The 144,179-nt window shown below is 45.3% G+C and overlaps 1 protein-coding gene across 1 annotated transcript; it reads left to right on the forward strand.

The window, feature by feature from the left end:
• The first annotated feature begins 23,910 nt into the window (after positions 1-23,910).
• SCN10A (sodium voltage-gated channel alpha subunit 10) lies at positions 23,911-98,281 on the forward strand. The gene is made up of 26 exons (XM_061197467.1): positions 23,911-24,180; positions 25,770-25,897; positions 29,439-29,519; positions 42,619-42,747; positions 43,337-43,428; positions 45,615-45,836; positions 46,234-46,297; positions 50,668-50,809; positions 50,954-51,151; positions 51,851-52,021; positions 58,384-58,492; positions 60,593-60,831; positions 63,496-63,669; positions 70,826-71,185; positions 73,242-73,688; positions 75,027-75,167; positions 76,786-76,909; positions 77,921-78,075; positions 81,105-81,278; positions 85,262-85,384; positions 86,651-86,935; positions 87,659-87,712; positions 88,553-88,690; positions 88,947-89,051; positions 94,059-94,329; positions 97,074-98,281. The coding sequence occupies exons 1-26, from the start codon at positions 23,911-23,913 to the stop codon at positions 98,279-98,281; spliced, it is 5,604 nt and encodes a 1,867-aa protein (XP_061053450.1).
• Positions 98,282-144,179: the final 45,898 nt, after the last annotated feature.

The following is a 144,179-nucleotide window of genomic DNA, read 5'->3' on the forward strand; positions in this document are numbered from 1 at the left end:
TTACTTTTCAGACAGTTAGGAAATATGCTCCCTGGCTCTTTCTTGCCTTCCAGGGCTGGGTGACCCTGCATATTGTGCCTCAAGTTCCAGAGATCTAAATACTCCAAGGGAGCTGGTAGGGATAGACCATTAAACTCTGCAGTACAAACTCTCAGCTTCCACCAAATCACCAGCTTTCACCTGTTCCTCCCAAGCCCCTACCCAAGGAGGAGGTACAGCAGTGTCCCGTAACAGGCCTGCTGGGCACAGATCACGGAAGATCACCCCTCCCAGAGCAGAAGGCATGGAGTGGTGCAGGATCAATGGCCTGGGTCTAAGAATGAAGTGAACGTTCCCTGGAACTAGGAAGGGGATTTTCTTGAACGATAGAGACCTCAGTGCTTTGTGCACTCTCTTCAGTTTGGCTGGGGAGAAATTTTGAGCTAGGAGTAATGAGGGTGTTCAGGGGTCGGGGCAGAACCAGAGCAAAATACCCTTGTGATGTTCAAGGGAAGTTGCGTTCCAGGCCCTAGGAGTCCCAGCCCTGGCAAAAGATGTCTTACCAAGCAGGGCACCAAGCAGGCAGTTGCCACCTTCAAGAGACCATGCAGGTTTAAACAGTGAGCATGACCATGGTGACTGGTGCAGGTGCAAGGCCAGGGCACCTTCCCAGATGCTCCAGACCTTGTAAGGAAGGCCTGGAGATATCACTCGCTCCTGGGAGGAGGTAGAGAGAGGAAGCACCCCAGGGATGACTGAGATGAAGTTCTCATTCCTCAGAGGGATGGACATATGTCATTTAATGTTAGAAAAATAAAGTCATATAGCATTACTTGAGTTATAGTGCAGTAAAACCCCTGCTTGCTACATGCTGGTCCTCAAATGGTCTGAAAACAGGAGGCAGAACTGACATCAGTCATCTCCCTGCAGAAGATCCTTTGCCAGTCTTGGCCCATCTCACTGAACATCCTCCACCATCCTCGGCCAGGTATCCAGGCTCCACTTCCCTTCCACAGGAGTGGCACCCACTGTGGACTGGTTTGTGTCCCCCGAAATTCATAGTTTGAAACCCTAACTCCCAATGTGGCTGTATTTGGAGATAGAAGATAATTAAGAAGATAACCAAAGTTACATGAAGTCATAAGGATGAGGCCCTAACCTGAGACTACTGGACTTCTTATAAGAAGAAGAAGAGACACCAGAGATCACAAGTGCACAGAAGAAAGGCCGGGTGAGAACACTGCGGGAAGGTGGCTGTTGACAGCCAGCAGGCGAGCTCTCACCAGAAACCCAACCCTGCCAGGCTTGATCTGGAGCTTCCCAACCTCCAGAACTGTGAGAAAATAAACTTCTGTTGTTTAAGCCACCCAGCCTGTGGTATTTTGTCATGACAGCCCACGCTAATACAGTATCCAAAGTCTAATGCTTGACACGCTGCATCAGAATCATCCAGAGTACTTGTGAAAAATGCAGATTCTTGGAATCAACTGCAAACCTAAAAAAAAAAAAAAAGAAGAAGAAGAAGAAATCTCTAGAAATAGGGCTCTGGACTATACATTTTAGGATCACCCCTGGCAATTTTGACAGGGACTGCTGGACAGGATACTCCTGTGAATGACCTTTGGCTGCCCCTCTGCTGGTCCATTGCTGGGTCTCCATCCATCCTCGCTCTCTACCCTCCCCATCCAGAGGAGCCCAGATACAGCCCTGCCCCTTCCAGGAAAGCTCCAGCCTGTCCAGCCTGCCGTGACCCCCACTCCAGTGAAATCCTTCAATGAATTTTCTGCTCTGAGTGCCAGGAAGCATACCCTAGGGAGATCTGAGATGGTTTGTCATGTTCCAGTCATTTCTGACCAGTGAGAGGGGTTGTGGGGCAGGATACACCTTCCTCCTTTGCATTAACAGCTGTTTCTCAATAGACACAGTTCCCACCCATCTGCCAGCTGCCCTTCTTCAGCTCAGCTCTAGCTCTGCTGTTTTATTGGCCACAGATGCAGACAGGTTGTTCTAGAATTACATGTGACAAGTGCATGAACCTTCACAGCCAAAATTGTGAGTTTGTTGAGGGAGAGGTCACCTGGGTGCCTCCCCTGGAACACCAGCTCCATGCACAACTCCTGATACAGAGAGACTCGGTCCCAGCTGGTTCACCACCCCAGCCTTGCTGACCAGCACCTGTCTTCATCTTTCTCCCAGTGGTTGGGTCACAGGTCAGAAGGGCACCATCTCTGGCCTGGGAGAGTAGGTATCTCACTGCCCCTCACAGGAAACTGTCCCCCAAGAGAACAGATTCTAACCTGTCCCCGACCCAATTCTAATCTTATTCTGACTATTGAAGTAATTTCTTTTCACTGTAGAAAACCTGGAAAGCACAGGAAATTAACTGCATTATTAAAAGTACATTTTCAGAAACCTCCTCTACCAATGCAACTTCATTCATTCAATCATTCATTCAGCAAATACTTGAGCTAACAGTTCTTTCCCCAAATAAGCATTAGAGAGGGAGAAAATGAAGGTCACAGAGCAATTCTCTTTCTGCATGGAATCACTAACATCATTTTTGATTTAAGATATGTAGTTCATTTCAATTAAATATATATTATACTGAAATGCTCCTTGGACTCATATTTCATCTTGGATTGAAATATCCATTAACATCCATTCTGTATTTCCTTTGTTCATTTAGATTAAGTTATATTCAGAGCTCCCGATTCTCCAGGGCCTGGCATAGCTCTTAGAGCACACCCTGCTTCTTCCAGCCCAGCTCTGAGTTTTTCCTCCAGCCGAGGGCTAAGAGGTTTGAGATCCCAAATGTTTTCTCTTCTTATAAGAATTTCTTCGGCCAACTTCTACTGAATCCACATCAGGCAATGCATTCTCCTCTGAACAGTGTTTTGTAAAGTGAAATGCCATTGTCTCAGGCTGGTGCCTTCTGATTTCACTGCCATCGCTGATTTAGGCATCTTTTCTTCTACCTATTTTTTTTCTCTTACTTTGAAATTATGAAAGTAGTTATCAATTATGACTCTAAAACAATTGTCATTTTAATGAATGTGCATCTATTTCAGAGATAATGTGAGCAACAGCGCATTTCTCCTGCCAGCACCGCCCCCATCCAATCCCATTGTAGCAAGGAACTTGGGGTACAAAATAAAATCACACCTCCTTTAGTATTCAAATTCATATAACTCCAAGCTCTGTTCTGTTCCCTGTGAGGGTGTCTTTCTTCCCCAGTACCACTGGCTCATGCAAAGTTCAAGAATCTCAATGGTGAGTTCACTGTACTTAGTTCATCCAGCCAACTTGGAACCCCAGGGAAAAAGTCATGGTATCAATCCATTTCCTCCCAGATGACTCCTAGACCCTATGCAAATTGTCCCTCTTTCATCCCAGCCACCTTCCTGTCTCAGGAGTTTTGGTGGGACGTGGTTCAATGAATCACAGGCCTGCAGAACCCCAGACCTCCCAAACAAATATCCTGTTATACCCTCCCATAGAGCAATGGGCATTCCAGGTCCTGAAGGGCATCCTTAGTGCCTATGCCTTATCCCCTTGGGTCTCAGCTAAGCTCCAGGATTTAATCTTGGCTTTAGCACTTATTAGCTGTGTAACCTCTGGGACTACCTCTCTGATATCCAGGCTTATTATCTGTAAAGTCTGCACAAAAAGCATATTGAAAATGGCAGCCACTCCCAGTCATAGCTCCTGGAGCAAGAGGGTCATTTCTCTCCTGCCTGAGTCAACAGCGGCCAGCCCTCGGGAGAGGGGCCCTGCTTGGGAAGCCGATCTCAGAGTCTCAGAAAGCCGGATGCTGGGGAGGAGGGGCCCGTGGAAACCACCAAACCAGTGCTCCTCACAGCAGGGGTGGGACCTGCACTTGTTAGGAACAGAGAACATGACCCACCCCCGACCTCCCCACCAGAGTCAGAACCGCTGGGGTGGAGCCCAGGAATCTAGTTGAACATGCCCTCCAGGTGATTCTAATGTACACTGAGATTTGAGAACCACACTCTAAACCATCCCATCTCATCTTTCCCCTACTGCCACCTCCCTGGCCATTTTACACCAAGGAACCCCGAGACTCAGCCACAGGAGACCAGGTGTCCTGAGTAGTCCCCAGTGGGGTGCCATTCAGCACTGCCTTCTAAACCTGCTCTTAGACCCCCTGTAATGGTCACCAAGCCAGCTCATCTAAACTGCCCTTTGCCCACAACTCCAACTCCCCCTCTCAAGATTCCGCTTCCGAAGCTCGCCTTGCCATGGCTTCCGGAACAACCAGGCCCCACATCCCAGTGGCTCTGCATGACTCTCCTCTCCTTCCTGCTGTAGCCCACAAGACTACATCCTTCTCTAGTCCTGGCCCCTTTACCTGAACCCTCTCTCAATCCCCTCAACACCACGATTGAGCAGACGGACTAGTTAGATTCAAGTCCTGTCCCGCAATGGCTGTGTGACTCAGGCGAGTGACTTAATGCATTTGGGGCTCTATTTACCCCTCTATGAAATGGAGGCGACAGCCTCTCTCTCTCAGGGCTGTCATGAGAGTGAGATGATGTCCGGGCATAAGCCCTCGCCTGTACTGGCTGCTCAGTAAATGGGGGTGACCATCTTGCTAAGGAATTAGCTGTCAGGAGGTGGAGAAGGAGGAACAGAGTCCACCTCACAGACGGTGCTTACAAGGGAAGAGAAGGGGATGCAGGCACTGGAGGAAGGTTACCAAGTGAATTACATTTCAGGTCCTCAGTGCTTGGCTCCCCACTCCTCCTCCACTTTGACTGAATGGAATTCTGCTTCTAAACCCGACAAGTGCGTTTCTCAGTGAGGGTATCTTTTCTTTTATGTGTCACTGCTCCACTCCAGAGGCCCCAAGGACAGTCCCAGGCCCTAGCCATGGATGCTTGAGTAGGCAGTAGGTGGCTGGGGAAGGCGTGCTATAAACCTAACCCTGGTACCTGGGGCTCCTGGCAGGTAGCGACACCCTGTGGACTGGCCTGCACTTGCATGACTGTCACATCGTCGTCCCTCAGTCTTCCAGCGCAGTTGTGGGAGCTGCAATGAAGAAGGAGGCCATTCCACCTGGAGGTGAGACACTCTGCACAGGGGCCAGACTCTGCCACTTAGGTGCTGGGGACCTGGTCATTTACTTCACCTCTCTGACGTTTGCAACCTCCTCTTCAAAGTGGGATAATAGGTGTGCCTATCTCATAGGATGAAACGAGATGATATAAGTAGAGTTTGAAGGCCTGGAGTCTGCACACATGTCATAAGCACTCAGTAATGATAGTTATTTTTGCTGTTATTATCATCTCCCTGACTTGGGAGGCACCAAGCCTAAGAGGACTTTCCAGACCTCCTACTCCAGACCCATCAATTTCCAACTGGGAGAGCTGCCCAGGACGAAGTTGTAGATGTGGGCGAGGTATGAACTGTGCACAAGTCCCCTGCACTGAGGACCCACCGCCCAGCTCTGGCAGTGCTGGAGGCGGAGGCAGCTCCCCGCTCTTGGGACAACCTCAGCGGCAGGCAGCTGCCTCCAGGTCCTGCTCTTCTGGGGATGGCCCACCTCTAGCGACCCACTATGGGGGGGCTGTAAAAACCTGGCCACCTGCCTGATGTAGGATGCCTCTGATGTGCATCTGAGTTCCAGAGCTGCCCATGGGTCGATCACAGCTGACCTTTCCTCCTGCCCAATCCTGCCACCGCCCCTTCCTCACAGGTGCTGACCCAGGGCTCTCCTCTGTAGGCTGACCTCCCTCCCTGAGAGTCTTCCTGACCTGTGGCAGGAGGTGGGCGAGGCATCTGTCAGCTGACGGCCACGTCTCCCGGCTCCTGGTTCCTGCCATCTCCACGCGAAGGTACAGAATTGACGCCTTTGGCCACACCTGGTGGGTAGGAGGCCCCTGACTCTGAAAGATTAGTCACCAGCCTCTGTGACGTCACCAGAATTTCTGCAGCCACCTCACTGTCCTCCCCACTGCTAATCTCTTCCTCCTTAAATCGGTCCCTTCACAGCATCCTTGGTGACCTTTCTAAGTCCCGCCATGTTGCTTTCCTGTGTAAAATGACTCCTCTTTCCCTATAAGACACAGCCCGAGCTGGGCTCAGTGCGGGGCTCCTGCCCATCCCCCAGCCGTGCAGCCCCCTCTCAACTCTTTCCCCAACACCTGGAACTTTGGTATTTCATACAGCATATTCTTTCCTCTTACGTTTTTGCAGGAGCCCCTCCCTCTGTTTGGAATGCCTCCTGCTCCCCTTCTGAAATGTTTCCCAGAGTTGAGCAATCCCTCCGGTTTCTTGTTCTTAGTCCCACATTGCTGGCCCCCGATGCACTGTCATTGCCAGCTTGATGGACTGTCTTGCTCGCTCCCCTTAAGGGTGGGGACTGTGCCTCAAGTCATCTTGGTGTCCCCAGGCCCTGGCACAGAGGGAATGCCCTGTACATGACACAGCCCCACAGGGCCAAGTTCTTAAATTCATCTTCGGCTGAGGGGCGGGTTAAAGGACTTAAGGCATCTGAAACTCAATCTTTCTTCCAAAGTCTCTGAGCTCGAGAGGAGCTGCCTGAATTGCAGGGCAGTTCTGATCTAGGGATCTGACTTCAGGCAGCATGTGCCCACCGCCGTCCCCATGGGAACCGTGTCAGGCAAAGCTGCAGCTCAGAATGAACAGCCTGCCTCGGGCCTGAACCTGGTGGGAGCCGACGTGGGCACAGGACTGGCTCGGGTCACCCGCAGCCCCCACCGCAGGGGGCCAGAGAGGGGCTGCAGCTGTAGGGACGAGGTGGGCAGGTCGCCGTGGAAACCAAGCTGCTCTTCTTTCCCTGGTGCTTGGAGTTCTGACAGGAAGGGCAGACTCCACAGAGCGCCCTCACCCCTGGGCTCCTCCTCACCCTCTCAGTCTGTGTCTAGGGCGCATCACGGGCTGGGGCTCGGAGGAGAACGGAGAGCAGAGGGACCAAGAAAGTGGCAATGACTCTCTCCCACTGCCATGATTCCTGGGGATGGTTACTGCCTGAAGGAGTTGGCTTGTCCAAGGAGCAGTAACAGAAGGAGGCAAGAATCACGTCTGGGGAACCTGTGGCGTCAAGAGCCTTAGAGTGGGAGACCTTGTGTTCTCATCCTTGTCCTCATACTGCAGAGCTGGGGGTCAACCTCTCCATGCCCAGTCTCCCCACATATAAAACAAGGGCCATTTGATCCACCAGATATCCATCAAGTATCATTATTGAAAGTAAAGTATAAGCTACAAAGCCCTCGACCATGTAAGGAGTTGGTGCAATAGCAGGCTAAAAACGTCATCAATATTCAAAACAATTAGATAAATGAAAGCATGACAACTTGCTAATGGATTAAAAGGAGCAATTCCTTTATTCCTTCGATTAGCCTGAGCTCAGTACCTCTCTGTCCAGACAGGCATGGTGCCGGGGGCTGGAGACCCAGGATAAGTCCTGGACCCTGCCCTGGAGGGACTCCCAGGCTCACAGAAAGGGTTTTTGTTGACCTACTTTGTGGCCAGCACTGTGAAGCATGCCAGAAGAGACAGTCACACTTTTCTCAAGGAGCACAAATAAAACTTCGTAGGGCGATGAACACAAAATATATGAAATACAGAAGGAAGGTAGTAACTTACTGGGGAAGAAGACCTCCTTGGGTGTCTGCTGAGGAAAGGAAGGTTCCTGGGATGGAATGGATATTGAGTTAGAGGGGGTGAAAAATAATTCTCTGGTTGTCTAGAGCAAAAGAAATCTTTACAAAATATGTTACTTTCTGGAAAATAATTCTCCTTTAATACACTAAAAGTGAGCACCCAGGTCCAACGTGTGTGTGTGGGGAGGTTTCCCTCACATTCAACAAGCAAGTCTGGTTTGACACCCAACAAGCTGGGTGTCTCACAATTCGACTCAATTCTGACACCATCTACGCAGAGATAGCGTCAGATTCCACATGCTAAGGGCTCAGACCTGCAAGACTGCTCTCCCCTTTAGATGCCGATTGCAAGCCCAGGTTGTCACTTGCCCTTCTGACCAACTGGCTATAGAGCAGGGGTTCCCACCACCCTCTCCTTGGGTTGGATTAATTGGCTAGAATGGCTCACGGAACTCAGGGAACCCATTTGCTCATGAGATCACAGGTTTATTATGAAAGGATATAACTCAGGAACAGCCAGATGGAAGAGATACCCAAGGCAGGGTATGGGGAAGGGGCACGGAGATTCCATGCCCTCTCCCAGCCTCACTCTCCCAAATCTCCATGTGTTCACCAACAGAGAAGCTCTCCAAACCCACCCCATCCTTTTGGATTTTTATGGAGGCTTCATTACAGAGGCACTGTTGATTAAGTCATTGGCCACTGGGGACTGATTCAATCTCCAGCCTGCTTCCCTCCCCAGAGGTTAAGGGGTGAGATCAAAAGTTCCAATCCTCTGATACATAGATGGTTCTCCCTGTAACCAGCCGCAGCCTTAGGTGCACTCCAAAAGTCACCTCATTAACATAGCAAGAGACACCTTTATGGCTCTCATCACTTAGGAAATTTCAAGGGTTTCAGGAGCTCTGTGCCAGAAACAGGGAGATGAAGATCAAATATATATTTCTATTATAAATCACATCACATACATGCACTGCAATGTTCAAAGCAGCACTGTTTACAATAGCCAAGACATGGAAACAACCTAAATGTCCATCGGCAGATAAATGGATAAAGAAGACATGGTGTATATATACTATGGAATATTAGCCATAAAAAAGAAGGAAATAATTCTATTTGCAGCAACATGGTTGCAACTATTAAGTGAAGTAAGTCAGACAGAGAAAGACAAATACCATATTATATCACTTATATGTGGAATCTAAAAAAATGACACAAATGAACTTATTTACAAAACAGAAACAGACTCACAGACATAGAAAACAAACTTATGGTTACCAAAGGGGAAAGGTGGGGTGGGGGGAGAAACTAGGAATTTGGGATTAACATATACACACTACCATATATGAAATAGGTAAACAACAAGGACCTACTGTGTAGCACAGGGGACTATACTCAATATCTTGTAATAACCTAAAATGGAAAAGAATCTGAAAAAGAATATATATATATATGTATAATGGAATCACTTTGCTGTGCACTTGAAACTAACACAACATTGTATATTAACTATACTTCAATTTAAAAAATTTTAAAATCACATAACATAATGCATTCACTAATTTCTTAGCTTCTTATTTTCTGCGCCCCCTCCCCCCAATTTAGAATGTAAGCTCCATGGGAGCCGAACTTCATCTTTTCATTTCTATAAGCTTAGCACTCAACAAAGACACATCATAGGCTCTTTTGAAGCACTAGTAAAATAAGTAAATACAGAATGAGGGCAGATAGGTATTGAACAAATGACTTGAAGAAATGCTTTATATTCTCAGTGATATAAATTGGTCACAGAGTAAAATCCTGTCATCAGGCCTTAAGCGTGGCCCAAAAAGTTCAGTCACGTAGAATGTGTGTTGCATTATCACGTCTCACCAAGTGACCAGGGTAAGCTAGCCGCCAAGGAGGGGAGCCAATCACTGATCGCTGTTTGTCTGAATTTGTATTTTCATGGGATACGTCCTCACAAGGCACATTATCGTGGTCATTTTCAGAATTATTTGTTCGATGTCTGTCTCCCGATTAGACTGTGCGCCCTTGGCACTTAGTTGGTACTCAATAAATATGTGTTGAGTGAATGAAAAACTTCATATGAGGGTATAACATGAGTTTGGTTTGGAGAGTCAGGGAATGTATTCTGAAGTGAGTAATATTCAGTCTGAGGAAGAAGGATCACTAGAAATGAGTAAGTGAAGGGAAGGGGAGGAAATATATAAGAAAATAAGAAAGAACATCTGCAGAGTCTCCGAGTTGGAAGACAGTGTGGTGTGTTCAAGCATCTGTTAAGTGGCCCAGTATCACTGGGGCATGGAAATGGGGGTGAGGTGGGAGATTGTCACCCTGAGGCCAAGAGATCATGAGAGCTCACGAGCTACTTCTAGTATCTGGGACTTCCTTGTAACAGCGATGGGCAGACAAGGGGTTTTCGGCAGAGGTGTTTTCTGATCAGATTCTATTATAAAGAACATCCCAGGTGCTGTGTGGAGAGTGTGTTGGAGAGTGGTGGAGTGGCAGTGGGAAAAACGAGGTGCAGAGAAATTGGATGACTTGTCCAAGGACACAAACGTACCAGCAGCAGAGCCCACCTTCCCTAATATCAACCCAGAGCTGTTTCCCCAGACGATGCCGCTTCTGAGAATTCTGAAGCCCGGGCTATCAGCTGGGAGGAGGAAAGAAAGTGGGAAAAGGGTGATTTCTAAAAGCAGAGAGCAGCCCTTTTCTTGCGGTGCAGATTCTGTCACGTGGTGATAATGGCGCTCAGTCCTGAATGAAAGGACTCCCTGCTCCCAGCCAGCACTCCCAGCCACTCCCTCTTACTCACCAGAGCAGGACTTGCAAAACAGAGATCCTGGGAGATGGAGCCCTAACCGTGGTCCTCAAATATTGGCTGTACCGTGTTTGTTGTAGAAAAAAAATTTTAATACAAATGAGAGTTTAAAAAAAAAAAAAAGGAAAAAAGAAAAATTACTTATAATTCTACAGTATACATACAAACACATAAACTTTTGGTGTCTTACCTCCCAGACAGTATTCTCTGCAGATAGCTAGAATAGTTTTATATTTTCATAAAATATAACAGCCTGTTTTAATGCCTTTGTATGAACATGTTTTAAAACGTAAAAAAAATTTTTATTGAGGTATAGTTGATGTACGGTGTACAGTATAGTGATTCACAATTTTTAAAGTTATACTCCATTTATAGTTATTATAAAATGTTGGCTATATTCCCTGTGTTGTACATTATATCCTTGTCACTTATTTTATACAAATAGTTTGTACTTCTAATCCCTTACCCCTATATTGCCCCTCTCTCCTTCCCTCTTCCCACTGGTAGCTACTCTATATCTTTGAGTCTGCTTCTTAAAAACTTTTTGTCATAGAGATTCAAGCATACGCCAAACTGGAGAGAATAGTGTAATAAATTCTTACCTACCCCAATTCCACAATTATCTACTCATGGTCAATCTTGTTTCATCTTCACCCTTCTCCTCTTGGGTTATTTTGCAGTAAATCCCAGACATTTATGGGTCGAATGACATCATGTCATTCGACCCATAAATACTTTGGAAGTTTCATCTTTTGAGGCAGTTCAGGCAGTTCAGATGCCATTGCCTGGGTGGACCACAGGAGAAGCATCTTGAAGAGGTTGCCAGGGGCAGAAGAAGTGCCATCCTCCTTCCCTACACCCACGGAAATGTTGTGATGCCCAAACCCTCTAGCCTCCAGCCTTTCTACAAGCTATGCCTTAGAGCAGGGGTGTCGGCCCTTCTTGGCCTGTCCCTTCGAAAGTTTTGGTTCCTGCAGGGGGGAGACCAGCACTTCATAAGAACTGAATCCGGACCTGAAAAAGACATTTTTTGTTTGATTTGGGAAATTTTGTGTAAATGAAGTTATAATGCAATAAAACATCCAGCCAGTTTCTTGCAGTATAAACTGGCCTTGAGGAATGACTCCCACGCCAGCCCAGGGTGAACCAGGCAGCCTCAGAGCAGTCGGGGTGGGCTGGGACCCCTCGGCTTCCCTCCCCCCTCCCTCTTGGTCCATGGCCATGTGGACAGGTTATTTTCTCCTGCTCTTTTCTTTTACCAAATCTGAGGTCTTAGGCCTTTTTGGTAATTTCATTTCAAACTGTTCTTTCATAAGACCTGATCTATTTCTAAGTATACATGAAGAATGGAAAAATTACTCAAATACATTTTTCAATTAAATATTTTCAAAATACAAAAAATAAAAATTTTAAGTTTTAGTTGGGGAAGGGGAACAAAAACATTTTAATAAATGTGAGTGTTTGTTCTGGAGGCAGAATGTAGAGACAAGGAAGACACCCTGTGAATCCGTGCAGCCCTGCTCTCTGGGGTCAACGGTGGGGAGTTGCCTGTCCGGCTGTTCGAGGCAGCCTTGCTCCAGCCTGGGCAGCTGTTGTGGATGCCAGAGGCACTGTGATCTAAAGTGCAGCTTCTTTGCTTCCTCAGGTTTCAGCATTTCCCATGAGATCGTTTAAAATCACATTTGTTACTTTACCATCTAATCACACATAAGCTTCCCCACCCCCTCCCCACGCCCTGCTTCCATCCAAGGAGAACATTTTCTGGAGCACCAGCAGCCAGGGTGGATCTCGTGACGGGAAAAGGGAATGACACCCAAGAAAGCAGGATTCCTTGCACTTCCCGTTGAACGACAGTGAGGTTCCCAGCAGATAGGCTGAACCACCTCCCTGAGGACAAACAAGTGTAAGTCTTCGCAAAACTGGGGGTCCTGGACTTGCCTCCCATCCCAGAGTCGCTCATAGCCTCCTGGCAGAACAGACGTTGGTCAGTGTCTTCTTACCATGCTTGATGTTAAGCTGAACGTATGTTCCAGGAGCTCATGGTTTCCAGTGGAGGCGATCTGGGGTAGAAGAGGCGACCTCTCACCTAGAAGACAATCAAGATTGAGCAGCAAAGGTATGACTGTGGGACTCGGGGGCCTGTCTCTGGCTAATGGTATAAAGATTTGTTTGGGGTGATATGGGAAGAATTACAGGTTTTGTCCGTGATCCAAAAATGAAGCATGTTTTGTAGGCTGTTTGAATACATGACCTTCCCCAAACACCCATAGTTCTTAGAAAATAGTTACAATTAATCTGTTTGTGTAGAAGACTCCGCTGCTTCCCTTCCTCTGAAGAATCAGGGAAAAAATACGGCTAAATCCAAAAACTATCAAATATATATGCCACATTAATGTCAAGCTTATGCTCTTCAAAGAGTCATATTGATATAAAGAGATGTTTTATTAGCCAGTGTAATTTCAGAAATTTTACCAAAGCTGTGGTAACAGAGGACAAATATCCTAGTAGTATTGATGAAAATTTAAATAAGAATGGACATAGAAAGCAGAGAATGCATGGTCTTTGGGTAGGAGGTGATACACTCCTTCAGAGATAAGCTTTGCCTCAAACTTTAGGCAACAAGTCCTCTTGTTAGAGAAATACGAGTAAGGTTAAAAGCAGTGGTTTCCACTCTTGGTCACAAGTCAGAATAACCGGGAGAACTTTTTAGAAGTGGACTCCTGGGACCCACTCAAGGCCTACTGAATCTGAAGGTCTAGGAGTGATTGCTAAGAATCTATAATTTTTTCAGTGCTCTCCAGAACATTCTGATGGGCAACAAGGTTGAAGAATGCTTGTTTTAAGATTGTGGTGAAAAAAGACAAACCCAGATGACCAAGGGTGTTTTCCAAGCTTCAGGGAGAATTCATACATGTTCAGAAAGCTGACAACAGGTCGAACCAAAGCCACCTCTACTTCGTTTTTAGCCCCGAATCTGCAATCCAGAAGAATGACCCATTTAGAAGTTTCTATGGTTCTGGCTTTCTTTGGCTTTTTTTCCTCCCATAGTTCAAGGGCACTTAGTGTACATTTGATTCTTGATCATGATTTGCTCTTTGAGATTACCTGATTGGATCAGTGCCAGAAAAAGAGAGAAAAGTCTGCTATGATTGTAAAATGTAGTTTGAGTTGGCTTTCCTGGACTTGCAAAATGCAGCAGGTAGAAGCAATCCCACATATGTATTTTGAGTAACAGCAGCCTAAAGGTTGAGCTTTCCAGCCGCATGGCATGGGAGGAAGGAGAAAATGACGGCGCGAAATGAATTGCTTTCAGTTTGATGGAAGAATTTGTTTTGAAATAGCAGAAAGTTGGTTTCAAATGCTAGGAGGATTTTAGAGTGGTCTTAAAAAGTAGTTTACGGATTCCCTATCCACTCACTTAGCAATCAAATAATGGTGATAATAATAATAATGATGATAATAATAATAGTAATGAACAAGCATTTAATGTGAAACATCAGCATTTTTTTTGCCCCAGGCATAAAAGTGGATCTTTGCAAGGATGGTTTTAAGAAAATCATCATCAGAAGGAAATGGAAAAAGAGAAGGGTCTGTAATGGTAAATGGTGGATAAAGAGTCTTTCACAAACAAATACTGCCAAAGAAATGCTGTTCTAGGAGGAGAAAAAACACTGATCACTGACTCTGGGCACGCATTCCCTTGTGTCAGAGCCCAATCACACAAAAAGACTCCTGAGACATCAGCTTTTTTATGAGCAGCAGCCCCATGGTTCCCATTAGCACCCGCTCCACCCCAGAACAGACCTGTCCTGGGTCCCACATACAAACCAATACCATGAGCTTGGAGTCCATGCCTCCTGGGCCCATGAAGGAAACAATATCCCTTCCTCCTCTGCAATTGCTGTGCCCTTTCTGGTACATTGCTCATTAGAGGGCTTGCCCTTTCTGCATAATCACTTCCTGCCCAGATCTTACCTGTCCTTCAAAGTCCTACATAGACCTCATTCTCCCCTAAGGCCCTCTTTCCCCTTCTCTGCTTCTGCCTCACTGTTTCATTTATGTTTCTTTGTATGGTGTATGTCCCCTATTACAGCGCCCACCAGAGTGTGAGTTTCTGAATGGCAGGATCTCAGCATCCTTGATTTGTATACCGCCATCACAACTTTGTACACACTAACAGCTCAGTAAGGGCTTCCTGAATAAAAGTCATGGCTTGGGGTTCTGGATCATATGGGAAGAAGATTCAAATACAATAGCACCTTTTCTCACCTTCCTGCTTCAAGCAAATGTGTTCTCTCCCTTGCCTGCTGGTATTAATTCTGGGAGCTTAGAACTCTTTGTCCTTGGGCAAGATGTCACTGTGGTCCATCTTGCTCATTAGACCCCCATGGTCACTCTTCTTTCCTTGCTATTCATTGTCATGCTTTCCCCTGGTGCTCCAGAGAGGACTAGAGTCATGTTTCATGAACTGGATCGGAAGAGCAGGAAGAGGTCACAGTGACCACAGGCGGGTAGAGAGAACAGTGGCTAAGAGCACAGGCCTGCCGACGGAGCTGGACCTTGGGTAGTGTCCCAGCTTTGCTATTTATTAGCACATCAGGCAACTCTCCCCCTTCCTTTTGTTTCCTCAACCGTGAAATGGCCATAATAATACCTATTTCACAAGATGATTGAGAATTTTAAACAGTGGTATGTATAAAGGACTTAGCCCAGCCTATTAGCTACTATTCCTAGTATTATTTAGTCCAATGCCCTCATTTTATAAAGAAACTGAGACCTGGAATTTCAGTTTTAGTGACTTATTCTTAAAGCCCCCCCATTATTTAAGGTCACATAGCTGGTTACTGGCACAAGAAGCAGGGACCCATGTTGTGAGGTATTCCCCCTGCCACGTGGCACTGACTGGCTTCTAGGTGACAAGAGGGGAGCCCTCTTGGAGATGCTTTGTTCACATTCTGTAGGGAGGGGCCAAGGCACTCAAAGCCCAGCATGGATGCAACAGCAGATATGAGCTTGACCTTACATTAGACACAGTCCTAGGGAACAGGAGATGGAGTGAGTCGTGGCATTATTATTATTATTATTACTATTATTACTATTATTATTGTTTGAGGGGCTTACAGAGCTGACAGGCAGGACAAATTAGGGATGCTTCAGGCAGAGGAAGGCCTTGAATAGTGGGTGGGCTTTAGATAGATGGAGAAGGGGGGTTTACTGTGCACAGAGGAGGGAGGGGTGCAGCAAGGAGACATAGGCAAAGAATCAGAGAAACCTAGAAAGTGCCAACTCTGATGACAGAAGTCAGAGTAGTGGTTACACGGGGGAGTCTTCTGGGGTGCAGGAAATGTGTATATCTTGGTCTTGGTACTAGTTACACAGGTGTTTGCATATGTTAAAAAAAAAGCATCAAACTGTAAAGTTAAGATGAGTGCCTCTTATTTACTTTGTGTATGTATATATTACCCCTCCATTTTAAAGAAATCACCAAAAATAATCCCCCCAAAGAATCAGTGTTAATATTTTTATTCTTCACCTTCTGGACAGAACAGATAAGAATAATGACTTAGGTCACCAATAGGCTCTGACCTTGGCTATGTCAGCCTCAAGGCTTCAGTGCCTTATCTGTAGAAATGGGTTAATAATGGGGTCAGCTTGGAATGTCCTGGTTGGCCCACTGGTTCAGTGCTCATCCAGACACTGCACTATATCTCCTGCTCCCATCTATTCCAGTCCTGGCTCTGTGAAACATCAGTATGAGGGCAGGATAAAGGGAATCCTGGGGAAACTGACAGCATGATTGATGGATATCTGGGTTGTTGTCCCAGCTCTGCCTCTTTCTAGTTGGAGGACTTGGGCAAGATCCATTATCCACCTGGGTGTCAGAGTCTTTACCTGTCATCTAGAGACCGTTGTCCTTCAGGGAGATTATATGGTTTGACGTGAAATCAGATGGATTGGGTAGCACTTCTGGGTCAACTACTTAATAATTATGTTCCCTTGGGGAATACTAATGTTAACAGCAAACTTAATATATGTTTCCTTAATATATGTTCTAGTCATTGCTCTAAGCACTGTAGACAAGCGTTGTTCTAAGCACTTATTTAATTCTCGTGATAACCTCTTAGTGCTCTTATTATGCCTGCTTTATAGATGAGAAAACTGAGGAGAGAGGAGTTAAGTAAATTTCCCAAGGTCCCACAGCTAGTAATTTTGTAGAGTAGGGATTTAAACCCAGATAGTCTGGCTCCAGAATCCAAGAACTTAACCATTACACGTTGCCTCTCTACATACCGGTTTCTTAACCAATGGAAAATATTTCATTATATTGAGGGAGAGGTAAAAATGTGTTAAAAAATTTTAGAGAAATCAAATATTAGATGAAATCACATAGTGCATTTTAAAGATCTGAAACACTAAGCATGCGCCATATAGGTTTTAAAATATTACAATTTCACTGAGACCCCATTTTTACCCAGTGACAGTACTTCATGCTTTACACTGTGCCAGGCACTGGGGGCCACAGAGCTCTGGACAGAATAAATTTGTTTCTGCCCTCACAGGACTTACAATTGACTGAGGCAGACAGGTATTAAACAAACACACAAATAAATTTAATTATAAACTGTGATAAGTGTCAGGAAAGGAAAGGATTCTTTGGGACGTCATCTTGAAGGTACCTAATTTAGAAAGGCAAGATCAAGGAAGGCCTCCCTGAGGAAGTGACATTTAATCAGTGGCCTAAAAGGAGACACACTATTTTTGTCAGAATTTGCCATTTGAAAGCAGAATTTGAGGACCAAATCAGAATGTGATTTGTGGAAAAAAGATTCCTTCAATGCCAATAGCCACGCAGCAGCACCAGACTTTCTGAGTACCTTTTGCTTCCCTGGAATAAACTGATGGGCTACATTATATTGGTTGGCATTTACATAATATTCACAGTGCTCTTGCCTTAGAAACTTGTCCAAAACCCATTTCTACCTGTCAGAATTTGCATATATTTTCTTTAGAAACCTAGCAAAGAAAAAGGGGGATTATTATTCATGAGAAACATGTTTGACTCTAAAATAATTAATGTTTAAGAAGAAGATTAACAGCCATAGAATTGCCTCATGGAAAGGGGCCTCATATAGGTGCCACTGCTTTCAGGAGGTGTTCAACCAAGGCCAGACAAAGAGAGAAAATACTCCAGTGGGAGCCATCAGCCTGGGTGTGAATTTGCATATTCTTTAGGGTCTCTTAGCCCACAGTGCACTTGTGCCTCTCCCAGCTAGAGTATGTGACATTCATATTATGATACATACAGTCATAAAAACACTCTAAAAACAGTAAGCCTTCACCAGTTTCTCTCATCTAGGTTGGTCCTGCTCTTCTTCAAAACCTTCAGGCACTTGTCTTTGTGGCTTAAAAACTCCATGGTCAGAACCACATAATTTAGCCCTTATTTTTTTCCAATTATTTCCTAATTGTTAGGATTCTTTTCTCCCTGAGAAGTCTCAAAGGCCCCCAGAGCAAGAAACATGGCTTTTTGTCAAGATGGAAGGGCCTCAGTGTATACCTAGACCAATTCCCTCATTGTACAGATGAGAAAACTGAAATCCAGAGAAAGATAATACGCAATGACTGAGCAAGGTTTATTATAGACCTGTGGCTGCAGTTCCAGTCTTCTAACTTTTGGCCCAGTGCTCTTTCCTCTGCACCACCTCATCTTCCACAACACCTCAAAGAGCTAAATGCACATTAAGCCTTTAGCAATTACTGAGAGTGGAAGAATTTCTGAATATTTGACAAAATGAGAAAGAGCTAAGTCTTCCTGACTCACCCTGCAACCTCCAGCAGCTCAGCTGAACACTTCCTGGCTATGGCAGTTTGAAGAGAACCTCTGAACCTTAAAGGCACAAGGCCATGTTTGTATTTGACTGTAGCCAAGAGAACACAGATCTGTTGCCTCATTCCCTAGAGAGTCAAGAAGCAAAATAAATATGAAAGGCAATCCTCTTATTCCTCCAGGAGTTGCATCCAGAAGGAAACTGAACACATCAATCATGTCAGGGAGAAATACTTCTGCCAGGTGCATGATCAAACCCAATTCTGATGTTTCTTACTGCAAAGTCAACCTGTCCTTAACTAGACAAAACCTTAGTTTCCTCACAAGATCACCCTCAAAATGAGTCAAAGCCATGGCATTACTTCCAGATTCATAAGACACCAGCACTCATGAAATCTCTAGCTTACTTAAATATACCTGGTCGTGTTTTAAAAACTATAAGAACTCACAGTGCTTGTCAGCCTCCCTCACCGAAGAATTCTGAAGGTCTGTTAATGATATACTCTGATAGGGACCTGTTGAAGAGGATAGGAATTCTGTTGGGGAGGGTAATAGGAGTAGGAGAAAGAAGAAAGATTCTATATGTTTTTAATAAAAACTCTTATCCACAGCATGAATTCCCTTCAAATTCTTGAGTATACTGTACTTTGTATTATCTCATTAAATAAACACTTTTATTTTGGGCAGCTGAACCATATTCAAAAGTATTCATACACTAAAGGTGGGGGATGGAGAAATAAAGTGGAAACATTATGAGTTTTTAATATTGTGTTTAATTGTAAACGATCTCAAATGTTTATTTAGTTTGTATGCTGAGAACTAGTGGTGTGGAATTGAAATAGGCTAAATGGCTATTGGCTATTAAATCACATGTGTAATGGGAAATTTTAAAGTTACATTGTGCCTTTGCACAGCACTTAGCTTACAAAATGCTTTCACATACATTACTCGATTCTCCCAACAACAGTGTCAGATTAGCAGGGCAGATGTTAGCATCTCCAGTTCACAAATCATAGAAATGAGGGTAAGACAATTCAAAAAAACCTAGTTAGTGTCAGAACCCAAGCTTCCTCTCTCCAATTCCAATGCTATTTTAACAAAACCACACTACCTCTCTGTTTTGTTTTTGTTTGACTAATTACAACTTGAAGTCTCTAGAACTGACTCAATCCACCATCCTGAGTTTCTGGGTCCATAACACTCCAGATCAGGTGATGAGGAACTTGATTTCTTCCTTACTGACAAAAATATTTTCCTTCATTCTGATTCTGTTTTCAATGGGTTGGGGTTGTGAGACAAAGACCCTTAAGAAAAGAATATTTTTCTCCTCTTCAGCTTCATTTGGATCTCTGTTCTGTTGGGCAGAGATGTTTTGATTATATGCTTGTTAGGCACTTTCTCCCAAACTTTCACATTTCTTTCTTCCTTGAATTACTCCTTTCTTCCACTTTATCTCCCACAGGAATTTGATTATTCTCAGCACTATAGCCTGACACACTCATTGAGCCCTACAGCAGTTACTCACCAAGCCTGGTACAAAGCCATTCCCACTCAGTTCTCACCCATCCCCACAGTTCTTGTTCAGCACCATGGACAGCTCAAGGGCATACTAGGCCTTGCCTTGCTCTTTCAGCAGCGACTGATGGTGTATGTCGTTTTCTTCACACTGTAAATACTTTTTGTTGTACTCCATCCCTGGACAACAGATCAGCTAGCTATTATCTCTGAATCATTCGGAGGTAAATTATACTCAGCAAAGATTCCCATAGCCCCATTCCTTTAGCACCAGGGACAACTCAGGACTATTCAACTTCAAAGACAACTCAGTGATATTTTTCTGTTGTCCCAGATAGCTGAGGCTCAGTCTCTGACTACTGGGCAGGAGCATGGATAATGTGGTCTCACTTTCATCACCAGAAACAGCTTATTGCACTTTCCCAGTGGCATCGCTACTTCAAATTCTATCTCTTCTCTGGATAGCTTACTCACATGTCCAGTTTCCCTGTTGCTCCAATCAGATGCCTAACAATTAAAATTTTCAGGGCAATGGACAGCTAAGATAGACACATATCAGTATCACCAACTATCTAAAATGCTGACACTTTAGGGACTGCTCTAAGTCTTCACTAATATGGCCGCATCCCTCAAAACAGGGACAGTTAATTCCATATTCCCATTAGCATAGAGACCCCAGCAATATCCCTAGTGCTAAAGCTAGCTAGGTTGCTCATTACACTAACTAAAGAGCCTAACCACACTCTCAGCACCATGCACAACACAGTTTCACTCAGATGTGTCAATGGCTTGGTTACTGTTTCTCAGCACCAGCTTAGTCACATTCACAATCCACCCATGAAATGTCCAACCACATTCTCAGTCCTAGTGACATCCTGATAATATGCTTGCTGTTCCACCAGGCATCCAAGTCATGGAAGCAGAACCTGAAGCAGCTTATTATCATGGTTCTACTTGTTGGGTAGCCCTCATAACTAGTTTAATCACGTTTGTAGTTACACCCATGCCCAACCACTCTCTTTCAGCAAATCAAGCAATCTAGTCACATCCTTTCCACTCCATGGTACTTACTCATGCTCCCCCTGAATCCCCATGACTAAAACCATTCCCACCCCTAGAATAAGGCTCAGCAGTTCTTAAAACTTCTTTTCCTGATCTTCTATGACACTGACAGATTTTGTTCTTCTTCTTTTCTGGCTATAGCATCACTGTAATGTTCAACACCTCTTCACCCCCATAGACCTCCAGGTTTCAGCTCTCACTGTTCTTCCACCTTGAAGAACAAATTTTATCCAAATCAGGATGGATTTTAGGAACACTGGCCTTAAGTTGTTAGTGAACAGAAACCACATTTTTCCCCCAGTAACTTGGAATATGGTCAGTTTCTGCCCACCCTGGTCTCACAATCCAAGTACCAGTGCTTTCTCTTCCCTGTTTTTCTAAAACTCAAAACCACTATTCATTTAACAAGTATCTGCTGAGTATTTACTAAATGCCAGACATTATGCTATGGCCTGGAGAATCAGTGCTGAACAGGATAAATGTGTTCCCTCACTGAGCTTACAATTTAGTGAGAGAAGTAGAAAAGAAAACAGCAATTACAAATCAGAGGTTTATAGAGAAAATGCAGTGAGTTACAGCAGCACAAAATGGGAAGCCTAACAGAGACTTCATATGGGGTCAGAAATGGAGGAGTTATCTGAAAACCAACAGTTAAAGAATGAGAGGGGATTAATCAGGCAAAGCAAGGTGAGGGAGTAATTTCAGGCAAAGGAAATAGAACATGGAAAGGTCTTAAAATGAAAAAGAATGGGTCAGACTCAAGGAGAAACTAAAAAAAATGGTATGCCTGGTAAACAGTGCTGGAGAGTTAAGCACACAGTTTGGGTTATCTTGAGGGCTGCGGGGAGCTTTAGAAGGATTTTAAATAAGAATATAATATAACCAGATTTGCATTTTAGAAAGATCATTTGGTTACAGTTGGAGAATAGATGAAAAAGGACTAAAGGGGAAGCAAATATACATAGGGGGTCATTGGATGACAGTGATTTAACGACCAGTATGATGGAGAAGCTAAAGAGACATGGAGAGAAGATACTAAGGAGATGGAATCAACAGCACTGGATGTCTTACTGGATGTGGGAATGAAATAGAAAGGACATCATGATGATAGCTAGGTTATGGACAAGCACAGAAATAGGCTATTGGGGGCCATTCACAGAGGGAGAGAGTCTTAGAGGAGAGGCAGGTACTAGAAAGGGGTGGAGAGATGGTAATAAGTACAGTTCGGGGCATGTTGAGTTTGAGGTGCCCAGTAGACATTCAAGTGGAGATGCCAAATTTGGGTCTGATCCCCATGGGCATAATAAGAGCTGGAGATAAAGACTCACGAGTCATCTGCATATAGATGAGAACTGAAGCCATGAGTATGGATGAGATGCTCTCAGGAGGTGGTGTCAGACAGACCTGGGATTGAGAGTACCTGCCCTGCCACTTATTAGCTATGTGATCTTGGGAAAGTTAACTTTGCCACTCTAGTTTCTCATTTATATATTAGAGATAATACCTCATAGGGTACAGTGATGGTTAATATGTTAATGCATGCAAATTGCTTAATCCAGAATCTGGAATATAGTGAATCTCTGTAAATGTTATTATCAGTGCTATCGATGTTATTATTATTATTATCATTATGCAGAATTCTAAAAAATATAATTTAGAGCCCCTAGAGTCATAGTCACATATGGGAGAAAGTGAGGAAAAGGAGATTGAGTGTGTCAGAGCAGTTGAGGAGAGACTGTGTTTCAAGAAGGAGGAAGTAGTCAAAATAACCAATAACCCCATCAAGATAAGAACTGAGTTCTCCCTGAATTTAGGCACAAGAAGGTCTCTGCTGCCCTTGCAAGGAGGCATTTTAGTGAGGTAGTGGACACAGATGTTAAGCTGCTAAAACTGAAGAATGACCAGAGACAGTGAGTGGAAATGAGTCCTTTATGAAACTCAGCAGAGAATGGGAGGAGAGAAGAGGGAAGAACTGGACGGGCTATGTACTAAGTAAAAAATTTTAAAGTTGAAGGAGACTTGAGCATCTCTAAATGCCGATAGGAGGGAACCAGCAGACAAGTCAGGAAAGAGAAATGAGGTAGTGAGGGAATAAGATCCAAAACAGAAGGAAAAGATTGGCCTTAGCCAGAATGAGGGGTGATGTTCTCCTGGTTGTGACAGGAGGAGGGAAGAGAGAAGGATGTAAATTGCAGGTAAGTTGGAGGTTTGGGGGCATGAAGTTGAAGGAACTGTGTTTTCTTTGTGAGGTAAGCAATGTGGTCATTGTCTTACTGGAAGGGGAAATGGGGAATAGCAGTCAGGAAAGACAAACAGTATTTGAAATATCAGACTAGAAGAAACTGCTGCCTAGGGAAACCATATGATTCCTAAGTGGCATTGATGTTCCTCATCACCCCTCAACAGTACAGATTCAGAGAAACCTGAGTTAGACTCATCTAGATTGACCTAGGCTGGGTATTTAGGATAAGGACAAGGGAGTGGTCAAAATGGTGGACCACAGGATCTGATCTGGATATGGAAAGAAGTGTTCAGCCACGGACAAAGAGAAAGCAGCCTGGGGAGTCCAAATGGAGTTCAGAGAGGGGGAGAAGCATTGAAAATGTCAATAAATAAAAGGTTGTGATCAGAAAGTAGGAGGAGACCCTAGATAAAGTAGATCATGAACCAACGTCTTTGATGAATGCAGGAGAGTGCCTGCTACTCAGTGGTCATAGAAATGAGGAGAGAGGGCAGTATGGCTGGATCTGGTTGGGGGCAGGGGGTACAAAAATGATGAAGGAACAAAGACTAGAAGCTCATGGACAGCATAGATACCACCCTGAGGTACGTGGAGTAAGATGAACTAACCAGTCTCCCTCGAGAATGCTGCAGGGCAGTGGGGTCCTGGGGGAGCTCAGTGTGAGTTAAGAAAGGAACTGGAGAGGTGGGGGGTTGCGGGGGGAAGCAGTTGTAGCAAGCAAGGTGGGAGGGAGAGAGCCAGTGGGCAGGCTGTTACCTCTCTGTGGTTATGTTCACTCTCATAAGAGTATAAATTCCTGAAGAAGAATGAGAAGATGGAATTCCCCTTTGGGTCTCTGGCAACTACCAACTTCCATCGGTTCACCCCAGAGTCTCTGGTGGAGATTGAAAAACGAATTGCTGCTAAGCAGCAGGCAAAGAAAGCCAAAGAGAAGTCCAAGAAACAGAAGGACCAGGAAGAGAAGCCTCGGCCCCAGCTTGACTTGAAAGCGTGCAACCAGCTGCCCAAGTTCTATGGCGAGCTCCCAGCAGAGCTGTTCGGGGAGCCACTGGAGGATCTGGACCCCTTCTACAGCACACACCGGGTAAGGGCTACTGGCCGGAATGGCCATTCTCAGCTCTGGGAGAGGAAACCTCTGTCCCACCCAGCCCAGGATTCCTCCTGCACCCTGAGTGATGTGGCTGTCAGCTGGACTCAGTTAGTGAAAAATATATCTAATTCACCTCCTCAATACTCTCTTTGAGTCTCTATGGTATTCATGGGGGAGGTTAATTAAATCCAAATCCTCAAAAGCAGTGACAACTGCTGTGGAGTTTTCAGAGGAAGTTGGCTATTCCCTTGGATGAGTTCTGGCCTCAGGTCTCCAGAGGTGTTGGCTTTCTATGCAAGTGGGGAGCAGAGATCTTGAGGCTGGGGGGAGGGTAGAATAGGGAAGGGGAACCGAAATCAGGATGATTTAAACCAGTGGTCCTCAAAGTATGATCTCAAAACCCCTGGGGTTCCCAAAACCGTTTTAGTGGGTTCAGGAGTTCAAAACTATTTCTTAGTAATACTTAGATGTCATTTGTCTTTTTTACTCACATTCTTTTGTGAACATACAATAGTTAACATAGAGGCTATTGATGGAGGATCACATCTGTCTAACAGCTACTGGAATGTATGCTTGTATACTCCTGTGTTTTAAACGGTCCTATCTTTTTTTATTTCTAATATTATATATATATATATATATATATATATATATATATATATATATATATATACACTCACACACACATATGTACAAACATATATATACACACATATATATATATACACACACACACGGTATAAGCAAAAAGGTATAAACATTAACAAGAGATCATTAAGGTCCTCAGTAATTTTCAAGAGTACAAAAGGGTCCTAAAATCAAAGTTTGAGAACCACCAGTTTAAACAGTTTCATGACAATTATCCTGTTTGTATTTTATCTTGGATGTTCTATACAGCTGAAAAAGTGGTGTGTGCATGTTTGGGGGTTGGGAGGGGCAGGAATCAGCCATCTCAAATATGGTTTGTAGAGAAAATAAAAAAGGCACTGGAATGACTTTCTCTCTCCTCTCACCTGCCAAGAGCCGTTATCCCCCAAAATGCTCAGAGGAGGGAACCAGTAGAGGGTTTAAAAGGGGAGACCTAGGAGGTGGAGAACAGAAGAACCATCACAGACCAGGGATGATCCACTAATCAGAAGAGGAATTAAATGCAACCAGAACTTCACCCCCCTGCTACCAGAATCCTCTCCCTGGGCATGATTCATCTCACCAACCCTGGGTCAACTGCCTGTTCACTGGGCAATCTCAGAGGCCCATCTTGATGCACAGTCAGCCGCGGGGCCTGGGGTCTTGCTAGAAGGGTGAGGATATGGCTTTTAGCCCCTGATCCTCCCTAACTCTCTGCCCCTCCATTTGCCTCTTGTTGACCTGTGGTTCCCAGAGCCCTACTTGCTCCTGAGCCTGAGATGATCTCACTTATGCTCAAACTCATGGCTGGAGGAGGATGCATGTTTCTCACTGGAGATCCACCCTCTGTTGTGGTTTTTTTTTACATCTTTATTGGATTATAATTGCTTTACAATGTTGTGTTAGTTTCTGTTGTACAACAAAGTGAATCAGCTTTATGTTGTGTTTTGTTTTAGACATTTATGGTGCTGAACAAAGGGAGGACCATTTCCCGGTTTAGTGCCACTCGGGCCCTGTGGTTATTCAGTCCTTTCAACCTGATCAGAAGAACAGCCATCAAAGTGTCTGTCCACTCATATCCTTTGCACAGTTGTTCCTTCCACATGTTAGAATCAGGAGGTGCCCACTGTGTCACGTACCTTCTTTGGGAGTTAACAATAGAGCCTTCCTCCAATTGAATCCTAAAACAACGAGATCATCAAATTGAAAAAAAAAGTTTGTGGTTTTAATGTGTTCAACACCCAAAAGCAGTCTCAAGACAGAGGAGGTGTTCATGCAACCCACACCTGGTCTGGGATTCAACTAGACCAGTCTGGACGCATGTGTGGATGCACAACTTGAAAAGGGGAGATTGCTGATACACCCAGGTACATTCTCATCATATGTGGCCTGCTCTTCCCACAACATAATAACCAGTAAGAGGGTCCCTAGGCTTCTTTGGGCAGATATGATAGGTGTGGGTTGATATTCTGTGTCCTAGCCATGCTGGAGCGTGATTGCTTATTTGGCAAAAAAGCAACTCTTGAGAAGGCAAAGAGAACAGACTGCAACGGGCAGAGCGAAGATTGTCTCAATGGGACCCCACTGGTCATGGGGTACTGCCTACAGCACGTTACCCCCAAACTACTGGCAGGTTAAAAATGTCAGTAATCTGAGGTTCATGCCATTGAGGGACATAGTAATGGTTAGAAATACGTTGGTCGAATGTCTGTATTAAATTAATTGCTTTATGTAGCTTCAGAAGCTGCCTCGAACTTTTGTTTTTGTTTTTTTTTTTTCAAGACAAGCCAAACTAGGACAAACAAGAGACTTTGGCTTGGTTTCCAAGGATCTTCCCTGGCGACTGTCCAAATTGGAAGTTCCTAATAACAAATTCAGCCTTGGCTTCTAGGGCGTTAATTTGCAAGACCAGCCTTGCCTCGGCTGCCTGGCAGATGGTAGCCAGCCTCTTCTTAGCGGGTGTCTAGTAAAAGAGCTCTCGCCCCGCGCTCTGGGGTAGATTGTTGGATTGCTGGACAGCACTCAGTGAGCTGGTACCTTACTACATTACATTTTCCCTTTACATGTTTTACCTTTATGGCCAACCAGTGGGAATCATATTTTCTTAATTCAATCTCGGCTTTCCTAATGCTATAGAAGAGTATTTAATAATAATAATAGGCTCCTATTTGCTAAATACCTCCTAAGCATCAACACTGTCATAGGTACAGAAACCCTTGAAGAAGGGATTAGCACCTCCATCTTACATATGATGAAACTGTTACTCAGAGGCATTAAATTAATTGCCCAAGGTCACACAGCTAGTTAAAAGGTCCAGCCTGCATCCTGCCTAGGGCAGTATCAGCAATAAGGAAGTGGGCAGTATCAGCAATAAGGTAGTAGGCAGTTAATGGAAATGAATTAGGGTAATTTTTTCTCTAAGTATGTCATCTCTACATAGGTTTTTTTTTTTTAATATACAATTACATAAAAATTATAAATAAGGAAAAACAGCAAATACACAAACTCCTTTTCATCCATCCTGGTTGCATTACATCTAGTTAAGTAAGAAACAACTAATTAGAAATAAAATCCCTTTAAAGAACCAAGTAACCAGTAAATATTCTTTTTATCTTGAGATTTGATGAATAAATAATTGCTGGGTGGAGTCACAGCTGGACAGAAAAACTGTTAAGGTTCTCCTTCTCACAAAAGTCTGCATTTATATATTTAAATCTCATGAACTTGGTAGCTCCAGCCCCCCAAATATTATTCAAGGTATGGAATTCTCAATCTCCTATTATTAATATTTCACCAAAATTATAATTCTAATCAAATTTGCTCTGAATGTTTTCACAAGTACTATTATCAGAATATATCATAATTCTTTTAAAGGTTTGTGGAGTTGGAGATATGATTTTAATTTAATCCTTGGGTTAACATTTCCCCCCCACCTGAACACATTTCTTAATTGCAAGTCAACAGGAAAGTGTGGTTTAATTAGTAGAATTTCCCTTTTCAAAATAGATGGGTTCCTAAGTAACTGTAAAACAGGGCACATTAAAGGCGTTTACAGAAAACTAAAATAGATTTAGATACTTCTGCTCAAACTGAAATTACGAAAGATGAGTGGTTCACTCTGTAGGTCAAGCTTATATCTTCAGGCATTTTCTTTAGGAAGTAATTGTTAGGAATTCAGAAAAGTGTCCAATGGGGGAAATCTATCTTTGGACTTAGCCACCAACATTTCTGCCCCATCTATTTACCCCCTTCCACTTACCTTACTTTTCAGTGTCTCTATCCCCTTCTTGTAATCCATTTGCCCCCAACCTCTCCTTTAAGATTCTCCCCTCTTGCTATTCAGAGTTCTCCTCAACAGCCTAATCCTGTTTGGAATCTTCTCCTTGAGCCGGCATTTTACTCCCCTGTGCCTGCCTCCATTCCTAACCAGATGTCCATTTCCTCAGTGTGCCTGATCTCAGCTAAATTGGAAAAACAATCTGACGAACCTGATTGCCATGAAAGCGTGTAGCCCTCCCCTTATCTCTAACTTTCTAGGAGTATAGTAGTCCCCCCTTATCCATGGGAGATAAGTTCCAAGACCCCCAGTGGATGCCTGAAACCACAGACAGTACTGAACCCTATATGTTTTTCCCTATACATACCTACCTATGATAAAATTTGATTTATAAATTAAGCAAGAGATTAAATTAGGTATGAGATTAACAACAACAATAATAAAATAGAACAATTATAACAAAATACTGTAATGAAAGTTAGGTGAATGTGGTCTCTCTCTTTATTGTACTGTATTCACTCTTCTTCTTGTGATGATGTGACATGATAAAACGCCCACGTGATGAGATGAAGTGAGGCGAATGATGTAGCCATTGTGACAGGACATTAGGCTACTATTGACCTCCTGATGATAAGTCAGAGGGAGGAGCATGTGCTTTGGGTGACCCCGGATCATGGAGCCATGATGATGTCGATGGTTGGGTGTCAGAAGCAAACAATGTTGATGGTTGGGGATCCCTGGTGGGAGGGAGTGGGAAGGCTGAGATGTCATCACATTAACTCAGAATGGTGGATAATTTAAAGCTTATTTTCAGACCACCATTGACCATGGGTAACTGAAACTGCAGAAAATGAAACCATGGATAAGGGAGGCGCAACTGCATTCTCCTTGTCTTTTAGGAAAAAAGAGACATTTGCAGGATGAAATTTCAGGCCATATTGTATAGTGAAATACAGGTGTGAGGGCAGAAGGACATTTCGGAAAAGGGATTCTGTTTCCTTTCATCTTGCTCAGGGTTCTATTTTCAGACAATCTGAGTCCACATCTCAGCGCCATGGTTGACTAGCTGTATGACCTTGGAAAAATATTTAAGCTTTGTCAGCCTGTTTGCTTAGCTCCAAAGTGTAGGTAATAATATCCACCTGTAGGTTAGTTGTATTAGAAATAATGTGGATGAAGTATTCAGCCGAGGGTAGGCACTCAGTGTCAGCTGTTATTATGTGACAAGAACATAAAGTTGATCCTAGCTAAAGAGTTATGGATTTAATCAATTCAGCATCAAGGTGATCACAGGTGACCTCAGGAAAACATGGTGACTCTCAGCTTTTCCTTAACACAGGCCTCTCAGGTGGTTCAGTTTATTTATAACCATCACTATTTTGGTCAATTGTGTGGGCATGACCCAAACCGAACTTCCAGAGAGAATGGAGTGAGTAGATTTGCTGTCATTCTTGTGCCTTTCCTTTCTGTCCTCTCCTTCTGTTCCTTCACTGGGTGACTTTTTTCTCTTATTCATCCTGCTGGGTCTCATTTGGGTAATGTAGAATCCTATTGCCTATCTGACTTTGCAATGCTTAGATATCTTCTCTGTGGACTTCGTTTCATAAACACACATATGATATTCAGCTTCAAAGAGCTATAGATGAGTGGTTCTCAACCTTGGCTGCCCATTGGAATCCCCTGGGGAGATTTAAAAAATATTGATGCCTGGGTCACAGCCCCAGAGGGTCTGATTTCATTGGTCTGGGGTGGCCAGGGCAGATGAACCCCCTGCCTCCCCCACCCCACACACTCACCTGTTAGGTGCACACCTGAATGCAGTTGAGGGAAGTCCTACTCAGAAAGAGAAAGAGATGCAGAACTAAGAACAAATGGTCCTGGAACATATTCAGAAAATAACCCATGAATGAAGCTGTTGGCTTGTATACCTCAAAGTGACCATAAAATTCCTGAGATTATTCTATCTCCCTGGGTTAATGATAGAATCTCTGTAGTTTCAGACTGTGAGGCCTTTCCAAAAACATTCTTCACCAACCCATCTGGACGGTTGCCCCCTACCCAGCTCAAGCAGGGCGTATTTTTGGTATAATAACAGGAGCTTTGTAGAGCTTTCTCTTTTTCCAACTTTTTAATTTTTGTCTTTTGCTGACTATAAATTAATACATGCTACAATAGAAAATATGTTCCATTTCCATTAATAAATTAAAGAAGAAAAATCAAGTGGTCATATTAATTGATGCTGAAAAGTCATTTGATAAAGTTTGATATCTGTTTATGATTAAAAATTCTTAGAAAAGTAGAAGTAGAAGGGAATTGCTGTACTCTGATAAAGGGTAACCACTTTAAAGAAAGGAGTAAACATCATACTTAATTGTGAAACACAGCAAGCTTTCTCTTTGAGATCAGAAGGAAAAACAGCAAAGATCTCTGTTACATCAGTTGTATTCAGCTTTGTAAAGGAGATCCTAGCCAGTGTAGTAAAGCAAGGAAAAGAAATGAAAGGTATAAGAGTAAGAAAAGAAATATGTATAAAATAGATAACTAATGAGAACCTGCTGTATAAAAAATAAATAAATAAAATTCAAAGAAAAAAATAAGAGAAGAAATACCAAAGATGCCGTGATTTATAGATAATATAATTGTGTACATAAAATAGCCAATGTAATCTAGAGGTAAACTATTAGAATTAATAAGAGAGTATAGAAAAGTAGCTAGGCACAAATTAATATACATAAATCAATTGTATATATACTAGCAACAAACAGAAAATAAAATAGTTTTTAAGAATACCATTTACACTGGCAGTTAAAAATATCAAGTTTCTAGAAATAAGACTATCAAAGTATGAGCAAAATCCCTACAAAGAAAATTATAAAAATATTAAGTAATATTACAGAAAACCCAATAAATGGAGAGATATATTGTATTCTTAGATTCAAAGTCACAATATTGTAAGGCTCCCCAAAATGACTAATAAATTTAACGTGATTCCAATCAAAATCCCAACAGGCTTTTTTTATATAACTTGACAAACTGACTCCAAGATTTATATGAAAATGCAAAGAGCCAATTATAGCCAAGACACTTTTGAGACAGAAAAACAAGGTAGGAGAAAATAATGTGCTCTACTGGATATCAAGATTTACTATAAGCTCTAATGATTGAAACAGTATGCCATTGGCGTAAGATTAGTCAGACCAGTGGAACAGAATAGTTGGCCCATAAACAGGCCAATGCACATACAGACCTTGAATTGGTGACAAAAGTGGCACTGCAAAACAGCAGGGAAAGGGCAGTCTTCAGTAAATGATGCTGAAGAATTAGGAATCCCAACAGAAAAATTACATTGAACATCCAACTTTACACCAAACACAAAAATCAGTTCTAGATGGATTAAGATCTAAATTTCTTTGTGAAAGACAAAGACATCAAGCTTTTTGAAAGTTTAAAAAAAAAAACTAAAAAAACAAAAACAACAAAAACCACAGAGAAGTCTCATGACCTCAGGTTAGGGAAAGATTTATTACATATGATATAAGAAGCACTAACCACAGAGGAAAACACTGATACATTTTAGGATGTTAAAATTAAGAATTTCTGTTCATCAGAAGACAACTTTATGAGAGTGAAAAAGTAAGCCTACTGAGTAGAAGATATTTGCAACACATATACCTCAAAAGTGTTTACATCCGGAATAATGAGCCCCTACAAATCGATTAGAAATGTGTCAGAGCAACCAACTGGAAAACGAGCAAAAAATTAAATAGATATTTCATAAAAGTAGAAATCCAAATAGTCAATAAACATATGAAAATATTCTTAACCTTTTTCTTAATCAAGGAGATGTGAATAAAATCACACTGAGAGATTATTATACCCTCATCAGATGAGGAAAATTCTAAATCGTGACAGTACCAAATATTGAGAAAGATATGGAGCAACAGAAACTCATATCTTGCTGGTGGGAATGTAAATTTGTACAACCTCTTTGGAAAGCAGTGAATATTATCAAATAAAGGTGAAAACACACATACACTGTGATCTTTTAATTTTACTGTTAGGTACATACACTCAACAGAAATATGTACTTATGGGCACCAGGATACAGCTGCAAAAAGTTCATGAACATTCCCCATAAAAGTCAAAAATCGGAAACAACCAAAATATCCATACATTTTTGAATATATTAAATATCTGTTATATTCTTAAAGGGGGATAATGTATAGCAATGAATGTGAATAAACTATACCTCCACACAACACCAAGAACGAGTCTTAAGAACATAATATTGAACAAAAAAAGCCAGACACAAAAGTTTACAAAAATATAATTCCATTTATATGAAAATTCAAAAACAAGCAAAACTTAACTATTTTGTTTAGGAATGCATACTCAGGAGGTAAAAATATAAATTAAAAAGGCAAGAAAAAAATATCAAAAATTAGGATAGTAGTAACCTCTAGGGCAGGAGGTTATGGGTGTTCAAAATGTTCCATTTTGTGACATGACTAGTTGTCACACAGCTGCTCTGGACTGAATAGTGTCCCCCTCAAATTCATGTGTTGAAGCCCTAATTGCTCCCCATGTGACTGTACAGGAGAAAGGGCCTTTAAGGAAGTGATAAAGGTTAAATAAGGTCATAAGGGCAGAGCTGTGACCCAGTAGACCTGATACCTTTATAAGAGAGGAGTGGACACCAGAACTCTCTCTCTACCATGTGAGGACACAGCCAGAAATAGCTGTTAGCAAGCCAGGAAGAGGGCTCTCACCAGAACCTGACCACACTGGGACAAGCCCCTAGAACTGTGAGAAAATAAATATTTGTTGTTTAACTACTCAATCTATGGTATTTTGTTATGGCAGCCTAAGCTGACAAATACACAAGCATTCATTTTACAACTGATTTTTGTTTCATGTGTATTTTCATTATGTATGTTACATATCATAATGAAAAGCTTTAAAACAAAATAAATTTAAAATAAATGACCATTGCATTAAATACAGAATACTGAAAAATATGTCAGAAGACAGTAACTATGTAGATAAATTGCTGTTAGAATTGTAGTTTATTCTCTCTCTCTCTCTCTCTCTATATATATATATATATATACACACACACACATATATATATATACTAAGATGATATAGCCTGTAAAATTTCTATCCTTTTTAACTTCTAATGCAAAACATTTTCTATCAAAAGTAAGAGTTATTTGGGGATTCTGGTTAAATATGGAAGATAGCATGAATATGTTTTACCCCAACCCTCTCAAAATGCCAATGAAATGACAGCATGGGAATAAGAACAGTATAAATATACAAGAACAAAGAGAAGTGGAAAGGAAAGCACAGGGGACAAAAGATGTCAAAACAATCTCAGAAGACCGAAATTGGGTAGAGGACGGTAAATGACTCAGCAGACAGAGGCTTGTTAAATGACAGTGCCTGCAGAGAGGGATAAAAATGAGGATCAAGGCATTTTACCCCCTAAAACTCCAGAGGCCCTGAAAATGTTGACATGGTACAAATAGCAAAAACTGGGACTAGAAAGAGGGAAGAACATGGGAGCAGAGGATGTTCACTTATTGTCGCTTCTATAGTAGCAAGAAATTAAAGAGTATTCTTTAAAGTTGATACATCAAGGAATGAAAAATAATTACATTTAACAGTACAAAGGTAAGCAGGAAAAAGATATTATTAATACAATCAGATGATGGATAAAACAGAGGGAAAAGGAAAGAGAATTAATGGAAATAAGAGATATTATTTAAAGAGATAGCATAGTAAAGGCAATGTATTACATGGTTTTGATTATAATTATAAATGTATATTTTAAGGCAATACCAGAACTAAAATAAAAACTCTTCTAAATTCAGAATCATACAGAAAAAAATAAAGCAAATAAAAAATATCAGACAATGAAATATTTTAAAAACTATTAAAAACATAACACAAGGACTTCCCTGGTGGCACAGTGGTTAAGAATCCGCCTGCCAATGCAGGAGACACAGGTTCGAACCCTCATCTGAGAAGATCCCACATGCCACGGAGCAACTATAAGCTCGTGCGCCACAACTACTGAGCCTGCGCTCTAGAACCCGCGAGCCACAACTACTGAAGCCTGCTTGCCTAGAGCCCGTGCTCTGCAACAAGAGAAGCCACTGCAATGAGAATCCCGCGCACCGCAACGAAGTGTAGCTCCCGCTCGCCACAACTAGAGAAAGCCTGCACGCAGCAATGAAGACCCAATGCAGCCAAAAATAAATAAATAAATTAAAAAAAATAACACAAAGTAATATAAACAAAGATCAAATAAATCTATCATGTCAATAAATATAAATGGATTTGACTCATCTGTTTAAAAAAAAAGTCATGTTATATAACAAAGCAGTATTGAACTCTACTTGACTAAGAAATATACCACTCAAAGCGATACAGAAAGGTCAAAATTAAAGAATGGGCAAGGATATAGGCAAAGACAAACAGAGCAGGAGGCATGATCTTAACATCAGAGAAGGTAGAATTTAGGCCAAAAATTATTAAACAGGACAAAAATGACACTTTGTAATGCTAAATAATCCATAAACAGTAATGTATATTTTTGCAACAAATAATGTGGCAACAATGTTTATAAACCAAAAATTATATACAAGACAAGAATAAAATAGACAAAAATAGACAAGAATATTGTATGGATAGTGAAATGTAATTAATTTCTTTCAGCCCTATGACAGATCAAATGTATAAAAAAGTATGTAAAGATACAGATAACTGGAGTAACATAGTAAGATAGATCTAATTAATATCTTTCAAACTATATTCCCTGAAAAATAACTGTACAAATTGACCAATATTAAACAACAAAACCTTAACAAGATCCAAAAGGTAAAATAATAAAGAAAATATTCTCTGATCACACTACAATAAAATGAGAAAATAATAACAAAATTAGAAAAAAAAAAGAGACCTTTCCACTTGATAATTTTTAAAACCTCTTTTAGAGAACTCTTAGATGGAAAAAAAAAAAAACCAAACTAAAATTATAGAATTTCTAGGGAAGAAAAAAATTTTTAAAAACACTATGTATGTATGTATCCATTTCATATATATTTTACTGCTATCTAACATTCCATAATATATTCTCCTGTATTTCCTTCTGAAAGTCATAATATTTCTTTCTACATTTAGATAATTCATCCTCCCAGACTTTTGTGTGTATGTGTATGATATGTGATAGGCTTCTCATATTTTTGCATAAAGATTATTCCAACACCAATTTTAATAGATTATCATTTCTCTAGTGATTCCTTCTACTACCTCTGTCATGCACCAGATTCCCATGCAAGTCAAGTCTGTTTTCCTAGTAAGCTATTTGTCACTCCTTGAGTCAACACCATACAATCTAAAAGCTTTATAGTAAGATTTGACCTGGTTGATCATAACACCCCTCCTTATTTGTCTTTAAAATTATCTTGGTTCTTCCTGTTTCTTTACTTTTCCATATCAATTTAAGGGTCAGATTTTCAAGTTCTTGTCTTACAACTCTGTTGAAACTTTGATTGTAAATGCATTGAATTTATCTATTACCACAGGAAGAACTGCCACATTGACATATAGAATTGTATCTCCCCATATATATATGCCTTCTTTTATATTCCTCCATAACATTTGACATCTTCTATAAAGTTCTTATATATCCTGTCTCTAGGTACATTATCATTTTGCTTGCCCTTTTGAATATTTATTTTTATTGCTAAAATAAATTAATGTTATTAAATTTCTGTACATTGGTTTTGCATTCAGCAACCTTGCAGAACTCTTTAACAATTCCTATTTAAACAAGTGTATCATCTGCAAATAATGATGAACTTGTTTCTTCCTTTATGATTCTTTTACCACTTGTTTATTTTTCCTGTCTTATTGAACTGGCCAGGACTTTCATCACAGTGCTGAACTGAAGCTATAATAGTGAGCATATTTCTTTTGTTCTTGATTCTAAATAATATGCATCTAATATTTCACTATTATCATGATAACTATGGGATTCTCATAATTACTCCTTATCAAGTTATGGGAATTTCTTTTCACTTCTAGTTTAAGAGTTTCATTTTGAATGAGTGTTGGTTTTTATCAATATTTCTGTATTTATTAAGATTATCAAATAGTCTTTTATCTGTTAATATAGTAGGTTACATTAATAAATTTGCTAATCTCTTTTAATGGTTCTAGCTTAATCAATGCTAGATTCAGTTTGCCAGCATTTCATTTGACCTATCTTGGTAAATGAGGCTGACTTATCATCTTCTCTCATAAGCTGTCCCTTTGGGATGCTTTTCCATCTCTCTGCCTCACTGTCTTCTTTCTCTATTGTCCCTGAGAACTCCAAATTCTCACTCTGTTCTGCAGAGCAATTCAGCTCTCTATCCCCTGCAGCGTTTCTCGATAAGTGATAGAAGGATCTCTACTGGTCACTAGAAGTCTCTCAGTAGCCTCTAAAACATTTGACAGATTCAGAAGAAAAAGCAATGCAATCATTTTATGCACAGATAATTTAAAAATCTGAAATGTAAGATTATTTGTAATTTACATAGAATTTCTGACTTTTCGTGTTCTTTAGAGCAGTGTATGAACTTCAAGGACTGACAGTTCATACTGGTTAACATGGAGTTAATCATGGGTGCTTTATCTTAACTAATGTATTTTATTGTCCTATGACATTACATTTACATTTGTTAAACTTGCATTTCTCATCTTTACCATTACATAATATTACAATTCAGAAAATGAACCATCATTTCAAAAGTGGTTTGCAGAACTATAACAATAGTGATGAAAATAGAAAAATAAATCCTATAAATAATGAATGGACCCTGTCACAAACATAAAGCCTGAATCTGTATGTCATGAGACAAGTGGGCAATGGATGTGGATAATCTCACAAAAGCAGATCAAAAATAAATAAAAAAACAGGGAGCATGACAATGAATAATGATAATTAAATTTTATTGGATCAATGAGCCTTTTGTTCTAGTACCGAAGTTATTATCTCAACATTTTATCAAGTAATAATAGAAAGCTACCAAAGCTTCCATATTATTTTCTAATAAAGTTTATCAACCTCACTTTTAAACCAACTGACTGTCTCTAGTACAAATATAAAATAAGGATTTCCAGTACAAAATTGTCAAAATTCGATGTTAAAAGTTGAAAGACATGAAAACCATAGAGTCATCATTTGCCCTCATAGCAAAAACAAGCACAATTATACCCTTGCCAGTAAGATATGAAACCAGTTCAAAATCAATGACAAATATTGTAGTTGGAAAAAAAGCGAGAAATAATCGATAGAATTCCTTCATCAGAAACATTGGATTTCTTATAATGTGACTGGCATTTAAAAATCAATGACTGTTATGTATGTAAACAAGCAGACATTGTACTTTATAGTTGAATAAAATTGTGAATAAATCAGTTGTCAGTATAGTTTCACCATATATGTGAGAGAAGTGGTCAATGACTTTTTGTCCTATTTATCATGAAGCTGATTTTAAAAGACAAGATTTCTGGTTTAATTAAAGATTAGTTTGTAAACTATGAAACAGAGTTAAAAAGGGATGTTAGCTTCTACACCAATGTTCATAGCAGTATTATTCACTGTAGTCAAAAGGTTGTTTCCAAATGTCCCATCAACAGATAAATGGGTAAATGTCCATCAACAGATAAATGGATAAACAAAATGTGGTATGTGCATACAACAGAATATTCAGCTTGAAAAATGAATGAGATTCTGATATATGCCACAACATGGATGAACCTTTAAAATATTATGCTAAGTAAAATTAGCCAGACACAAAAAGGACTAATATTGTATGATTCCACTTATGTGAGGTACCTAGAATAGGCAAATTTATGGAGACAGAAAGTAGAACAGAGGTTGCCAGGGAGCAGGGGAGGGAGGAATGGGGAGTAGTTGTTATTTAATGAGTACAGAGTTTCTGTTTGGGATGATGAAAAAGTTCTGGAGATGGATAGTGGTTATGGTTGCACAATTTTGTGAATGCACTTATTGCCACTGAATTGTATACTTAAAAGTGGGTCAAAGTAGTAAATTTTATATGTATTTTACCACAATTAAAAAGAAAAGATAGTTGAATTGATATTGAAGAAGCTCCAGCTAGATGGTCAGCAAGGAAGGGCATCGCTATACCAATGGAAGATGTTGCTTCCAATGTGGTATGTACGTTATTTGTGAAAATAGCGAGGGTCCATAGCATACTTCCAGACCCTGATTCGCTGTTGAGGGACATCATGGAATTTGTGATTACAAACTGATTGTGGCCACTTAGTGTATGTTTCTTCAGCCTACAGGGCTGAAACAAGTGAGTACAGGATGCTTTTCTACACTGAATTGCTCTGGCTGGCAAGCAAGAAAAGGTTTGCAGTGTTTTCCAGCAAGGAATTAAGTCTTTTAAAATGACTGTTTCTGTGAATACACTTGGCATGTCTCAGTAATACATTTAGGATTTTGAATAGTCTGGATCTTTGACTTCAGGGCCTAAATCTCAGAATTTTTAAATGATTAGACATCATGACTTCTTAAAACTGAACAGTGGTGCAAATGGCTCAGTGGCTGAGAATTTGACTTTTCCCCAGTACCAATGATTTTCTTCATTCATCAGGAAAAACACTTAAGATATGTCTTTGCATATTAAAAATCACATCCAAATGCTACAACTTAACATGCAGAAATACCTTGTGAGCCAAATGTCACCAGAGAGAGGATGTGACTCCATCAGCTGCTGTCTCCCAAGCTGAGACCTTTAACCGTCTAGCTTTCAGCAGCACTAAGCTGGGACACTTGTCCTCTGGTGAAACACTGAAAATAGTCTTTGGAGAAAACTCTCTCCATAATTTCTGGATCTGCATTTGACCTGAAAGGCCAAAATATCTGTCAAAGCTTCCCAACAACCTATAATTCTGAGTTAAGATTTTCTAATTTAGAAAACATAAAGAGGAGGGGGAAACCCGACAAGCTATGGCAGCTGACAGCTCAAGCAGCTACCCAGCCAGATATAGATTTCTTTGTGAATGATTTCAAACACTATTTCTCCTCTCACAGATAGGAAAGAAACATTACTGCTATGCACTTTTAAATTTGATTTTTACTTTTATTTAAGATATACAGATCCATGGTTTAAAAGGTCACATAGCTCCATAAAGATTATAACAAAAACAGCAATTTCATGTTTCTCATCTCCTCACACCTAATCCCATATTTCCAGAGGCAACCACTCTCACCATTTGTTTACTGCTTTCTTCTGATACCTCTCTAGCTCTAAAAATATACTCAGACTACTATTTTTAAAAATTTTTCCACATTAGATATTATCTATTAGCTTTCTGTTATGGAAAAAAAAAGGGATTAGGTCCACATACAAACACTCATTTTCTCTCACACTCGTCTTCCCATTATAGTTATATCATAATTTTTGGTTAGATAATCAGACAATATGTACATTGTCTGACTACATATATGATTATATAATAGTATTGCTAAGCAAATACTATTCACAGCTATATCATGCAGTATACTTTTTGCACAATGTTTTTGCTTTCTCTGGAGTTAATAAGGATTTCATTTCTTCAATTGCTCAGTTTTCTGTATATTTATCACTAATTTCTGTATTTTTATCACTAAACTCTTCTCCAGAGGTTTAATTATTGCTTAAATTTACTTGAACGTATCAGATTATCCATCAGTTTCCATTTTTCTTGGGGAAATCCTTCTTAGAGTCCCTCAACTCCTGCCTCAATCTGGTCTAGATGTTCCCTAGGCCTGATGTACAGCTCTTTCCCAGAGATTTTTCCTTCTCCATCCTCTTTTGGATTCCATTTGTCACTCCCCTGCATCCCATATCTTCCTCGTTATTGTTTACTTCCTTGTTTTGGTGGAACATGTCCTCTGGTAACTTTCTTAGATGGGTAGGTGGGAAATAAATTTTCTGAGACTTGGCATATCTTTATTCTACCCTCATCTAAACAGTTTAGCTGGGGAAGCAACTATAAATTAGAAATTATTTTCCTCAAAATTTTGAAGACATTGTTCTACTGTCTTATAACCTCCAATTTTGCTATTAAGAAATCTGACGGTATTTTGATTCTCAATCTTTTGTATGTGACCTGTGATTTTCACTCCTTCAGAAAAAGTTAGGCTCTTCTCTTTGTGTACAGTGTTCTCAAATTTTGTGATGTTGTGCCTTGATATGAACCTTTTTCATTCATTTTCCTGAACACTCGTGGGTATTTTAGCTGAATATTTAGATCCTTCAGTTTAGGGAAATTTTCTTATATTATTTCTTTGGTAGTTTTCTCCTGTCTATTTCCTTCTCTATTTCTTTCTAGATCTCCTATTTTTTTTTTTTTTTTTTTGGCCACTGCACAGCATGTGGGATCTTAGTCCCCTGACCATGGATTGAACCCACGCCCGCTGCATTGAGAGAGTGGAGTCTTAACCACTGGACAGCCAGGGAAATCCCTAGATCTCCTATTAATCAGACATTGTACCTATTAGTCTAATTCTCTAATTTTCATATTTTTAATCACATCTTATTTATTTCTTTTTGTTCCACTTTCTGTGAGATTTCCTCAACTTTATTTCTAGCCCTTCTATTAATGTTTTACTTTTGTTATCATATTTTTGTTTTCAAAAGTTCTCTTTTGTTCTTTGAATAGTCTTGTTATAGCCTTCTATATGTATCCAGTATCTTCTCATCTCTTAACTCTCTAAAAATATTAATGATAAGGGTTTTTTCCTGACTCTTCTTCTTCGATCTGCATTGTCTTTTTTTCTTTTTCTTTCTTTCCTGTTTAGTTCTTTTAGTCTTTGGTGTTAGAAGTAGCCTTCAGATTCCTGATGCTCATTGGCTGGCTGTCCATATTAAAAGTGCAGCAACTTCTTAAGCTGTTAACCTGACTGACAGGCTTCTAGGAACTTACTGAGGGGAAGAAGTGGGTGGGTGGGAAGGTTGTCTGCCTTTTAGTACATATGTAAATTTTTCCTTTATACCCCTGTTTCAGGATGCAACTCTCTCCCTCTTGTTCAATCCAGTCTATTTCCAGATCAGAGGAGGCAGTTCCTCCCTGAATGGTTGGTGTGGAGTGGGATTTAGAAAGCCCAACTGCTTCTTGTAAAGATTTTCAAACTGCCCTTTCAGCCCCTCTTGCCACTGTCTCCCCAGGCCCCACTTTCAGAGGTATTTAGCATCCCTAAGTCCTAAGCAGCTCTGCCATGTGGGTTGGCTTGCTTCTGGAAACTCCCTACTTCCAGCTAAGGTTTCAGCTTTCTAGGGTCTGCTCTGTCAGTTACCGCTCATCCGTCTTCACTCTAATTTCCAGAGTGCTGTTATGTTCTCCATTATCATTGCCCTAGTGAATTTATGCTTTTTAAAAAATTCTTTTTACTATCATTTAAGAAGGATTTCCAAAAGGTTGGAGGTAAATACATGTCTTCAATCTGCCATGTTTAATCAAAAGTCTTTTCATTTTTCATACCAGGGTTTACATTTAGAATTTTATAATTTTAAAAATGTAATGTATCCAAAATTAGGTGTGATTTATGCATGCATCTGAATCTCTTTGGTCAGTGGTTCCAAAAGGGTAGTTCCTCAGGCCATCAGCATTAGGCTCTGCTGGGAACTTGTGAGAAATGCAAATTCTTGGGCCCTACCCCAGACTTACCGAGTCAGAAACTCTGGACGTGCAGCCCAGAAATCAGATGCTTGAACAAGCTCTCCAGGGGGTCAGATGTGTGCTAGAGTCTGAGAACCACTGCTGTTGGTGATGGAGGGATTCTGAACACTTGAGAAACACTACCCTACTCTCAACCTAAGCTTCAGATCCATCTCTTCAAATCCAAACCCACAAAGTGCCCAGCAGAGTGGCTGTTTTGAGATGACTTCTTCTAACAGGATCCATCCTCCTGAGAAAATGTGTGTGAACTCAGATGCTTTTTTCTTCCATGACACCTAGTTGTTTACTGCCTTAGACAGTAAACAGACCAGGATCCCTGAGGCCAGAAATGCTGGCAGACCAGGCACGGTATAAGAAGAAAAGAGTCAGAAGTAGAGAAGTTTGGAGAGGAGAGATGTAGTTGGGCCTCCTCCCTCTTCCATATTTTCAGCCATCAACAAGTTGAGAGAGGAGTTGCCAGCTTCCGTCAGGGCAGAAAGCCTCGGGGAACCTCATGGAACAGGAGGAACTTTGTTCTGAACCTCATGGTGCCAGAGGTTCTCACCTGCCATCGCCCTCTGCCTACCTTCAGAGCAGCAGAGGCTGCCGATCATCCCACCCCACCCGTATGTGTGACTCTGAGTTCCTCCGTCTGCGTCTCATCTCCCTACCTTCCCTTCTTCCCCTTCCCCACCTTGGAGATGATCTTTGCACATTCTCCTTTGGAACAATCACAGCCGCTGTCCCTCTGAGCTCTCTCAAAGGCACAGTTAATACTCCCTTTCCACCTTCCCTCCCAGATATGTCTTCACTGTCATTTACACCTTTGAAGCCTTGATAAAGATACTGGCAAGAGGATTTTGTCTAAATGAGTTCACTTACCTGCGAGATCCTTGGAACTGGCTGGATTTTAGTGTCATCACCCTGGCGTGAGTATTTCTCCACACTGACTTGTATGTGCATCTGTGTAGGGCTTGTAGGTGTGTCCAGGCTGCCATTCTGGGGGTGTTTCCTTATCTCTGTCCAGCTTCCTCATTCGGGACTGTGTGGCTTAGGGTTTCTTTGCCAAAGACTGTTGCTTTGGGAGTCATTTTCTAGGGTTAGTCCCATACACTCAGGGAGAAGTTGGAGACCTCAGATCTGAGCTGATAACTGGCCTGTCTAAGTGGATCAGACAAGGCTCAGCCTTGTACCTACCAGATATGAAGGTCTTTACCTGAGAACCAGTGCCTGAGAAGACTGGTTGGCCACGCCCACATGCTTGAATATCCATCCACACATGTAGCACATGGAGCCTTCTAGATCACAATGCATCTTCTCAAAGGGGCCATTCTGGAAAATATTGCCTTAATTAAATCAGTGTTCATGTCAGTCTATAAGTGGAAGTGCTAGTAGATTCTCAGTGTCTGTTCTGGGTCCTTCCTAGGCTGGTGTTACCCAAAATTGTCCTTATTTATGCTGTATTAATTCCCAAGTACCTCTTCTTGCAGAGATGCTGACTGACTTCTGGTCCTACAGGTATGTTGGTGAAGCCATAGACCTCCGAGGGATCTCAGGCCTGCGGACGTTCAGAGTCCTTAGAGCTTTAAAAACAGTGTCTGTGATCCCAGGTGAGCTGCTTTAACCAGCACACTTACTCATAGAGCTTATGTTGGTTTCCAAAGCCTAATGTCCCACTTTGATTTTCACAAGAGCCCTATAAATTTCCGGGACATGGACTACTGTCCCCATTTAAGAGACAAAGAAACTGAGGCCCAGAGAGTAGAAAACACAATCCCAAATCCTCATCACTAGAGGCATTTGTGACCTGGAAACCTCATGTCCTGATTCTCAGCCAACACTCTGTCCACAGTACCCCATGGTGTCCATAAAGGACAAGAAGGTCAAGTCCTCATTTTATGTTCTCATTGTGGGGTTCAGGCAAGCCTCCAGTCAGATTCTCATTTACACTTTAAACCAAAATGTAAACTTGGAAACAGTGAAGAAGGATAAAGGCAGTCCTAGGCTCTGGTGAGATCTTCCCCATTTCCATGGATCTGAAAATTTGGGCCTCAGCCCTGTCTTTGGACCCACAGAAGAGAAAATAATTAGACAATTCTTGATTACAGACAGTTCAGAAACAAAAATAGTGTACCAGGGCTCATCTTACCAGGCCTCCAATAAGTAGCCCAGTGATACTCCTCATCTCCCACTGGGTTGATGGAGGGGATAGTGAGGCCAGAGACCAGGTAACAGTGCTGAGATGGGACTCAATGCTTCTCCCTTGTGGCCTGATGGGTTATCTCCCCTCCCTCACCCCTGAGAACCCGTGCCCTCATCTGGGAAACAGAAATACTCACGCTAGAGTGGAAGTCCCTTTCCACGGTTCTGTGACTAGTTCTGCAGGGAACGACTGAAAAGTCTTTGCCAACTTCCACTGGACAAGCTTCTTCATGAAGAAAATCACAGCAATAAGTAGTCAGTTCTGCTGCTTGGTACCTCTCTCACCTACTCCCAGCCAGGAAGACCCTGAGTCTTGTTTACAAGACCTGGCCTGTCCTGACCCTCCTCCTTTCCCTGCCTCATCTCTCTCCTGTACCCACCTCACACCACATTCCAGAATCTGCCTGTGGTTCCACAGACACTCAAAGCTTTTGCTCATTGCCCAGCCCTGGGCCATGCTGCTCCTCTGTCAGGAAATCCCTCCTCCTCTCTTCACTCAACTCATATGCATCCTCAGGGCTCTGCCACGCTCTGACCTCCTCAAGGAGACTCCCTGGTCCTTCCCATCTTCCCCACCCTCCACCCCATCCTACCCCCACTCCCAGGCTTCTGTGAGGGGCTGTTCCTCTGTGTACCCACCTGCTCAATAATGCTATGGAGTTTCCCCTCACTCATCAGACAGCCCCACCACAGGCCAGTGCCTTAACCATTGCTCGGCTCCCAGAGGGGACCACATGGGGCAGGGGGTGCTCAATGGGTTATTTGTTGACCAAAATGACAATGCAAGGCTAGATCGCAGTCTGCTTCCCTGGTCAGAGCTCTTTCTGTTACTTGGGAAGCTGCTTTCCCGAAGAAGGAGATTTCCTTTGCCACAGCAAAAAATCATCTTTCCTTAAACAAGCAAGGGCCCCATCTTTGCTGCCAGCTGTGCTCCTTCTGAGATTCTCTGTTTCTTCCTCAGTGACTCTCAGTGTCTCTCATGGCTTCACACTGTTATGTTCATCTCTGTGTCTTTGCATCTCTGTCTCATTCTATCTCCCTTGCATGTCTCTCTCTCCCCCTCCCTCCCTCCTTCCTTCCTCCTCCTCCTCCTCCTTTTCTCTCTCTCTTTCACTCACTCACACACACACTCACACACACACACTCACACACACTGAGGTACGTGTGTCCCCAGCCTTGAGCTGCCTCCCAGGACTGAGATAAGGACAGAAAAACAGATACCAAATGACTGGAATGAAGTTAGTAGCCTCACGCCTAGTGTAGTGCCTGGAACATAGCAGGTACTCATCAATTATTTTTTAAATTAAATTGCTACTCTCCAGAATTTATTAGCTTTAAGATGAAATGCATTGCCTGGATCTCAGTTGCTTCATCTTTACAATGGGACAATAATCTCTGCCTGCCTGCCTCTCAGGCTTATTGCAAGGTTCAGATGAGAAACTGGGCTTCGAACTGCCCTAGAGTTTGTAAAATACCTCACACCTGTGTGTAGTGAGAGGGTAGGATGGCTAAGATGCAAGCGTGCCAGGCACACGTGTATGTTCTGCGTGTGGCACCTCATCCACATGAGAGTATCAGTGTCATCTTCCCACAGGGCTGAAGGTCATCGTGGGAGCCCTGATCCACTCGGTGAGGAAGCTGGCTGACGTGACCATCCTCACCATCTTCTGCCTGAGTGTCTTTGCCCTGGTGGGCCTGCAGCTCTTCAAGGGCAACCTCAAGAACAAATGTGTCAAGAATTGCACAGTTGTCAACGAGACGGCCAATTACTCTTCTCATGAAAAACGGGAGTGGAATTTCTGTCATAGGGACCCAGGTCTGGTTGGCAGGGGGTGTGAAGCCCCTGCATACCTTTATAGACATATATTTTGATTCCTCTTTTCTGCTGAAATGCTTCTCATGAGTTGTGTTTTACTTTTGGGCCCCCCATTCTCTGTTGCCAAATTTCCTTCTACGAGGAAATGAGCTATAAATCCAGAGGCAGGTCATTCTTCCTCTGCTGGAGGAGGCTCAAAGCTGAAGCCACTGCTCAGCTTTTCTCTTCCCAGATGAGACATTTCCCTTCCAGGCGTCCCAGCATATCCAATGAGGGCAGGTGGCCAAGGGCTCTCTCCTCACTCCGGCAGAAGACTCAGGAGTTGCTTTCACTACTCAAGGCTTGAGTTGAGGGTTGAGAACCATGTGAGGCTTTCACTTCTTCCTTTATCTTGCAGATTTCTACACCAACAAACCAGGCACTTCTGATCCCTTACTGTGTGGCAATGGATCTGATTCAGGGTGAGTGCCCAAGCCATGACATAGCACCAATGCCCAGCAGCCCTTTCTCCTTCTTGTCATCAGCTTTTTCTGGGTGAAGCCTGGGTTGCAAGTCCTGAGGAAGATGTAGAAATTAATAAGTCATGGCCTCTGCCATCCCAGGCTCATGAGGAGGGAGTGTATGAGTTAGCTCTTGCTGTGTAACAAACAACCCCAAGATTTTGTGGCCTAAAACACCAGCCATTTACTTAGCTCAGGAATCTGCAGATCTGCACATTGAGCTGAGATCAGCCTACTGTTCTTCTGATATTGACTGGGCTCATTCATGCATCTGCAGACAGTGGACAGATTAGCAGGGGTCTGGCTGATCTAGGATGGCCTCAGCTGGGGTGTTTTGTCTCTGCTCCGTGTGGTCTCTCACCCCCCAGCAGACTAGCCCAGGCTTATTCTTCTAGTGGAGGCAGGATTCCAAGAGAAAGAGTGGAAGTGTTCCAGGTCTCTTGAGGCCTAGGCTTAGAACTTGCATAATGTCACTTCTATTGCATCCTATTGACTAAAGCAAGGCACAGGCCAGTCCAAATCCAAGGAATGGGGGAATAGACTCCACCTGTTGCTGGGAGAACCTGCGGCATCATATTAAAAGGGGTGTGGAGACAGGGATGGGAATAATTGTGGTCATTTTTGCAAACAATCTGCCCCAGGAAGGAACCAATATTTATTAAATATGTTTTGTGTCAAATGCTCTACATTTAATTACAACTCTATCACATGGGATTCATTATCCTCACATAGCAGAGGAAGAAACACATGCGTCAGACTTTGCAGTTTCAAATTCTTACAGGGGCTAGACACATAACAACAAATGTGAGGAGTAGGCTGGGTGGGAACCATGATCATGAGAGTTCATGCCCCATCTAAAGGGGTAGCCACTTCTCAGTTCAGCTTTTGGTTGTCATGTGGAACTGTGGGTCCACTGTTTCCAGATCGTCCAAGTTTTTAAAAGAGAGACAGGAAATTTCAATTTTTATGTAAACTCTCTTAACTATAAACACTGGCTACCAATCTCAGAAAATGTCTACATATTTGTGGGCCAAACAAAATATTTCAGCAATGCCAATTCTAGCAATGCAAATTCTAGCTAGCAATCTGCCAGTTTGTGAGCTCTGATGCATATACATAAAGATGCTATGCTGTGAAGTACCAGTGCTGTCCTAGGGGCTCCCTGGGCTGGGGAAACACAGTGAGGTGATGGTGTGAGGCAGGGAGGATGTCAGGGAAGGTTCCTAGAGGTGGTGACTGAGGTGAGATTGAAGGGCAAACAGGATGTCTCCAGGCTGGATGAACAAGAGATGGTTTGGATGGAGGCTTTAGATGGCAGAACAGAATGTGAGACAAAGCAAAGGGGTAGGGGGCCCCTCAGGTCTGCCTGCTGCTTTGACCATGAGAACAGGTGTCAGCAGAAAGAGATCAGGCAACAGATCAGAAAGACTCATCCTTCCCATCTCCATGGCGAGGGGGTCTGGAACCCCGAGCCCACACAACCCCCTCCCTGAGTGGCTAACAGCCCTATATTGCACAAGTGGAGTTGGGTGGGAACTTTATGGAGTTCTGCCTTCATCAGCTCCCCAGGAAAACAATCTCAGCTAGAGCTGAGGGGTGGGACTAACAGGAGAATTTGAGCAACACAGGCCCCTTGGCCTCTTTCTTCACGAATGCACTTAGCATTTGGTTCTTGAGTTCAGGAAGAGGGTTGTTCTGACGTCAGTTTTCATTTGCCTTTGACTTAAATTGAAACCGAGGACCCGTCAGTGTCCTCCTCCTGTCTGGATAATGGCATTTCTCATGAGGATGGTTCCACAGTAGCCCATGCACTGACTGTGGTAAAGCTGTGGGGTCCATCCATGGGGCCCCCCTCCAACTCCGAGAGAGACCAGCTATCCTGCTGCATAGGTCCTGGCCAGGCGGGGAAGGAGTGGATAGGGCTGGGATGTTAAGTAGAGGCCAGCTTAGATGATGGGCAGAATGAGCCCTGACAGGCATGCTGTGAACACCGAACCTGGGTTCTGTGCTGAGCTGCAGAGAAGCCAGAGCCCTGAGCAAAAGCCCACACTGACCAGTGACACTGCAGGGAGAAAGTCCAGGGTCTCAAAGTGGAGAACAAGTACCAGGAAATACTTGATGATTTTCAGCATTCTTTCACATACATTATTCTAGTCCATCTTTTTGGTAGCTTCAGATTAAAAACACCAAGAAATTTATTTCTGCATTTTACATACAACATTTGCTATGCTGAAGGCACCTTGCAAGAGCCTTTGCACTGTGGTCTCATTTAATTCTCTGAGCAGTTAGCTGTTGATGTGTAGCAGCTATAGTGGTGTTCTATGGCAGACATAGAAATAGGCTGCCCTTAGTATTAACTAGCAAACCTACAGGTAATGGGTTAACTAGCTCCTTGGGAGAGCAGAACCAAGAGACTGTCTTTATATGTGGGTCTACAGAGTCTGGAAACTCGTAAATCTCCAACCAAGGTTGGAGACAGAATTGGGATTTAGTTATAATGAAGTTGTCAGGCCCTAATCAATTGTGTGGGTTCCTGGATGTGTGTTTGTATGGATGTCTGGAATAAGAAGACCCCGCAGGGTTGGTGTTGGTGGAGGAATCCTGAAGTAGAATCCCGAACTACAAAAAAGGCGTTACTGTCTCCTCAACCAGGCCATCTCACTGGGGTGCAGGGGAGCACTCACATGCCCCAAGCTTAGAGATGCTTCCCTATACCAACTCACCCTCTTATTATGACAGAGAGGGCAGTGCAGCCCTCCCCATCCCAGTGCTCACCAGGCAGTCATCTTCAATTTGGCCTTCCTTCATAGGTCAGTCTTCATAAACTACTTGACAGTTATATTTCTCCTTTTAAATAAATCCATTGGCATCTGTGTGCTTTTAGACAGCTGACTTCTTCTCTCTGAACCCCAGCTTCCACATCTGCTTTTTAAAAAAGGATTATTGAGATGATTAAATTATAGCATTTGTAAAGCACTTAGGAGAGAGAGAGGCACACAGTACGTGCTCAGTTATTGGAAAGTGGTGTTTTGATTGTTGCATGTAATTGGTCAGTGAACTTGGCTAATTGTGAGTCCTCCTTTGAAAGACAACTCTGCAGGTGATGCCAACTGGCTCAGGTTTTACTGACTCTGCCTCCCCTGGTGTCAATTTGCAAGGAGCTCACCATCTTATGGGGTCATGTCTGGGCAGCCAGCTAGCCTTCTCCAGGCAATTTCCCTTTGCATGAAACTCTGATGTGAAGGTATTATGTTACCAGGGTGGGGTGGGGCGGGGAGGGGGTGGTACCTCTTCTAGGACCCGAGATGAGCTCATGTCTAACACTCAGAAATGAATCGTAGGGACTTCCCTGGTGGCACAGTGGTTAAGAATCCGCCTGCCAATGCAGGGGACACGGGTTCGATCCCTGGTCCAGGAAGATCCCACATGCCACAGAGCAACTAAGCCCGTGTGCCACAACTACTGAGCCTGCGCTCTAGAGCCCGCGAGCCACAACTGCTGAGCCCATGTACCACAACTACTGAAGCCCGTGCGCCTAGAGCCCATGCTCCACAACAAGAGAAGCCACCGCAATGAGAAGCCTGCGCACCGCAACGAAGGGTAGCCCCTGCTCGCCACTAGAGAAAAGCCCGTGTGCAGCGACGAAGACCCAAAGCAGCCAAAAAAAAAAAGAATCGTCTGAGGAAACATGTGCATATTGACAAAATAAAAGACTTTTTTGTAAATGAGTGCTTAAGCAGACAGCAGCTGGGTAGGGAACCCAGGAGAACTGCTCTGCCTCGTGGCTCGCGGTCTCAGGATTTATGGAGGTGGGGTTAGCTTTCTGGGTTGCCTCTGGCCAATCATTTTGCTTGTGCCCATATTTGGTCTGACTCAGGGCCCTTCCTGGCTGCACACACATCTCTCAGTCAAGACAGTATCCATCACGAGGGTTTCTGGGAGGTTTGCAGGACTATTATGGGTTGGCGCCTCCTCCGTCCTTTTTTCCCCTCCCAAATTCTTCTGGTTGGTTTTGGCGGCAGCTTGTCGGTTCTGTGTTCCTTATTGAGACCTCTTGTTGTGAGACAACTCTCGTAAGCGGTTCTAACCTGGCCAGGATGGGTGGTTTGAGTCAGTAATTCCCTAACATTATCGTCTCCATTTAATGGGCAAGAGAAACTGAGACCTAAAGAGACTGAATGTCCAAGGTCACTCAGCTAATAAGAGGTAGACTAGGCCTTGAACTCCAGTCTTTGACTTCAAACCCTCAGGTCTTCCCACAGCCCTGGACTGTCTTGCCCCCAGTAAGTGGGAGGCTGTGCAATTGACAACCTTCTCTGTTCTTGCTGCAGCCACTGCCCTGAAGGTTATTTCTGTCTTAAAACATCTGACAACCCAGATTTTAACTATACCAGCTTTGACTCCTTTGCTTGGGCTTTCCTCTCACTGTTCCGCCTCATGACACAGGATTCCTGGGAACGCCTCTACCAGCAGGTATTGATCTGCATGTCCCCATACAGACTCAGTTGGAGGCTGGGGCATTGGCTGCATGGCTACATTCTTCCTGGAGGACCCTGACCATGTCAGGGGCCCAAGTTCTCTAGGTACAAGTCTCTCTTCTTTCTTTTGAATCTGCAGACCCTGAGGGCTTCTGGGAAAATCTATATGTTTTTTTTTGTGCTTGTTATCTTCCTGGGATCTTTCTACCTGGTCAATTTGATCTTGGCTGTGGTCACCATGGCATATGAGGAGCAGAACCAGGCAACCATTGATGAAATTGAAGCCAAGGAGAAGAAGTTCCAGGAGGCCCTTGAGGTGCTCCGGATGGAGCAGGAGGTCAGTGAGGGGTGGATCTTTGTGAAATCTGTTGCAGGTTGTACACTGTTGGGCAGATATCTGGAGTAGCCTCTTAGAGTAAGACTGTCACTTCAGGGAACCATAGGAAGATTCATCTTATCTCAGGGACCATCTTAGGTTAGATTTTCACACAAAAATTGAATGAAGAGCCTGTGCAAGTAATTCATTGAGGGGTGCTCTTAGGAGGAGACTGAAGGAAGCAGGATGGGACAGGGGAAGAATTAAACAAGGAAGTGGCCTCAGCTAGATACTACCTTTGGCCTGATCTCATGGGGAGCTCCAGGGCATGACTTGTTCCACAGGGTTATCCCTACCTGGAGGCAAGAACGCTGGCCCTTTGTACCTCCATACTTGCTCCAGCCAAATGTATAGTCAAAGAAAGTTTTCTGCAAATCCTGCAGCTGTAACCCATTAGTAACTAACATTCAAGCAGCCTGAGATGAGGGTACTGACCTGGTAAAAGAGATCTGGACAGGGCATCAACAGAGTTTACTACAGGGTGTGAATGAGGGAGGTGACCCAGAGGTGACTCTTCCTGCCATGTCTCAATCCAACCACCACCCAGGTCCTAATCCTGATCTCCTCTGGTTTAGATGCCATCTCCTCTGTGACACCCCATGTCTGGGGGACACACATTTATGCTAAGCTCATCCAGATACTGCTGTTCTCTCCTTTCAGGTGCTGGCAGCCCTGGGGGTTGACACAGCCTCTCTCCACTCCCACAATGGATCCCCTTTGGCCTCCAAAAATGCCAGTGTGAGAAGGCACAGAATGAAGCCAAGGGTGGCAGAGGGCTCCACAGACGACAACAAGTCACTCCAGTCTGAGTCTTACAACGAGCACAGAATGGTAAGGGCCTCAGGTTTGTGCCTTAAAGGTGACCCACCTTTCCAGCTGCCATGGACAGTATGCTGAAGTGGGAAGAGGTTTGTAGCAGAGAGATATCTGGAGGCACAGAGACTAGGAGGATGTTTTGATAATCCAGACCCTGCCCGCCATGCCCCCCAACCAGTGGTGGCCTAAACTAGGACAGGGGCATTATGGATGGGGAAGAGGGTGGATTATAAAGACTTTTATGGGGTCTCGAGGGAATCAACAAGATTGGGGCTGTGGAATGTTGAAAAAGAAGGGAGAAGTCCAAAATGCCTCCCAGGTTTCCAGATTGGGCAGTTAGGTAGGTGGTGATTCTAAAGCAGTAGCACTGGAGAAGAACCCTGGATTGTAGGTGACCTTGAACATGATGACCTTGAGGTGTCTGTGGACCTGTGGACATCAAGGGTCAGCTTCCTTCTGACACTCTGATCTGCAATTCTGGAGCAGGAGTGGGGTCCTTGTTCGTGGTGCTGAAATCATTTACAAGCTTCTTTCTGACCTCATGCCTCAGCCCCTGCAGCTCAAATTCTCACCTACTGTTGGCACAGGAGATCCCAGCACCTGTCTCTGTGATAACAATCCAACCTGGGAATAACTGCAGTACCTCACTTCAGACCCTGTAGCAATTCTCCCCACCATCATAACCCGCTACCTCCTACTCCAAGATTCCCTGTACTCACCAAGTTTCCTCCCACTAGCTCCTTCTCCCTTGAAAGTCCTATGTACCCCAAATATACCCTTTCCACAGGCCCTTTGTGGTAGAGTAGATCCCACCATAACAGTACGGGAAAGGGCATCAACATGGCTATTTTTCAAGGCTGCTGACACTCACTTCCCTCCCGATCTCTTTTCCTTGTGCTCCTCTGAAGGATGTTCTACTTTTTGGAATAGGATCTCTACAACCCCCAGACTTCTGTGCGCATGGACATACACAGACACACTCCCATGCACACTGACCTCAGTGACACCGACACTTCAACATTTATCAGTCTGTGCCCTTCCCTTTCTTGCTCTGCCTCTTTTGAGCAGCACCTGATATGGACAGGGCACAGTTCAGAAGCTGTTTCAAAGGGGATTTGACTAGGGCTCTGACAACCATGGAACAGGATGAATCACGGCTTCCGTGGACATGTCAGTGACACTCTGAATTGGGCTTTAATTTCTCCTATTCAGTCAGCCTCACACAGATTAGCACTTGGATGTCCAATAGTTGCCTGGTGTGTGTCTGTGTGCTTGTGTCTCCAGCTAGGTTTACCTTCAAAAGGAAAAAGAGGAACCATGTTTTGTTAATTCAACAACACTAGGTGCTTGGTATAAAGAGTTGACTAAAACACAGTCCATTTCCCAAGGACTTCCATTTGGGTGGAGGAGGAAGATATAAAAATAGCTGTGTGTTGAGTGCTTTATTAGGGACACATAGATGGTGTTTGGGGAATAGAAGAGGAAACATCTACTCTTATGAGGGCGAGGGTGTATCAGGAAAGGCTTCATGGAGGAGGGGATAATTTAAGTGAATAGTAAACAGTGAGTAGGGGGGTCCTCCAGTAATTGACGACTGGGAGGGTTTGGGGAGGAATATTTTCCAGGCAGAAAGGAGATCATGTTTGTGCAAAGACAGGGAGGCATTGTTTGGGTACTTCCTTAATGCTAACTGATTGACTGGAGTCCATTCAATAAGGCATCCTCTTCCTTCTTTCCCGGGTGTGTTATTGTAGTAAATAGACCATAGGAAGTTTTAATAAAAAGCCATTTTCTGACCAGCAGTAATGAGAGAGAGGTTGGGGGTAGCACTTAGCAGAGAGACACAGCAGGGGTTTCAGGGAACACACAGGAAACCAGTTGGTTTGCTTGGAGGTTGCATTTTTAAGGCACGTCCGATTTTTAGATTCAGAGCTCATTGTCCACCATTTGTCAAATAGGTTAATTGTGAAATATTAGTTGGTGGCCAAGGAGGCACTGCTTGTCAAATACGGGACCAAAATTTTCTTCTTAGTTTCTTGGTTTGCTTAGTGCCCAAGTGCATATAACTCAGTTGTCCCATCTTTAATAAGGATCTACCAATTCTGTTCCTTTGCTTCAAAAGTGGGAAGGATTCGTGGATTTTTATGAGTTCAATGTCCTTGGACATATATTCTAGGCAAAAAGCGCTGTGTTTTTTAAATTAATTAATTAATTAATTTATTTTTGGCTGTGTTGGGTCTTCGTTGCTGCGCACGGACTTTCTCTAGTTGCGGTGAGCGGGGGCTACTCTTCGTTGCGGTGCGCGGGCTTCTCTTGTTGCGGAGCATGGGCTCTAGGCGCGCGGGCTTCAGTAGTTGTGGCTCGCAGGCTCCAGAGTGCAGGCTCAGTAGTTGTGGCGCACGGGCTTAGTTGCCCTGTGGCATCTGGGATCTTCCTGGACCAGGGATAGAACCCATGTCCCCTGCATTGGCAGGCGGATTCTTAACCACTGTGCCACCAGGGAAGTCCCTAGTGCTGTGGGGGACTTTAATACCGAATTACAGTGATGGTTGTTGAACAGGACTGGGCTCCAAATGATCAAGAAAGCAAATTTCACTTCTGTGGGAGAGGGGGATAGGTCAGGAGAGCTTTAATTGATAAAGTGTCCCAACTTTAGTAATTTAGTAAATAAAAGGAATTAAGGAAGGGGGAAAAATTCAGCATTATGATCAGAGTTTGATAGGAAGTCAGTATTTAGATTTTAGAAACACTTTCTATGAGCTGAGGACAGACTTGATAACTTGTCTGGTCAAGATCGTGGTCGTGGGAACTAGCCAACCCAGCACACTAACTCTCCAGGGGCTCTGGACCTCTGAATTAGCTCCTTTCCTCTGGCAGCTGTATGCCACACAGTTCCCTCGGAGGAAGATTTTGATGGGAAATGTTTATTGATTTGGAGGAATGGCACTATTCTTCCAGGAAATTAGGCTGCAACTCTCCCTTCAATCTCCCCATTGTTGACTGCTCAATGTTTGCCTCGAGGGATCCTAGAAGCTCATTATATTACAAAGCTCTTATCTCCTCCTTTGCAAAACAAACTCTCACACCAATATAGGCTGGATCTAATGAATTGTCAAACCTAATTTTCAGAAAGTAAGAGCACTTGTTTGTTCAACAACCCTTTACTAAGCTTGTTCCTATACTGGTATACATAACTGTCTACTGAAGTCACAACTTTGCATTGAAGCAGGGAACTTAAGATACCTTTGTCCAGCACCATGGCCAAAGGCTGGCAAACAACTGACCCATCCGGGTGACAAGGTTGTCCTCTGACACATCCTTGGCCATGATGACCTATTTGCTGATCTTGAGCACCTTGCAATCTCTTTTTGATCTCGGCCCTTTCCCAGGCTGTGTCAAGAATATTCTTTTCCTCTCTTCTCTCCCCATGTATACCTAGAATACCCCATAGGTCTGTGTCTTTAATTTTCCATGGGAAGGTCATGAGGCTGAGGGCAGGGAGGTGGGAGTGGGGGTGGGGGGGGGGAAGTGTTGGGTTCCAGATTTGCCTGCAGGATGATCTTCCAGCCTGCCTTCTTTCTTGCTCTTTTGGGGCAATGCCCAGTCTTTCCTAGCCTCACCTCTGGGAGACACCAGGCTAGCCATGGCAGTGTGTTCCATTTCCAGGCCCCTGGCCGAGACATCTCATTCCCTGATGGGGTCACAGATGATGGAGTCTTTCCTGGAGATCGTGAAAGCCTTCGGGGCTCTCTGCTGCTGGGTAGGGATGCAAGCCAGCAAGGCCCCCTCCCTAGGAGTCCACTGCCTCAAACTCCCAACCCTGGCTTAGGGCGTGGAGAAGATGGACCCTCCACATTGCCCACTGGTGAGCTTGCCCCTGGAGCCATCGAAGTCTCGGTGAGTTTGTGAATGCTCCAGACTCTTTGGGGCTGCTCTCCAGCTAGAGGCCTCAGGCCAAGAAGCCCTGAGTGTCACCCATGGAAGGATCCTTTAGACATCACTCTGCCCAGCACCTCCCATCTACCCCCATTTTACAGACAAGGCAGGTGAGATCCAGAGGGAGAGATTGGGTTTAACTGAGATCGAACAGGTTTTCTGGTTTACTCTGCAGGACGGTGATACAGACTATTTTCCAGTTGATATCATTTTTTTCCCCCAGAGTTTCTCTGTCCCTACTCACTATCACTGCTTTAGAAATAGGCCTGTTTGCTTCCTGGATGAGTATGAAAAAAAATTAAAGGTTGTTCCCTTCTTGCCTGTGACTCTGTGCAAACTACCTTGGGCTTGACAATTAAGACTCAGAGAAATCCTGGGAGGGGCCCTGGACAGATCCTAGCAGAAGTATCCCTGACTTTACTTGGAGAAGCAATAACTTGCCAAAATGCACAAATTAGGCAACAGTGACTAACTGGCCAGCACTCTTAATAGAATAATCACAGAGTGTAATGGCAAATCAGGGACTCCTCATTGGATTGGAGCTGTGATTTAATTTAAGCTCTCCCTCCAACTTCAGTAATGATGCTTCTAGTGTTTTTTCATTTTGTTTTTTGTTGTTGTTGTTGTTTTTTGCCCTCTGGCCAGCCCAGGACACACAGTGGTTTACAAACCGACTTGTGAGCTGACCATTATATGGCTCTAGTGACTTGGATAAGTCTTACAGAGTTACCTTAGCTCCATCTCTGACTGGATGCATGGGATTCAGGGTCCCAGCAAGAAACAGATGAACCACTGCAGTGGGCAAGTGGAGAGGGTTTATAGAAGTATTTACAGAGATGTGCGCTGGGCTCAGGAACTAAAAAGGGGCAGTGAGGCACTGAGGAACTAGCCACAGTGGGAAGCTGTAATAAGCCTAGGCTGAAGGAGTGAGGGGAAGGACCAGAGCCCAGCAAGACCTGCCCCTTTATGTGAGAGGCAGCCTGATGGAAGGTGGCCCAGCCACAGCCCAGCAGGGAAGAAGCCAGCTGACAGATAGCCAGCTCCTCTCTCCTCCCAGCCTCTGATCTCTTGTCTGTGCCTACCACTGGCCAAACCTAACCAGAACCAGACGGTGAGGGTGATGCAGTTTGCCCAGGTCACCCTCCGTGGGTACAGAGCAGAGCAGAGATGGTAGAGGGTAGGTCTCCAAGACCTACCAAGAGAATCGCCAACCCAAAGTCCTCAAGTCAAAGCCAGGCTGCAGGGTCCTCTTGGAGGTACTTTAACTCTCTAGAAAATGCGTCATTCAGGAAACCGTGTTATTGCTCTGTGGATTACCACTTTCCTGGATATTCCAGCCTTGATTCATTTTAGTGAAATTATCTGGCTAGTGCAAGATTAACTCTTTAAGCCCTTCCATGTCACATGGACCTGAACATCAGTCACAGCTGTGCCATTTACCAAGTGAGTCACCTTTAGCAAGTCCCTTAAATTCTTCAAGCCTCCATGTCTCCCCTTATAAAGACCTTATAAAAAGGTTTCTAAATGGCTGAAGGGTTAAATGGAATCACAAAGTGCCTTCATTTATGTACACGTCTGATCACTAACAGCAGTAGATGCTAGAACCTTTTGTTGAGTCCTCATGGTTGAGAAATTTCTAAACTTTCTTTATATGTACTATATACCTATGAGCTTCACCTACAGCAAATGCTCAATAAATGCTTGTTGAATTTGGATTCTGAATGGTTTGTGCAGTGCTGAGTCAGCTACGATGGGCCTGGGACTCCCCACATCCAGGGTAAGTGTGTGACTAGAGTTAGGGCCCTGGCACAGAACCCAGACAGAACCTCCAATAAAGGCCCAGAGAGAGAAGAGTCAAAAGGATTGTGTCAGAAACTAAGAATTGAACAATCAAGACACACAAATATTCCCTCAGAAAGAGAGAGACCATGTGGAATTGGAACTGGGTCATATGTTGGGGAGAGAAATAGGCCTCTTAGGAGGGAGGTCAAGGAAGCCTATCGTGGAGTAGGAATTCTCTGTAAATGTCATATGCGCGGCCCGGCAGAAGTCCAATAATGACTGCCTGGCCTGATGCCCCTGCAACTCCCACCATCCTTTGGTAGAAACCTCAGAGACCCTTGAGACAGCCCCCTCCCCACCCTGGTGCCCAGGAACCTGTCTTAGGGAAGGACTCTGCAAAGCCTCAGGTGAGGCCAGGTCATCTTTTAGCTACGAACTCAGTCTCTGGTTGCACCCCAGCTCCGTGTCCTGTTCCTCACATCTGAGCTCTTACCCCAAGTTTATGGAGTAGCCCCTTTACTCCAAGCATGACTGCAGAGGACCGTAGCTTCACTGGGCAGCTTGCAACCACCTGAGACAGGCCAATAAGAGGCTGAGTGATCTGTTTTTGCCACTGAAGACTTTAGGGGAATGTCTTGACTCTGTTTGTGTCCCAGCAGGCATTTGATGCAGGACAGAAGACTTACCTGACAGCAGAATACTTGAATGAACCTTTCCGAGCCCAAAGGGCAATGAGCGTTGTCAGTATCATGACCTCTGTCCTCGAGGGTAAGTATTGCTCATTGGACCTTCCATTCACTGTGCCATGAGGAGTCCCCATATGAGCAGAAGATGGGATGCCCCAAACCTGTGTCAAAGGGCACCCATCTCTGTGTCCTGGGATACTCCTCTTTTTTATGCCCTTGTTCCCATTACCCTTTATCAGTGTGGTTTTTAAAATGTGGATAAATTTTCAAAAACAATAGACTCCAATGAATGAAATGCTCTAGTTCATTTCTTGTTCAAATTAACATCTGCTTCATATGTATTCACAAAACTAGATTTTAAAAAGTGATCCAGCTGGCACAGAGAATTTCAAGCTACCACTCAGGCATGCAAGAAATTTAACAGTCTTTAATTTTCAAACATGGAAAAATTGTTCCCATGTGTTTCATGGCCGTGACTTTTACGGTTATAACTTAATTTCTGTCTCAAGCTCATGCTGAACATTAGAAGGCAATTTAAGTAAATTAATCCTTCAGTTTAACTAAATCCTTGTCAATTCAGGGTTCCATCAATCAGGTGGGAATCCACTCAGCCTCCCCAGGGATGGATCTAAATTCTAACTGCTTACACCAAGCCACGGGGTGGAGGAAGCGAATGGCCACCTGGCACTCAAGTACCAAAGAGCACGGCTATATCCTTCTCACCCTGAGTATAAGACCTGTCTTCTTATCCAGCCTTTCTTTTGCCTCAGGGCATGGAAAACATGGCCTTAGTCATATCCAGTTATTCATCTCCTCTGGACAAATTTATAATGTCCTGTGCTGGAAGATGGAGAAAGGAGCTTGGATGTTGGTGTGTCCCTGAGAAGGGGCCCTGTGTGCTCTCCTCCCAGCCCTGGGCTGAATTCTAACTGCAGGGGAGGGCATGGTGGACAACAGACAACAACAACAACAAAATGTTTGAGGGATTTGAAAACAGAGCCAATCTGTACCTTACTTTCTAGGTGAAGCCGGAGGCGGCAAGTCTTAGACAGAGACCCTCATGCCTAGCGTGACACAGAAACCATAGGGTAGAATGGGCCGGTAACATACCTGGGTAGAGAAGAACTGAGGCAGCCTCAAAGGGTGCCCTGTGACCCCAGCATGACAGGAGAGTATCTGGATGATCACCTTGTTCCCATTGAAGGCTGCAGAAGGAGATGAGTGAGAGGCAAAGAGGGAACAGCCATCTCTATGGCTCTCCCACCAGCGGCGACCAGATGGGAACATTGATGACTCAAGTGAAATACACCTGGCAATGACTTAGGACCAGCTCAACCCTCCACCAACCTTCAGCTCCCCAGAACTCAGGCACAACTTCAGATAACGAAGTAGTAACAGACGTTGAATTAACCAAAACAAAGTCCCCTGGTTGGAGACTTGAAGTATAAATTGAATTCAGTTACGGGAGAAAAAACCCCGTAAGCTACATTTCTTGCATAACTGAGTTTGTGTTTTGAGAAATGTGTACCTATTCTAGTAACAACAGTGTTGTTGTCATTTTTCCTCATGGATAACTAATAATTACTCATCAGCAGAGAGTGAGGATTAGAGAGGAGAAGGAGGAGGGAGAGGTTGGAGGAGAGGGAAGATAGAGAGAAATGCTGGTCTGGAAGATTGAAGGAATGAAATGGAGAAACACGGCAGGATTTCTGGGCAGTGACAAGCTGGGACCAGTCAGCATGGTTGTGGATATTTTCCAACCAGGTTCAGTTGGTTGGGCTCAGGTACAGAGTCGTCTGCATGCTGGGTTTATTCAGAGTTGGGGTTTTGCCAGGCAAGTGCAATGGAGGGGGGAGAGGGCAAGGGAACTGATGTGTCTGCAAGGGAGTATAAAGGGGGTGGACGTGAAATGTAAGCTGGGTAAGTTGAGAAGCAAAGACACGACCTATGCGATGGATGGTTAAAAAGTGTACGGTCCATGGTTTGGAGGACTGAATGGGGACAGAGGTTGGGTTGCACTTGCTAGACTACAGGGGCTCAAAAAGGAGGAAAAGGGTGAGTGCTGAAGTGGAGATGGGAGGTGGTAGTTATAAGTAATGACAAGGTCTAGAGGCTGGCCATGGGGTGGGGGTCTGAGTCCATGCCCGGCTGACAGCTGTCATTGACCACACCTGTGATGCAGAACTCGAGGAGTCTAAACAGAGGTGCCCACCCTGCTTGACCAGCTTGGCTCAGAAGTATCTGATCTGGGATTGCTGCCCCACGTGGGTGAAGCTTAAGACCCTTCTCTTCACGATTGTGACGGACCCCTTTGCAGAGCTCACAATCACCCTGTGCATTGTGGTGAACACCATCTTCATGGCTGTGGAGCACTACGGCATGAGTCCCGCTTTCGAAGCCATGCTCCAGATTGGCAACATTGTGAGTGCCCTGGCAGCCACTGCCTGTGCTGTCAGAGCTGTGGGGCTCTGGGTGGGGTGGCAGCATGCTCTCATTCGTGTTGATCTTGCTGGCTGAGAGCAGTGTGGGAGATGTGTAGACACTGAGTGCAGGAAGTCAAGTCTGGAGGACCAGGCTGAGCTGCTGGGAATTGCTTTGGGATGAACGAGCACAGGGAAGTGGACAGAGACAGCCCTGACCTAGGGGCAGCTAGCCCCCCCTTTACAGAACTTAGGACAGCCACCTGAATTCTCAACATTGCAGCTGCCACTACCTCGAAATGATGATAAATGCCACTTTCCCATCTAAAGACAACCTATGGACTTGCAAATTTCCTTCCAATTTTATTGCTTTTGTGACTGCAAAACACAGTGTCTATGGGTTTTCAATGCTGTCATTTAAGTGCAGAAGGGTGGGGGAGGGAGGGGAAGATAATGAGAGAGAGGGAACCTGGGATCATGCTTGCTGTTGTCACAAAAGTGTCAGGGAGTCAGAACTTTTTTTAAAATCTGGTTCAGACAGGACTTTCCTTTAAATTTTCCTCCATAACTTTGTAGTATCATTTTCTTTGAACAAGACAAAGTCCATACTGGATTTCCCTACATGCTGAGTAAAGTGTCAGACTCAGAGGAGAACTGTCCTCAGCCTGTGCCCCACAGGAACAGTAACAATAGCCAACTGTATTTGATCACCTACTCAAGACCAGACATGGCCTCAGATGCTTCTCATGGGTTATCTCATGTTATTGTCACAAAACCCTGATATGGTAGGTACTATTATTATGCCCTTTCACAGATGGAAAAATGGAGGAACAGGAGGTTAACTAATTTGCCCAGGGTCCTAGAGGTGAGTAAGTGACAGCATCAAGATTTGAACCCAGGCCAACTGGCTCTGAAGCTCACACCTCTCAACTCTTGGGTGCTAAACCCCATCACAGGACCTGCTAGTGTGTGTGTGTGTGTGTGCGCGCGCGCACGTGTGTGTGCACGCGTGTGTATGTGCGTGTGTGTGTGTGCACACATGCACACAAGAAAAGCAGAAGCTGCGAAGGTCAGGGTCCTGCCTCCATGTCCACACCACTGTCCACTCCACTGCAGGTGGCTTACTAGGTCCACCAGGACCATACAGCTCTTCTAACTCCTTGTAGGCTGCAGACTTAGGTGGAAGGAGGGGTCCCAGAGGAAATGTGACTACTCTTCTCTAGAAATCTCCTCCTTTCCCAGAATCCAGGGATGTGAAAATGATGCCAGTAGGTTCTGGGATACTGTGGAGCCAGCATGCCTTACGTTTCAGCAGCACCTAGGCTAAGAAGACATATTCTATGTAAAGTTGATACGAAAAGGGGAAATGGAAAGAGAAGGGAGAGCTTATTGCCAAGAAGTCATCATAGACCCCAAAGGGTCCGATGGAAGAGACCTCTGAGCCCGCACCTTGTTTTACAGTTGGAGAAGTTGAGGCAAGAAAGACCAAAGGCCTTTACCACTGTGACAGAGCCCAGTGCCATTTTTTAAAAAGAAAGAAAGGCAGGCACTGTGTGGTGCTTATGATGAGTCAGGTGCTTTATAAGTGTTATCTCAGCGTCACAACGCGCTATGAGGTTATCACCACCCTCGCAGCACAAAAGAGAACCTTAAGACTCAGAGAGGTTCAGTATCCTGCCCAAGGTAGCACAGGTGGGGAAGGTGGAGCCAGAGGTGACCCAGGTCTCTCTAGGGCACAGGACCTCACCGCCCCACCCCCACACCACGCTGACTTGCCTACAAAGGGCACTCAGTAGATGCTCTTTGCATCTCACAGTTGCCGTCTTGTGGCATCAGTCAAGTCCCTTAAACTCTCAGCCACTTCCTTCTCTGTAAAAGGGATATAACTACCTCTGTTTCCCAGGCTGGCAAGAAGCTCTGATGAAAACAAATGAGAGAAAAACACCTGACTCTGGTCTTTGGTTTCTTCCTTACCTGTCACCCTTCCCTGCTGGTTGTTGTGTGACCCAAGCCTGGCCCTGACCTCTCTCAATGTCAGAATTCTATCCTGTTTAAGACCATTAAAGATACTCAGAGCTGAAAGAATCTTAGAGACAATGTATTATTATTGTTCTTACTAATAGCTTTTATTGATTAATGAAGTACTGTCTGCCAAGACCTTTGCTAAGAATTGCATATGCATTATCTCACTTAAAGCCCATTATACAGATGAGGAAATTGAGGTAGCGAGGATGCACTCCTTGTCCAAGCTTATACAAGCTAGGAATGGCTGAGTTGGCATTTTTCTCTGGGTCTGTGTTGCCCCACGATCCCTGCTTTTAAACTACTGAACCAGATTGACTTCTCATTTACATAATTATATAATAATTATTATCCTAATGATTATCCACTTACTCCATGTCCAACACCATTCAAATGGAAACACTGAAGCATGGAAACACTAACATGTATTCCCTGAGCACTGGTCCAGAGATTTCTCTCTGCTGCCACACTGAGTGTTCCCATCCCCAATCCGTTAGGAGCCTGCAGATAATATAGAAATGGAATAAAAACGAGGTGAAGGGATTTGCCACTTTATAAACACGACATTTTCCCCCTGCTCTATCTGTCATTGTCCCCCGACCCCACAGACCCTGCTGAGATGGATCCCTGTTTCTGTCCGCAGGTCTTTACTGTGTTTTTTACTGCTGAAATGGTCTTCAAAATCATAGCGTTCGACCCCTACTATTACTTCCAGAAGAACTGGAACATCTTTGACTGCATCATCGTCACAGTGAGCCTGATAGAGCTGGGTGCAGTCAGGAAGGGGAGCCTGACGGTGCTGCGGACCTTCCGCCTGGTAATGTACTCTCTTGGCAACTTGGGGAACCTCCACGTGGACATCCAAGGAGGCTCCCCGCTGGAAACGGACTCTGTCCTTTGGGGACCCCACCAGCCAGCTCCCTCTTCCTCTTCATTCCCTGTGGGAGGAGGCAGGGCATGGCTCCTGGGAGCCAGAGACGTGGTGCTTTGCACTTACTCAAAGTGGGGGTGTGCCCTTTCCTCTCTGGGCCTGGGTCCCCTCGTCTGCACTAAGAGGAGACTTCCTAGCACCCTCTTGTTCTCTTACCAAATAACAGTAAATGATAATCATAGCAACTACTGTTTCTTGAGTTCTGACAATGCATGAAGCGCAGAGCTAAACCCTTGACATAACACATCTCATTTTATGCTTACATCACCCTGAGAGAGTTGCTTTTACTATCCCCACAGATAGATGAGGGAAACTGAGACAGAGTGGTTAAATGATGGCCCAAAGTCTCCCCGCTGCTGAGTGAGCCTCAGACCTGCATTTCAAAGCCAGGCTGCCTGACTCCAGAGTCCCAGCTCTGATCATCCTCTGATTCCCTTGGTCCCCAAATCACAGCCCCAATGTCTCACCCACCTCAAAAACTGCCTCCTACTAGACTCCCGTCCTGGCTCTTCTCCCAACTCAGCTCCAGGACGCCTTCTGCAGGAGGGGTTCCCTTATTCTTAACAAAAGAGATGTCCCCCTGATGTCTGTGTCTGTAAGGCAAGTCACCCACCTTGTTTTATTTCTTCAAGAATATCGTGGCCCCTGCACTTCATTTTGCCAAGTTACATACCCACATACACACAAAATTGTTGGGTTTGGGGTTTTTTTTTCTATTAGGACTGCAGTAATTTATAGATCAGTTTGGGAAGAAATATAACCTTTATGTTATGTAGTCTTCTGATCCATAAAAATGGCACACAATCTATTTATTTCAGTCTTTCAATAGTTTTATAATTTCTCCATAAGGGACTTCCTGCATATCTTTTGCTAGATTTATTCCTAGATATTCCCTAGTTCATTACGCTATTTCAAATGAAACCTCTTTTTAAATGTTCTTTTCTGGGGTTTGGGTTTTTTTTTGGGTTTTTTTTGCTAGTATTTTGCTATTTAATATTTTTGGATCCAGATAGCTCTGTTATTAATTCTCATGATTTATCTATGCAATCTTTTAAACTTGTTAACAGAATCACATCATATGCAAATGATGAGTTTTGTTTCTTCTTTTCTAATCCTTATACCATTTTGTTCTTTTTATTACATTTCTGTGCTGGTTAGGACATCCAGTACACTGTAGAAAAGATGTGTTAATAGCACACATTTTTGCTGTTTTCCTGATCTCAAAGAAAATGCTTTCAGTATTTCAGCAAGTCTGATATTTGTAGCAGGTTTTTTAAGAAGATTTTTTTAAAAACTCCTTTATCAGTTTAGGAAGTTCTCTTTTGTTAAGAATATTAATCATGAATGGATGTTTAATTTTATCAGACAATTGTTCTGCATGATTAGGATAATCACATGATTTTCTCTAATCTGTTAAAGCGGTGAATTATACTAATTGATTTTCTAATGTTAGATAAACTTTGCATTCCTGGGATAAACCCAACTTGATCGTGATACATTTTTTATACATTGGAAGATTCAGTTTGCTAATAATTTAAAAAAATTTTTGCCTCCATATTGATGAGTAATATTTGGCCTGTAATTTTCCTTACTTGCATTGTCCTTGCTACGTTTTAGTATCTAGGCATCAAGGTCATGCTAATCTCCATAAAAAGAAGTGAGGAATATTTCTCTTCTTCTACACCCAATCTTTGGGTAAGACTGGAATTATTGTTTCTTGTAAGTTTGGTAGAATTCACTAATTAAGCCATCTGGAAGTCAAAATTTTTCATTACTGATTTAATTTTCTTAATGGCTGTGAAACTACTCAGATTTTCAATTTCTCAAATTGGTTTTGGTAAGTTATATTTTTCTAAAAAACTTTCCTTATCTAAATTTTTAATTTTATTGACATTATGTTGTATATGCTATGCTGTTACATTTTAATGCTCCATATCACATGTACTTATGTTATCTTTTTCTTTCTTTAAATATAGTGATTTGTGCTTTCTTTTATCTATTTTTATTAGTCTCGCCAAAGATCGTCAATTTAATGTCTTTTCAAAGAACCATCTATTAGCTTGTTGATCCTCTCTACGTCACTGATGTTTTCTATTTCAATTAGTCCTGCATCTTATCTTAATTGCAGCTTCCATTCCACATATTTTATTCTTTACTAACTTCTTAGGATGGAATTTTCAGCCTATTTCCTTTTCCAATATATTCATTGAAGACTTCAATTTCCTTCTAAGAACTGCTTTAATATGTAGAATTTTCCTTATTTTATTTATTTATCTTTTAAATAAATTTATTTATTTATTTATTTATTTTTGGCTGAATTGGGTCTTTGTTGCTGGGCGCGGGCTTTCTCTAGTTGCAGCGAGTGGGGGCTACTCTTCGTCGTGGTGCGTGGCCTTCTCATTGCGGTGGCTTCTCTTGTTGCAGAGCACAGGCTCTAGGCTTGTGGGCTTCAGTAGTTGTGGCTCGTGGGCTCTAGAGCGCAGAGTCAGTAGCTGTGGTGCACAGGCTTAGTTGCTCCGTGGCATGTGGGATCCTCCCGGACCAGGGCTCGAACCCGTGTCCCCTGCATTGACAGGCGGCTTCTTAACCACTGTGCCACCAGGGAAGCCCCAGAATTTTCCTTATTGTTTGGTTCTAAATATTTCCTAATTTCAAATTTGATTTATTCTTTGACTCAAAGGCTAATTAGAAGCATGGTTCTTAATTTTGAAATGTATGTGGTATTTCTAGTTATCTTTATGCCATTGAGTTCTAGCTTAATTGTATTATACTCAGAAAACATACACTGTATGATTTTAATGCTTTGAAATTTATTGATAATCTCATTTTGGCTCAGTATAGTGAAAATGTTCCTTATGCACTTGAAAAGAATGCGTCTTCTACAGTTGTAGGGTGCAATACTCTGCATATATATCCACTGGGTAGAGAAAGTTCATTGTGTAGTCCAGATATTCTATATCCCTGCTTATTTTTGTCTGCTTGTTTTAGCAATTACTGAGATGGTAGTGTATAAAAATATCTTTTACTATGATTACGGCATGATGTTTCTCCTTACGGTTCTATCTGGAGGCTATGTTATTAAATGCATACATATTTTAAGTTATATCTTCCCAGTGGAGCGAAACTTTTATCAGTGAGAATTGACCTTGTTTATCCCTAGAAATGCTTTTTGCCTTAAAAATCTCTTTTGCCTGATAGTAATTAAACAACTCTGTTTTCTTTTAGTTTGGAATTTGCCTGATATATCTTTATCTATCCTTTTACGTCCAGCCTTTGCGTATCTTTAAGGTTGTTATATGTCTACTGTAAATAGTATGCAGTCAGATTTTGGATTCTTATTCAATCCACTCTTTGTCTTCTAACCAAAGCATTTAGTCCACTTATTTTATTGTGAATACTGATATATTTGGATGTGTGTCTATCATTATATTCTCAGTTTTCTATTTGTTTCCTCTGTTCTAGCATTTTTGTTCTCTCTCTTCTTGATTTATTTTGGACTGTTTGTTTTTCCTTGTTCCATTTTCCTCCTTTATTGGTTTGGAAACTAAATACTCTGTTTTTATTCTTTGAGTGGTTACCTTAGAAATGACAGCATGTGTTGTTAACTTAAAGTCAAAAGTTAGCTAAAATCTTTACTTTTCAGGACAACTTTTTATTCCAGTTACCCCTTCCCAACTTACTATCGTGTTAATTATTTTAATTTTATCTTGTTTTTAAAAAGCTATATGACTTAATTGATGATAAATAATTCCAGATTTGCACAAACAATACTGAAAATTCAGTAGCTTAGCCCAATAAAGGTTTATTCCTCACTCATGTCATAGTCTGATGCAAGACAGTCAGCTCTAGGTGGGACTCCTTCTAGAAGTGACTGTGCCATATCTGAAGGCCTGTACAACCTTCAAAACTTGCCTCCTGCTTGTGGAAAAATGGCAAAGTTTACACAGTCAAAGGCTTTTTTAGTCAGGGCTCATGGTTTCTTTTGCAATACAATTCCTTCAAAACTTAGATGGTTTCAGACCTCTGTGTGTGTTATATATCCAGAGTGCTTTCTTTGACAAAGTTCTCAGTTCCGCTTTGTTTCTTTGCTCTCTTGTCCCCCTGCCTCTCTCTGCCTCAAATGGTGGCTACACCATTAATAGGATCTTTGCTAAGATGTGCTTCATTTCATTGAAAAGTTTAACTGGTCTTGAACACATGAAGACTTAATCCCATTGCTTACTCTTTGAGATCTAAAGCAACGTACTTCCCTAAACCTTCAAGACTCTAAACTTCTGGATTATTTTATTTTATTTAAGTATAGTTGATTTGCAATGTTGTGTTAATTTCTGCTGTACAGCAAAGTGACTCAGTTATACATTAAACTTCTGGATTCTATTTCCTTTTATTTCTTATCAATCAACCAAATATTCCCTGAACTCATCTCTTTCTTGTAATGTCTTGACAAACGTAACCAACTACAACTGACACATGATACTAAGGTTCTGTTTTACAGACCCTTTGCCTAGTGCTACTGGCTCATGATCTGCCCCAGAATTATTGCAGACAATCATTTTGCCCCTGCAACACAGATCAACACTTTGCAAGGATTCTTCTATCAGTTTCCTTGTTGTACACCACGTGATCACTAAGCCAGTGCCACATATCCGATGTGTTGAAATGGCTCTCTGCAATGTACCAATTTCTACATTACTCAAGAGAAGTACAGCTAGTTGTAATGACAGTCTCTAAATCTGTGAGTTAACATAATAGAGGTTTATGTTTACAGCATATTCAGTGCTGGTTGGGAATCTCTCCTGGTTTGTCTGCTCCAAGTAGTGACTCAGTGACTCAGGATGGTGTGATGTCACCACCATCTTCAATGGGTGGCCTCCATGGTGGCCATGGGAGGGGAAGAGAAAGTGCATGATGTTTTATGGCTCTGCCTGAAAGTTGTGTACATTACTTCTGTCTCCATCTCCATTCCATCAGCCAGAACCCAATAATATGACCTCAACTATTTGCAAGTAAAGCGGGAAAACAGTCTTCCTTTGTGTCTGAGAGGAGTAAAAGTGAATGGTGACCATACAGCCAGTCTCTGCCCTACCCCGTGAAACTTTACTGTTGTGTCCATTCAATGTTTGTTTAGATTCACTCTCATACTTAGCGCTTCCTTGCTCTTTATCCATTCTTGCACATAATACGTTCCTTCTGGGATCACTTTCTTTCCACCTGAAGTACATCATTTAGAATTTCTTTCAGTGAGTGCCTTCTGGCAGTAACCTCTCTCAGTTTTATCTAAAATTTGCCGTTCAGTTTGCCCTTGTCTTTTTTTTTTTTCTTTTTAATTTGGTTGTGCTGGGTCTTAGTTGCAGCAGGAGGGCTCCTTAATTGCGGCTCGCTGGCTCCTTGGTTGTGGCATGCGAACTCTTAGTTGTGGCATGCATGTGGGATCTAGTTCCCTGACCAGGGATCGAACCCGGGCCCCCTGCATTGGGAGCACAGAGTCTTAACCACTGCGCCACCAGGGAAGTCCCATGCCCTTGTCTTGAGAGATATTTCTTATGGGATCTCGCCTTAATGGTGGGAGAAATTCCTGTTATACTGTCTACCTTAGGCAGCCCTGTGTTGTGTTTCCTGCTTGCTATGCCTCATGAGACCATTAAAACTTATGCTCAGATTCATCAGTTTTGCAAATGTCTTCAGAGAAAAGCTGACTTCAGCAATCTGTTTATATCTCTGAATTCCCATAGTTATTTAATTTTTGGCTAAAGAATTACTTACTTTATTGACAGATCATAAATGCGTGTAAGATTTTATTATCTAGCATTTTTAGTAACTTTTTGATGGAAAGGGGAACCCAAGGGGGACCCAATATAGTCTACCATATTACTCCATCTTCTGATATTCTTCACAAGTTCAAGGCCCATTTCATCACCAAGTGGTGACCTCCTCAGTAGAGGGCAGATATTAGACTTACCTTGCATTCTGTTCCAAAAGTAAAGCATCCTCATTAAAATAAGTTCCAGATTAGATGTAAGGTGAACACAGACTGCCCCCATCACAAAGAAAAATACGTATGGAGCTTCCTGCATAAGAGGATTAAACCTTGGGACTTATTGCTGTGTTGGGTGATAAAACTGCTGCTACTGTGTCCAGCACAGCATCCCAGCTCCTTGGCCAGAGCCTGGCTCTTAGTAAGGGCTCCATAAATACCCCATGACAGCTGAGCTCACATATTTCTTTCTAACAAATTAGAGAACCACACAAATGTAGTTTTTAAATGTTTAGACATCTTTATGCATGGTGCTTTTGTTCTCCTGTGGGACTTAGCACATTTGGGTTTACAGTGAAGACTTTCTGGGTCTTTGCCTTACCTCTGCAACTAAACCATTAGTTCCATGAGGACAGGAGTCCACAGACTTCTCTCCATATACCTCACAGGTTAGTACAGTGCTATGTATGTGCGTGGCTGGCGTCCAACAAAGTAGGTAGATTGTTTGGTCAATTAAATAAACATATGAATCCCAGGTTCATGAAATCACAGATACTTGCCATTTCAGAGATGGTGGGGGTAAAAGATGTTGTCCAAGGCCTCAGGATGAGAAATGCCCCAAGATGATGGGTAGCCAATACCTCTCAAATACAGTGGGTTGTGCCCTACCTGCAGGAAGCTAGCCTCTCTTCAGGTCAAAGGTGGGCTCTTCTCACACATTTATGAGCTCCATCATACCCCACTCCACCCCATAGAATAGATCTACATTCAGGAGGCTTGTGGCTATAGAACAGAGTACACGTCACACGACCAACACCTGAATATGAGACCCCTGACTTTGCCACAGTCATTGGAGCACATTAGTAGTACATAGGGACCATAGAGGGTTGGTCATATTTTTGAGTAACTGGTGACATACGAAGAAAGGTCTTTGAAAGCAGCTTCCCGGGATCAACCCATGTTAATGGAATGAGCTACCTTGTGCTTTCTTTGTTTCTGGCCAAGACTTGAGATGAAAGGCGATGGAAGCAGCCATCAGGACCTGACACGGTCTCTGTTTCTCTGCAGCTGCGGGTCTTCAAGCTGGCCAAGTCATGGCCAACCTTAAACACGCTCATCAAGATCATCGGCAACTCGATGGGGGCTCTGGGGAACCTCACCATCATCCTGGCCATCATTGTCTTCGTCTTTGCTCTGGTTGGCAAGCAGCTCCTCGGGGACAACTACCGTGACAACCGGCGCAAAATCTCGGCACCCAACGAAGAATGGCCACGCTGGCACATGCACGACTTCTTCCACTCCTTCCTCATCGTCTTCCGGATCCTCTGTGGAGAGTGGATTGAGAACATGTGGGCCTGCATGGAAGTCGGCCAGAAGTCCATCTGCCTCATCCTTTTCTTGACGGTTATGGTGCTGGGCAACCTGGTGGTGAGTGCGTGGGCAATGCAGGAGACTTCCCATGTTATCCTAGAAAGTTTGACATTGCACATGTCTTGCCCACATTGTACCTCCCTGACTGAAAAATCTTCACACTTTTCCAAGTTGTGTGGGACACATAAGAACTATCTGTTGGGAAGCAGCTGGAATAAGCCCATATGACAGAGCAGGAAAGACCTGATGTAGAATCCCAGCTCCACCTCTAGTAAAGTTGGGTGACCCAGCCCAAGAGACAATCTCCCAAGCTTTAATTTCCTTAAAATCAAGAAAATAGTGCTTACTCCCAAGCTTTAATTTCCTTAAAATCAAGAAAATAGTGCTTACTCATGGGCTTACTGGGGGAATTAAATTACAGGAACAACATACACAAATTGCCTAGTGCAGTTTCTGGGCCATGGCAGGAAGTCAATAAATGGTAGCTGTTAGTTGTTGAAGGAAAACTTCCCTTCCCCATTCTAGGGTTCTCAGAAGATATTTCCTTTGGGGGGGGGAAGCAGAGTTACATGGGTTCTAGCTAAGAGCAGGAGGGGAGGCACAATGGGACAAGAGGAAGGAGAGGAGCTGGATCATGGACAACATCCAACGCCATGACAATAACAAAATCCACTCTCAGGTTTGGGGGGAGCCCCTCTGGAGGCCTTTCTCCCAATTGGCCCCAGCACCCCTTCTCTGGCCCAGTCTGGCTCCTTGTCCTCAGCTTGTCTCCACTCCCTCAAGTTCTGGGTGCCTTTGCTCTCCCAGCCTTGACCAGGGTGAGGGGAGGGTGTTATTTTTAGGAACCCCTTTCTTTTTTTTTTAATTGAAGTATAGTTGATTTACAATATTGTGTTAGTTTCAGATGTACAGAATAGCGATTTAGATTTTTTCCATTATAGATGATTACAAGATGTTGAGTATAATTCCATGTGCTATACTGTAAATCCTTGTTGCTTATCTATTTTATGTATAATAGTTTGTATCTGTTAATCCCATACTCCTAATTTATCCCTCCGCCCTACCTTTCCCCTGTGGTAACCATAAGTTTGTTTTCTATGTCTGTGAGTCTGTTTCTGCTTTGTATATAAATTCATTTGTATTATTTTTTAGATTCCACATATAAGTGATATCATATAGTAATTTTCTTTCTCTGTCTGACTTATTTCACTAAGCATTATATTCTCTAGGTCCATCCATGTTGTTGCAAATGGCAGTATTTCATTCTTTTTTATGGCTGAGTAATATTCCATTGTGTATATAGACCACATCTTCTTAAGCCAGTCGTCTATTGATGGGCACTTGGGTTGCTTCCATGTCTTGCAGGAGCCCCTTTCTTATTGCCCTGGAAGTCAACCAACTTGAATTCTTTTCCCATAAGAGTTTTACAGATAAGAGAAAGCTAAATCAAGAGAGGGGATGAAAAAGCAAATCCAGACTCTTCAAAGTCTTTCCCAACAGGGTCCCTGAGCCAGAGGTGCCTTCTGCCTGCTCTCCCAAGTAGGGGGCTGGACAAAACTCCTTTCTTCCAGGCTGAGCTCCCCATCCCTGCAGTGTCACAAAGGCCCCTGACCCTGAGGCAGGAAGTTTGCCTCTCCGAGCACTTTTACATCCTCATGCCATTTCCTCTTCACAACCACTCTGGCAGGTAGGGGGTCCCCACTCCCTGCTTAAGGGGGAAGGACATGAAGTTGGAAGCAGCGAGGAGATGTGCCCAGGATTCCAGAGTAAGCAATAGAACCCAGGGTATGGCTGATGAGGGTGGTCCTGGGCAGGCCCATGCCTGCTCCTCTCTGTTGTCCCTGAATGTCCCTTTGCTCAGCAGGGGTGACCCTTCTCTATGGTGGAGAATGTGCTTCCAAGCCTTGTCCATGTGAAGCAAGTTGCTTAGGGCATCCCCGAGACTCCTCTCAGTTGCTGTCAGAATGTCTGTTCCCCCAAGAAGGAAAGCATCTTGGGTGGGCAAGGAGAGACCCCAGTGTGGCTGTCCTGCCACCCAGCTGCTGACCTGGTGGGCCACGGAGGGGGTCAGCTCATCGATTGAGTGATCTTCCTTTCCACGCCTTCTCTCCAGGTGCTTAACCTGTTCATTGCCCTGCTGCTGAACTCCTTCAGCACCGACAACCTCACAGCCCCAGAGGACGACGGGGAGGTGAACAACCTGCAGGTGGCCCTAGCGAGGATCCAGGTGTTAGGCTGGCGCACCAAGAAGGCCCTTTGCAGCTTCCTCAACTGGCCCTTCTTGCTCCCCCGGCCCAAGGCGGAGCCCCAGCTGGTGGTGAAACTCCCACTCTCCACCTCCAAAGCTGAGAACCACATTACTGCTGACACGGCTGCGGGGAGCCCTGGAGGGCTTCTGGCTCCCAGAGGCCCCAGTGATGACCACAGTGACTTCATCACCAATCCTAACATATGGGTCTCTGTGCCCATTGCCGAGGGCGAGTCTGACCTCGATGACTTGGAGGATGATGGTGAGGAGGATGCTCAGAGCACCCAGCAGGAAGTGATCCCCCAAGGGCAGGTGAGAGTTCTCCCACGGGACAGCCACAGGAAGCAGGGAGGGGACTTAGGGCTGGAGTGACAAGGGGCAGTAGGGAAATTTTGATGAAGAGGTTTTCCAACCTCAGGACTGGCGCAGCCTTGAAGAGCCCCGGGCAAGCCCAGCATGAGACCCCTTCACATAAGGAAGCACAGGCCATGCCAAGCTTTCTGGAGGAGGTGACATTTAATCAGGGCCTGGAAGAAAGGGTCAGAATTCACCAGGCAAGCAGGGAGCAGGGGCACTGCTTGAGCCCCAGGCCACTTGGAGTTGCTTGAAATTGTCTTTCATATAGCTGCCCCATTTGCTCCACCCAACCCAGGCTCTGCGCAGGAGGTGCTAATAAGATTGCTCTAAGAACAGGATGTTGTCCAAGAGCAAGGCTCGTCTCATCTTCACCAGCAGCCTAAAAAGTCCTGATCATTATGTCACTCATTCATCCAGCTTTTCCCGACAGGGGATGTCACAGGGAAATGACTCTTGTTCCTTTGGCACCAAAGAATTTGAAGCATATTTTTGGGTAATACATATATTTTTAAATGCTTCGCACAGTTCCTTTCTACCTTAAGCTGATAAATCAACCCTCGTTAACCTCTTCTCAACAACTCAGGGCATGCACGTCTCCACAATGTAGGAAGGCAGGGGTCCCTGTGGGACCCGGGGACAGAGCGCTGCTGGCCAGGCCACTAAGTGGCCTCAGACAGCTGTGCTTTGAGTCTGTAGCTCTTCCCTAGCCTCCGTCCCTTGCAGCTGTCACTGCTCTTGTGTTCCAGCAGCTGCTGTTATCAGCTGCCATATTTTACATGCCTTTGTCTGGGTGACAGCCGAGGGCAGGGCGTCACCATCCCCAGAGTAAAGGACATGAACTCTGTGACGCTGTCTCCACTCAGAGTCATTTTCAATTACTTTGGGGGTTCTTGGGGTCTCCAGAGGGCCAAGTCCACTACCACTCTGACCCCTGGACAAGTGATAATGGTCATGGTTAACATCTGTGGAGCCAAGCACTGCTTGCGAAGCACTTCACAGGTATGAACATATTTAGTCATCAAAATAACCAAATGAAGTAGATCTTGCCTTCTCAAGTTTGCAGATGGGAAAAATGAAAATAAGAGAGGTTAAATAACTTGCCTAATGTCACACAACTTGTAAGTAATGACGCCAAATATTACACACAGATCTATCTGGCTGTATGTATGTATGTTCGTTGCATATATTAGGTCCTTGGCTCTGGCAGATGATGATTTGCAATATCTCTTCAAAGTTAGAATTGGTTAGCTGAGGGTGGGCCCAGGTACCCAAGTTGGGACTTTCTCTCACTAGCAGGAGGAGCTGCAACAAGTCGGGAGAGATGAGAACCACCTGCCACCCAGGAGCTCAGGTTCTGGAATGTCCTCTGAGGACCTGGCTCCATACCTAGGTGAGAAGTGGAAAGACGAGGCTCCTGCTCAGGGCCCTACAGAGGTAGGTATGTGAGCTTCCTGGAGAGGTTAAACAGCCTGCCGGACAATGACCAGTGGGATGGAGGGGACTGGAGGATAGGGCTGGGCGTGGGGTATTCCAGACTACACTCAACCGCGGAGCCTCATGTCTCATCTTGGGAATTTTTAAAGTCCTTCCAAACCTCTGGGCTAATCAGCATGATTTCACCGGGAAGAATGAGGTTCCATAGACTGGGGGACCGAGGACCTGTTCCTCAACCTCTCTGAGCCTCCGTGTCTCCATCTGGGAAGCTGAGTGGTAATGGCTACTTGGTAGGATTCTTTTGAAGCTTCAGTGAGATGCTGCTTGTCAAATGTTTAGCTCCTGCCTGAAATGGAATAAGTGCCCAGAAAATGACAGCCAAGAAAAAAGGAAACAAAAGACAGTGCACAGAGAAAGTTAAGTATCTTTCAGAGCCAGCAGATAAAAGTCGGAGTTGCTGTGGGTGAGGAAGTCTTCCCTGTGACCATCTCCCACCTCCCACCCCCGCTTTCTGTTGTCCACACCGTCTTCTCGGGCCAAAAGCAGACTGGTGCCGGGGAGAGGCTATCTGTACTGAGTGCTGTACTGACAGACTTACATAGACTGAGCAGGAAGAAGATCTTATAAGAGGTAAAAATAAACTTGGTGGTTTCATTACAAATCTTTAAAGAAAACAAGCTACATTGAAAGAGGTATCTCTAAAGATTTAGCATCTGTAATAGCACTGTATTAAATGCAAGAATTTAACTTGACACCTAGCCACTGAGTGCCGATGGTGACAGGCACCGGGTAAGCAAAGATAAGGAAGACATAATTCATCCCAAAGTTATCAAGCCCATCAGCTTGAGGAGTGCCAGCCACTGGCTCTGTGCCTCTGGCCAAGGCTGACCCAGCGGGGTGAGAGAAGAGGGTGGGATGAGAAGGGATTTGACGGCTCTGGGTGAACACCAGCCTCTTGGTTCCAGTTGGGTGAGGGTTGCCATCTTCTACACGTGGAGGACATGTTTCTGCTGAGCATTCTAAGGACTCCCCTGGCTAGTTTTCTCTACTCGGTGTTTTCAGTACACTACCGCTGGGGATTGTTTTTGTTTTTGTTTTGATTTTGTCCATGACCCTGGCCAGGCAGGGAGGGTCTGACAGTGACAGATGGGGACCCACCCCACCATTTGGGTCCATTAGCCAAGCGATCAGGTTTACTAATATGAGAGCAGCTTCAGCTCCTAATTGAATTCATCTGGAGACATTATAGGGCTGAAGCTGCCAGGAGGGCAGCAGGGCCCCTGCAGCATTGCTCCATGATTAAATATTCAAGCCCAGTGAAGGCTGAGAGTCTTTATGGGTGTAATTACCGTGTCTCGGGCCATCGCCAGCCCTCCCTCAGGGGCCTGGAGGTTTAAAGCCTCACACAGCTGAACATCTGGGGCTCTTCAGAGAGCATCACTGTTCTGGGGCTCAGCTGGCAAGGCACCGAAACAGAAGGGACGCCGTGGTGGGTCCAGACCTGAGTGGCTCTCTCTGCATCTCGGAGCTCTGAGCCAGTCGGACCTGTGGTGACAGTGTGCAGATTCACTGGGCCCCTCAGAGAGCTGGGTTCACTGCCGGGGCTTCTGCCCTGCAGGGAGTGGACGACACGAGCTCCTCAGAAGGCAGCACTGTGGACTGCCTGGATCCTGAGGAGATCCTGAGGAAGATCCCTGAGCTGGCGGATGACCTCGATGAGCCAGATGACTGCTTCACAGAAGGTAGAGTGGCAGCCACAGACCTCCTCCACTTGACATTCATTAGGGCCAGAATCCAGCTCAACAAGTACTCATCTGGTCACTTCTGTGTCCAGGGTTCTGGCCTGGGGTCCAGGGGATACAGGCAAGCAGTGCCCCTTGCTCCTCACTCCCAAGCTTGAGGGCCCAGCATCAAACACAAATGCCAGACTCGCAGTAGCTGAGTGGTGGGATCTGCATCTCATGCCACGTCAGACATGGCAAACAGATGCTCTGCCTTCCTCATCACCCTCGAAAACACCTCACTAACTTATAAACCAGCCCCCTTGAGGTTGAAAGGGAAAAGGTAGCCACCACCATAAACTCTTGACTTGGGACATAAAAGGACCCAGAGGAGGGCCATGATGCATCTGTGTCCCTGCATCTCCTATGTGACTCTTAAACGCAGAACCTGCATCTTACTCTTCTTTTTCCTCAATGTTTAGAACAGTGAAGCCTGTTACATTCTCAATAGATATTTGTGCAATAAGTGAATAAACGTATAGTTCATACTATGAAAGTAAGTGTGGACTAAATAATTAAACAAACAAACAAACCACTTAATTGAGTTTCCACTTTCATGTGACCCTGGGCTGGGCTGCCCCCAGGCCCCATTCCAGCCATGTGGAGACCCCCCAGTTCAGCACAGGCTCAAGGCATAGCCCCTCAGACACCCTCAGGCTCAGGCCCCATGTCTTGTCAAAGCTCCAGAGAGGGTGGGATAAGGATAAGGACTATGCTATCATCTGTAGGGAGGAAGATGCTTGGGAGGAGGTGAGAGTGGGCAAGACCAGTGGTGGAGAGGGACAGCTGAAGGACACGATGGGGAGGCCGCCTGAAAGGGACCCCACTTCTCTCATATTCCAGGAAAGAATTCTTTTCCAAAATAGCGGCAAGTGGGTTTCCCTGCAGAGTGGTTTCCCTTCAGGGCTGGAGTCAAAACACGCCTCCTTTACCAGTGGGACATCACTCACCATCAGTCCCCTCTCCCCACAGGCTGCATTCGCCAGTGTCCCTTCTGCAAAGTGAATAGCTCCAAGTTTCCATGGGCCATGGGCTGGCAGGTGCGCAAGATCTGCTACCTCATTGTGGAGCACAGCTGGTTCGAGAGCTTTATCGTCTTCACGATCCTGCTCAGCAGTGGAGCGCTGGTAAGTGGAGGTAGGGGTTCCATGCCACAAAGCCCTCCAGGTGGGGTCTCCACCATCCAAAGACCCGGGAGCTGCAGCAGTAGGCTCCCCTGATTCCTGGGCTGAAAGTCCCCAACCTGTGGCTGGAAGGCGAGCTGCAGGACTCCTCTTAGCAGGAGGGCATGGTAGGTGCTTGAGGGGCCCATGTCATGGCCTGTTACGGTTGGCTGCTTGGATTTCAAGCAGTGAGTGTGTACATCCCACTTTATTGTTGGGGAAACTGACAGTCAAAGGGTTTATGGGACTTGTCCAAGGTTACCCAGCTTGTCAGTAGGAAAACCTAACTTTGCCTTCATTTGATCCCAAAGTCCCTGATCTTCCACCTCTGACCTCCCAACACACTGCCCTTTTCTGAGGACCCAGTACGAAGAGGACCATCCTACCCTGCCCTATCAAGCCACTTGCAAGTACTGCTATCACTAACTCAAAGTGCATGGCAAATCATTACAACAGCACTTCTCAAAATTTAATCAGCCGGGGAACTTGTTAAAATGCAGATTCTGACTCAGTAGATCTAGGGTGGGACCTGAGAATTTGCATTTCCAACAAGCTCCCACGTGATGCTGACACTGGTCCACAGGCCACACTTTGAATAACAAGACCTTACGGTCCTCTAGATTCTGAGTTAAGAGACACTTCCTAAGCCACTTGCTGGGTGTCGAGCTTTGTAGGACAAGGAAGGATGTTCTCTCTGCACCATGGCGTAGGCTCACTACACAGTCTCAACTAATCTTCCCAATGAACCAAGGTAGACGTAGACACAGGAAGGGACTCATCCTTGGCTGTCCACATTTTATGGATGAGGACGTCACAGCCCAAAGACACGGAGGGACCTGCCCAGGCTCCCAGCTCATTAGTTAAAGGGAGGACTAGCACCCCACTCTCTTGATTCATGGTTCCCAGTGTTTCCACTTGTCTTGCTCCCTGTGTGCCATTTACTCCCTGAAAACAATCTACTGACCATTTGGGCACCCACTTAAATGCCATATTTCCCAGGAAGGGAGCCCAAACTGCTCAGGGTGTTGTCTCAGCCTTAGGGAGGAGCAAAGGCAGGTGAGAAGGTTTGATCTGAGAGGTGGAAGGAGAGCTAGGCCAGCAAGGGCACAAAGCTGAGGGAGAAGAGTCTCACGGAGCAGGCTGGCCTGCCATCTTGGAGAGGGGGTGGCAGCATCTGATGGTGCCCACTGCCCTGGCACAGGATGGTGACGGCCCCCCTAGAATAGCAGTCTCAGCACAGTCCTGAGTGCAGAGGCCACACTGCAGGGCAAAGGGAGGCTGGGCAGTGCATTCTCCACACCTGCCCTTCCCTCTATCCTGCAAATGATAACCTCAATCATTTGATGAGGACTAAGTGCTTTCTTCATCACCTCCTTCCCTTGTCTCTCTACTCCCTTTCTCCACACACCCCTGCTGCTCTCCTGCCCTCCCCTCCCGGCAGGGAGCTCACATCCTAAACCAGCTGCTGGCCCCACCCCAGTGCTCTCCCTCCCCTCCCCATCTCCTTGCCCAAGGGACTGAACTGGCTGGCACCAAATTTAGTCTTCCTTATGCTTTTACTTTGAGTACGTTTAAAAAAAAATAGCATGAGTTTTTATCTGACAAAGTAAAGAGAAAAAAAATACTTGGAAATTATGGGAAAATGCAAAGAAAAAATATCACCAATTTTCCTATCACTCAAAGAGAATCTCACTTTGAAAACATTTTGGTGCATTTCCTTCCCATCTTTCTTATGCATGTAATACATAAATATTACAAAACGGAAACCACATTTGTGCATTCTGTAATTTCTCAGTAAATTTTCTCAGTAATATGGTCCTCCTACCTCATTAAATGGCTGCAGTGTAACTAACCCCCAAGCTCACTCCTAATAAGCATTGAATATCCTATGCACACTCCTTTGGAAACGTTGGCTTATTTCCCGTCTTAGGTCTAGCTTTAGAAGTAGAACCAGAAACAGGAATTCTTGTGCAGTTTGTGGAGGGTGTGCTCTGAGCTGGAGGATGTGAAGGAAGTAGGACAGAACAGGGAATGGAGCTGGGAAAAGACATGGGTTCCCATGAAGCCCAGCCTCAGCCTGATCCCACAGGAACTCTGAAGCATAAAAGGCCTCACGGGACTGTCCCACCTTGAGGCAAGGGGATGGTCAGATACTGGCTGCGGCTGCCCCCAGAGGGGTGATATAGTCTCCTAAGGCGGAGACACTTCCCTTCAGCCCAGGGACGTGTCCTCAGGCAACAGGGGCATTCACCAGCCTTTAGCAACCAACGTTCACAGCAGCTGGGGATGGTCATACTGGCTCCTTAAACAGGATCTAGGTGGGACACCAACAACATCTAGTGTCCTTAGGATACACTCTTGAAGGCAGAATTGCTGGATTTCTAAAAGCTTTGAGTCATATTACCAAGTTGGGGTCCCAAAAACTGAACCAGTTTTCACTCCGCCCAGCTGTATATGAGAGTAGCTGCTTCCCCACAGCCAAATTGACTGCGGGGTTTCCCCCCACCATCCACTCCCACCCATGCCTTTTCCTCTTCATCAATCTGATAAAAGAAAAACGGCATCTTCTCTTCATTTGAATTTCCTTGATTACCAATGAAATGCAGCATTCTTTTTCAGAGTTCACTGGTGAGTCTTATTTTCATTTTCGCGAACATCCTTTGTTGCTTTTATTTTTAAACTAAGTCACTGTTAGCAATCCCTTTGGTTCACTTCCAAAATCCAATTAGAGAAGGTTTCCTTTCTCACTTGTGTTCAGCTCCCCTGCAAAGTATAAGCAGGGCTGTGTGTCCCTGTTGGCTCCGAGGAAGTCCTCGTTTGTATCTCGCAGGGCCTCCTCCACTACCCCACCCTACCTCCCAGAGCAGAGAAAAAAAATGATGCAGGCAAACTGGTTACCAAAGCTCTCTCAGGGGCTGACTGGGTCCTTCCCTGTCCCTGGGCCCCAGTGCTTTGGGTCTAGGCCGCCTACCATTTTGCTCCTTTCCTTCCAGGCCTTTGAAGATTTTTACCTTGACCAGAAGCCCACGGTGAAGGCCTTGCTGGAGTACACCGACAGGGTGTTCACGTTTATCTTTGTGTTTGAGATGCTGCTCAAATGGGTGGCCTATGGCTTTAAAAATTACTTCACCAATGCCTGGTGCTGGCTGGACTTCCTCATCGTGAATGTGAGTGTCCCAGTGGGCACTTGTGGGGTTTGGGGTCCTTTCCCCTGGCTGATGGCTGCACCTAATGCAAAGGAAGCTTGGAGGCCTGGCCTTCAAGGGTGACTCCAAAGAGAAGTCTTAGCAAGGGGTCTGAGAATAGCCCTGCATACCTGTGATCCAGGTAAGGTCCAGGCAGTACATGATTCCAACACAACAGTGACACTCAGGTGAGTCTTCAGTTCCTAGGTCTCCATCCAGAAAGACCACTTACTACCTCTGTATTTTACATCCAAAGCAAGATGGCACATGACCTTGCGTCCATTGTCAAGGCTTCTAGACCTAGGGATGCTGAGGACTTCCTGGCACAGAGAACCTGCCCTCCCACTGACTCAATGATCCCCAGCCCTGGCTGCACTTTAGAATTACTTGGGAAGCTCTTAAGAACACAGTGAACAAGCACTACTCTTCCCAGAGATTGGGGTCTTACTGGTCCTGGGTGGAGTCCATGCATCAGTATTTTGTAAAAGCCGCTGGGCATGTCCAATGTGTAGACAGGATTGAGAACCACTGAGCTTAAACCACTGGTGTCTCCCCAGTGGCACTAAAAGGGACAAAGGGTCCCTTTGGAGAGATGATGAGCTGGAGCTCATGTGTTCAGATGAACCTGTGGCCACTAGCCCTGCATTAGGGGATTTACCAAGTGCCTCCCACACATTAAACTTGAGATTCCTCAAAGGTGTGTGGAGACCGTCCTCAATAAAGTCTCCTAAGAGCTCTCCTATCCCCCAAAGCCCGGAGTGAGCTCCTCCTCCTCTTAACCATACAGCCCTCTATCTATCCAGGCCCTTGCAGTCTTGGCTTTTCAGGATGGCTGCCTGAGCTATTTGTTCACTGCTGCACATCTGAGGATCCCTGCAGGTGGGGGAGGCACGTGCTATGTTTGCCTCTGCTTCCCACACTCCCACAGCCACTGGTGCCAAGGTCTGCACATCAGAGGTGTTAGGAAATGTGTCTGTATTTGGTGCTTGCCTCCTGAAGCTGGATGGGGTCCAGTTCAGAACATTCTGTCCAGTCTCCTGTGTTGGCAGGTCCTCCACAGCAGGTCTGTGCACCCAATTCTCTTCTTTCCTGATACCAGTGTGCTAGCAGCATCAGGCCACTGTACCACAGGGATTAGCTGTGAGGCCTGCAATCTGAGTCACAGGTGATAATTTTGTGCATATCATATAATTATTCATAAATGAAAGGAAAATTTTATTCCAGCTACCCACTCTTGTTAGGGGCAGTCACTCCTAAGTAGGTCTCACTAGTTTCAGTCCTGATCCCCTGATGTGGTCACCCACTCATCCATCCATCCATCCGCCTACTAATTCTTCCTTCTGACCATCCATCCCTCCTTCCATCTATCCAACCATTCACCCTTCCTTTTTCCTTCCTTCCAAACATCCATTCATGTTTACTTCTTCTGTTTATCCTGTCAGTCCTCTCCTTCCATCCATCTATTCTCACTCTTCTTTCCCTCCTCCCTTCCGCCCATCTATTCATCCTAACCTTCCTTCCATCCCTCTATCAATTTGTCCTTAACCCTTCTATCTTTCTATCTTTTGATTTGTCTTTCTATTGAACTATCCAGTCATCTAACCTTCTATTCACTCATTCAAGCACCTTTCATCCAATTTTCCTTCTGTTCACACATTTTCCATCTTTCTATTCTTCCTTTACCTCATCCATCTATCCTTCCTTTCTTCCACCCCTCTGTCCACTCACCTCTTTTTCTTCCATTCATCCATCCACCCACCCATTCTTCCATCCAGTCAACCTTCCATCATTCTCTAATCTCTTCCATTCCTCTACCCATCTCTCTATCTTTTCATTCATCCATCATTTATCCAGCCATCCAACCTTCCCCAATTCATCCATCCCATTCACCCACTATCCATGATTTTATATTTTATCTTTCTTCTTTGCTTTCTTTCTTCCATTCTTCCTTTCAACTCTCATATCCATCTTTGTATCATTTAGTCCATTCTTCTATCCAACCATCATTCAACTTTCCATCAAGATTTCTTCCTTCTTTCTTTCCTTCCTTCCATCCATCCATCCCAACATGCCTCTCTCTATTTTTTCAATTTATCAAATGCTTATTTATATCAATAACTACTGCATATAGGATTGTTTTATGAAGTGCTCTGGGGGGGATAGAAGCCAAGAAATAAAAATTCCCTATCTCCAGGAGTTTATTTACTTTACTCTTCCAGCAGATAGGACAACAGAGAGAAATAAACATATGATGAGGGAGGATGTGGTGAGCACTGCTGGAAATAGTTAGTGTCTTAGGGACACAGAGACATGAACCTGCTTCCACTCTGGGGGTGGGGTAGCTGGGCAGGCTTCATATAGGAGGTGGCATTAGATATAAGGCTTAAAATGAGCAGGAGCAACAAGGTGCACAAAGGACTGGGGGTGGTCAATCTTAATTAAAGAATGACCCTGGGCAAAGGCACAGACACAGGTACATTTAGGGAACAACTTGATTTGGGTAGGATACGTCGGTGAAATATGACTGGAAAAGCAGGCTGTGGCCATATAATACAGTCTAAGGAGTCTGGAGCTTATCCTGAGATGATAAAGCATCAGTGAAGGTTGGGAGTAAGAGAGAAACATGATCATAATCAAATTTGCAGAGGAGAATGGATGGTATGGATGCAATACGGGAGCCTAGAGACCAGTTGGGAGGGTTGTGGCCTGAGCAGTGGGAATGGAGCTGGGCTTGGATGGGAGGGCTTTGATGGAGAGGCCCCAGCTCCTAATTGCCCCAACTGCAGATTTTGCACATTAGGCAGCCTTCCCAGGGGCTGGGCAAAAGACTGAACAGGGTCCAGCATGGAACTGGCCCCAAACCTCCTGCTCTCACTTAGCCAGGCAGCTGGGTGCCACCTGCTGGTGTCTGGAGCCTTGCCTGTTTGGAGGAAGGGGGTCGTTTCCATTCCAGTTTTCTGTCCTGGTGGAATAAGCCACCATTCAGAGAACAGGCATTGTTTGGGGCTCTAGCACCCAAGTGTAAACCCTTCCCTTTCTGACATCCCCTCCTAGCTGTCAAGATAAGCTTAGCCTGAATTCAGCCCACCAGTCGTGGTGCAGTTGGGGGTCTCCCAGGATTGGGTCACAGTCTCTGGCAAGCTCAAGCCAATGCATAGGGTATCTCCCTGGCACCTTCAAAGTTCCTGGAAGGTGTGACCATTTTTCCATGTAAGTTTGTGCCTTTGCAGTCCTTGGTCCAACACTTTAAAAAATGCAAAACTGACCAACCAACAGGGACTCACAACTCAGTCATTATATCTCAGCTGTCTGTCAAAGCTGAATCTCCTGGCCCCATGCCAGTCACTCTTCCTGAAAAACTGCAGAGCTGTGAGGGCCTCGGAGTTCTCTTAGTCTGATTCCTCATTTTACAAAGGTTGAAAGTACAACTTGCACTAACAAGGCACTGACCCAAGGTCACAAAAATATCAGGGTTGAGAGGGAACTAGACCCCACCCAGCCCAGGACTCTTTCTTCTCCACTTTTCTCAGCATGTACAATTGAGACTCACTTTATATTCCTCAAGATAGACTTTCTGCATAACCCCCATGAAGGGCCAGCATCTCTCCAAGTCTCTGAAAGTCAATCAAATTTTAAAGGCTGTTGGGACCTGGCTGGTGCCTCTAGAGAGGAAAGGGAAGGCTGATTTACTACACTGGGAGCTTGATCACCTACATACAAGGGGGTGGTGATGTGGGAGACTGAGATTTTCTTGGCCAAAAGTTCAGATAAATGATGAATGAAATCTTTAATGAAAGAGAAGAGATTGGACTCTCACTATACCTCTCGTTGGAGTTCAGAATAAGGTGGGAGCCAGGATGATGGCTCTGACAGAGTAGGGAGTGGGAGGGATTTCCTGTCTCCATCCACTAGGGTCAACTTTCTGGAACCCTAGGGTGATGCTTTTGCTCTCTGCCTGCACTCAGATCTCACTGACAAGCCTTATAGCGAAGGTGCTGCAGTATTCTGATATGGCATCCATCAAAGCCCTTCGGACCCTCCGTGCCCTGCGGCCACTGCGGGCCCTGTCTCGATTTGAAGGCATGCGGGTAAGACCTATCTCCTAATTGCTCTGGTCTGCAGCATTTGGTACCCATTCCCCCTTTACGCCCTCCATACTACTGACCCTGAGCTCCAGGCCCTACCCCCACAGGTCAGCTCAGGGGTCCCCACTCTCTGCTGTCACATTGGTGGTGCTGCAGTATCCTAACTCTCCTAGTTCTCCTTCAAGTCCCTCTGTAAGCCCTCTTCCCTTCTCACCGCAAACATCACATCTACCAGGACTCAGACCTCACTCTCTCCTGCTCTTAGTGAGGCAATCCTGCTTCGCGGCATCACAAGCATCTCTTACCTCAATCTCCCCACCCTGCCTTTTGTCCTTAATGCCAAAATCTCCGGAACACCCCAAGCTCTTCATCTTTCCATGACAAATGAGCCTTGCCTCTGACACTCCATTTAAATGCAGTGACATCAGCAACTCAGCAGCTCAGTCACCACCCACTGGAATGCATCTTCTCTCCAACCCAGCACAGTCATTGGGTCCTATGGATTCTCTCCTTTCATCCATCCCTCTCCTCATCCAAGGCTTTCAGCCGCCACCTCGCCCTCACTGTCTTCCTCAGGATGGAATGCTCACAAGTCTGGCCCTTGTCTTATGGGGGATGAGGGACTGCTCATTTTCTCCCCTCCCCTTCCACATAATTATGAAAGTCTTCTGGTACAGAAAGCAATGTTTGCTTTCTTCCTCCACCACTGCCTCAAAGAAGACATCGTACCTTCAAAACAAAAGTGGACTTTTAAAATTAACTTGTATCTTTATAAACGCTAGGAGCTTATGACTGAAATACTTTGCTGTTTATTTTATTTTATCTCCAGGTTGCTAATTTACAAATAAGCAAGTTTGTGAATATGGATTTGGGTTTTCACTGATTCTTGACCAAAGCACACTATAAACTGTATTTTATAAACATATAGTTTATAAAATAAAGCAAAGTTCTAGAAGTCTGTATGTGCAAGTACAAAACACACACTGGCACCCCTAAATGAGTACGTATGTGCTTGTAAATGTGTCCATCTCCTCAATCCTAAGGAGAGACACTGAAACCTGCCCTGAATGAACTTTAGAGAGAATGTATAAACCCATCCTCACTGCCCAGTGTCTCTGTCTTCTGACTCTGAATTATGGCTCTAATTAACCCACTTCTCTTGCTTCCACTGGCTCATGAAGCAGCCCGAGTGAGGGTAGAAAGAACTGGGATCGGGCAAGAAGGGTGTGGCATCGGTGGGGTTCCAGGTCTTTCTGCCTTTCCCCCCAGGTGGTGGTAGATGCCCTGGTGGGCGCCATCCCCTCCATCATGAACGTCCTCCTCGTCTGCCTCATCTTCTGGCTCATCTTCAGCATCATGGGTGTGAACCTCTTCGCAGGGAAGTTTCAGAAATGCATCAACAAGACCAGTGAAGGCTTTCTTCTTGTGCCTTGGACTACTGTGAATAACATGTCTGACTGTGAACGTCAAAACCACACTGGAAGCTTCTTTTGGGTCAATGTGAAGGTCAACTTTGATAATGTTGCAATGGGCTACCTCGCACTTCTGCAGGTGGTGAGTCCTGAGATCAACCATGTCTCTTCCTTTGGCTGCTCGATAAAGTGGAGGGCCTGGGGTCTCCCAGAAGATGCTATGTGGAGACTTTGCAAGGGGTAGCACTCAGTGTGAAGTGAGATTATTCCCTGTTCCTACAGACTGTACCATGAGGCTAGAGGGCCCTACCAATGAGTGTGATCTCCCAGTAGTGCAATTAGACCAATTTGGGCTAATAGAATAGAATAAAGGGATAAGCCTGCCATGGGGCTATATGAGGTGATGACTTAGAATTCACTACTTGTACAAAATAGACCTGGTATAGCCACACAGACTGCACAGTCTTCTATTGCAAATCGTCTCCTAGAGGGTAATAAATTATGTTCCAGTCTATTGTAATGATAGATAATGCTTGTGATGATGACAGTCAATAACATTCATGCTTCCATTCATTCATTCATCCTTTGCCTTCATCCACTTGTTCATTCAGTGTTGATGCAATTGCTTATACATTTGTCATGCAGTTACCCACAACTTCCTGCACTCCACCCTTTGTTCATGCATTCGTTCAACAACTAGTCCCTGAGTAGCTATGGTGTGCCAGGCACTGAAATCAGAGACATGTCAGAACTGACTCCAGGGGGCCAATGCTCTATGAGAAAAACAGACAAATAAGTGAATCAAAACAGAGGCCAATGTAGGTGGATGGGCAGACACTGAGTGGCCTCTGTTCCTTGTTTCCAGGCAACCTTTAAAGGCTGGATGGACATCATGTATGCAGCTGTCGATTCCCGGGAAGTGAGTCTCAGCCCGTGGTGCCTACCGCCTCCCCCTCTGTGCCTCCTGCCCACATTAGTCTATTTGAAATGGGGTGAAGGTGGCCTTGGTGCTGGAAGAGGCGATCACCCAGCAGTCTGGCACTATCCCCCCCATGGAGCAGTGTCCAGCTGGCCTTCTGTTGGATATTTAAGCTGACCTAGTCTCCTAGGCTTCTCAAGTTCTTCCTCTGTTCACCATTGAGGAAATTATCAGATAACCTCTAAAGGACTGTGCATGAGGGCACTCCCTGGGCAGAGGCGGGAGCAAGGGCAGTGGCTAGCTAGAACAGTGGAATTTCAGGTACTGTCACGGCAGCCAGGTGGAGGAGATGGGTGCTGTTGGGGAAGGACCCTTTCCTGCTGGGGCACAAGACACCGCTGATGCCCTGCCCCATATCCCCTCAACCCACCTCTAAGTTCACTCTCATCCTTTGTTTCTTATTCTGTCTGAGATTTGATTTTCTTCAGTGCCTCAGAGCTGGCTCAGCAGCTCTTCCCCCAAGGGCAGAGGACTGCGAGTCCACAGGGGCAACCCTCACAGATAAGCTCTGGGAGTCTGTAGATAAAAGCTCTCACTTCCCTGTCCCTTGGAGGTACAATTCTGAAGTGTGTTCTACAGTCCTTAGAGCATGGAGCGCCTGTTGCCCATGGTAGTGGTGCTGCCTTTATCCTGTTCCTGCCTCCCCCTCTCTCACTTCTGCTTCCTGGGATCACCTCCCAAATAAGCCACCTGCAGCCAGGTCCTTGTCTCAGGGTTCTTTGGGGTAAACACAAACTAAGATGCCCCCTCGTCCCCATGCCCCCACTTGTCTGCTCACAGGTGAACATGCAGCCCAAGTGGGAGGACAACGTGTACATGTACTTGTACTTCATCATCTTCATCATTTTTGGCGGCTTCTTCACACTCAATCTCTTCGTTGGGGTCATCATTGACAACTTCAACCAACAGAAAAAAAAGATAAGTGGGGCTCAGGTGTTTCTATGGTAGTGATGAGTCTTAGACTTACCGTCGGTCCCCGGGCCTCGTGACTGAAGCAACACTAGTCACAGCCCCCATGCCTGACCAGGAGCCCAATCTTGGCCTTTAGCACCAACACCGACCTTTGCCCCCTGATTGCAGGCTTCACCCCTGTCTGGGGTCTGGGCCCAGAGAGGGCTGAAGGCTGCCATCTGGGGGCAATAACAGTGGTGTGTGTTATGCTATCTCTCTGCACTTAGGGGGCCAGGACATCTTTATGACAGAGGAGCAGAAGAAGTACTACAATGCCATGAAGAAACTGGGCTCCAAGAAGCCCCAGAAGCCCATCCCACGGCCCCTGGTGAGCCCCAGAGCTCGCCTCTCTAGCAGAGAGTGTCTGGAAATCCAACCTGACAGTCCATGCCTGTGCTGGTAGGCGTCTGGCCAATGCTCTCTGTGGAGGAGGAGATCTGGGTTGAGTTTGAGGATGAGGTAATGAGAGTTCCCAGGCCCAAGGAAGAAAAGTCTACAAGAAGCAACTCTGATCTTCTGGAGTGAACATACTCCTGCAGGTGTTCCAAATAGACCTGTTTAGGGAAGTACTTGAGTTGCCCAACAGGCTTAAGGTTCCAGCACCAGATCAGGAACAGATTAGGCTAAATGATAGTAAAGATGGTTAGAGCCCTGAGATGAAACATTTGTTGTTATGCATTTTGATGTAGGTTGCAATGGATTGCCAGCCTCACCCCACATTCTACCCCATGCCTACAGGAAGACAGAGAGGAAATGGCCAAACCCAACCACCCTGGGATCCTGGGCCCAGTCATGGTCATGGTCATGGTCAGGTGACACAATAGGAACCAAAAATTATCCTACTCTAGTGTTTAAAGATTGACCAAAACTTAGAGGCATACTCCCCTGTGATTCCTTTATTCACAAAGATCCACGGCACAATCCCATTAGCCCTTCCCCACACAAGGGCAAAACCTAAGGACCTTCAGCAAAGGTACAGGCCTTTCCCTAAATGAATCAGGGAGACATACATTCTGTTGGCCAAGACATTAGAATTTCTAAATCAAGGCATGGGGTTTGCATAAGATACTAAAAACTTCATGAGCACAAAGTCTTAAAAACATTTACAGGAAGAAAAGAAAATGCTGTGACCTTTCACATGCTTTACTTGGAAACAGTGGTCACAAATGTATTACTATTCTCCATTCTGATAAGAAGTGTTACAATGGGTAGTGATAAGATGTTCAGACCTCTGTAGGGGCAGAGGTGTCCTTCCAAATACCTCATAAGATCAAGATAACTGGGGTTGAGTTAGCCTGAGGGAGAGTCCCTAAGGCTCAGGGAGTATCCCTCCAATGTCCAGTGGGCAGGAACAGGCTCAAAATCAGAAGATGTAGGTGAAAGGCTGAGCCCAGCCAATCAGAGTCAAGCAAGGGTTACAGGAGAAGGATCCTAAGACCTAATGAGAAGCGAGCAGTTAGATCCCTGCTGACCTTTTCTGGTGGCTGGACTGAGGTTGAATCCACATTTGAACAGACACCAAGGTGTTCTGTGCTGGGGTCAACCCTTGGCAAAATCATGACAGTTTTGGGTACCCTTCCCTACATACTTGATCCATCTCTCTATAACATCTCAGCTTCTCCCCTCTTATCAGCCAATCCCACAGGCCACCATAGCTTCCTCCTCTCAAGGAAGACAATTTCCTTGGGACAGGGTGAGCTGCATTTCCAAAAGGGACCCTGGAAAGGACACTATCTTAATACAGAGGTAGGAACCTAATGCTGAAATTCCAGGCACTGCAGTAGGAGTGGAAGTCAGTGGTTGGGCAGGAAGATCTACAACAAAATCATCATGTCTCCTAATCAAGCCATCCCCAAGGTCCTCCAAGGTTGGCACTGGAGGAGGTCTTCCATACGGATAAGCGAAGTGAGACCTCATAGCCCAGCTGTGTTCCTGACATTAGCCATCCCTTTGGATGGGAGGGGGTGTATATTACTAGCTAACTATCCACACTATAATAGCTTTATTGGAGGAACATGGCTCTCTCCTTAATATTCTGGTCCAGGCACGACAAACATTATTTCCTTTGTTCCCTTTAGCATAGCTGAGGCAAGGCTGGAACATTTAAACAAGACTTTGAGGTTTAGGGCTACCAAAAGGGAAACTAGCAGATCAGGGCCCAGGCAGCAATTGCATCTGGCTGCTCTCCAGGGCCCACGAGCCTTGGCCCATCCTAGCTCCTGGCCGGCATCCATATGGCAGGCAACGTCTTGGCACCCACCCCACAGTGAGACAAGCCTGATCATCTGCCCTCCACAAAGTCCAGAGCCAAGAAAGAAGCCCAAGCAATAAGAGAGATGCCCACTCCCACCTAAGACTCACCTTCCCAGCTCCAGTTTCCTCCTCACTAGATTATTGGCACTGGAAAGGCCATCTTCTTCCCTGAGGGGTCCCAACAGGTTGAGCTGGTCAGGTAAGCTGAGCATTGGCACAGGACTCTGCTCCACAGGTGCATGGGTGCCAGTTCATGGCAGGGCCAGCCTCGGATGACATAGGGACCTCCAACACAGGCATGTACATACTACTCCTTGCCACACGTGAAGCCCAAGTTCTAAATCTTATGCTTCATCCGTAGCAGAGACTAAGGCTTCCACAAGACTGGGAAATTTTATTCTATAACATTCCCTACTATAGAAATCACTAAAAGCAGGTTTCACATACTCCACTTTATAGGAAAATAATAGGGTCCAGTATATCACATCATCAGTCACCCACTTCATCATCTCTGAGAGCCCTGAGGGTTGCAAAGAAGTGATCCCTGCCCACAAGCTAAGCCAAGAGCAGCTAGAAAGCTGCTCCACTCCCCAGCAGCTGAATATCCAGGGCAAACCAGATGCCCAGAACTTAGTAATGTTGCCTGCTCTGTTTAATTAGAAGTCATGAATGGGCCTCTTTTTTTTTTTTTTTTTTTTTTGCCATTTTCAGTGATGAAATGAAAGCTATTAGTGGCTCAGCATCCCAGAAAAGACATGAGCCAGCAGCTATGCCTGGAGCCAGACCCACTCTGATTCTTTGCTCAAACTCTGCAGGGTAGCAACCCATCCCCACCATGAAGCAGAAAGCAGGAACCAGCCTCTGTCACAGCCCTTCTCCCCTTTGTGGCTCCTGGGAGCTCCCTGGTGAGACTCACGACAGGTTCCTTTCTCCCTCACAGCCACTCATGCAGAGCCCTGCACATAGTACACATTCAGGAAGTACCTGTTGTACAGAATTAAATGTAATCAACCTAGTGGAGTGGCTTTATAATTCTGTTTGAAGTGTGTGTAATTCAGAGCTGTCCGTTCTGTCATCCATTCATTCATCTGCCTATTGATCATCTATTGCATTCCAGATACTATGCAGACACTGGGGATAGAGCAGTGAGATGTTCCTGCCCTCACAGAGATGACAGTCCAGTGACACAGGAAAACAATTAGTAAAAATCACACACATATTAATTCACAGGCTGGAGAAATTGCCAAGGGAGAAAGAACGGGGTGAAGAGGAAAGGGTACATAGGACTAAGCCTTGAGGAATGCTAATATCTAAAGGTTGAGTAAAGAAGACTCAAAAAAGAGCAGACAAAAAGGCAAGAAAAGAACCAGGAAAGTAAGGCCTCTGGGAACCAAGAAAAGAGAGTTTCAAGGCAGAGGGGGCGGTAAGCGATGCCAAACCAGTATTTTGGACGTTATGAGTGATCTTAACAAGAACCATTTCAATGGCAGGATGGGGACAAAAGCTATGTTGGAGTAGGCTGAGGCGTGAATGGGAAACAGTGATTGCACACAACTCCTTCAAGAAATTTAACTGTGAAAGTGAAGAGAGAAGTAGGCTGGTAGCTGGAGAGAGATGTGAGATTCAGGAAGATTTTTCTCTAAGTTAGGAAAAACTAGGTCATTAGAGATTTAGGTAAGGAACCGAGAGCTAATAGCCAAGAGTGGCCAAGTGTGGCCAAGAGTCTCACTCATCAGTAATGAAGCAGAGGGACCAAGGAGGTCAGTAAGTGGTAGCAATGAAGAGGGGGCAAAGGAAGGCTAACTTGATGACACAGGCATCAGAGGAGGAAGGGTTTTACAAGACACAGGAGGAACAAAGGTCTGGGAGTGACAATGGGGAACAAGAGGGACCTCAGCTCTGCCCCCAGCCCTGGGGTCCATGGCATGAGGAGAGTGAGCAGCCACTGAGTAGGAGGAGAAGTTTGCAGATCAAGGCAGGTGAGTTCCACAGAGCTCAGAAATGTCTGAGAAGGTGAGGGTGGAGGATGAGGTTGGAATCAAGAGCTCACAGACCAGTAAGATGTTAACAGCACAGGAAAGTCTAGAGGGCCACACCAGGAAAAATTTTTTAAACACCATAAAAATAACCCCCTAAAAATGATCTCTTGGTTGTCCAGGCCACTCTGCCTCTCTCCAAGAATGCAAACAACCAAGACCTGCTTAGACATCTGCACAGCCCAGGAATAAAAAGAACATTTGCAGGAATCAGTTGCACCACTACACTTGACTTTACCCTCAACTAAATACTTTTTCAAGCAGTTCTTGAACTCTCACTCTATGCAGGGCACTACAGGAACACAAAATTAAATAAGACATGGCTCTACCCTCAAAGAGCTTGTTGTCTAGCAGAAAAGAGAAGTATACATGAAACGCTAGAACTCAAGACTGACTGTAAAGGTTGTGGGAGCCCAAAGAAGGGACAGAGCAATGCGGTGTGAGGTGATTGAGGCAGATTCCGTGGAGGATGGGATTGAGGAAGATTCCCTGGAGGAAGTGGGGCTTAAGAGAGATGGATCACTCAGCGCTATGGGGATTGATTGATTGATTGATTTTACATCTTTATTGGAGTATACTTGCTTTACAATGTTGTGTTAGTTTCTGCTGGGCAACAAAGTGAATCAGCTATATGTATACATATATCCCCATATCCCCTCCATCTTGAGCCTCCCTCCCATCCTCCCTATCCCACCCCTCTAGGTCATCACAGAGCACTGAGCTTATCTCCCTGTGATACGCAGCAGCTTCAAGGCTGTGGGGATTTAGATGGCCAAGAGAAAGGACTGGAGGGGCACTGCAAGTGGAGGGAAGAGCATGGACAAGGACAAAGTGCCTAGTGACTTCATGGGGCCAGGAGAGGCAATGAGGTAGAAACAACTAAGAGTGAGATTTTGGAAGGTCAGAACTCTGCTTCTGTTGGGATGTGGAGTGTGAGGGAGACAAAAGAGACAGACTTTAAAAACCCATCTGTGAAGAACACAGCCTCTCCAGATGCCTGGTTTATGTTGCCAAGAGGCCTGATGTACCATCTCTTGTTTTCTCAGAACAAGTACCAGGGCTTTGTCTTTGACATCGTGACCAGGCAAACTTTCGACATCATCATCATGGTCCTCATCTGCCTCAACATGATCACCATGATGGTGGAGACTGATGAGCAGAGTGAAGAAAAGACAAAAATCCTAAACAAAATCAACCAGTTCTTTGTGGCCGTCTTCACGGGCGAGTGTGTCATGAAGATGTTCGCCTTGAGGCATTACTACTTCATCAATGGCTGGAATGTGTTTGACTTTATTGTCGTGGTCCTCTCCATTGGAAGTAAGTGGGCATCGCATGTGGTGGGGACACCCAGCCTCTGCTTGGGCTTGTTTTGGCTGCTCTTTCAAAACCAAGGGGACAGCTAACAAACTTTTAAAAACCTACGTTGTATGTTAGAGGAGCCCAGTATTTGCTGCTTTGCAAGAGCAGAAGATTTAAAACGCCCCGGGCCTCTCAGTGAAATGCAGAGGTTTCACTAGCCTTCTCCATGCTGCCATGAAGGGTATTCAGGCACCTACTGTGTGCGCAGCCATCGCCAGAAATTTGGGAGCCTATAGGGAACAATCACTCACAAGAAAACCTAAGATGATGGAGTTTCCAATGGGTCTTATCTTTATGGCCTTCAAAGCAGAGAGTGGGTGGTGTGGTGTGAGGTGAGTCATAAAATACTTTCTGGAAAAGGAGGTGGTTGCCAGAAGAGTGAGGAAAGACTAGGAGGAGATTGTTCAAAGGAGATTCTTAAGTCAAGGGTCTGGAATTAAATCTCTGTATAACTGTCCACTTAGGGAATATGAGTGACAGAAAAGTCAAGGGACCAATGCCAAGAGATCAATGCTATTATGACCTAGTCTGGGTGTTGTTGAATGACAGGCTCAGTATTTGGGGGCCAACGGTGTTCAGAGAAAATGAATGGAGTCAGAGGTTAAAGTGGGGATTGGAGCCACCATAATTGAGTGCTTGCTGAGTTCTGAGCACTGGGCTGGGATCCACGGATCTCCACAGCAGCCCTGGGAAGGAGTGTTACTATACTCATTTTATACATTTAATATGGAGCCTCAGAGATTAAGAAAGTTATGCAAGGTCATATAGTTTGTAAAGGGTGGAGCTGAATTTAGACCATGCTAATGTTCTTTTTAATAAACTAACAGCCTCCTACCAACGACCAAGATACCGTCCCTGGCCTTCGTGTGGTTTAGCCAAAGTTGGATCCTATAAAGGCCAAATCGCAGCACGCCAGGTTTACTTTGCATTGTAAATATATCCTGACCTATTATATCATGACCTGCTTACTTTTCATGTCAGGGCATAGCTGTAGATTTTATTTTCCATTGATTTACCATCAAGAGCTAATAGCATCTGAATACAACTCAGTGACACTTAATCTCTCTATCCTGGTGCTGAAACACAGCCTTGGGTTGTGTTTGTTTGGGGAGTTTAAATTTATTTTTGTTTTTTGTTTTGTTTTATTTTCCTGTTGCTGCTGGGTTTTCCAGGGGCGGGGTGGGGGAGGTTTGTTTTGTTTGTTTGTTTGCCTTCCAAAGTGAGAGACTCTAAAGGCCATTTTTTATTTTATATTAGAGAAGGGAGCTTGCTTATGTGACTTCCCATATCAGTACTATAGAAATAAAATATACTCAGAGTACTCCATTCTATCATGGGGACACCTTAACTACCAGTTCCTATGACCTACACAGCAACACCTGTCACTGGACAGAAATCACTCATAACGACAGCTCGAAAACAAGTGCAAGAACCCACTAGCCATTCTTCCACCCTCCCTCCCTCTCCCCCTTTCTTCCTTTCCACCTGTAAGACATGTATTGATTGTCTAATTGTTACAAGTATGAAGACTCATTCTCCCTTGTAAAGGTAGGCTAGTTGGCTGGCAGAATCTTAGTAGATTATAAAAACACGTATGTATCTTGCACTATGGGAAAATGCCCCTGTTAAACTGGACTTTAAGAGAGGGGCTTTCATAAATATTTCATAATACAAAATTATAATTATCCCATTTCTCCTCCATTTCCTTCCTCCTTCCAACACAATACTGTGACCACCCATATTCATAGGACAAAAGGCGAGTAGGAGAATGGGATCAAGGGCACCCTGGCAAGGAGAGAGAGTTCTATCATACCCCTCACCATTTCTCCTGAGAGGTTTTCAATCCTGTTTGACCTAAAGGCCTTGCCTAATCTTTGGTGGTCTTAACAGGCCTCCACAGGTCCCCAGGGCCAAGCTTCACAAATCTTCAAGTTAGATATCACGTAGGGAGATATACACACTCTTGTTCATAGTTCGGGTTAGGGGGCTATAAATGACCTTAAACCAGCCCATCTCTAGGCCCTAACACAGAGTTCAAACACAGCTGGAAATGAAAGAAACAAATAAAATCTATTATGCAGACAGGTGGCCATTCAAAACCATTCTGTTTTAGCTGTCAGCAAGTTGCCCAAGTCCTCAGGCCCCTTATAATTAATACTAGGCCCTGTACAATTATCCACAGGACCATGTGCCAGGAACTGAGTCAATCTTCGCAGTAGGAGATAGGGAGATGAATCATAGTGGGTCCCAGCCTTCACAGAGCACAGGACCAGGGTGGAAGTAAAGGCATGACCCAAAGGCTGAATTCTCAGGGAAGAGCCAGGTCTGTGTTACAGACGGAAACAGACAACGGACTGTGAGCATGTGGAACAGGGTGCAATCACTTGCAGCTGAACTAGGCTGCAGAAGTTGGGTTTTGACCATGTAGGTTGACTAAGAATGTATCTGGATGGAGGGAAAGATAAGAACATGGTGGGAAAGGTGAGACTTACTCGAGGGAGACAGGGTTTATGCAATGGACACTTACTGAGCCCCTACTTTATGCCATCCACTGTGCCAGGCTCAGAGGGTCCAGAGTCCCTGAATATGGATGCTCACTTGGAGGTCCATACCAGGCAGAGAAGAGGGGATGTGATCCAGCCAACTTTGTCAGGGCTCGTGATTGGAAGTACTAATTAGATCATTTCCCCTCACTTTTAAAGGCCTGGTGTTTTCTGCAATTCTTACATCACTTGGAAATTTATTCTCCCCAACGCTTTTCCGAGTCGTCCGCCTGGCCCGGATCGGCCGCATCCTCAGGCTGATCCGCGGGGCCAAGGGCATCCGCACGCTGCTCTTCGCGCTCATGATGTCCCTGCCCGCCCTCTTCAACATTGGGCTGCTGCTCTTCCTGGTCATGTTCATCTACTCCATCTTCGGCATGGCCAACTTCGCCTACGTCAAGTGGGAGGCTGGCATTGATGACATGTTCAACTTTCAGACCTTCGCCAACAGCATGCTGTGCCTCTTCCAGATCACCACATCAGCAGGCTGGGATGGGCTCCTCAGCCCCATCCTCAACACGGGGCCTCCCTACTGCGACCCCAGCCTTCCCAACAGCAATGGCACCAGAGGGGACTGTGGGAACCCCATCGTGGGCATCCTCTTCTTCACTACCTACATCATCGTCTCCTTCCTCATCGTGGTCAACATGTACATCGCGGTGATTCTGGAAAACTTCAATGTGGCCACGGAGGAGAGTACGGAGCCCCTGAGCGAGGATGACTTTGACATGTTCTACGAGACTTGGGAAAAGTTCGACCCGGAGGCCACCCAGTTCATTACCTTCTCTGCCCTCTCAGACTTTGCAGACACGCTCTCTGGCCCCCTGCGAATCCCAAAACCCAATGGGAATATATTAATCCACATGGACTTGCCCTTGGTCCCTGGAGATAAGATCCACTGTTTGGACATCCTGTTTGCCTTCACCAAGAATGTTCTGGGAGAATCTGGGGAGTTGGATTCTCTGAAGGCAAATATGGAGGAGAAATTTATGGCAACTAATCTTTCAAAAGCATCCTATGAACCAATAGCAACCACCCTCCGGTGGAAGCAAGAAGACATTTCAGCCACTGTCATCCAAAAGGCCTATCGGAGCTACGTGCTGCACCGCTCCATGACGATCGCCAATCCCCTGCCTGTGCCCAGGGCTGAGGAGGAGGCTGTGTCACTCCCAGATGAAGGCTTTGTTGCATTCGTGGCAAATGAAAACTGTGTGCTCCCAGGCAAATCTGAAACTGCCTCTGCCACATCTTTCCCACCATCCTACGACAGTGTCACTAGAGGCCTTAGTGATCAAGTCAACTTAAGCACATCTAGCTCGATACAAAACGAAGGGGAGGCTGCCACTAAGGAAGCCACTGGGCCCTAGTGAGGACCCTCCAGCATGGGCATGTCCAGCTCTGATGTGTCCTTCTGCTCTGTGACAACTTACCACCACCGCCTCACCAACGCATGCCACTGGTCACAATGTCAGAATGGGGCAGGGAATACAGTTGGTACCCACCTTTGGAGAAACCCTCACACACCAACAGGAGTCAGAAGCAAAGGACATCTCCACTGTGACTTCCCTTTTAATTTTCAATACCAGATGATGGGTTCCCTTACTTTCCAGAAAATGTCCCTGGTCCTTTTATTTTGATGGTGACCAGAGCTTATATTTACCAAGACAAACACCTCAGGACCAGAACTTCCAAAGATATATGGCAAGGATGTTGCTAAAGGTCCAAGGTCATCCTCTGTGAAACACCACATAGAGATTGGCAGTGTTATTTAGGATTTTGCATGACTGCATGCTGAGAGCTGCCAGACAGCTGCTCCAGCCCAGGGTAATACCTGTGGTCTATGTCATGAAAGGCCTCTGAGAAACCCATTAAAATTAATATTTTTAAAGGTATGTCAAAACCAATGTTATATCCTAAAGCATCATTTTAAAAAATTATGTGACAGTGACATGTCATAAATCACTTCTCCTTCACTTTTCAGGGTTCCTGATATTTTGCAGTTTGGGTTCAGGCTGGGTAGGCAGGAAGGAGCACTGTCCTGGGAGCCTGTTCTCATCCTAACTGACTCTCCCACTGCTTGCCTGGCTGACCTGGGCCAAACTCATTCCCCTCTGAACCTCTTCCCCATGGTGGCAGGGGGCAGAATGGACAGTCTTTGCAGCCTTTGCATTTCATGTTGTAGAACTCAATGATGCCCTGTCCCAATTTAGATGACGAAAATACTCTCCCCTGAAGCGGCAATGGCCAGACCTTTCTGCTGTATGGCCAAAAGACAGCTTTTGAATATATTCTAGAGCCTGTTTCACATCTCACAGACTTTAAGGATGGAGGTTTTCACATTCCTCTCGGACCAGGACTCCAAAATTAGTATAATCAAAAATAAAGGGACATTTTGAGAAAGATGATCTGGGAGACAAAAGGTAAGGCCAATACTTTCTTTAATTCATCCTACAAGTGTTATTAAGTACCTATTATATGACAGGCACTGCTCTAAGCACAAGACATAATGAGAGTTAAGCCCCAAAAGATTCACTGGATTTATGCAGTGAATGGAGGAAGGGTTGTCAAGGGATGATATTCAGGCCAAAGTCACATGGCAGGTCTTGAGACGAAGGAGATTAAGAAGTTTGCGTGATAGCATAAGACATAAAGGGTCTTAATGAGAGCCATGATCGTCTATTAACTCTTGGGACATTCCCTGCCATGATGACAAGGATCAGGTCAATTCATTGATATGTATTTTATCGCTTCATAAGATTTCCCATTTATTCAATTACAAAGACTAAAGACTGGTCCCCCTTACAGGCTTCATGGACACAGATTTTTCTGGGGCCTCACAGAAAAATCTATCCTTTCTCTATCACAGTTGGCCCAGCAGAGGCCAAAGAGGTTTCAAAATGCTTGTTGGGGTTTGCAAGCACCCACAGAAGCAGGTTAATAAGATGATGGAATAGCTGAGGGCACAGGCTGACCCAGTACAGATCAGCTGTTCTCTGGATGCTTGGTTTGTATCTAAAAGATGAGTTCAACCAAATGGCACTGGACCAGAGAGCACACATATTCACTGTGCAGCTACTTCAACAGCTAAATTTCATGCAGCCGATGAAAATGCCCTCGGAGAGGATGCTTGACCAAGTGTTTATAAGACAGCTGGGTGGACAGAGAGCTTGGGGACTGGCTTACTTTTACAGTGTTTTGTGGAAGAATTAAATGTACCCAACCATCAGACTAGTTTTATTAAGTAGATGATATTATTCTCAGAGATATTCTTGTTACATATTTTGTCCCAGGTTGTGAGTTCAATTATGTCCCCCCCAAAAGATAAGGACCCCTACCTAAAACTGTATGGTACCTAGGAATCTGTCCTTATTTGTACTTAAAATCAGTTCCAGGTGTATCTATATTTGAAAGGCAAATCTATAAACATTTTAGAAGATAATACAGGAAACTATCTATGTGACCATGAAATTTTAAAAAGGCTGATAAACTTGACTACATTAAAATTTAGAACATAAATTCATGAAAATAGATCATTAAAAAGAATGAAAAGGCAAGCTGTCAAGTGGATAAAATATATAAAACTTACATCCAACAAAAGTCTAATATTCAGAGGAGATTTTTATTAACATCTATAAATCAATACAAAATAGACAACACAGTAGGAAAAATGACAAGAGATTTGAAAAGGCACATCACAAAGGAGGAAACCTGAATAATCAATAAGCATATGAAAGAGCACACAACCTAATTAGTAATCAGGGAAATTCAAATTAAAACCAGAGTGAAATATCCCTACACACCTATCAGATTTGTAAAAGTTTTAGAATCTAACAAATATCAACTGCTGGCAAAGATGTAGAGCAACAGGAAGTTTAATGCACTGCTGGAGCATGTAAATTGGTTCAACCATTTTGCAAAACAGTTTAACTTTACTTAAACTCTTTACATATACTCATGACTTGGGTTTTCCACTGGTAGGTATGAAACCTAGAGAAATCCATGCACACATGCTCTAGGAGACATGAACAAGATTTCTTATTATCATTGTAGACCCAAATTAGAAACAACCAAATAGACCCAAATTAGAACAACCTAATGTCCATCAGCAGTAGAATAAATTAATAAATTGTGGTACATTTTTAAAATGTAATTTTATGTGGTAATGAGAATGAGATATAGCCTTGTACAAGTTTATGGATGAATCTTAAAAACATAATATTGAGTGAAAGAAGCCAGTCACCAAACTATATATACTATATGATTTTATGAGGTTCAAAATCAGGCAAAATTAAATATACTGTTTAGGGATGCATAAAGAAAAGCAGGGATTAGTCCATTAAAGGCAGGGTAGAGGTTAGTAATAGGCGGAAGGAGGCATTGTGGCTAGGTCTTTGGCAATGTTCTAATTTCCCACCTAGGTGGTTCTCTTTATAAGTGCTGTCTTTATAACCATGTGTTAAGCTAAGCATATACATCTAATTGCAGTTTTCTGTGTGTGTGTTATAGCTCAGAAGTTAAAATTTTTGAATAGCTTAGGTTAGATTCTCCTCCCTCTTCACAGAAGTAGTTACTATCTGCTGCTTTGAATTGTGGTGTTTCTGTCTTGGACTTGGATTATCTGAGTTGAGTTGTAAAAGGATTAGGAGTTCTGTCATAGATAACAGAAAAGGAAATTCTAGAGAAAGGGAACTTTCGACTATCAACCTTATTCAATAACCATCGTCTCTCACAAGTATTATTTCAGTAGCCTTACAGCTTGCCCCCATTTCTACTCTTGTCCCCAGCAGTCTATTCTCAAACAGCAGCCAGAGCTCAAAATCCACCCGTGGCTTCTATGTACTCCAAGTAGACATTATTACCATGGTTTTACATAATTTAGCCCTTACTCCTCTCTGACCTCATCTTCACCCCAACTCTCTGTGCTTCAGCCACACTGTCTTCCTTGCTGTTCCTTACACACACCAGGCATGCTCTTGCCTCAGGGCAAAGGCCCTTGGAACTTGCTTTTCCTTCAGCCATTATATCCACATAGGTCACTCCCACATTTTCTTCAGTTCTTCCCTAACCAACCTATCTAATTACCAGCCCCATCCAGCACTTACCGCGCTCTGATATGTTATATATGTACTTGCTCATTGCCTGTGTTCCCCACTAGAATGTAAGCCCTGCGAGAGCATGGACTCTACTTGCTCACGGATGTATCCCCAGCACCAAAAACAATGTCAAAGTAAATTCACGATATTTGGCTAATTTTTTCTTCTTAATCTATCCAAAGTTAGCTCCTCATGGCCCAGTACCCAAAGGCCAGCCATCCCATAGACAATAGCATAGGATAAACATGTTAACTTCAATAAAAATCTCTATTTAGAAAAAGAGGAATTCCTGGCAGTCTAGTGGTTAGGACTCTGAGCTCTCACTACCAAGGGCCTGGGTTCAATCCCTGGTCAGGGAATTAAAATCCCACGAGCTGCGTGGCATGGCCAAAACAACAAAAACATTTAGAAAAAGAGAAACCACATCCAGAAGTGCCAGTCCACAGTATACCTGGGAGTATGTACTTCTGGCCTTGACAGTGGAAGAATTTCTTGGTCCTGCTTCTGGGAGCATTCCTCATCCACTGTCTTACTCCCTCATGAGACAGGAGCACTGGGAAGCAATTTCTTCTAAGGAATGAACAGCTTATTGTACTCTCTGTTGGTTACCAGTGAGCCCTGGAAACTGTTTTCAGGTTTGAGCAATCTTGGGCTGTTATTTCCCTGGACTGAAGTTTCTGTGGCAATACAACTCCCTTGAAACACTAGTATGATTTCTATCTCTCGCATTTTACCAGCTCATTAGATCTTGTCAGGTTATGGTCCTTCAATCTAGAATCGGAACTGGATATTACTGCCTTTTAGCAATAGATGATTTGCCCTCCTTCACCCCTCAGCTGAATTGCCTGCATCCTGGCCTCAGGCAGCCACCATACAGAAATACTGTTTAAAAAAGAAAACTGCCCCTACCCCAGTCTGTATTCCACTGGACAGCTCTTTAAATTGGAGTAATATCTCCTTTGCCCTGTAAGAGTACAGGGACATGATCCCTTGAGGGAGTGTGGGAGGAGGGGAGAGTGTCAGGCTTCTCCCAGCTCCCATTCTTACCTCTATCTCTATATTTCCAATCATCAGTATGCTGGTAAATAGTTTAACAGTTAGCTCTTCACAAGAAAAAAGAAATCCCTTATTTGTAGCATATTCTGATTTATCTGATGTAAATACTCCCACCATGGCCCATGTCAAGCTACCGACGTGACATCCCTGAAGGCAGATTTGGGAAGAGATGTCGACCTGGGTCAGTATAAGCCGGCTCCAGCACACCACTGTTTCCAACCTCCCTGCTTTTCCTCCACCATTATTAGCTTGGGACAGAAACCTGTTTCTTCTACTCTCCAAGGCATGATTATAAGATCTTGGGTTGCTGGCCATAGTTAGAAAAGGCCTCCCTTTCCGCTTTCATATGAGCCAGTTTTGACAACTCTTTTTTTGTGTGCCTTTACTAAGCCTGCAAGAAGTAGCCCACACCTTTCCAAATTCTGTAGATTTTTCTATCAAGGTCCTTCAACTCCTGCTGTGAGAGGTAGGTGGTCTGAATCTCCAGATATAACAAGCTACAGCTAAAAAGCATAATAGAAATTTCCAGTGTCCCACCCCATTTCATCTTGGCCAATGTCGCACTTTAAGGTCTATTAATAGTAACACCAGTTTCCATGTATCAATTTCTATGTTGGTAAGAGTTATTTGGTTACAAGCAACAACCCATTCTAGCATAAAAGAAATGTACTGGGACTTCCCTGGTGGCGAAGTGGTTAAGAATCCGCCTGCCAGTGCAGGGGACATGGGTTTGAGCCCTGGTCCAGGAAGATCCCACATGCCGCGGAGCAACTAAGCCTGTGTGCCACAACTACTGAGCCTGCGCTCTAGAGCCCGCGAGCCACAAATACTGAGCCTGCGTGCCACAACTACTGAAGCCCGTGCGCCTAGAGCCCGTGCTCCGCAACAAGAGAAGCCCCCTCTCACTGCAACTAGAGAAAGCCCTCGTGCATCAACAAAGACCCAACGCAGCCAAAAATGAATAATAAATAAATACATTTATTAAAAAAAAAAAAGAAATGTACTGGAAGGCTATGGGGAAGTTCAGAAAGAAACTAAACACTGAACACTCAGCAAGTACAGCAGCAAAGGCTGGTCAGGTTTCTGGGTATTAGGCACCAATAGACAATCTCTTCATGGGGCCAGGACCAATCAGTTCCTACTTCCCGCCCCCCCACCCCACACCCCTGCCGCCATTGTCCAGATAGGATTCAGATTCCAAGGAGAGAACATCTGATTGGCCCAGCTCCAGCAAGAAAAGGGAGGGGCATTTTGATTGACAGCTCCAGCAAGACTGCAGTCAATTATCTCTTCCCACCCCTTATGCCCACCTTCCCCCCCCAAAAAGTTAAGGCACTGTTACCAAATGGAAGAAGGAGGCTAGGCAGACAAAAATGCCTGATGAATGTTACAAACTTCGAGTTAAATTCATGTTTTGTAAAGATCCCTCTGGCAACAGTGACAAATTACAGAGAAGTTGAAGTTGGAAGCAGAGAGATTAAGGAGGGGGTATGCCAAATGGATTTTTGAGTTTCTCATGCACATTGACTAAAAGTCACCAAGTCTGCTCAGATAGAAGCCCCACAGCATGGACTGGGGTGCCTGCTTCCATCTTCACCTCTGGTGACAGGTCCAAGGCCTTTTCCTCCAGATGAATGCTCCCTAGGACCCAAATATCAGTCATGTACTCTGGCTCTGGAAAATCACTCATATATTGCCTGAAGTGGAAATATGTTTGAGGTGTGTTCTCCTGAGAAGCCCCAGATGAATCATCATCCAAGTGAGTTCAGGCAGAGAAAGCCCAGATTTGCCTGTGGGCATCAAATCTATACCAAGAAAGTTTGTGTCTACTGTTGACCCTTTAAAACACCAGTTCTGACAGTAGAACCAACAACCACAACAAAACTTGGTTGGGCAACATGATTCATTGTACAAAGATAACAAATTCTAAAGGGGTATGCGTGAAGAGGACTCTTTTTTTTTTTTTTTTTCCTGAGCAGAACTGAGTTAATTGATTATTAGAAATGTGGCTGCTCTTGCTTACAGATTTAATCATATTACAAAGTAATATAAAGGTATGTGTGTGTGTGTGCCTGTTGAATAATGATGCTTCTTGTAGTTAGAACAGGGAGCCCAGAACCACTTGGAAGCTGAAGATGTCTGCAAATGATCCATACAGAAATACTCAACTCATCGGCTAAGCAATTTGGTGCTCTGGACCAAGCTCTGGATGAGGGCAGAAAGTCCCACTTTGATTCCAGACCTTCTCTTGCTCACATGTCACAACTTCTCTGAAAACCTTCTTTATCTATACAATGGGAATAAAGATTCCTGCCATGCTGAACTCACCAAGGAGGTTTAATGGAGATAAAAAATGCCTTCTCTGCCCACTGAAAGAAGCAGAAAGATAAAGGGGGAGAAATAAGAGAGCCCATCCTGCCACACTGTGTCCCAGGGTGGTCCTCACATAGGGCAATGCTGCACCCCTCCCCCATTGAGTACGTATAGGGGTGTTGGGTGGGAAACACTGTGCTTCACATGCAAAGGAACATCTAACCACACGCAGGGTCCTCCCTGGACAAAACCAGCATGTTGGTGGTCAGGATAGAAAGTAGCTCCTCCAAAATCCACTATGGGAAGCCATGCTTGGATCCTACTGTTTCGACTCTGTAGCAGGTACTATTGGTGCCCCACACCACATTCCTTGCCTCCTCTGATTTTGAATAGAACTATGCAACTTTTTGTCTCAGGGCTTTCTCCAAAGCCACTGGGCTTTTCCCCACACAGGCATCACAGCCCAGAAGTGCAGGGTGAAGGGGAGATGTTGACAACCTTGAGGACAGTCCTTAACCAATGCAAGACAAGAGTTGGAAGATAAATTAATATCCTAGCCTCCCATACCAGAGAGGAACAATTCTGAGTCAAGTTTCTCAGAGAATCCATAGAAAGTCTGAGCCCTCGTTGTAGGGCCAGTCTTTCACAATCCTGAGAGTAAGTGCCCCCTTAACTTTTAACTCTCTAGGCTCACCCTACCCCTGCCCTGCCCAGTTGCTCACAGCACTAACCATCTTTGGGGGGAGTTTCTCCCTTCCTTAGCTAATTCTCTCTCTGCTTCTTCACGTTTGCCTCCTGGAATCACCTCTGAAATAAACCTGCCCCCAAATCCTTGTCTCAGCTCCTGATTTGGGGGAAGGCAAATTAAGACAAACTCCAAGATAGTCCCCTGCTCAGTATTAGGAAACTGTTTTCTCATGCCGTCCACACGTCCATCATCCCATCTGCAAGCTTGCTGTATATGGCTCCTGGACAAAGGTCTGCAGGAAAGGAATCACTTCCCCTAGGTTACACGGGGTGTGCAAAGGGTCCCACCCAGAAGTGACACTGTCATCTCTCCTCCTAGCTCCCTACCCATCACCCAACTGCTTCTGACTGATGAGACAGTTAAGGCTCCTCTCCCCACCTTCTCAAGCACTATTGAAGATTTGATTTTGGTGATAACTGCCTTGGGAGCAAGTAGATCCTTGCCTTCCCTTCAAAACTGTTCTATGATGAATCAAAATTTAATTACAAGCTTGAGTTTCAGTTTCTCACCACGTCTTGTAAACTGACAAGATTCTTGACAAGTTCACAACCTCTTATGGCCCCCTTTTCCATCAGTTTATTGTATTGGGCTACTTTGACATTACACAACTTGCAACAAGACTCTCCAAACTGGGCCTTTACCCAGAAGTTGTCATGGTGCCTTTTTCTGGCATACAGCATTATATTGGTTTGGCCAAAAAGTTTGTTCGGTTAGTGAATACATCATTCAATAAAATTCTTGATGAAAATGCAAAATGTGTCTTGTAGTTTTACTTAAAACCGAACGAACTTTTTGGCCAACCCAATACTACGTGACCATCGGTTAACAAGGACCTTGGCTTGTGCCACTCAGAGCAGCAGAGGACTACGGGAGAAACTCCCTGGCTCCCGCCTTGGTGTCCACCCCATAAAAGAAATCAATGAGCAGCCAAAGCTCTCTCCTGACCACTGAAAAATAAGGGGTCAAACTGGTGGCTTCATTCCAGTGGCATCATTATGTGTGGACTGTGATGCCACCTAAGTCACCCACTGTCCCTTCTTTGGACAGAGCCTGCACCATGTTTTACATTGTTCTAAATCTCTCTGGATAGGGATCTCTTCGAGGACAATACCGAGCACTTCTAGATGTCCTTATCCTGCCAGTTGAAACATTTCCTGCAGCAACCAGTTCTCAAAATCCCTCCCTGGATCTCTCCCAAAGAGAATCTATAGACTAAGACAGACTTCTCCTACAACACCCTGCCATGGTGTGGAGAGGACTGCTGTGTCCATCCTGGTCCTCCAAGAGCTGATGTCAGGTCAGAGCTAGATGTGCAAGAGATTTACTGGGAGAAACATTTATAAAGAATAAAAGGGAAGGAGCAGGAGTCGGCAGAGAGAGCCTCAGACTGCGATGCAGGTCTGCCACTGTGAAAGGAGAGAGGGAAAGAAGGAAGATCAGACAGGAAGAACCTCAGACTACAGTGCACCTCTGAGAAAGTCGCAGCCAAGTTGGTGGGCAGTCCCAGAAAAAAGACTGCCCAGTGAAGGATTCTTTGTTAGGCAAGAATGGCCCAGCTCTTGTTCCCCCACCATCTTTAGTCATGGATGGGAGCAGGACAGGGAGAACATAGCTTCTGCATAAATGTTACAGTAGAACCTGAAGGTGCCACAGTTGGAGGTCACCAGAGCAGATACTCAGAATATATTGTCTGAGAATCCTGAGCCCTCTTGGACCAGAAAAGATGTTTTCTGTTTAGATCTAGCACCACCTCCTCCCTTAGTGCCCACAGTCATCATGGATTGCCCTGAAGCAGAGGCGCCATTCAAGAAGCCCCCACACAATAATTCTGATATTTTTCCAGATCAGTACAGAGAAGTAGGCTTACCTCCTCCCCTCTTGCAGGGACTGTGCCTTCTCTTCTAGTACTGTTCACCAGGGTGAGGACTAGAGTGAGGCAAGCAAGGTGCCCTGGGCACAAAATTTAGGGAAAGTGCTCATTCTCAAGTGCTAATCTTGCACTTGCATAAACCTGAGAATTAAATTTTGCACCTTGACACCTTTTTGCCTCACCCTGGTTCACCCCATGACCGCTGCTTCTAACCTACCTACTGATCTCTGAAGTCTCATCAGCAGTAACAGCCTGAGGATATTCTCCACCATTCGTCAATGTGACGGCTACAGGCTCACTGTCCACAACCCTATTCCTGTCCTCAGTTCCTGAATGGTTTGTCCAATACACAGGTTTCTCAGATCCAATGATCATAACCTCCACCCTACATTCGCTACCTATTCGGTGGTCATATCCCGAACCTTGTCATCACTATCAGCAACACCAGTCGTATAATTTTGCCAACTATCCCCTCTCCAGTACACTTACCTTATTATCTCCACCGAAATAATTCTCCAAATGCTGTAGGTCTTCCATCCTTTGCCTTTCCATCACTCCCATTCTCTCCTTACCCACTCTGATGTCGTGGTCTATCTTGATAATCACATGCTTCTGAACACTTTCAAATCTTTTGTCACTTTCTCCTGCATCCTACTTGTCCAGTGAAACCTTAACTACTACAGTTAAACCCAAATTTCTACCCTCTCTGATCCTGCTCCAGAGAGTTGCTGGTCTCACTTCAGTTTCATAACCACAAACCTTAGATGGACTCTAAATACTGTCCAATGATCCTATTGTATTTCCCTAGAAAGTTCATTTTCCTACCCACCAAAATGATATTTTTGTGCCTCCTTCTCTCTTCTCAAACCTCCAACCCTCCTAACCCCTGACTTCTCCCCCTCCTTCATTCTCAGTCTATGCCCCCAATTCTTACTTCTCTATTCAATGATGCAACTTCATTTTTCTCATTCACCATTCCTTAAATTATTTTATTTTTTTATTGAAGTATAGTTGATGCACAATATTATATGTTATAGGTGTACACTATAGTGATTCAAAAAATTTAAAGGTTATACTCCATTTATAGTTATTATAAAATTTTGGCTATATCCCCTGTGTTGTACAATATATCCTTGTAGTTTATTTTATACATAGTAGTTTGTACCTCTTAATCCCCCACCCTCATATTGCCCCTCCTCCCTTCCCTCTCCCCACTGGTAACCACTAGTTTGTTCTCTATATCAGCGAGTCTACTTCCTTTTTGTTATATTCACTAGTTTGTTGTAATTCTTAAACTCCACTTATAAGTGATATTATACAGTATTTGTCTTTCTCTGTCTTACTTATTTCACATAGCATAATATCCTCCAAGACCATCCATGTTGCTGCAAATGACAAAATTTCATTCCTTTTTTATGGCTGAGTAGTATTCCATTGTGTAAGATCTTACAGAAAAACCTGAACAAACTTTTTGGCCAACCATATGCATATATGTATATACCACAGCTTCTTTATCCATTCATGTGTTGATGGACACTTAGGTTGCTTCCATATCTTCCATTTGTAAATAATGTTGCTATGAACATTAGTACATATATGTTTTTGAACTTGTGTTTTTGTTTTTTTCAGATACATACCTAGGAGTAGAATTGCTGGGTCATATGGTAGTTCTGTTTTTAGTTTTCTGAGAAACCTCCATATTGTTTTCCACAGTGGCTGCACCAATTTACATTCCCACCAACAACGAACGAGGGTACCCTTTTCTCCACATCCTCGCCAACGTTTTTTATTTGTATTCTTTTTGATGACAGCTGTTCTGATAGGCGTGAGGTGATATCTCATTGTGGTTTTGATTTGCATTTCCTTGATGATTAGCAATGTTGAACATCTTTTCGTGTGCCTGTTAGCCATCTGCATTTCCTCTTTGGGACAGAAGTTGTAACACTTCTGAATGAAATCTTGGATTGTCCCAGAACTTTTCTGACTGCTCATGTAATAAGAAATCCGTTGGTCACTTTAAGTCCCAAAACACACTTGATATGATATTTAGCATGTCAGTCCTGTGTAATAGCCACAGTTTCCAACTTCATTCAAATTTTTGCTCCTCCCCCTCCCTCAGCTGAGATGGGCTGCAGCAGGCTGCCAGCTGCCGGGAAGGGGAGTTGATTGCTTTCTCACTCACTTGCCTGCTCCTGCTTCCTGGATGCTGTCTCTGACTCCAACAGGGTTTGGGGGTTGGAGAGAGAAGGGAACTGGAAAATTCTCCTGCTTTCTGAGCCTGGCCAACATTTAAAGATGACTCCCTGGGAGCTTTTATGAATTCAGCTAAAAGCTCTGGTTCCTGGAGATCTCTCACCTGCAGTTCCTTTGTCTGGAATAATATGCTCTCCTCCAGCTCATCTGCCTACTCACTTCCTTCCACAGCCCTGAGAAACCCTGAGGTAGTCCACCTCCAGGTTCTGTCTGCTGAGGGGCCCTGATAGATTCATAAACTCACTCTCTTTCTCTCTCTCTCATAACCCACATCTGATGCATGGGAACAGTTGCAGGTCTGACAAATACTCTGACAAATTCTGGGAGGGCCTCTCTGTCACAATAGAGTCACCTCTCCTTCAGCATCCCTGCCAACAGCTAGGGCAGCCTATCTTTAGCTGTTTAATGTCCCAGGCAGGAGTCAAACACTAGCCAGTGCATCTCCCAGTTGCAGAGGTCCCAGAGTTGGCCTCTTGAAATCCTCCTCACAGGGTTCAGATAAAAGGCAGGCACCTGACCCACAATACATCTCCAGTGGAGGCGGGGATGGGTCTCTGTGCACTGTCTCAGCCCACTCTAGCCCCTCCCATCAAAGAGTAATCCTGAAAAATCCTTCCATCTTCAGGCAGATTGCCTGTCTCCGTTTCATTTAGTTGTTCTTCTGGGGTTTTATCTTGTTCCTTCATATGGAATATATTTCTCTGCCATCTCATGTTGTCTAACTTTCTATATTTGTGCTCTCCATTCTGCAAGCTGCAGGATTGTAGCTCCTCTTGCTTCTGGTGTCTGCCTCCTGGTAGGTGGGGTTGGTCCAGGGGCTGGTGCAGGCTTCCTGGTGGGAGGGGTGGGTGCCTGTCCACTGGAGGGTAGAGCTGGGTCTTGTCCCTCTGCTAGGCAGGGCCATGTCAAGGTGTGTGTTTGTTTAGAGGCAGCTGTGGGGTCAGGATGACTTTTGGCAGCCTGTTTGCTGATGGGTGGGCCTGTGTTCCTGCACTGCTGGTTGTTTGGCCTGAGGGGTCCCAGCACTGGATCCTGCAGGCTGTTGGGTGGGACCAAGTCTTGCCTCCAAAATGGCGGCCTTTGGGAGAGCCCACGCCAAGGAATATTCACTGGGGCTTCCACCACCAGTGTCCTTGCCCCCACAGAGAGCCACAGCCACCCCCTGCCTCCCCAAGAGATCCTCCAAGACCCACAGGTAGGTCTGGCCTAGGCTCCTATGGAGTCACTGCTTTGCCCTGGGTCCCAGTGCATGTGACACCTCGTGTGCACCCTCCAAGAGTGGAGTCTCTGTTTCCCCCAGTCATGTGCAGCCCCTGCACTCAAGCCCCGCTGGCCTTCAAAGCCAAATGCCCCGGGGGCTCCTCCTCCCGATGCCAGACACCCAGGCTGGGGAGCCTGAAGTGGGGCTCAGAACTCTCACTCCTGTGGGAGAACCTCTGCGACAGAATTATTTACCAGTGTGTGGGAAATGGTGGGTATGGGATTTGATTATATATCGAAAGCACCTCTCCTATCATCTCATTATGGCTTCTTCTTTGTCTTTGGGTGTAGAATATCTTTTTTGGTAGGTTTGAGTCTTTTTTGTCGATGGTTGTTCAGCAGTTAGTTGTGATTTTGGTATTTTCGTGAGAGAAGGTAAGCTCAAATCCTTCTACTCTGCCATCTTGTCTCCTGCCGTCTCTGAAGTGTTGGCATAGGTCTGTTCAACAATACATTCAATTTTTAGGGTAGTTGCAGGACTTCCAGAAAAAAAAAACAACAACATCTAAAGCATGCCTCACGGCATATATAGGTGATCCATGGTTTTAGGATTCCTCTAGTTCCAAAGAACCCCAGAAGATTCTCATGCAGGACTCAGGTGGCCCTTCCTCACCTGGACCTCGAAAAATTCTTCCACCTTCCTCTTGACAGCCTGACTCCTTTATCCCTCAATGCAGGTGGAGTTTAAGAGTCATATAACTACTTCTTCAAAAATTTGTATCTTGGTCTAGCACCTCACTTTAGCATGTCAGATTTATTATATTTTGGTGGCTCAATCAACACTTACAATTTAACATCCTGTTACCCTTCATTGAAGGAATAAAATGATCAGACATCTTCCCACCAGCAAATAGATGAATCCACCTGCCTCTATGAGCATATTCTCTGTGCTCCCTCCTCCTAAAATGGAAAAAGAGTTTCTGCTCAAATTGAAAGTCAGTCTGTGCTCTGGATCACATAACATCCTCATCCACCCCATAGTTATCCCTTTTCCTTCATCATCAATGTCATCATTCCCATCATCCTTCAAATAGGTTCTGTGTCCCTCATCTTAAAACACACATACTCCCTTCCCCTTTCTCCCCACACCTCACTCCCATCCCATCTCACTGCTCTCCTTCACAGCAAAACTTGACTGAACAGTGACTTAGACTCACTCTCTCCACTCACTTAACGCTTGTTTGTTGGTTTGTTTGGTTGGGATAGAATTTCTTTCTTTCTGATTTTTATTCTAACTTTAAAATATAGAGAAAAGTAGATAACCTCATCCACCAGAGGGCAGACAGCAGAAGCAAGAAGAACTACAATTCTGCAGCCTGTGGAAGGAAAACCACATTCACAGAAAGATAGACAAAATGAAAAGGCAGAGGACTTTGTACCAGATGAAGGAACAAGATAAAACCCCAGAAAAACAACTAAATGAAGTGGAGATAGGCACCCTTCCAGAAAAATAATTCAGAATAATGATAGTGAAGATGATCCAGGACCTCAGAAAAAGAATGGAAGCAAAGATTGAGAAGATGCAAGAAATGTTTAACAAAGACCTAGAAGAATTAAAGAACAGACACCTGGAAGAATTAAAGAACAAACAAACAGAGATGAACAATACAATAACTTAAATGAAAAATACACTAGAAGGAATCAATAGCAGAATAACTGAGGCAGAAGAACGGATAAGTGACCTGGAAGACAGAATGGTGGAATTCACTGCTGTGGAACAGAATAAACAAAAAAGAATGAAAAGAAATGAAGACAGCCTAAGAGACCTCTGGGACAACATTAAATGCAACAACCTTCACATTATAGGGGTCCCAGAAGGAGAAGAGAGAGAGAAAGGACCCGAGAAAATATTTGAAGAGATTATAGTCAAAAACTTCCCTAACATGGGAAAGGAAATAGCCACCCAAGTCCAGGAAGCACAGAGAGTCCCAGGCAGGATAAACCCAAAGAGAAAGACGCCGAGACACATAGTAATCAAACTGACCAAAATTAAAGACAGAGAAAAATTATTGAAAGCAGCAAGGGAAAAATGACAACATACAAGGGAACTCCCATAAGGTTAACAGCTGATTTCTCAGCAGAAACTCTACAAGCCAGAAGGGAGTGGCATGATATATTTAAAGTGATGAAAGGGAAGAACCTACAACCAAGATTATTCGACCCGGCAAGGATCTCATTCAGATTCAATGGAGAAATCAAAAGCTTTACAGACAAGCAAAAGCTAAGAGAATTCAGCACCACCAAAACAGTTCTACAACAAATGCTAAAGGAACTTCTCCAAGTGGGAAACACAAGAGAAGAAAAGGACCTACAAAAACAAACCCAAAACAATTAAGAAAATGGTAATAGGAACATACATATCGATAATTACCTTAAACGTGAATGGATTAAATGCTCCAACCAAAAGACAAAGGCTCGCTGAATAGATACAAAAACAAGACCCATCTATATGCTGTCTACAAGAGACCCACTTCAGACCTAGGGACACATACAGACTGAAAGTGAGGGGATAGAAAAAGATATTCCATGAAAATGGCAATCAAAAGAAAGCTGGAGTAGCAATACTCATATCAGATAAAATAGACTTTAAAATAAAGAATGTTACAAGAGACAAGGAAGGACACTACATAATGATCAAGGGATCAATCCAAGAAGAAGATATAACAATTATAAATATATATGCACCCAACATAGGAGCACCTCAATACATAAGGCAACTGCTAACAGCTATAAAAGAGGAAATCGACAGTAACACAGTAATAGTGGGGGACTTTAACACCTCACTTACGCCAATGGACAGATCATCCAAAATGAAAATAAATAAGGAAACAGAAGCTTTAAATGACACAATAGACCAGATAGATTTAATTGATATTTATAGGACATTCCATCCAAAAACAGCAGATTACACTTTCTCCTCAAGTGCGCACGGAACATTCTCCAGGATAGATCACATCTTGGGTCACAAATCAATCCTCAATAAATTTAAGAAAATTGAAATCATATCAAGCATGTTTTCTGACCACAATGCTACGAGATTAGAAATCAATTACAGGGAAAGAAACATAAAAAACACAAACACATGGAGGCTAAACAATACGTTACTAAATAACCAATAGATCACTGAAGAAATCAAAGAGGAAACAAAAAATACCTAGAGACAAATTACAACAAAAACACGACGATCCAAAACCTATGGGATGCAGCAAAAAAGTTCTAAGAGGGAAGTTTATAGCAATACAAACCTACCCCAAGAAACAAGAAAAATCTCAAATACACAATCTAACCTTACACCTAAAGGAACTTGAGAAAGGAGAACAAACAAAACCCAAAGTTAGCAGAAGGAAAGAAATCATAAAGATCAGAGCAGAAATAAATGAAATGGAAACGAAGAAAACAATAGCAAAGGTCAATAAAACTAAAAGCTGGTTCTTTGAGAAGATAAACAAAATTGATAAACCATTAGCCAGACTCATCAAGAAAAACAGGGAGAGGACTCAAATCAATAAAGTTAGAAATGAAAAAGGAGAAGTTACACTGGACACCACAGAAATACAAAGCATTCTAAGAGACTACTACAAGCAACTCTATGCCAATAAAACGGACAACTTGGAAGAAATGGACAAATTCTTAGAAAGGTATAACCTTCCAAGACTGAACCAGGAAGAAATAGAAAATATGAACAGACCAATCACAGGTAATGATATTGAAACTGTGATTAAAAATCTTCCAACAAACAAAAGTCCAGGACCAGACGGCTTCACAGGTGAATTCCATCAAACATTTAGAAAAGAGCTAACATCCATCCTTCTCAAACTCTTCCAAAAAATTGCAGAGGAAGGAACACTCCCAAACTCATTCTATGAGGCCACCATCACCCTGATACCAAAACCAGACAAAGATACTACAAAAAAATAAAATTAGAGACCAATATCACTGATGAATATGATGCAAAAATCCTCAACAAAATACTAGCAAACAGAATCCAACAACACATAAAGAGGATCATACACCATGATCAAGTGGGATTTATCCCAGGGATGCAAGGATTCTTCAATATATGCAAATCAATCAATGTGATACACCATATTAACAAATTGAAGAATAAAAACCATATGATCATCTCAGTAGATGTAGAAAAAGCTTTTGACAAAATTCAACACCCATTTATGATAAAAACTCTCCAGAAAGTAGGCATAGAGGGAACCTACCTCAACATAATATAGGCCATATACGACAAACCCACAGCAAACATCATTCTCAATGGTGAAAAACTGAAAGCATTTCCTCTAAGATCAGGAACAAGACAAGGATGTCCACTCTCGCCACTATTATTCAACATAGTTTTGGAAGTCCTAGCCACAGCAATCAGAGAAGAAAAAGAAATAAAAGGAATACAAATTGGAAAAAGAAGTAAAACTGTCACTGTTTGCAAACATGATACTATACATAGAGAATCCTAAAAATACCACCAGAAAACTACTAGAGCTAATCAATGAATTTGGTAAAGTTGCAGGTTACAAAATTAATGCACAGAAATCTCTTGCATTTCTATACACTAACAACGAAAGACCAGAAAGAGAAATTAAGGAAACAGTCGCATTCACCATTGCAACAAAAAGAATAAAATACCTAGGAATAAACCTATCTAAGGAGATAAAAGACCTGTACTCAGAAAACTGTAAGACACTGATGAAAGAAATCAAAGATGACACAAACAGATGGAGAGATATACCATGTTCTTGGATTGGAAGAATCAACATTGTGAAAATGACTGTACTACCCAAAGCAATCTACAGTTTCAGTGCAATCACTATCAAATTACCAGTGGCATTTTTTTACAGAACTAGAAGAAAAAATCTTAAAATTTGTATGGAGACAAAAAAGACCCCGAATAGCCAAGGCAGTCTTGAGGGAAAAAAACGGAGCTGGAGGAATGAGACTCCCTGACTTCAGACTATACTACAAAGCTACAGTAATCAAGACAATATGGTACTGGCACAAAAACAGAAATATAGATCAATGGAACAGGATAGAAAGCCCAGAGATAAACCCATGCACCTACGGTCAACTAATCTATAACAGAGGAAGCAAGGATATACAATGGAGAAAAGACAGTCTCTTCAATAAGTGATGCTGGAAATACTGGACAGCTACATGTAAAAGAATGAAATTAGAACACTCCCTAACACCATACACAAAAATAAACTCAAAATGGATTAGAGACCGAAATGTAAGAACGGACACTATAAAACTCTTAGAGGAAAGCATAGGAAGAACACTCTTTGACATAAATCACAGCAAGATCTTTTTTGATCCACCTCCTAGAGTAATGGAAATAAAACCAAAAATAAACAAATGAGACCTAATGAAACTTAAAAGCTTTTGCAAAGCAAAGGTAACTACAAACAGGACGAAAAGACAACCCTCAGAATGGGAGAAAATATTTGCAAACGAATCAACAGACAAAGGATTAATCTCCAAAATATATAGACAGCTCATGCAGCTCAATATTAAAAAAACAAACAACTCAATCAAAAAATGGGCAGAAGACCTAAATAGACATTTCTCCAAAGAAGACATACAGATGGCCAGGAAGCACATGAAAAGCTGCTCAACATCACTAATTATTAGAGAAATGCAAATCAAAACTACAATGAGGTATCACCTCACACCAGAATGGGCATCATCAGAAAATCTACAGACAACAAATGCTGGAGAGGGTGTGGAGAAAAGGGAACCCTCTTTCACTGTTGGTGGGAATGTAAATTGATACAGCCACTATGGAGAACAGTATAGAGGTTCCTTAAAAAACTAAAAATAGAATTACCATATGACCCAGCAATCCCAGAGGAAACCGTAATTCAAAAAGACACATGCACTCCAATGTTCATTGCAGCATTATTTACAATAGCCAGGTCATGGAAGCAACCTAAATGCCCATCGACAGACGAATGGATAAAGAAGATGTGGTTCATATATACAATGGAATATTACTCAGCCATAAAAAGGAACGAAATTGGGTCATTTGTAGAGACGTGGTTGGATCTAGAGACTGTCGTACAGAGTGAAGTAAGTCAGAAAGAGAAAAACAAATATCGTATATTAACGCATATATGTGGAACCTAGAAAAATGGTACAGATGAACCGGTTTGCAGGGCAGAAATAGAGACACAGATGTAGAGGACAAATGTATGGACACCAATGGGGGAAATTGGCGGGGGTGGTGGTGGTGGTGGTGGGAATAATTGGGAAATTAGGATTGACATATATACACTAATATGTGTAAAATAGATAACTAATAAGAACCTGCTGTATAAAAAATAAATGAAATAAAAGTCAAAAAATATATAGAGAGAAAAGTACAAAGGACAATTCCACAAATACTCTCTCATTTACCCATTATCTAATGGTTGATGGTATTGAACATCTTTTCATGTCCTTATTTGCCATGTGTAAATCCTCTTCAGTGAAACATCTGTTCATGTCTTTTGTACATTTTTCAATTTGATTGTCTGGGTTAGTGTTACTGTTGAGATTAGAGAATTTTGTATATATTCTAGATAGGAACCCTGTGTCAGATATGTGGGCTACAAGTATTTTGTCCTTGACTGTAGCTTGTCTTTTCATCCTCTTAACAGTGTCTTTTGCAGAGCACAAATTTTAAATTTTGATGAGATGCAATTTACCAAGTTTTCCTTTTATGGATCATATTTTTGATGTCAAGTCTAAGTCTTGAAATCCTGAAATTTTTCACTTACATATTTTTCTAAAAGTTTTTTAGTCTTATATTTACATTTAAGTGTGTGATCTATTTTGAGTTAATTTTGAAGATTTGGCTTAGGTTCATATTTTTGTCTGCAGATGTCCAATTGCTCCAACACCATTTATTCAAAAGGCCATTGAATTGCTTTTGCACCTTTGTCAAAAATCAGTTGGACATTTTGTGGGTTTTTTTTTTTCCGAGTTCTGTATTCCATTCCAGGGATTTTTGTGCTTACCCCTTCACCAATGCTACACTGTCTTGATTAATATGGCTATGTAGTAAGCCTGAACATTGAGGAGAGTGGTTCCTCCCATTTATTTTTCAAAATTATTTTAGCTATTGTAAATCCTGGGCCTTTCCATGTAGAATTTAGAATAAACTTGTCAATGTCTACAAAAACTATTGCTGAGATTTTGAGGAACTGCAGTGAATCTATAGGTTAATTTGGGGGAATTGTCATCTTTACTATATTGAGTCTTACAATTCATTAATATGGTATGTATCTCCATTTATTTAGGTCTTCTTGAATATTTTTAAATCCATATTTTGTAATTTTCAGCATATAGATCCTATACATGTTTTACTAGATTTACATATAAGTATTTCATTTCCTTTGGAGTAATTATAATGATAATTGTGTTTTAATTTTGATTTCCATGTGCTCGTTGTTAATATATAGAAATGTGATTGTATTTTGTGTGTTGATCTTGTATCCTGTGATCTTGCTTAACTCATTGGTTAGTTATAGGAGTTTGTTTTTGTAGATTCCTTGGGATTTTCTAATTAGTAATAATGTTACCTGCAAATAGGGGGTTTTCTTTCTTTCTAATATGTATGCTTTTTCTTCTTTTTCTTGCCTTATTGCACTGGTTAGAACTTCCAGTACTATGGTGAATAAGACTGATGAGAATGGCCATCGTTGCCTTGTTTCCCAGTCTTAGAGGAAAAGCATTCAGTTTTTCACCATTAAATATGATGTTAGCTGTAGGTTTTTTGTATATGCTCTTTATCAAGTTGAGGAAGTTTCCTTCTATTCCTAACTGAGTGAGAGTTTTCATTATGAACAGGCGTTGGGTTTTGTCAAATGCTTTTTTTTGTATCAGAAAATATGGTCATATCATTTTTCTTTTTTAGTCTGTTAATAGGGTGATTACATTAATTGATTTTCAAAGACTCAAATTATTTTCAAACCATCCTTGAATATCTGGAGTAAATTCCACTTGGTTGTGGTGAATAATGATTTTTATACATTGTTGAATTAAATTTATTCACATTTTGTTGAGGATTTTTGTGTCTAAGATCATGAGTGATATTAGCCTTTTTTTCTTTTTTGTGCTGTCTTTGTCTGATTTTGGTATCGAGGTAATGCTAGATTCATAAAATGAGTCGGGAAGCATTCTCCCTTTTTCTATTTTCTGGAAGAGTGTGTAAATACGATTCCTGTAGAAATTTTTTTTGCCCATTTGGATTACCTCTCTATGGTCTGCCTGTATTTTTTTGTCCACTTGTCTATTGCATTGTCTTTTTCTTATAAATTCTAAGAGTTCTTTACATATTTCAGATATAAATTCTTTATCGGCTACATGGATTAAATATGTCTTCTTCCAGCCTATCCCCTCTCTTTCTGGTCCATTTAGAAATCAGTTGATGGCAGTAAAATGTGGTGGGCATGTGTGTGGCCTCTGGCACATGACTGCCAAGGTTTAAGCCCCACTTCTAATACTTACTAAGCCTGTGACCTTGGGTAAATGATATAACCTCTCTGTGCCTTTCATTTCATTGTTGGCAACATGGAGATAGTAAGAGCACAGACCTCAGAGCATTTTTTGGACTATAAATATGTAACTACTGAAAAGAAATTTAGAAACATCACTTGCAAAGAGTAAGCCTTCACCATATATGTTAGTTACTATTTCTTTACTTTTGATGATTTTTATAAAAAGAGGATTTTAATCCAAATATAGTCATATTTGTCAATCTTTTCCCTTTTTTAATTTGACTAAGAAACCATTCCTTATGTATTAGAGAATATAAAGATATTATTCCATGATTCTTCTAAAGATTTAAAATTCTGTGTGTTTACTTTGTTTCTATGTTTCAGTCTTTAGTTCACCTGGAATTTTATTCTTTGGTATATGAGGTATAGGTCTGTGTTAGTCAGAATATAGCCTTGGCTGCTATAACAGAGAGACCCAAAATAACGGAGGCTTAATGAATGAACAGTGAGAGGTTCATTGCTCTGTCACATAAAAGTCCAGATGAGAAGTCTAGGACTGAAAAGCAGCTCCAGAACCAGCCTTCTATCATGCTGCTCTGACATCTTCTCATGAAGCTTTTATCTCCTGGTCCAAGAGGGCTGCCCTGGCTCCTACAGTTATACCCACATTCCAGGCAATGGGAAGTGGGAAAGGGGAGGGCACTTTCTCTCTTTCTAAAGGCATGATTGGAAGTTGCCCACATTTTTTTTCTCATAGCCCTCTTCATGGCTAGGTGTTGCCACATAACTAAGTTCTAACAAGAACACAATCCCTTCTAGTTCTGGTCCTCCTTTATAACTATTCAGCACAGGAGACCAGCTTTGGTTGCACCCTCAGGAAATGGCACACCATCCACAATGGAAAGGGTTCTCTTTCTACCTTTTCAGTTACCTAGTTAACAGCTTAATACCTCATTAACAATTCTTTATATTAAATTCCCTCTATCAAAATAAGTGATGGGGACTTCTAACTTCAGCTTGGAGATGCAGAAAGCTAAAGAAAGCACTGCTTTCCTCCTTACAAGAGAAAAGTTGGAAATTAATTACTTCTGTTAAATCCCTGAGAGAACTGAGGTTATAGGGCAAACAACTAACTCAATATCTGGAGAAAGACAGGCCCCGTAGGGAATTTTTATAAAACTCTAGAAAGATGCAACTAATCTGTCGTGGCAGAAAGCAGCAGATCAGTGGTTGCCTGGTGACAGGGGGGTGGGTGTAGGAAAGGACAAGAAGGAAGGATTGCAAAGGGGCACAAAGAAATTTTTGAAGGTAATGGATATATTCACTATGTTGATTGTGGTAATACTTTCATGGATGTATCCATATGTCAAAACTTATCAAATTTTACACTTTAAATTTTACTCTATATAAATTATATCTTATTTTATTACTTTTTATATATCTTATTTTAAAAAACAGAGCTCATCACAAGCTGTGATCCAAGGATCAGTGTTTTGGTTGTCTACTGCTATGTAACAACATACTCCAAAACTTATGGGCTTAAAAGAATTACGATCTAGTTTGCTCTTAAGTGTGTGGATCAGGAATCTGGGCAGGGCTCAGCTGGGTGGTTCTTTTGTTCCATGCGCCATTGGTGGGGTGTTTCACTCCGCTACATTCAGCTGGTGGTTGGGGTGAACTGGAATATGCAAGAAGCCTTTACTCACATGTTGGCATCTTAGTGCTCCTTTTCATGGACTATTTCTCACCACTTGGCAACCTTGGACTTCCTCATCGCATGGTGGTCAGACTTTGTACATGGTGTTTGGCTTCCAAGAGAGTGCTCCAAAAAATGAAGGGAGAAGCTGCAGACCTCTTAAGGTGCAACCTCAGAAGTTACACAGCATCACTTTTGCTACATTCTGTAGGTTAAAGCAAGTCACGGGACAACCCATACTGTGGAGGAAGTAACACATACTCAATCTCATGATGGGGTTTCACAAAGAATTTGCAGCCATTTTAATCCACCACAGTCGGGAGCCACTGCAATGGCTGCAGATTGCCTCTTTATATCCATAAATATAGTCCCAGGTTCACTGGGATACTGATCTAGGAAAGCCCAACATCTCCCTGACCATGCTTGCCAGTAGTAACGTCCAAAGCACTAGGAAGGTGGTTTCTGCTATCCAAATGTCCTGCCAGCACATCTAATTGGTGGAACCTAAATTCAAATTCAGAACCCTATCTACAAAGGAGCCTGGGAAATCTAGTCACCAACCTTCTGGCTTGGGTACAGAAAGGCACACTAGAAGATATTAAGTGGCAGCTGAGTGCCTAACCCACTGCATCCATCACAGCAGGGACTGAATGGAGTCAGAAGCATCAACAGCTCTATTTTGCTCCTTGGTGTGGTCCAACAGGTATGGACCATGCATGTGAGCTAGAGGTGGATGGAGGTGCTGCCCACTCCCAGAGACCTGGATACAACCCTAGGAGAAGACATTCCTATTGGATATTTGTTTGCCTGGGAGGGGCATCCCAGCTGCGGCCCTAGAGTTATAGATAAAGGACTTACAGCTGAGGTCTGGACTCTGGAGATGGTGAGAGCTACTCAGTAGGGACTTCTGAAAGAACAAAAGGCATGCCAGTGGTCTCACTGTCCCCTGTGAAGGTCCTGAGGCCTGGGTATTGGCCCAGGCTGAAGCCAAGCTCCCTGGGAAGTGCAGCTGATCTGGTCCCCAACACTCCTTTCCAGTATGGGGGCCTCAGGGCTCCCGTTCTCTGCACCTCTCAGAAATTATAAGGCTGCCTGAGTCCGGAGCAGCTCCACTCTCCCACGGTGCACGCTCAAGATACCAGGGCCCCGGACTCACCCCCAGGGACCCCAGCAACAGCCACTGCCACTTCCAGGTCCAAGGCAGGTCTCTCCTTGTCCCGGGCCCGTCTCCTACGGTGAGACAGTGAGGGGATGGCGCGGTTGATGTCCCCGCCCCGGCGGCCCGGATGCTCTGAGCCGAGCCGTGAGAGTGGGAGGCAGCTCTTCTGTTCTCCTGTCAGACTTCACTCGAGAAGACTGCGCTCCAGCCCTGCCTCCTATCTCTTCAAAAGCTGATACACTCACAGACTAGAGGCAGGTTTTGTCAGCCGCTGCCAGTTCTGAGCATTTTCTGGCCCAAAGCATTGACTGCCAGTGAAAAAACCCGTTTCCCTACGAAGTTTTCCGAAGTCTCTCATCAGGCCTGGGCCCCTCGGCTCACCCTCTTCTCTCGGGAGTGTGGAGGTGGCAGGGCTGGGGGTGGGGCTGGGGTGCCGGGTGCTCTGCCCGCTGTGGCGCCCCAGGACTCAGGTCAGCGTTTGGACAGAGTCCCTCCTTGGGTGCCTGTGGACCTGTGGGCTTGTGGGCTTCCATTCTTGCGGAATGTTAGGGGATTTCGTAATCCCCAGGCTTTCCTCTTAGAGACGGGAAAACTGAGGCCCAGAGGAGTCTGGTAGTTGGTTTGCACAGCGCTGGGGCTTGAGTCGATGGGGGCTGCTGACCCCACATCCTCTTTCTGTATCTGTGATGTTTTTATTTTTAGGAAGTTGTGGATGTCGGACAGGGGCAGGAGCTGGGGAGGCTCAGAGGTTCCCTAGGTGTGGGACAGGGACTCACTCGCTGGCTCGCTCCCCTGTTCTGTACCATGGCAGCACTGGGGAGGAAATGTCTGACAAAAGAAAAAAAAAACATCCAGTCTTCCGTTTCAAAGTCCACAACCCCTGTTTCTGGGCAACCAGAGCCTTCAGTTCAAGCTCATGTACAGAGCAGTGGAGATCAAATACCTGAAGCCCAGAGACCCCGTTCCAGCTCTCTGGGGCTCAGAATAGTGGCTCTGACCATGATCTCTTCGAGAACCACACACACCTTTTCTTTCTCTTCCAAACACACACCTGCATGCTCACACATTGCTGAAGGAAGTACTACTTCTGTTCAAAAAGGTAAAAGTGCCTCCTTTTTTATTTTTAAATTTTCTATTTATATTTTAATTTATATTCAGGCAAATTCATCCTTTTTAGTGTACAGTTCTGTGAGTTTTGTCAAGTGCAGGGTCATGTAACCACCAGCACGGTCACGATCCAGATCTTAAAACGTTCCCTCCCTCAGGCTGCCCCTCCAATCCCACACCTCCCTCCACCCCCAACCCCTGGCAACCACTGATCTGTTTGCTGTTCCTTTAATTTTGCCTTCTCTGGAACGTGGTATAAATGGAATCTTCCGATATATGTAACCTCTTGAGGCTGGCTTCCTTCACCCAGCATAACACATTTGAGATTCATCCATGTTATGTGTATCAATAAGAATGCTTTGTTAAGGTAGAAAAATAAAACTGTGGTGTTAACCCCGTGCCCAAGCACAATGCCCATCTGGTGGGGGTCTCCAGCTCCGAGCACGGCTCCCCAGCTCCCCTGTAACCAGCATCATCCTCCATCAGCCTCAAATCCATTCCTGCCCCCAACTGCCGGCTCCCACAAACACACAGACTACCCAGAGCCTGGAATTCCCAGCCCTCCCATCAGCACCCACCTACTTCTGATCCTCGTTCACATGACCACATAGGGTGCTCCAGAGTCCTCATGGAGCTGCTGGGCCCTCATCCAGGAGAGGAAAACTCAAACACTTGCAGGGCCATGCAGGTAATGTTAATAAACATAATACAACAAGAAATGGTGGGAACCAAAGAGAACAGGGCAGTGCGTGTCCTCCCTAAAGACATTCGTAGCACTATAAACTGTTAGGTACACTGTAGCTGCCCCCCAACACCCTCGCCCCTGAAAAACACATCTGTGGGCTGCACTCAGGTGCCCAGACTCTGGTTCACAGCCTCTGAATCTCTCACATTGAACCTCTTCCTCAAATCCACCATTGCGTTGATACAAACTATGACACAGGGCAACCACGTCACCGTTATGAAGGTGGCGGGACTCAGGGTGACCACGTGTCCTCCGTGGAGTGCGATGGAACAGGAAGCAGGTTGCCCTATGTGGACTTGGGATGCTTCTGTGGAATATGCTTTGCGCCGGTAAAGCCGGGGAAAAGAGCAGCTGAATGGAAGGGATGAAGTCCAGGAGACCGCACCCTGGCCACAGCAGTCTAGTGCTTCTTACTCCACAAAACCAAACCCAGGAAGGTTCTTCTGTGCACAGAATCAATCTTTGGCTCTTTTCTGATACCTGCCATATCACATCCACAGAGACCAACACACCGCCCCACATATACGACACAGGGTAGGGGGATGCTGCGGCAAGCTTCCCAGAGCCCCTCTTAGGGCTGAGGTACTATTGTCCCTCCAGCTGCCAGGAGTGTGGCTGCTGACAGCTCGCAGCTGCACCCGGTTCTGAGCACTGCCCTTGCCTTGCGGGAGCTGCCTCGCCGGCCCACCGCCAATGACTGATTGAAGTGCAGGTAGAAAAGCTTGCTCCCTCTCCTCTGGTCTCAACTGGGGACAACTCCACGGGGTCACCCAGCTCCAGAGCTTCCTGTGGGCTTTGGCTGAAGACTTTGTTGCAGCTGCATTGGAGATCAACGTCTCCCTGTGCCTAACCCTGTCTCCCTCACATCCTTACGGACGTTTTCCCCAGTGCGCTCCCTAGAAACCTCCTGCACGCAAATCTCCATCTCAGAGTGTTTCCAGGGAACCCAACTGAAGGCAAAGAGTGAATAGGCTTTAGTTAGTACGAATGCCAAGCTCACCCTGTAAAATATTTATTCTGTTTCTCACGTGTTATTTCATTTGACTCTCTCAATAACTCAATCAGGTGGGTATATAATTATTCCATTTTGTATATGAGTAAAGTAAGGTCTGGAAAGGTTATATGGGTAATCCAAGGTCACGTGGACAATAGTAATTGATCTGATCTGAACTTCTGACCCTCCAAGCCCTGCTCTCTAGTTCAGTACACTGGCCAGAGCTGATGGGTGAGGGACAGCATTTTACAAGGAGGAGATGGGCTAGGTGGAGGCAGGAGCAGGTTGCCACGTACAGTTGTGCTTCACACATTTTGGGGGCGAAATGCACATTCCTAGACATCAGAGATTTACGTCTATTTTCTCTCAGCTCTCCAGCAGATGGCAGTCGACTGTCTGGAGGAAGGGGACCATTCGAAGGCCAGCATCATTTGGGCTGGTGGAGACCTGACAGAGGTAAGGGGGTGGGTGTCTGACTAGGGCAGAAGGTAGATGTAGGATACAGCAGATCCCACCTGGCGATGGTCCCTCAATAAGAGCGTTAGCCTGCCCACCATCTGGGTATAAAGGGGGCATCAGGTCACCAACCTTTTGGAAGCAAGTCATGTCCTTGCCCTTGACCGTGAGCAAAGTCTCTTCCAAGGTGAATGCTGACAACCCACAAGGGTACCATCTTATTACTACTTAAACTTATCTGGGGTAGACACTGAAATGGAGGACTTTCTTCAAAATATAGTGGATTGAAGACATCTCTTAAAATTTCACTAAAATTATAGTGAAATAATTTTAAAAGGCATAAACGCTACAAGGACAGAAAGTCCGGAAGTGGAAGTAACAGCGGATGCGACAACAACTTTTTGGAAGTTTGAATGGTAACTGACTTAGCAGAGCAGGGAAGGCTGAATTCAAAGAGCCCTCAGAGGGAGGGGTGCCAAGGAGAGCAAAGGACCCCTCCGCCTCGAAACCCTGGGACGTTTCTGGGACTCAGATATCGGGTACCTCTGGAAGTGGGGAGGGAGGTGGGACCAAAAATAAGAGAGCTGGAGAACAGTATTAAGAGCACGTGAGCTTCCAGATCCCTCCCCACCCAACACAATCTGGCTGCAAATCACAGAGAATCCAGTCTCATTTGTTTACACAAAGATTCAAAGAAAATATGAAGGTGTGGGCTCTGCGGTTCACGGTCATTGTGGCCAACAGCTGCAAATCTCCTGGCCTTACCTCCGTGGTTGTGTGATGGCTTCGTCAGCTCCAAGCATTGTGCCCTTGTTCAAGGCAGGAGGAAGGGGAAGAGGGAAGACAGCTCATTCCACTGCTCCTGTCCTCTTTTATCAGGAGAGGAAATGCTTTCCCAGAAACCACCCTTCCCCAGCAAAGCTTTGCTTATGACTCGAGGCCGTTATAGAGTCACGTGGCCAGCACCGGGTACAGGGAAAATTGGACAGGCAAATACTTAGCTTGTCCAGCCTTCATAGGAGAGACAGGCAAGGAGAAATAAGATGGGAATGAACGTGGAGCGAGCAGAGCTCCCGGACAGGAGGGCTTCCAGTGGGGGAGATTGGGTGGGTGCCCAGGATCAGAGGTCTTCTCTCTTGGGCTGGTCATTTTCTCAATGTGGAATTCCCCAATCCTTTGCCAGAGTTCTGGCACCTAGCAGAGGGAACCAGGGATCTCACTAGATCCCCTTAGTCTCAGGAAAGCTCCTCACTCCTGCCAGATGGCCCCTCCCAGAGCCAGAGGTAGTCGGCTGGATGGGGGACGACCAGCCTCTGTCTTAGGGGGTAGGGAGGAGGCATCTCTGGGTCTACGGGTTTTTGTGTGAGCTTTCCACCACGCCTCCTGATTTTAGCCCCAACTTGCACCTCCACCTCCTAAGATGCCTAGTCCTGAGTGCTTATGGGTTCTGAACCCCTAATCAGCTTGCTTCTTCACCTACCCCCGCCTCAGGCATCAGCAGAGTGAAGCCAACAGAAACACAAGCCCGTTACTACTCTTCCATCTTCAATCCTACCTAGCATCCATCTCTAGGGGAATGGATAAATAAAATTCGGTGGGTGCATAACGCAGAACACTGCAGCTGTCAGAAGCAAAGAATTAGCTGCCCACACCAAAACATGGATAGAGCTCAAAAGCAAAGTGTTGAGGGAGAAACATAAGAAAAAGGATGAAAGTTAGAACAATGTGCATTTATATAAATGGAAAGCACATACACACAAATGGCCAATAAACCGTGAAAAAGTGCTCCATTTCATTACTCATCAGGGAAATGCCAATTAAAGCCACAATATGAAACCTCTTCACACCCACTCAAGTGGCTAAAATGAAAAAGATAAAAATACCAAGTGCTAGAGGATGCAGATGAACCAGAATTCTCTTACATTCACTGCTGGTAGAGTGTGTGTTGGTAGAACCACTTTGGAAAACTGTTTGGCCGTGTCTCCTAAAAGCGAGCATACTCCCTCCCATGGCCCAGCAATGCTACTCCCAGGCAGGCACCTGGCAGAAATGCACACAGATGGTCACTAAAATTCACACCCTAGGATGTTCATAGCAGTGCTATTCATAGTAGCTCCAGCTAGAACCACCAAACGCCCATCAGCCGAAGAGTGGATAAATAAAGTGTGGGATATTCACACAGTGGAATTCTATACAATGAGAACAAACAAACTATATATACGGCTACAAGCAGCAGCAGGGATGAAGCTCACAAACCCAAAGCTAATCAAAAGAATCAGATACAAGAGTCTGTACTATATGACGCTATTTAAATAAATATAAGAAGTGGGCAAAACTAACCTAGGGAATTCGATGTGAATATAGTAGTTAACCCTGGGGATAAAGTGGTGGTACCGGGAAGAGGGCAGGAAGGGGATGTCTGGGGTGCTGGTACTGTTTAGTTTCTTGACCTGTGTGCTGGTTACAGGGATGGGTTCAACTAGCGACACCTCTCGCGCTGAGCACTTCGGGTTTGTGCACATTTCTATATGTAGGTTCAATAGAAGTAAAACATAAAAAAAAAAGCCTGGGGCAGTAAAAACGCATAAGAAAATCCATAGGCACAAACAACAATACTGCATATTTTACAAAGATGTGTACATATTTAAAGACCTAGCTATAAGAATGGGTGCCTGTGTGGGGAGAGAGAGGACAGCGAGGGAGTAGATGACAGTAGTAGCAGGGAGCAGAAATAAAAGGAAGTAATACCAGAGAGGAATCCTGTGTGGATGCACAGCAACAAAGTGCTTAACCCAACTTTGAACCTGAGCTAAGGGGAAGGGCGGAATAAAAGCAACAGGAGTTTTAAAAACCTTGGATTGTTCTCTGACTGCCGACTGCAGGTTTCTGCTTTAATTAAATGGGGTCTGGTGAAGAGAAGGGAGTCTCCAAGATCTTGGCAAGGGCTCCTTGTAGGAGGTGCCCTGTCTCTGGCCTGTTGACCTCTCCTGCCCTCTGCCGCCACTCTCAGGCCACCAGATACGTTGGCTGAATCTCCGAATTAGAACCGAATCAGAGCTCTATTTCCTCCTTCTCATGAGCTTCTCTCCCCTCGCTTAAATCCGGGGTGCGTGCCTCTCCTGCGGGCATCATCCAAGTGCCCAGCACCAAGGAGGAATGTGAGAACCCCACCTCTGCTAGATGTAGATGAAGCAGGGGGTCTCTCTAAGCCCACCCCCAGCAGTCTCCGTTCTATCTCAGTCTCCAGCTTGGCCCAATGTTCGTCTTCAAGTTTGAATCTTCATTCTGGGGCCCCAGAAGCCTGGTGGAAAACCTCAGGGAAGACCCGGGTTCTGCTGCCTGCTCCTCCCACCTAGGAGGGGTGGGCTCAGATGGTACCACACCGGGCTGAAAAATTGACATTGTCTGCACTTCCCTCTCTGGCCGCTAGTGGGAGATGCTGGCCAACCTGAGGCCCACCATGGGGCTAGAAGCAGGGGGCCAGAACGTGGTTTATCTGTCCGTCGCCAGCCACCCTACCAGACCGAGGGCCAGAAAGGGTCCTGTGTCGGATCTTTTCTGTAGACTGGCTTTCTTACTGATTCCCGCACTCTGGGCTGGCTGACCCGCCCCCTCCTGCAGGCACCGGTAGCTCCTCAGTATATACGTAAGGCACCCAGTGACCCCAGGAGCCCCACGCCCAAGTCCCAAACGGAGGATGACCCCCTGGTGACCTCTCCAAGATCGAAAAACTGGAGAGGCAGGTCATAGCCTTTGAAATCCCAAACACAGCACCTGGGTGCCCTCTGAGAACGATTTAGGAGCCTTGAAAGTGTGTCAGGAGAGATTAGAAGGCTGCTGGGGAAGAAGACAAAGGCTGTGTGTGTGTGTACGTGTGTTTACGTGTGTGCTCCTGTGTTGACTCTGGGCAATAGCCGGTCCCTTCCAATGATGTTACTGGCCTGTGGGCAAAACCTGGTGGCCTGTTTCTTTTAAACAAGGATGTGTGTTCCTGGGTACATCTCCCTGTGGGTCAGCCTGCGTGTGTGAGCGACTGTGCTTGTCAGTGTATGGGTCTCTGCATCCATGTGTGAGACAGTCTATCTCGTCAGCATGTAAGTGCCTCCATGTGTGTCAAGGTGTAGGTTTTCTGTAGCTCATCAGGGTGAAGTGAGTGCATGTGTTTCAGTGTGGGTGTGTCTGTGTTAGTTGGTTGTGTCTGTTGGTTTCTGGTCTGGGTGTGTGTTTCTGTCAGTGCCTATGTGTCAGTATAAGTGTCTACCATTGTGCAGACTTGTGTGCTCTGTGTGTGTGTCTCTAGGAGACTGTGGTTCTATGTGTGTGTCTCTGTGTCAGTGTGTCAGTGGATGTGTGTCTCTGAGTCATGCAGGTGTCCCTGAGTTTGTCAGAGTATGACTGCCTCAGTGTCGGTGTGTGTCAATGATGTGTCTGCTTGTGCCCGTGTGGGAGTCTGTGCGTGTCAGTGACAGCGGGTGTCTCCGAGTGTCAGTGTATGTCTGTGTCCACAGGGGTGGGTGGCTTGGGTAAGGTCCCCAAGTCAGTGAGGATGTGTGCGTGCGTACTCCGCGTGTGCCGGGGTGTGTGCCTGTCCGCGTCGGCCGTAGGCGGCTAACTGTGGCGAAGCGTCGCCAGGTCGCTGTGTGTGTACCCCCGCGTGTGCCAGGTCTGCGCGCGTCTGTCCGTGTCCGCGTGGGCCGCTTTCTGTGGCGGGGCGCCCCCGGGTCAGCGCGGGGGTGTGCGCCCCAGCGGGTGCCCAGGGCTTCACCCTCAGAGCGGGCGGAGCGCCACGTGCGGAGCCCGGGGAGCGTTGCTCTGGGGCGGAGCCAGCCCGGGGCCCCAAGCCCCAGGCCGAGCCCAGGCGGGGCCCGCCCCCGACCCCGCCCCCAGCTCGAGCCCGCGCCGCCCGCGGAGCCCAGGAGCCCGAGCCTAGCCGCGGAGCCGAGACGACGGCGGCGGCGCCCGTGGGATGCGGGGATCGCGCCCCCGGGGCCGCTGAGCCTGCGCCCAGTGCCCGGAGCCCCGCGCCGAGCCGAGTCCGCGCCGAGCCGCAGCCGCCCATTCCGGGGCCCCGGCCGGGGGACCAGCAGGTGAGCGAGCACCCCCGCGCCCGGCAGCCCCGGCCCGGCCGGAACCCCCTCTGCCTGCCGCCGCCCAACTTTCCTCCCCGAGGGTTGGCGCTTCCAACCGCTGCGCGCCCCCTCCCCTGCCCCGGGTCCGCAGGCAGGCTCCCTCCCCCATCTCTGCCCCCGAGGGTGGGAAGGGGAGAAGAAGGGGCGCAGAGCAGCCTGGCTGGAGGGGATCCCCGGGAGCGGGGGGCGTTTGCTAATCGGCGCACGCCCCCTCCCCTTCCCTTTCCTTCCGGGTTTCCCAGTGCGCTGTCGAGGGCCGGGGGAGGGGGAGCTGCGGCTCCGGCTTCCCGGCCAATCCTGGCGCAAGCTCGGGGAAGGTCTGGGAGTGGCACCCGGATTCCCGAGGCCAGAGACCCCAAGGTCAGAACAGCGACTAGGCGCGTAGAGAGCGGGGGAACTGACCGAGCAGGGCTGGGAATGGAGGAAGGGGCTATGCCCCCCCCCTTTCTCTGGGCCCCGCAGAGCAGTCCGCTGGGGGTGTCCTCTCTGGGGTGAGATCTCTGCCGGTCCTGACCGGGGACAGATCTATGTGCACCCTGACGGGGGAGAGATCTATGTTGTGTGCCCTATCTCTGCGCGCTCCGACCGTAAAGAGATCTCTGTGCCCTCTTGACTCCCTAACGGGGACACATCTGGTCTCTGTGAGCCCTTAAGTGGCGAGATCTCCGTGTGCTCTCAACAGGGGAGATATCTGTGCTCTGGGATGGGGAGAGTTCTTTGCCCTCCTAGCTCTGACCCGGGAGGCCGGAGGCCGTTTTCTACTTGTTTTTTGATCGTCTTTGGTGGCGCCCTGGAAGGAAGTAGAGGTGCCTAGCCTTGTGGGGGATGGAGGTGTGGAGAGTGCTGGTGGTGGTGGGATGCTGGGCACAAGTCCCTGGCCTTAGGCCCGCCTTGCAAACACCTGTTGGAGGCCAGTGCACAGCCCCGAATCAGGAAGCCATGGCTGAGGTTGTGGCAGGAGTCGATCTTCTCTCCTTAGTGCTTTGAGACCAGCGCGGGTGATGGGATCAGTCTCCTCTTGGGGTTCTGGGCTGCCATTCCATTTCCCCAGCTGTCTCCTCCCATCCTGCTGAGAACGCAGGCACCTCCACTGGGAGGCTAGACTGCCCCGTGGAGACAGGCACTCCACATGACCCCACCGTGCTTACCACAGCACATCCGCTCTCTCCCTGATTCCCACCATCCCTTCAGGATCCAGAGGGACCCTGAGCGGCAGAGGCCCAGGTCATCAGGAGGCCAGGCCCCTGCTGCTGCCCTCAGCCTCTCCCAGTTAGAATTGGGCAGGTGCATGTGAGTGGGTGGTAATGGAGCTGGAAGGTGGAATGAGGCTGACACGGGCTGATAGCTCAAGCCCTGCTGCAGTGACAGGAGTGAGGGGAGGGGAGGGTCAGGGAACAGCCAGAGTGCGGAACACAGATTTTACACTAGTGTGTTCAGCCCCATGCTGAAATGAGCCTCAGTAACACTATCATCACCACCACATCGTGCGGGGGCAGGGGGAAACTGAGGCTGAGAGTGGGTCAAGGACTAATCCAAGGTCACCTAGAGAGTCAGTGGATTGGGGGCCCCATTCAGGGTGAAGATGCCTTGAGATCTACTTTCTGAGAGCCAAATTGACCTAGGACTGATCAAAGAGAAGCTGAGCAGAAAGGGAAGTGGCCCTGGGGTGCCAAGAACTAGCATTCAGCCCAGTGTGGCACGGGCAGCTGCTGTGCCTTTGGGGTGCTTGGTCCCACCTCAGTGGTGATTGAAGCCCCTCTGGAAGATTTCCAGGATTGACTCACTCAACATGAAGATGGAGCTCGGAGGAGTGGTAGGAAGTACCAGAGACAACTGGGAGTTGGGGAGAATAAGAGGCTGGTGCTCAGGGAATCCAAGGAGAAGGGAGTCCTGGGGGCAGCTTGGGACAGTGGTAAATAGCAGTCTCTGTTCTGTTCATAGGAGGCTGGTTTCTGCTGACCCTTGGGCAGCTTATTGGAAAAGTGTACAACAATAGAAGTGTGTGCCCATAGCCCACTCAAAAGAGGAGTGATTGCCTTTGGCCAGGAGAGTCAAGGGTATCTATCTAACAAAAATAACTTTCCAGCTGGATTTTGAAGGATGAATAGGAGTTTTCTAGGTAGAGAAGGTACAGTCTAGCCATCAGGACTATCACGTACAAAATCACAGAGATGTGAAACAGTACAATCGTTCAGTGACCCGTTGGGTCCCATGGTGTGAGGAAGAGAAGAGCAAAACCTAAAGCCAAGGTCACAGTCACGGGGGCCCTTGGAGCTCCGCTCAGGAATTGGGAATTTATCCTCAGTAATGATACTAAAAATAGCTAACATTCACTGAGTGCTTTCTGCCAGCCAGGCACGGCACTAAGCACTTTATAAGACTCATCTCGCTGAATCCTTGAATCAACCCTGGAGGCAGACACCGTAATAATGACCAATTTGCAGGTGGTGAAACTGAAGGGCCAGAAAGGTTAAGTAACTTGCTCACTGCCACACATCTACTAAGTAGCGGGACTTCAGTTTGAGCCCAGGTGTCAGTATATCTGCTTTGCACTGTGCTACCTCTCCAGGGCAGACCATGGGTGCCGTCCAAAGTTTTTCAGTTGAAGGAGAGGGACAGGCAGGGGACCACAGGTGATACAACTTGTGATATTCCAACTTCCTTCCCTGTTAAGGGATATGGCACTCTCGCACCCCCAACATCGGTTGCTCACTAAGTGAGATTCACTGCTGCCGTATCACACGGTGGGGAGTGGGGGGGGGATGGGCAAGTGGAGTTTGCGTTGGCAAGCTTGATGCAGAACAGAGGAGAAGGTGATGGATGTTTCAGGGTCCTGAGCTGAACGTGTAGTGCTTCCAGGGAGATGCCGACATCTAGCAGGCAGTTGGAGGGAAGGGTCTAGGGTCCAGGAAGGATCTGGGCTGGAGGTAGAAACTTGGAATCGTCCGCAGAGGTTGGTTGTTGGAGCCATGGCAGTGAATTAGATTTTCCAGTGAGAATGCAGACTAGTGGTTCTCAACCCTGGCGATATTAGCATCACTTGGAAAGCTTTTTTTAAAAATAAATTTATTTATTTATTTATTTATTTATTTATTTATTTATTTTTGGCTGCGCTGGGTCCTTGTTGCTGCACGCAGGCTTTCTCTAGTTGCGGAGAGCAGGGGCCACTCTTTGTTGTGGTGCGTGGGCTTCTCATTGCGGTGGCTTCTCTTGTTGCAGAGCACAGGCTGCAGGCACACAGGGAAAGCTTTTTAAACAAAACCAACCTATTCCCAGGCTCCACCCCCAGAAATTCTAATTCATTTGACTCTGAGGTGAGACCCAGGCATCAGTAGTCTTGAAAGCACCCAGGTGATCCTAATGTGGAGAAGAGGGTGGGAGAGAAGAGAGTTCAGCCTGGAGCCCTGAGGCACTCCAACACTTGAGGCTGGAGAAGTCTGCAACGGAGGCTGGGAAGGAGCAGTCAGAGAGGTAGGAGGACAGCCAGCAGTGGGAGGTGTCACAGAAAGCACGGAGAGTGCGCGTCCTGGGAGTCTTCTGTTTGTGCTGGGAGAGTTAAGAAGATACGTTTTGAGAAGTTCATGGGAAGATGAAAAAGAATGCATAATTTAAAAAAGAGTGTCCATTAGACTGAGCGACCGTGAGGGTGCTGGTGACCTTGACAACAGAAATTTTCCTCTTGGCACCCACAGAACGTGGTGCTGGGTAGAGATGGATTTTGATGAATGAATGAATGAATTGGTGAGAATGGAATCCAGTTTGGAGTGGGTTGAGGAGTGAGTAGAAGGTGAGGATGTGGAGAGAGCATGTGTAGACAGCTCTTTCAAAGAGTTTGATGGTTTAAGAGGGAAGAGAGAGATAGAGGGGAGCTGGGGGCAGGGTGGGGTCGAGGGAGGGCCGTAGGAAGAGCCTGGAGTGGACACTGCAGGCGTGTGCGTCTGTGCAGTGCGTCCATGTGCGTGAGATTGTGGGGAAGATGCTTTCCCTCACAGGGAGGGCCAGAGGTCTGTGAGTTGAAAGTGTGCCCGTGGGGTCTCAGTTGCTCTGGTTTGTCCAGTGGGCCGGTCAGGAAGGCCTGGGGTGAAATGACTCTTCCTATGAAGCTCTGAGAGGGTGATTTTGATGGCAGGAGCTGTGATTCCTGCTGGGGGCAGGGAGTAGGAAGGAGAGGGAGATTTGCTCTGAGGAGAGAAAAGTGTTCCAGAAAGCCAGTGTCTGAGGATAAGATGAGGTCGTCTAGAGCAGGTTTCCAGGAGTAGAGGGCCTGGGCTAAAAGTCCTGTGGCTAAATCCACAAAGGAGACAGAGAAGAGAAGGTGAAGCCAGGGGGCAGCCTGTGGAGAGAGGCTGGACGATGCAGGGAGGGGTCACAGGGGTGGTGAGGCTTCGAAGTGAGCCCAGGATTTGATGCCCACTGCCCTCTGCCAGCCCAGACTGACCTGTGGCAGAGGTCTGAGGCTGAGTTCAGCCTCAGGTGGTCAGAGAGAGCCTGGACAGGACATCCAGCACCTAATCTCTGTCATGGAACATTCTAGAAGCTGTACAATTCAGATACAATAACTGCCTTCATGAAGTTTACATACTGTTGGGAAAGACAGGCTGGGTACCACGAAACAATTAAATACAGAAGATAATTTTAGATTGTGACCGGTGCTATGAAGGAAATAAAACAGGATGATGTGATGAAGAGATGGCAGTGACGCTAGACTGGCTGGTCATGGAAGGCATCTTGAAGGAGGAGACTAAACTGAGACCTGAATAACAAGAAAGAAGCAATCCTGAGGAGATGTGGGGCAAGAATGTCTTGTAAAGAGGGGAATGCCAGTACAAAGGCCCTGAGGCAGGGCCAAGCTCCTGAGCAGGGTTGGCTGCTGTGCTGGAGCAAAGGGACTGGGGTGGAGATAGAGAGGTCCCTTGCCTCCATTCCACCTCCCCGCCTCAGTCGTTAGCCCCTTCGGACTGCCCCTTTGCTTATGCACGGCTTACACCACTCACCTCGGGCTGCCAGCGGTTCCTGAGGGTGACACTATATTTAGACACTTCTCCTCTCTGTGGTCCTGGAACATCCTGTGTATTTTTAAGATGATCAATATGGGATGGGTGCTATTTATAGAGACCCCAAGTGAATTCCTGGGACCTGGGGCCCTCAGATAGTGGAGGAAATCCAGGACCGGGCTTTTCGGGGGCAGCCACTGCATCTGGCAGAGCATTGGAGCCATCTGATTCACGGACTCCGAAACTCGTATCACCTCCCTTGCCATGCCTGCTTCATCCCACCCCTGCAGAGTTACCACAGCCGTGGGCCGGGGAGCTTGGATGCCCATAGTCCACCCATCTCCAACTCTGTTTCCTGTAGGGGTATCCAGTGTGCCCCAAGCCCAGCAGAAAATTTCATTGTGATTGTTAAAACCAGAGTCTGATGGGACAGTTTGTCAATCTCTTGTTCATTCTTCGCTCTGTTTACTGGCAGAAGAGGACTCTCAGAGCCTCCCAGGTTTACCCCATAGGCCAGAGAGAGGTCTGCCCAGGAGTAAATGTGAGGTTGGCGTTGGAAGCTTAGCCGTCCCAGTGGGAGGTCAGTGTGGCCCAGAGCAGCCAGGGGAGGCTGCCTGGAGCGGGTGGGATTGGAGCCCAGCCATGGAAGATGCACAGCATTTGGAGAGGTGAAAGGGATCAGATCAAGTTTTCAGGCCTGTTTTCGGAAGAATGTTTATGCTCCGAGGCTGGAGTTCTTTCTCTTTCTCTCCCCTTCAGTTTTTTTTTTTTTTTTTAATTTTATTTATTTATTTACTTATGGCTGTGTTGGGTGTTCGTTTCTGCGTGAGGGCTTTCTCTAGTTGCGGCAAGTGGGGGGCCACTCTTCATCGCGGTGCACGGGCCTCTCAGTAACGCGGCCTCTCTTGTTGCGGAGCACAGGCTCCAGACGCACAGGCTCAGCAACTGTGGCTCACGGGCCTAGTTTCTCCGCGGCATGTGGGATCTTCCCAGACCAGGGCTCGAACCCGTGTCCCCTGCATTGGCAGGCAGATTCTCAACCACTGTACCACCAGGGAAGCCCCTCCCCTTCAGTTTTTCTTCTGATTAAATCTCCCAGGGAGACAGTGGAAAGTCACGTCCCCACAGAGGTATTAGCTGAGTGGAAGGACGAAGCTGCTCTCACGGAGTCTGTGTGGGCCCAAGAAGATGCCTCACCCCCTTGGAGATCCCGCTGTCGTCATCTGCAAGCGTTTTCACTCCCCTCCTTACAGCCCTGAGAGGCCAAGGGCTGGTACTGGTCACCCCATAGGCTCAAGTTCACACAGGCATGCAAGTGGCGCTAAGCCCAGAGCCAGTGACTCCCTGCCCCACCCAGGCCTTGCCCAGGTAGTCCCCGTGCTTTCTGGGAATGGATCTTGAACAGTAGAAAGGCTCTTCGTGGCATCAGGAGGGTGGTAAACACCTTTCTGGCAGGTATTGATTCCTTGAAGGCCTGTGTGAAGGAAGGACCTGGCTCAAGAGGCAGTTCTCAGAGAGACAGCAGAGCAGGGAGGGTAATCTGGCTTGAAGTACCAACTCAGTTCTCAGGCTACCTTAGCATCCCTCCCTCTGGGCTGGCCTGGGAGGTGCCCGGGAGGATCTAAAATGAGGGGCAGGGGGAGATCAGACCATGGGAGGGACCAGCCCAGCCCAATCAATACCTCCTGCCTGGCCATCAAAGTCCCAGCCTCATCGACCTGGGCCAATAGCACAGAAGTGGTCCAAAGAGCCCCTCAGAGCCCAGGTGCCCTCCCTCTGCTGCCTGCCTCTGGGTCTTTTCCTGGGAAGAATCCCAGCCCTGGGTCCATTCCCTGCTGGGCCCAGGGCCCCACCCAAGGGACACCCTACTGGTGTGTGGGTGCAGGGAGGCTGAGCGACAGAGGCCTGCCCACCACGGCCAGACTTGAGCAGTAGAAGACACAGGAACTCAGCCGGCCATTTGCGGCGCCGACCCTGCCACCGTGCTGGGTCACAAGCAGCACAGACTGCCAGTGAAATAAAGCGACAGATAGTTGATAACAAAACTGGAAACGTAAGGAAAGCCCCCACTCACTTGCTGGGCCTGGGTGCTTATTAGGTGTGTAATTGCTGAGCTTCCATTTCAGGAAATGTCTGTGGGAAGGAGAGAAAAAAACTCCCTAAGGATCCCCTGGGGCTGACTGTCCCCAGAGACTGCTGGACTTCGGGTCCCTTCCAGCCCTCAAGTTTTATGATTGAATTAAGGACTTGTCCCCAGATGGTTCACTTGTGTTCCCAGTGTATTGCACAATTAACTTAAATGGCACTCACTGACAAATAAAAAGTAAAATTCTCAAAAGCCTTATGTTAAGTAAGAACAGCTGACACACAAGAGCCCATACGGTATGATTCCATGTATAAGAAGTTCCAGAACAGGCAAAACTAATCTATGGTGATAGAAGTCAGAAAAGTTGACTGGAAAGGGACAGTGGGGAACCATCTTAATTGGTGTAGTAGTTACATAGGCGTGTACATTTATTAAAACTCATCCAGCTGTACACCTAGAATCTGTGCATTTTCTTGTATATGTATTATACCTCAATTTAAAAGAGTGTCAGGGCACAAGGGTTGCACATTTGGTTATACTGTGTCATGGACACTTCTGCCATGTGGACTTTGTGGATTAGTGGATTGGCTTATCCCTCTGGGGGCTAAATGACCCTGTAGCATAGGGCTCCTAGGTTTCTCTGGGCGCATTTCTGTCTCCTTCAGTGCACACAGTAGGTGCCCCAAAAATGCCTAGGTTGCCTTGCCGTCTGTGCAGTTCCGCTGCGGAACCTTTTTTCAGCCCAGATGGGGAAAGTGATTTGGAAGGAACTGGGCTGGAGAGAGACTTGGGATGCTGATTGCTGTCCAAAGGCACCTCTGTTCCAGGAGGGTGTTTCCTGGGCCACAAGTGGACACCTTTCTGGCCCGATTGTATGTATTGTGTGGGTGTAGCTCTACAGGGTCTGGGGCAGAAGTGCCCAAGGCTGACTGAGCCAGCTCTTCAACTTCTGGGCTCTGTGGTCTCAGAATAGTAGATCATCCAGGTCTCCACCCAGGAGACCCAGGGCCCAAGCAGCTGTGACAGCTCAGAGCTGCTCAGCACATTATACCTCCCTTAGTCATGGAGCGGTACAGGGCGTTTGGAGGAAGACTCGGGCTTGGGGGAAGGGGGTGCTGTGTGCTGGGTGGAAGGGGCCCTACATGACCTGGGGAATTTGTGTTTCCCCTGGCCTGGCACCAAAACACCACTGAACACTCAGATGAGATGTTGGGATGAACTGCCACTTCCCAGCCCCCAGGTCCCCATCCTTACAATGGGGAAGGGGGATGAAAAGGCAGGAAGGAGGCTTGGGCTGAGTTCAGGGCTCAGGTCAAAAGTGCCCCTCCCTCCATACAGCTCTTCCATCAGCTCCCAGTCCAGAAGGGGGCCTGGTCTCAGGGACCCCCTTTTCATCCCTGCCTGGAGAATCACTTCAGCAGAGCAAGAGGGTGAGGTTTTACTGTCAGCTGAATTAGCCTGGCTTCAGCCTGACTGTTGGAATAAATGAGATGCAAATGCATGTAAATGAGGGCATTCCCGGCTTCTTGGGTGGGTGTGTTCACCTCTGGGAGGGATGGGGATGATTCTGCAGGACTTCCCGGGATTGCTGGGGGCTGGGATGGCAACTAGAGAAGGAAAGCCCCTTCATGATGCCTCGCCCCCTTCCCGAGTTCTGGGGTCCAGACTGGACAGGGTTAATGCCTGTGCAGCCTCAAAGGAGAGGAGCCTGCAGGGAGCCGGTTAGCTGAGGCCCTGCATGAACAGGGACGTGCCAATGTGCCTTTGATCTGGGAGCAGGGACCTGAATGCACAGGCCGCGAGCACCAGCTGGCACCCCCGCTGAGCCTTTGTCCAAGCAGTTACCCCGGGAGAGCCAGGACTGTGCATATAATTGCCTGGGCAGGAGGGATGGCCTGAAACACACTGTCGACCCCTCCCCTTCCCCCCACCCCCTACCATCCCAACCTGTGGCTGGAGCCAGCACAGCCACCCACAGCAAAGGCCAGAAACCAGGGTGGCTCTCCTTCCACCCATCCCCACCCTCCAACCCTCCTTCCACCCGTCCCCACCTTCCAGCCCTCCTCGCCTCTGTTTTCTGCTCCCTCCCCTCCCCCACCCACAGGCTAGCCTGAGGCCCAGCCCCAAAGCAGGTGGAGTTCTGTAAGGGTTTAGGGCCCCGTGGCTGGAACTCTACGACAGTGCCATCCAATAGAGATATAATTTGAGTTACAAATGCAAGTCACATATGCAATGTAAAATTTTCTACTAGCTGCATTTTAAAAAGTAAAAAGAAACAGGTGAAATTAATTTTACTATATTTTATTTCACTCAGTACATATATCCAAAATATGATCAGTTTAAATTTTAATCGATATTTAAAAGTTAATAATGAAATAGGTGACATTCTTTATCATGCTAAGCATTCCAAACCAGTGTGGATGTAACAACAGCACATCTGGATGGGCACTAGCCACCTGCCAGGTGCTCGCTAGCCACAGGTGCAGAGTGGCTTTCCTATGGGACTGGGCAGCTCTACCTGGTGTGGAGAGCTGGAGAGAAAACCGCTGTCAGAGAAAATGCTGACTCCAGGCAAGGGCAGAAATTGGCCAGGTCTCCCTGGGACCATCTGGCCACACAGGCTGCGAAGAGGGAGGACCAGCCTCAGAAGAGGCTGATGGGCCGGCTCTTAGCTTTGGAGTGAGGATCACAGACATACTCAGCCCAGGTGGGCAGGCCACAGATAGCCCTGACCCTTCCTCCCTGCTCTCTATGTCCTCAGAGGTGGGAGGCAATGTCGTGCAGTGGTTAGGCTTAAGGCCTGGCTTCAGACAGACTGAAGCATCAGATTTCCCATCTGTACAATGGGGATAATAACGTCCCCTCTTCCTAGGATTGTTATAAGGATGGAATAAGCGCAGTCCCAGGCACATAATGAGCAAGTGATGCTGCTGGGATGACCCACCCCAGCTCATGGTTGAGGAAACGGAGGTCCAGAAGGGGGGGAGGGAGAGTGGTAATAACATTGTCCCAAGGTCACAGTGTGGGTTAGTGGCTGGGCAGTAGGAAGGTTAATCTGGCACTCATTCATTCATGTATTCATTCCTTCATTCACCAGGTCCTTATAGGCACCTCTTTGAGGCCAGACTGTGCTTTGGGAGCTCAGGACACAGCCAGAGGGAGAGGCAGATGTGGAAGCAAATTACTCTACCCTGTGATGAAGCCAGTATAGGAATGCAGTGTGCCAGCAACGCAGAGAAGGGAAGGGCCAGCCAGGCAGGGAGGACTGGTGTGGGCAGTGACATGGTTTTTCAGAGAAGGGTCTTCTGAGCTGGATTTCTTAGGAGAAAAAGAATGGCAACAATAGCCACAATGATTATAGCAAATGACACTCATTGAACACTTTCTGTGTGCTGAGCATGTTCAAGTATTAATACACTTATGCCTCAGAACATCCCTGTGAAATAGGTACTATAATTAACCCCATTTTACCTATGGGAAAACTGAGGTAGAGAACCATCAGTTAACTTGCCCAAGAACATACAAGTGGCCAGGACCCAGGTTCACACAGGCAGTCTTGCTTCCAAGCCATAGCCCTAACCATGCCCCTATCCCGCATAGGACTAGGAAGTCTTCCAGAAATAGAGGGGTGAGCAGACCCGGTCACAGGGCTGGGTTCTGTGGCCCAGGGCCTTTCCTCATTGCCAGTCTCAACAAGACCGAGTAGAAATTTCCTTAAAATCTACCATACTCCCTTTGATGATGACTTTTCCGCCTTTCTTGTCATCACAACTGTTGATTTGGGACCCATCACCTAGGGAAGAAAAGTATCCTAAGAAGTCATTTGTAGGGCCATGTACACAGTGGGTGCTGATTAAATGTTCACTGAGTCATTAAAATGAGTCTATGGGTTGAGGTGTTGATTAGTTTCAACGGGTTCTCCTCAAGGGTGAAATGAAATGGCTCCTGATACTCCTCACACCTGTGGGGAGTGACCCCCCTGCTTCAGGGCCACCCACACCCTCTCCCTGAGCCCTCAGGACTGAGGGGCAGTGGAAGGGCACAGGTGGAACTAGTGCCCAGGGTGGTGGGTGCTCCAGCCGAGGTCACCTGGACTGCAGGGCGGGAAGGAGGTGCCCAGAGCAGAGGAAGCCGGCAGAGATTTTCTAGGAAGCCAGGGAATCACTTCCACAGACCTCTTTGAATAAATTTACATGGCAAAGAATATTCTTCGCCTGTTGTGTTCCAGAGGCTCCGATTCCAAGGCGACCAAAATGCCAGACGTGACTCAGGAACTGCCTTCAGGAGCCGGGAGGGGAGTGGGTAGGAAGGGGCTGCAAGGAGGGATTAAGCTGGAGTCTGGTCCCTCCTGACCCCAGGGATGGCCAACTGGCCTGGCTTGTCCAGGACTGAAGGGCATCTGGGATGCAGGAATTTTAGTGCTAAAACCAGGGAAGTCCTGCGCGTCCCTCCTCCACCCCAGCACTGCATGGCTGCACTGCAGGCTGCCGGGCTGTCGTGTCCCGTGTCACGGCATTGTAACCACCATTGACTGAGCACCAGCTGTGTGCCCTGTGCATTCAGGAAGTCGTCTTTCAGGAGGAGACAAAAAGATGAGACAGTCTAGGGGGGTCCAGTTTCTGGTGTGAACAGTCCATATTTTCCCCCCACAGCATCTCCGCCCTGATGTGAATTCCCACATCTACAGGCCAGTGACTCAGAGGAGGGGGGACCCAGCCTTGCCCTAAGATGAGGTTTCCAAGATGTTTGGGGAGACCAGACCCACGCTACCAAGTGTCAGAGAGCAACCGAGGCCAGGAAGAGATCCAGGGCTGGATGTGGGGCTCAGCCTCCTGACCCAGAGGAGGGAGGTCAGTGTGGGTGGGCAATCAGAGAGGGCGTCCTGGAGGAGGTAGCGTAGTGAGGGGAGCATGAGGTGGCTCTGCCGTTGCACAGCGCATGGACAGTGTTTGGCAATGTCTGAACTAGGGAGTGGTGGGAGCTGCACATGGTGGTTGGAGGGAAAGAGGGAGGAGGCCGGTGGCAATGGGATCAGACTGGTCCCAGCTGGGGCCAGGAGGCTCATCCCAGGGCCGTGGCCTTGGGGATGGAGGCCTGATGTTTGGTGGAGCTGGGGAATTGTGGCCAGTGTCAGAGGAAACGGTGTCAGGAGGAGCCAGTTTGAAAAGGAGGGTTCACAGTTCGCTCCCAGTAACTCTCAGGAGCCAGCAGAACTGAGGGAGAGATGCACCCAGTAACAGAAGCTGATGAACTTGAGACAAGATGGAGTAGGGGGTCCCTAGAGCTCAAGGGACACTGATAGGACAGGGGAAACTGGCCCAAGAAGAGGGATCATCTGGAAGAAGCTGTCCTAGCCTGGGGAGCAGGTGTAGGGCTGGTACAGATGGAGAAGCTGGTGCAGATGGAGAAGCTGGTGCAGGTGGAGAAGCTGGTGAAGGTGGAGAGGCTGTCCTGCGTGAGGGTGAGAGTCATGGGGTGCCGGCATCTAGAAGAGTATGATCTTTGTGTGATCTTTGAATCAAATCTCGTCCAGACTCCCCTACATGATGGAGCTGTGTGAGATAGAGGCTCCTTGCACTTCCCCAGCCAGAAGTGGGTCCTCCCTGCAAAGCTGGGGGCCTGCCCTGCCAGGCCTGAGGGGTATGGCTGGGCCTGAGCCTGGAGTGTCCTCAGATCTACCCCTATCTCTCCTTACCCTGGCATCACCGGAAAGCTTGCAGCCAGGGCTCAGCCAGTCTCAGCCTCAACAGGGCGTGGGCGCTGAGCTGCTGAAGGAAGGGCAGGGCCAGAGCCAGGTGCAGGTAGCGGGAGAACAAGGGAGAA

Source organism: Eubalaena glacialis, chromosome 7 (assembly GCF_028564815.1).
Source record: "Eubalaena glacialis isolate mEubGla1 chromosome 7, mEubGla1.1.hap2.+ XY, whole genome shotgun sequence".
In the NCBI taxonomy this organism is placed as follows: Eukaryota; Metazoa; Chordata; class Mammalia; order Artiodactyla; family Balaenidae; genus Eubalaena; species Eubalaena glacialis.

Coding starts and splice junctions, on each gene's coding strand:
- SCN10A (XM_061197467.1), top strand. CDS start 23,911: ATGGAATTCCCCTTTGGGTCTCTGGCAACTACCAACTTCCATCGGTTC. Junction 25,898..29,438: donor TCTGTCCACTCATATCCTTT/GCACAGTTGTTC, acceptor CAGGCCTCTCAG/GTGGTTCAGTTTATTTATAA. Junction 71,186..73,241: donor TGGTGCTGGGCAACCTGGTG/GTGAGTGCGTGG, acceptor CCTTCTCTCCAG/GTGCTTAACCTGTTCATTGC.